Raw genomic sequence first — 144,179 nt, 5'->3', positions numbered from 1 at the left:
CTCTCTCTTTCCCAAAATAAACATTTTAAAAAGTCATTAAGAATTTTAAAGAATTTAAGGAATTAAAATCCAACCAATAGAGACATCAACATAAAGCAGCTGGTATTACTGCTGTCTGTCTATAGCTCTTTTGTACAAAGGTCTCAGTGATGAGTCTTCTACTGGAGTGCTATGAAATGAAAACAAATCTTTTTTTCTTTTTAAAAAAATGTTTATTTATTCATTTTGAGAGAGAAAGAGAGAGCCCAAGCGAGCTGGGGAGGGCCAGAGGGGGAGAATCTTTATTTCTGCTCAGATCATGATCCCAGAGTCCTGGGATCCAGTCCCAAGTAGAGCTCCACGTGGAGTGTGGAGCTTGCTTGGGATTCTCTCTGTCTGTCTCTCTCTCTCAAATAATAATAATCATAAAGTAGAAAAAAATTTTACTTGCTCATATTTCAATATTTCTAAAAATCACTACTTTCTAGATTCTTTGCCAAGGAAATGCAATCAGCAAATACTTCTTGGGAAGATAGCTTTAGTTCTTATCTTATGTGAATTATGTCTAATGATACACACACATGTACATATAAAATACAATTAAAATACTTCTTAAAAATGTAAAAAAAATTGTTACCTTCAATAAGCTATAGTGGGAGAAATAATCTCATAAACACTTAATGAGAATACAGTGTAAGAACTGCTAATAGAGCTGTGAACAAGAGAGCCTGGGTCTGAATAGGGAAATCAGGGCAAGCTTCTCAGAAGAGGTGACAGTTTGATTGACCTTTGGAGGAGTTTCTAGCAAGTTTCTAGAAGTAAGAGTTAATAGGGATAACAAAGAGAGGCAGAAGGAAGGCATTCTACATATGTTCAATGGTAGGTTGTAGTTACATAAAGCTTCCAAATAAATGACTCCAAACTGAGTGGCTTAATCATTGCTGGTGGACATGCAAAATGGCCCAGCCACTTTGGAAGACAGTTTGGTGGTTTCTTACAAAATTAAATATACTTTACCATACAATGCAGCAATCATGCTTCTTGATATTTAACCAAAGGAACTGAAAGCTTATGTCCACACAAAACCCTGAACATGGATGCTTATAGCAGCTTTATTCATAGCTGTCAAAACTTGGAAACAACTGAGATATCCTTCAGTAGGTGAATGGATAAATAAACTGTGGTACACCCAGACAATGGAATATTATTCAGTGCTAAAAAGAAATGAACTATCAAATCATGAAAACACATGAAGTTTTCTTAAACATTTGTTATTAAGTGAAAGAAGCCAGTCTGAAAAGGTTACATACTGTATAATCCCAGCTCTATGACATTTTGGAAAGTACAAATCTATGGAGGCATCAAATATATCACTTTGGTGGAAGATGCTGATAATGGAGGAGGCTATACTCATGTACAGATAGGAGATGTATGGGAAATCTTTCTATCTTCCTATCAATTTTGCTGTCAACTTAAAACCGCTCTAAAAAATAAAAGCTTTTTAAATCCCCCCCCCCAAAATAATGATTTATTCCATGATTTATGTGGGTCAGGAAATTGGGGATTGTGTGACTGAGCAGTTCTTAGTGTCTCTCATGACGTTGTGGTCAGATGTTAGCCAGGGCTGCAGATATCTGAAAGCTTGACTGGTGTTGAAGGATCTATTTCCAAAGTAGCTCACTCACATAGAAGGTGAGTTGGTATTGGCTATTGATGGGAGACCTCAGTTCTTCCCCATCAGGGCCTCTTTACAGGGTAGCTTAAATGTCTTCACAGCATGGTGGGTGGCTTCCTCCAGAGTCCAGAGCTAGCAATCCAAGGGACTAAGGCAGAAGCTTAAATGCCTTGGAAGCCACACACCTTCACTTCTTTTGCATTTTATTAGTTACCCAGGCCAGCCATAATTCAATATGGACGGGGTGTGAATATTAAGAGAGGAAAATCATTAGGAGACATCTCGAATGCTGGCTACCACATACGGCATGCTAAATGTAACTGATGCAGTGAGCTTGGGTTATGTAAATGGTTAGGAATGAGGCTGAAAGTTACCTATGTACTAAATTATCAGGGGCTAAGGAGTTGGCTTTTAACAGTTGGTGGTAGGAAATATTGAAAGATTTTAAAGAAGGCACCTCTAGAGGGTTGAACTGTCTCTTCTTATCTAAATTTGTCAGCAAGGTATCCAACACATTTAAATAAGCTCCAAACGTTCTCTGCTTTTTCTTTGGCCTATTTGAAAATTCACATAGATTTACATACATCCCATTGTTTAACTTGTGTTAGGCTGACATTTGGAAACCGTTAGTTTGTATCATATGCCAGCTTGGATATTCTTCCACTATGTAAAACTTAATATCTCTGTATTAGTTGGGATACTTACAGTTGCAAATAAAAAATTCTACTCACAATGACTTAAGCAATAAAAATAATTTACTGGCTCATGCAACTGGATAGTTCAGAGACAGAGAGAATTTCAGATGTGGTTTGATCCAGAGTTTCACATTTTCAGGAGGCATCTGGCTCTGTTTCTATGCTGTGTTGCTTTATCCACAAGTGGAATTTCTTAATGGTACCAAAATGTCTGCAGTGGTTCCAAGTTTTATATTACACTGGAAAGAGAAAAAACTCTTTGTCCTCAGATCCACTTTGATGAGTCTGGCTTAGGTCACATGCTCACACTTAAACCATTTGCTGAAGTGAGGGGTATGGAATATAAAGATTGGCTTAGTTTAGTTCATATGCTCCACCCTTGGAGCTGGAGAGAACCTTACATCACATAGTTCTCTAAATGGATATTAAGAGTTGCTGGGAAGAGGAAATTGGATGCTGGGAAGGTTACACGGATGACGGGGATTAAGGAGTGCACTTGTGATGAGCACTGGGTGATGTTGGAATTGTTTGATCACTATATTGTACACCAGAAACTAATATTACACAGTATGTTAATTAACTGAAATCTAAATAAAAACTAAGAAAAAAAGAGTTGCTGGGAAGACGGAAATTGGATGCTGGGGAGGCAACCACAAGTGTCCAATACAAAATTAAACTGTGATGTGGTTCATCTAAACAACATTTCCTGAGACCCAGCAAAATATAGTGTTGGGTCCTGGGATAGAGCCATATTGTACACATACAATATATGTGTATATATTCACTACACCATATAAGGTATATTTCTAGCTCAAGGACTACAGTGACAGGGGTGTGATCTACTCTTTCATTCTTCTTTCTTCTCTTTCCTCTTCTTAAATTTTTTTAAATTAATTTATTTTTTAGACAGAGAGAGGGCATATTTGCAGATGACATAATAGTCTATGTGGAAAACCCAAAAGACTCCACCAAAAAAACTGCTAGAACTGATACAAAAATTCAGCGAAATTGCAGGATATAAAATGAATGTACAGAAATCAGTTGCATTTCTATATATCAATAATGAAGCAGCAGAAAGAGAAATCAAGGAATTGATACTATTTACAATTGCACCAAAAAACATAAGATAAAAGATCTGTACGCTGAAAACTACAGAAAGCTTATAAAAGAAATTGAAGACACAAAGAAATGGAAAAATATCCCATGCTCATGGATTGGAAGAACACATGTTGTTAAAATGCTGATACTACCTGAAACAGTCTATACATTCAATGCAATCCCTATCAAAATAACACCAGCATTCTTCACAGAGCTAGAACAAACAATCCTACAATTTGTATGGAACCAGAAGGACCCTGAATAGACAAAGCAATCCTGAGCAACAAAACCAAAGCTGGAGACATCACAATTCCAGACTTCAAGCTGTATTCCAAAGCTGTAATCATTAAGACAGTATAAGACTGCTAGAAAGGCAGCACATAGATCAATGCAACAGAATATAGAACCCAGAAATGGACCCGCAAATGTATGGCCAGCTAGAAAGATTATCCAATGGAAAAAAGATAGTCTTTTCAGCAAATGGTGTTGGGAAAACTGGACAGCGACATACAGAAGAATGAACCTGGACCACTTTCTTACACCATACACAAAAATTAAAAATGGATGAGAGACCTACATGTGACAAAGGAAACCATCAAAATCCTACAGGAGAAAACAGGCAACAACCTCTTCGAACTTTAAGAGTCTCTTATGGTTTGCCTCCCTCTCTGTGCCCCTTTGGATCAGCATTTTTGTATCCTTTGGATAAATATGTAGTAGTGCAATTGCTGGGTTGTGGGATAGTTCTACTTTTAATTTTTTGAGGAACCTCCATACTGTTTTCCAGAGTGGCTTCACCAGTTGGCAGCAACTTCTTACTAGACATGTCTCTGGAGGCAAGAGAAATAAAAAAAAAAAAAATGAACTATTGGGACCTCATCAAGATAAAAAGCTTCTGCACAGCAAAGGAAACAATCAACAAAACTAAAAAGCAACTGATGAAATGGGAGAAGATATTTGTAAATGACATATCCGATAAAGGGTTAGTATCCAAAATCTATAAAGAACTTATCAGACTCAACACCCAAAAACCAAATAATACAGTGAAGAAATGGGCAAAAGACATGAACAGACACTTTGCCAAAGAAGATACCCAGATGGCTAGCAGACACATGAAAAGATGCTCAACATCACTCATCACTCATCATCAGGGAAACACAAATCAAAACCACAGGGTTACCATCTTGTCATAATGGTTAAAGTCAACAACTCAGGAAACAACAGATGTTGGTGACTATGTGGGGAAAGGATGCACTGTTGGTGAGAATGCAAACTGGTGCAGCCACTCTGGAAAACAGTATGGATGTTCCTCAAAAAATTAAAAGTAGAACTATCCCATGACCCAGCAATTGCACTACTAGGTATTTAACCAAAGGATACAAAAATGCTGATCCAAAGGGGCACATGCAACCCAATGTTTATAGAAGTGCTATCAACAATAACCAAATTATGCAAAGAGCCCAAATGTCCACCAACTGCTGAAGGGATAAAGAAGTAGTATATGTACACAATGGAATATTACTTGGTGATCAAAAAGAATGAAATCTTGCCATTTGCAGCAATGTGGATGAAACTAGAGTGTATTATGCTAAATGAAATAAGTCAGAGAAAGACAAATACCATATGATTTCACCCATATATGGAATTTAAGAAACACAGCAGGTGAACATAGGGGAAGGGAAGGAAAAATAAGATAAAAACAGAGAGGGAGGCAAGCCATGAGAGGCTCTTAAATACAGAGAACAAACTGAAGGTGGCTGGAGGGGAGGTGGGGGGGGGTGGGCTAAATGGGTAATGGGCATTAAGGAGGGCATTTGTTGGGATGAGCACGGGGTATTATATGTAAGTGATGAATCACTAAATTCTACTCCTGAAACCAATATTACATATATATTAACTAACTTGAATTTAAATAAAAAAAGCAGAGAGAGAGAGAGAGAGAGAGAGAGCAAAGAGGGGCAGAGGGAGAGGGAGAGAGAGAGAATCTTAGGCTCCACGCCCAGTACAGAGCCTGATGCAGGACTTGATCTCATGACTGTAAGATCTGATCTGAGCCAAAATTGAGTCAGCTGCTTAACCAACTGAACCAATCAGGCTCCCCACCTCTTTCCTCTTCTAATTGTAGCTCCAAGGTGAGACACTGGGAGAAAAAAATTGGAGAGATGACAGAGGGTTCCTTACATGCCTGGCTGGCTATTGTAGTCACCTCCTAATCACTCTGGTGCAGGCTGCCCCTAGTCTTCTCCCTTGCTCATGGTTTTCGTGATCTGAGGTTTAAGGTGTTCTTTGGTGTGATATTTAGCTTTACTATGGGTCCTTCCCTGCTGAGGAGTCCCTTGGAGGGGGAAATGCACAACTCATTTTGCCTCTCTAGGATTAGCCTATTCCCTAATACGTGTTTATTTGGAACCATGAAGTCTCCATCTTCCTGTTTCTTGGTCTTATTTAAGCTGCACGTAACTTTTCTGGAGGAAGAATCTTATACATACAGACTTTCCCCAAATCTCAATGTCTGTAAAGCCCTGAATATGGAGACCCTGAAGCTGAATGTGACAGTAATGATACAAGATCAAGTTATTTGTCAAACTGTACAAGATGTTCTAACCAGAGGATGTCCAGTGTAATGGTAATGATAATATGGCAGAGAGAGCTGGTTGTCTCCTGGTATCTATTTTGTTCTTCTTCTTTAAAAATTCAACTCCAAATTTTATTTTATTTTTTTCTGATCAGTAAGCGATAGTGATTTTTATTTTTATTTATTTTTATTTTTTTATTAATCTTTATTTTTTTATTTTTTATTATATGAAATTTATTGTCAAAATAGTTTCCATACAACACCCAGTGCTCATCCCAAAAGATGCCCTCTTCAATGCCCATCACCTCCCCTCCCCTCCCTCCCACCCCCCATCAACCCTCAGTTTGTTCTCAGTTTTTAAGAGTCTCTTATGCTTTGGCTCTCTCTCCCACTCTAACCTCTTTTTTTTCTTTTTTTTCCTTCCCCTCCCCCATGGTCTTCTGTTAAGTTTCTCAGGATCCACATAAGAGTGAAAACATATGGTATCTGTCTTTCTCTGTATGGCTTATTTCACTTAGCAAAACACTCTCCAGTTCCATCCATGTTGCTACAAAGGGCCATATTTCATTCTTTCTCATTGCCACATAGTACTCCATCGTGTATATAAACCACAATTTCTTTATCCATTCGTCCGTTGATGGACATTTAGGCACTTTCCACAATTTGGCTATTGTTGAGAGTGCTGCTATAAACATTGGGGTACAAGTGCCCCTATCAAATTTTAGCTAGGCATATGATTACTTGGAGTAAAGACTACATTCCCAACCTCCTTTGCAGCTATGTGTAACCATGTGGTTAAGCTCTGGCCAGTGAGATGGAAGGGGAAATGATATGTGCAGCTCTTAGGTCATACCCTTAAAGGAAAGAGGCACACTCACCATATCCTCTATTTTTCCTGCCAGTGGGAAGGTGGACATGGTGGTAGGCCATCTTTGATGAGGTGGATGAGGACATACCTTGGGATAACAGAACAAACTGCTAGAAAGAGCCTGGCTCTCCAATACTGTGGATACTCTCTAACTTCCCTGGACTGTCAATAAGGCAGTCTGGCTTAAAGCTTTGTGATTTTTGGGGTCTTTGTTATAGCAGTGGAACCTCAACCTCAACCAATACAAATTACCATTGGTTGGGTACATCCTACATGCCAGGCACTGTGCTAAGCTTATCACATACATTATTTAATCCTTACAACTTTGTTGTTGTTGTTAAGTAGTGCATCACTTAGGGACTATTGGGAAAACAGACTCTGGCTAACAGGTAAAAAATGGAATTTACTGGTGGCTCATAGGATGGAAGGAAAGCAGACTCAGAGAGGACAAGAACCATTGCGTTGGCAGTCCTGACAGGAGAGGAAGAAACCAAATATTAATTTTATGACTTTGCATCACTGTGCTCAAAATTCATATTAAAAGTAGAGAGTCCAGGGTGCCTGTGTGGCTCAGTTGGTTAGGTGTCCACCTCTTGATTTCAGCTCAAGTCATGATCTCATGGTTCAAGCTCCGAGTTGGAGAGCCTGCTTGGGCTTCCCTCTCTCCTTCTCTCTCTATTCCTACCCTGCTTATGCATGCTCTCACTCACTCTCTGTTTCAAAATAAAAAAATAGGGGCACCCGAGTGGCTCAGTTGTTAAGCATCTGATTTCAGCTCAGGTTATGATCTCACAGTTCATGATTCGAATTCCACATCCAGTAAGCTCAAGCCCTGCTTCACGTGAGCTCGAGTCCCACTTCAAGTGAACACAAGCCCTGGATGAGCCCCACTTCTCTCTCTCTCTGCTCCTTGCTCACTTGCACACTCTTTCTCTCTCAGAAAAAAACCTTCAAAATAAACGTTAAAAAAAAATAGAGAGTCCATTTGATCTTACTCTGGTTAAGAGGCTACTCATTTAGTTAAGGGAGGGTGTCACCTTAACATACATGGACTTACTGTATCACCAAGAAATTTATACAATGGTGGAGAGTTAACTGGTCAAAAGGAAACTGGCTATTAGCAAAAGGAGGGAAGAATGGTACTTAGGTACTGAATGGACTAAAACAACAAATATCCACTATGAGTAAGTAATATGATTTCCAATTATGTGAAAATTAATAAAAGTAAATCTCACTAAAGCAGAGAGAAGAAGGAGCTGTACCATTCAACATCAAGGAAGAATTGTTAATTATAGATCCCAACAGAAGACTCTTCAACAGGAAAGAATGATAAATTATAGGCCCCAACAGAGAAAGATGTGTACTGCATCACCTACAAGAAATTGATCACCCCTGCAATTCAGCCAATGAGAAATGGTCATCATCCTGAACTCTTGCTTCTCTCCAGTGGACTTTCGTTCAAAATAACCCCTCCCAGCTTCTTCTTTCTTTTCTATAAAATAAAATTCCTCTCCTTTGTTGGACTTGCCTGTGGTTTTGCCATAGCTTCTATATACCAAACTGCAATTCTCTGCTATTGTTGAATAAACTTATTTTTGCTAATAAAATAATTGACTGTTTTATGTTTTATGTTTTAATAATTATTAGGAAAATGAGTAGTTATAGAGGTAAGTTAACTTGCTCAAAGTCACACAGCTAGTAGAAAGCAGAGCTGGTGGCTAAACCCAAGTCAACGGCTGTGCTGGGTTTAGTACCAGCATGATGCTGGGTGGCTTCCAGAGGCTAACTCAGACCAAGTATATTTATGTTTGAATCTCCACAGAGCAGTTCTGTGCTCAGTTGGCTTTCTATTGAATGATGATGCTTCAAATAGGGTATAAAAATGGATCTGATGCTAGCCCTTTTCTCTATTGATCCTTGAATTTATTTAGCCAGAAACTGGGGTCGTACTTTGACAACAGAACAAAAAAATTGAAGTCGTCTCTACAGTCTGTTTTATCCTGCAGTGTTTTGCAGGATACAAGTGGTTCAGACAGCAATCAATGGGCTTCTCATGTATGAACACCTTCCTCTCCTCTTGTGGCACAGGAAGAACAAAACCCTAATTGCCTCAATCCTTTGAGTCCACCAATGTGGAATATAAATTACAAGAACACCTGTAGTATCTGTGGGCTTGACTGTCTATAAGGAATAGACACCTGCCTGAATTTCTACAAGAAAATAAGGGCTTGGTATGAAGATATGTAGGGATCAGGTATGAGGATATGTGGGGGCTGAACTAAAACTGGAAAGCACCCACAGAACCCAGGCTGCTCCAGAACTCACTCTGCATCTGTCTGTCTCAGGGGCTGTATGGCTCCCTCATGGTATCTCCCTCCTCTCTGTGAATAGACTTCATTTCTTTCCTGTCACCTCTCTATTTCCTCACAGCTTAGTTCTCTCAAATCATCACTTCCACATTCTAGGCAGGGGGTTCAGGGAGGGGAAATATCAGCCCCTTTGTCCATCAAGGTTTCCCTTACATCTCATTGGTCGGAATGGGATCGTATGGCCACTCCTGGCTATAAGGCAAGCTGTAGGCAGCTTTTCCAGTCTCTTGGAGGCACAGGAGAGGGAGCTGGAGTTAACCTACTAAAGTATCTGCCCCAGGAGGTGGAATTTAGGTTAGTCTGCCAGGGTGGTTGAAATAAAATTTATCAAATGGCTTGAAACTATAAAGCACTGTAAAATGTTGGCTTCAAAATGGAATGCCCATTTGGAGAGTCATTTGGCAGTGAGTACAAAGGGCCCCAAAATGTGCATCTAATTTGCCCCAGTCATTTCATCTTAAAAATTATATCTGGAAAAAAATTCCAAAGAAGCAAAAAGTTGTGTGTAAAAAATTATTTAATGAGCATTACCTAAAACAAAACCACTAAAATGTCTCAATTGAGTGGAATACTTTATACCCATTAAAATGAGAATTCTGTAAAGCTGCATGAAATATTTGTGCTAAAATGTTATATGACAAAACCATGATACAGAATTAAGCCTACCCTATCATGACAAATTTGTAAATCATATCTGCTGGGAGTGAGTGCAGAAAAGCTGATGTATGAAATACTGTTCGAGTGTTAAAACGATCAGGAGAAAAAAAATACAATCACTGTGGTTTCGTAGGCTTGGCCTAACCTCTCAGTGATTGAATAGAGTCATGTATCTTAGGACATATCTGACCTACTCCCCAGAAATGATCTGTCCTGTGGAGTTGGGGAGAAATTGTTGCCCTTTGACATTTGTTTACCCTTCTCCTCTAGAAGCAAAAATATCAGATAAAAGAGTTTGCAGTTCTTCTCCTTCTGTTCTTTTCATGTGAAGGAAGTGTGGTTCTTTTGTCCTATTCCAGGATTTAGTAATTTTCTCCTCTGTCCTGCTCAGGTCAGGCTCTGAGCCACTTCTTCTTTCAAGGATGGAAAACAGGAAGAAGTATTTTAGGGGTGGTGGCAGTGCATAGTTGACTCTGCCCTGAAAGTGACCCCTGGCCAACCATACCCTTAGGGTGATCTTGGGAGGAATACCCCCAAACTCCCACAAAGCCTATGATATGACTATTTATCTGACCTGCCTGAAGCTTGACTTACTGCTTGGCAACTGAGGGAGGATGTGGAACAGTCTAGAATGCTTCTGAGTAAGTAGCAGGCAACTTTGAGGCCAATACCCCCTTTATGTATCATTGGGATTGTGCTAGCCATATCATTGGTTAACTCAATAATATAATTATAATATAATTATAGCTAATGTTGATTGAATATTCACTACATGCACTGTGACATGTATTATCTCATTTAATCATAACAACAACTCCAAGAAGTTAAGTACTATTATTACCATCATTTTCTAGATGAGGACAAGGAGGTCAAGAAATAACTTGCTTAATTAAGGTCAAAAAGTCACTTATTGAGATATGATTTTTAACCCCCTTAGTCTGGCCTCAGACCCCAAAGGCTTAATAAGATTGTTAAGAATGGCATTCAAGTGGATCTTTTGTCAGCAGTAAGTGTAATGGAAACAATATTTTGTTATATGTATTTTTCCAGAACCTTCTCAGAAAGTAGATCCTGTGTGTCTAGTTCCTTTAAATGTGGTGAGTCAAGCAAATTGAAGAGGTTTGGACAGAGGTAACTTGTCTGGGTAGGTGGCAGAAAGAGATTTGGAGAGATGGGTCTGGGAGATTATATTGGAAGAGAGGAGCCATGATCCTAGGTGCCATGTGGGGCATGGGAGATTAAGGAGACCCTGCTACCTTCATTCTCTTTGAAAGCAAAGCCAAAATACTAGGGAGAAGAAACATGGTAAAGAGGATTTATGAAGTTGAATATAGAGACTTGAGTATGAGCCTTGAAGATCTCTGGGGGAAGAATAGTCCAGTTAAAGGGAGCAGCCAATGTGATGGCCTTAAGATGGAAGTGTGCCTGGTATGTCTGAGGAACAGCAAGGAGGCCAGCATGGCTAGAGTGGAAGGAATGAGGAGTCAAAGAGGAGGTGAGCTGAGAGAAGTAAAGGTAGGAGAATGGGACAATATGTGCACAGTCACACAGGGCACTGTTGCCATTGAGTGAATGTGGGAGAACATCTCCACAATGGTGCCTTGGCCATCTGGCACAGCCACATAGGCCACACAGGCAAAGGCTTGAACCACAGCTTGTCTGATTTTTGGTAGAACGTCTGTGATCTTCCCAGAAGAGAGAATATGGGAGGGGTTTGAGGAGCTGCTCTGGGGCCATCTCCTGCTTGCCTCTCTCCTTCCCTTAGGAGGCCATGATGAGACAGTTTCTGTGGTCTCCCGGGTTCTGATGAAGTATAAAACTTTCTTGCCTCCCCACCCATAAGAGCTACAGACTAGAACTGCTTTGTCTATAAGTCTAGAATATAGACTTCCATTTTTTGGCTTATCCTTTTTGATCCTCACGACAAGAACCATGAGAAAATTTAGTTTTGCCATCTGCGTAAGTAATAATCTGTCTAAACTTAAAAGTGGCTCATTGTATCTTTACTAAGCCTATCTGTCCTGCCTCGGTTTGGCCTAGCCTTGTCTGCTTACTTGAGGCTGAGATGCAGCAAGGTGTAGGGAGCAAGATTGGGAGCCATCGGGCATTCCATTTTAGACATACTTGATTTGAAGTACTTGTTAGACATTGAACAGGCAGTTGGATATCTGAATCTGGACCTAAAGAGAGGGGTCTGGGATGGAGACATAAACTTTGGCAACATCAGCATATAGACGATATTTATAGCCTTGGGGCCACCTAAGAACAGAGTGTAGATAAAAAAGAGGCTCAGGGGTACTTGGGTGGTAACAGTGGGTTAAGATTCTAACTCTTGATTTTGGTTCAGGTCATGAGATTGAGCCCCGTGTCATGGTTGGGCCCTGCACTGGGCGTACAGCCTGCTTGAGATTCTGTCTAGCCTTCCCCCTGTGCCCTTCTCCTGTGCTCGCTCTCTCTCTCTCTCTCTCTCTCTCTCTCTCTCTCTCTCAAATAAAAACAAAAAACAGAAAACAAAGAGGCCCAAAGACTGAGCTCTGGGATCCTCCTTAAGAGGGTAGAGAGAAAGGAAAGGATTGACAAAAGAAACCAGAAAGAGGAACTGGAATGAAGGAGAACAAGGGGAGTGGAGAGACCCCAAGGCAAATGTACAAATGAGTTCCAAGAAGGAGTAGTCAAATGTCAAAAGCTGCTGCTGAATCACTTGAAGGTGAAGATAGAGACTATTGGAGTTAACCATGTATCCTTGGTGACCTTGATGAAAACAGTTTTAGTGGAGTGGGAGCTGAGGTGAGGCAAATGCTTTATTGGAATGGGTTTAAACGAGAGTGGGAGGAACAGAACTGAATGCAGTAAATAGACAACTGTTTTAGAAACTGTTTTGCAAAAAGGAAGCAAAAAAATGGAGTAGTGATTGGTGGGCGAAGTGGGATCAAAGAAAGTTTACTTGCTTTTTCATTAAGAGAAACAAACTATTTCTGATAAGAACACTGGACTTGTGTGTATACATTCAATATTCATTCCATTGGCCTTATGCATTTATTCCAGAGCCAATTATTTATTCCAGAACCATACTTTAGCTTACTATGGTTTTGGGGTTTTGCTTTCATATGGTACCTCTGGCTGTGGAATGGGATGATGCAATAATGTATGTTTCATGGGTTTTTAAGCTGTTTCTGTGTGTTTTCTCTTCCAGGTGAATTTTAGAATCAGCTTTCAAATTCTATAATAATTCTGTTGGGTGAGACTACACTGAATTACTGAGTAATCTGATGGAGAACTCACATATTTATAATGTTCAGCCTTGTCATCCATGAACATGACATGTCTCTCTATTTTTTTTAATGTTTATTTTTTGAGAAAGAGAGAGAGAGAGAGAGAGAGAGAGAGAGAGAGAATGAGTGGGGTAGGGGCAGAGAGAGAGGGAGACACAGAATCTGAAGCAGGCTCCAAGGCTCTGAGCTGTCAGTACAGAGCCCGACATGGGACTCGAACTCAGGAATTCTGAGATCATGAGCTAAGCTGAGGTTGGAGGCCCAACTGACTGAGCCACCCGGGTGCCCCATGTCTCTCTATTTTTTTATGTCCTGGATGAAAGCCTAACAGTTAAAAAAATTTACATATTTCATATTAGATTTATGCTTAAGGGTTTTATAGTTTTTGATGTTATAAATGATGTTTTATTTTATTTTCTGATTATAAAATTAGTCGTAGCAGAATAAGAAATAGATTAGATTTTTATATGTTGATCTTGCTGAATAAGATTAGTTCTAGCAAGTTATCAGTTAATGGTCTTGGATTTTCATACTTTCTGCAAATGCTGACTTTTTTTGCCCATTGAACATGCGTTGGGCAGGAAAGAGATTTATGATTGGATGTTACTGCTGCCCATCATTTTTGCTCTTGGGGAGGCAACAGAATGAACAGAATAATTCGTCCTTTTGAAGTGGTTTCCTAGCTGTGCCAGATTTACTCAGACTCAAAGAGAAAATAATTGTACCAATGGTGATAAGTAATACTGGAATATTGCTTTATATTGACTTGGGTAGAGAATGGAAAAGCGATAAAAAGAAAAAAAGGAAAGAAAGAAAATAAAAGAAAAAGATAAAGAAAAAAAAAACCCCCAGACAAATAAAGAGAAGTAAAATTTCCTTCTAAAAGCTTATATTTTTTTAAAGTTTATTTATTTTGAGAGAGAGAGGGAGAGTGTGTTTGCATGTGCAAGAGCACTAGCAGGGGAAGGGCAGAGAGAGAGGAAGAGAGAGAGAATCCTAAGCAGGCTGTATGGAGCCTGGCAAAGCTTGAACCCACAAACACTGAGATCATGACCTGAGCTGAAACCAAGAGTTGGACACTTAACTGACTGAGTCATCCAGGAGCCCCTGAAAGCTTATTTTATTTTACTAAAAAAATTTTTTTTGCCACTTTTATATTTATTTATTTATTTATTTATTTATTTATTTATTTATATGAAATTTATTGTCAAATTGGTTTCCATACACCACCCAGTGCTCATCCCAACAGGTGCCCTCCTCAATGCTCATCACCCACTTTACCCTCCCTCCCACCCCCCATCAACCCTCAGTTTGTTCTCAGTTTTTAAGAGTCTCTTATGGTTTGGCTCCCTCCCTCTCTAACTTTTTTTTCCTTCCCCTCCCTCATGGTCTTCTGTTAAGTTTTTCAGAATCCACATAAAAGTGAAAACATATGGTATCTGTCTTTCTCTGTAGGACTTATTTCACTTAGCATAACACTCTCCAGTTCCATCCACGTTGCTACAAAAGGCCATATTTCATTCTTTCTCATTGCCACGTAGTATTCCATTGTGTATATAAACCACAATTTATTTATCCATTCATTGGTTGATGGACATTTAGGCTCTTTCCATAATTTGGTTATTGTTGAGAGTGCTGCTATAAACATTGGGGTATAAGTGCCCCTATGCATCAGTACTCCTGTATCCCTTGGGTAAATTCCTAGCAGTGCTATTGCTGGGTCATAGGGTAGGTCTATTTTTAATTTTTTGAGGAACCTCCACACTGTTTTCCAGAGTGGCTGCACCAGTTTGCATTCCCACCAACAGTGCAAGAGGGTTCCTGTTTCTCCACATCCTCTCCAGCATCTATAGTCTCCTGATTTGTTCATTTTAGCCACTCTGACTGGCGTGAGGTGATTTCTCAGTGTTGTTTTGATTTGTATTTCCCTGATGAGGAGTGACGTTGAGCAGCTTTTCATGTGCGTGTTGGCCATCTGGATGTCTTCTTTATTTTATTTTATTTTTTTTTAATATACGAAATTTATTGTCAAATTGGTTTCCATTAGCAGCACTCTCAACAATAGCCAAATTATGGAAAGAGCCTAAATGTCCATCAACTGATGAATGGATGCCTTCTTTAGAGAAGTGTCTATTCATGTTTTCTGCCCATTTCTTCACTGGATTATTTGTTTTTCAGGTGTGGAGTTTGGTGAGTTGTTTATAGATTTTGGATACTAGCCCTTTGTCCGATATGTCATTTGCAAATATCTTTTCCCATTCTGTCAGTTGCCTTTTAGTTTTGTTGATTGTTTCCTTTGCAGTGCAGAAGCTTTTTATCTTCATGAGGTTCCAATAGTTCATTTTTGCTTTTAATTCCCTTGCCTTTGGAGATGTGTCAAGTAAGAGATTGCTCCGGCTGAGGTCAGAGAGGTTTTTTTCCTGCTTTCTCCTCTAGGGTTTTGATGGTTTCTTGTCTCACATTCAGGTCCTTTATCCATTTTGAGTTTATTTTTGTGAATGGTGTAAGAAAGTGGTCTAGTTTCATGCTTCTGCAGGTTGCTGTCCAGTTCTCCCAGCACCATTTGTTAAAGAGACTTTTTTTCTATTGGATATTCTTTCCTGCTTTGTCAAAGATTAGTTGGCCATACAATTGTGGGTCCAATTCTGGAGTCTCTATTCTATTCCATTGGTCTATGCGTCTGTTTTTGTGCCAATACCATGCTGTCTTGATGATTACAGCTTTGTAGTAGAGGCTAAGTCTGGGATTGTGATGTCTCCCGCTTTGGTCTTCTTCTTCAATATTTGGCGATTTTGATTGGGATTGCATTGAATGTGTAGACAGCTTTGGGTATTATTGAAATCTTAACAATATTTATCCTTCCAATCCATGAGCACGGAATGTTTTTCCATTTCTTTGTGTCTTCTTCAATTTCCTTCATAAGCTTTCTATAGTTTTCAGCATACAGATCTTTTACATCTTTGGCTAGGTTTATTCCTTAGGTATTTTATGATTCTTGTGCAATTGTGAATGGGATAAGATTCTTTATTTGTCTTTCTGTTGCTTCATTATTATTGTATAAGAATGCAACTGATTTCTGTACATTGATTTATATCCTGCGACTTTGCTGAATTCATGTATCAGTTCTGGTAGACTTTTGGTGGAGTCTATCAGGTTTTCTATGCATAATATCATGTCATCTGCAAAAAGTGATAGCTTGACTTCATCTTTGCCAATTTTGATGTCTTTGATTTCCTTTTTTGTCTGATTGCTGATGCTAGAACTTCAAACACTATTGTTAAACAACAGCGGTGAGAGTGGATATCCCTGTCATGTTCCTGATCTCAGGGGGAAAGCTCCTTTTTTCCCCATTGAGGATGATATTAGCTGTGGGCTTTTCATAAATGGTTTTATGATGTTTAAGTATATTCCTTGTATCCTGACTTTCTCGAGGGTTTTTATTAAGAAAGAATGCTGAATTTTGTCAAATGCTTTTTCCGCATTGATTGACAGGACCATATCGTTCTTATCTTTTCTTTCATTAATGTGATGTATCACATTGATTGATTTGCGAATGTTGAACCAACCGTGCAGCCCAGGAATGAATCCCACTTGATCATTGTGAATGATCTTTTTATATGCTGTTGAATTCAATTTGCTAGTATCTTCTTGGGGATTTTTGCATCCATATTCATCAGGGATATTGGCCTGTAGTTCTCTCTTTTTGCTGGATCTCTGTCTGGATGGCAATCAAAGTAATGCTGGCTTCATAGAATAAACCTGGAAGTTTTCCTTCCCTTTCTATTTTTTGGAACAGCTTGAGAAGGATAGGTATTATCTCTGCTTTAAATGTGCGGTAGAATTCCCCAGGGAAGCCATCTGGTCCTGGACTCTTATTTGTTGGGAGATTTTTGATAACTGGTTCAATTTCTTCACTGGTTATGGGTCTGTTCAAGTTTTCTATTTCTTCCTGTTTGAGTTTTAGAAGTGTGTGGGTGCTTAGGAATTTGTCCATTTTTTCCAGGTCCAGTTTGTTGGCATATAATTTTTCATAGTATTTTCTGATAATTGCTTGTATTTCTGAGGGATTGGTTGTAATAATTCCATTTTCATTTGTGATTTTATATATTTGGGTCATCTCCCTTTTCTTTTTGAGAATCCTGGCTAGAGGTTTATCAATTTTTTCAAAAAACCAACTCTTGGTTTCATGGATCTGCTCTACAGTTTTTTTTTTTTTTTGATTCTGTATTGTTTATTTCTGCTCTGATCTTTATTATTTCTCTTCTTCTGCTGAGTTTGGGGTGTCTTTGCTGTTCTGCTTCTTGTTTCTTTAGGTGTGCTGTTAGATTTTGTATTTTGGATTTTTCTTGTTTCTGGAGATAGGCCTGGATTGCAATATATTTTCCTCTCAGGACTGCCTTCACTGCATCCCAAAACGTTTGGATTGTTGTGTTTCCGTTTTCATTTGTTTCCCTATATTTTTAAATTTCTTCTTTAATTGCCTGGTTGACCCATTCATTCTTTAGTAGGGTGTTCTTTAACCTCCATGTTTTTGGAAGTTTTCCAGACTTTTTCCTGTGGTTGATTTCAAGTTTCATAGCATTGTGGTCTGAAAGTGTGCATGGTATGATCTCAATTCTTTTATACTTATGAAGGGCTGTTTTATGACCCAGTATGTGATCTCTCTTGGAGAATGTTCCATGTGCACTCGAGAAGAAAGTATATTGTGTTGCCTTGGGATGCAGAGTACTAAATATATCTGTCAAGTCCATCTGATCCAATGTATCATTCAGGGCCCTTGTTTCCTTATTGATCCTGTGTCTAGATGATCTATCCATTGTTGTAAGTGGAATATTAAAGTCCTATGCAATTACCACATTCTTTTTTTATATATATATGAAATTTATTGTCAAATTTGTTTCCTACCACATTCTTATCAATAAGGTTGCTCATGTTTGTGATTAATTGTTTTATATAGTGGGGGCTCCCATATTCTGTGCATAGACATTTATAGTTGTTAGGTCTTCCTGCTGGATAGACCCTGTAATTATTATATAATGCCGTTCTTCATCTCTTGTTACAGCCTTTAATTTAAAGTCTAATTTGTCTGATGTAAGTATGGCTACTCCAGCTTTCTTTTGACTTCCAGTAGCATGATAGATAGTTCTCCATCCCTTCACTTTCAATCTGAAGATGTCCCCAGGTCTAAAATGAGTCTCTTGTAGACAGCAAATAGATGGGTCTTGTTTTGTTTTTTTTTTTTAAATCCATTATGATATCCTATGTCTTTTGGTTGGAGCATTTAGTCTATTTACATTCAGTGTCATTATTGAAAGATATGGGTTTAGAGTCATTGTGATGTCTGTAAGTTTCATGCTTGTAGTGATGTCTATGGTCCTTTGTGGTCTTTGGAACATTTCACTCACAGAATCCCCATTAGGATCTCCTGTAGGACTGGTTTAGTGGTGATGAATTCCTTCAGTTTTTGTTTGTTTGGGAAGACCTTTATCTCTCCTTCTATTCTGAATGAGAGACTTGCTGGATAAAGGATTCTCGGCTGCATATTTTTTCTGTTCATCACATTGAAGATTTCCTGCATTCCTTTCTGGCCTGCCAAGTTTCAGCAGATAGGTCTGCTACTATTCTTATGTGTCTACCTTTGTAAGTTAGAGACTATTTAGCCCTAGCTGCTTTCAGAATTTTCTCTTTATCCTTGTATTTTGTCAGTTTCACCATGATACGTCATGCAGAAGATCGATTTAAGTTACGTCTGAAGGGAGTTCTCTGTGCCTCTTGGATTTCAATGCCTTTTTCCTACCCCAGATCAGGGAAGTTCTCAGCTATTATTTGTTCAAGTACACCTTCAGCCCTTTTCTCTCTCTCTCTCCTTCTTCTGGAATTCCTTCTGGAATATCCATGGATATTGTTCTGTTTGATTGCATCACGTAGTTCTCTATTTCTTCCCTCATACTCCTGGATTTTTTAATCTCTCTTTTTCTCAGCTTCCTCTTTTTCCATAATTTTATCTTCTAATTCACCTATTCTCTCCTCTGCCTCTTCAATCCAAGCTGTGGTCACCTCCATTTTTTTTTTAATTTTTTTTAACGTTTATTTATTTTTCAGACAGAGAGAGACACAGCATGAACGGGGGAGGGGCAGAGAGAGAGGGAAACACAGAATCGGAAGCAGACTCCAGGCTCTGAGCCATCAACCCAGAGCCCGATGCGGGGCTCGAACCCGCGGACCACGAGATCGTGACCTGAGCCGAAGTCGGACGCTTAACCGACTGAGCCACCCAGGCGCCCCAGTGGTCACCTCCATTTTATTTTGCACCTGATTTATAGCATTTTTTAGCTCCTCATGACTATTTCTTAGTCCCTTGATCTCTGTAGCAATAGATTCTCTGCTGTCCTCTATGCTTTTTTCAAGCCCAGAGATTAGTTTTATGACTATATTCTAAATTCTTGTTCTGTTATATTGCTTAAATCGTTTTTGATTAATTCATTAGCTGTCACTACTTCCTGGAGTTTCTTTTGAGGAGAGTTCTTCCATTTCATCATTTTGGGTAGTGCCTGTGGTGGCTCCAAACTGCAGGGCACTTCCCCTGTGCTGTCTGGAGTAACTTGTGTTGGTGGGCAGGGATGCAGACCCAATGTCTGTCCCTAGCCCACCACTGGGGCCACAGTCAGACTGGTGTGTACCTTATCTTCCCCTCTCCCAGGGGCAGGACTCACTGTGGAGTGGTGTGGCCCCTGTCTGGGCTACTTGCACACTGCCAGGCTTGTGGCGTTGCTTCGATGGGATCTGGCCAAGGGCATATTAGCCTGGGTGGATCCGCTAGGTGCACAGGGTCAGAGAGGCAGGCTTAGCTCACTTTACTATCGGTGGTCCCCTGAGGGAGGGGCCCTGCAGCACCAGGAGGGAGACAGGCCCGTGGGAGGGATGGATCCACAGAAGCACAGTGTTGCGCATTTGTGTGGTGCAAGCAAGTTCAGTGATGGGAACTGGTTCTCTTTGGAATTTCGGCTGGAGAATGGGAGAGGGAAATGGCGCTGGCTAGTGCCTTTGTTCCCCCACCAAGCTAAGCTCTGTCTTCACGGGCTCAACAATAGCAGAGCTGTTGACTTTTAACATTCCAGATGTTAGGTCCCACTGCCTGTCAGAACTCACGGAGTCCAGTTCCTCCACTTTTGCAAGCCAGACTTCTGGGGCTCTGCCTTGTTGGGCAGGCTGCCCCTCCACCTCCCTGGCTCCATCCTGCCAGTCCGTGTAGCACGCACCACCTCTCTGCCCTTCCTACCCTCTTCTGTGGGCCTCTTGTCTACGCTTGGCTCCTGAGAGTCCTTTCTGCTAGTCTTCTGGTGGTTTTCTGGGTTATTTAGGCAGATGTGGGTGGAATCTAAGTGATCAGCAGGATGAGGTGAGCCCAGCGTCCTATGCCACCATCTTCTTGTTTCTCCCAGTTAAAAAAATTTTTTAATGTTCATTTATTTTTGAGTGAGAGACAGAGTGTGAGTGGGGGAGGGGCAGAGAGAGAGGGAGACCCAGAATCTGAAGCAGGCTCCAGGCTCTGAGCTGTCAGTACAGAGCCCCCCCCAGGGCTTGAACCCACAAACTGAGAGATCATGACCTGAGCCAAAGTCAGACACTTAACCGACTGAGCCACCTAGTCATCCCTTTAGTTCCTTAAAAAAAATTATTTATTTTGAGAGAGAAGGAAAGAGAGTGAGAGTGCACGCATGTGTGTGTGACTGTGAGCCAGGGAGGGGCAGAGAGAGATACTGTGAATCCCGAGCAGACTCTGTGCTATCAGCACAGAATCCAATGTAGGGCTAGAACCTATGAACCATGAGATCATGACCTAAGCCAAAATCAGTACTCATACACTTAACTGATTGAACCACCCAGGCGCCCCTGAATTTCTGATTCCTTAAATTGTAAAGTTAGGATATTGATTTGAGGTCTTCCTTTTATTTTAATGTGTTTATAGCTATAAATTTTCCCTTAACACTGCTTTCATGTCGTCCCATTTTAAGTTTTGATATGTCATGTTTTTGCTTCATTCATCTCTAAGTATTTTAAAATTTCCCTTGTAATTTCTTCTTTGACCCATTGGTTGTTTAAGAGTGTATTGCTTAATTTTTACAAATTTGTGAATTTCCCAGTTTTCCTTCTATTGTTGATCCTAATTTGCTCCCATTATGGTTGGAAAAGATACTTTGTGTAATATCTATCTTTTAAAATGTATTGAGAGTGGGGTTCCTGGCTGGCTCAGTCAGTATAGCACACATCTTGGGGTAGTGAGTTCAAGCCCCATGTTAGGTGTAGAGCTTTCTTAAAGAAATCTGTTGGGACTTAAGGGGCACCTGGGTGGCTCAGTCAGTTGAGTGTCCAACTCTGGATTTTGGCTCAGGTCATGATCATGGTTCCTGGATTAAGCCCCGTGTTGGGCTCTGGGTTGGCAGTGCAGAGCCTGCTTGGGATTCTCTCTCTCCCTCTCTCTCTCCCTCTCCCCTGCTCTCTTTCTTTCTCTCAAAAATAAATAAACATTAAAAAAATAAAGTGAGTCTTTTATAGAAAGCACACAGCATATAGTTGGATCCTGTTTTTCAAATCCATTCTATAATCCTTGTCTTTTGTAAAGAGGTTAATCCATTTACATATGAAGTAATTACTGATAAAGAGGGACTTACTTCTGTCATGTTGCTGTTTATTTTCTTTATGTTTATGACTTTTATATCCTTCATTTTATGCATTACATTTTTTGGGTTTAGTTGATTTTTTTTTTTTTTTTGCAGTGAAACATTTAAATTCCATTCTCATTTCCATTTTTGTATATTGTATACATGGGGTTTGGTTACCATGGGGATTACATTCAACATCATAGTTATAACATTTTAATTTTAATTAAAAAATTTTTAATGTTTATTTATTTTTGAGACAGACAGAGACAGAATGCAAGTGGGTTAGGGGCAGAGAGAGAGGGAGACACAGAATCCGAAGCAGGCTCCAGGCTCTGGACTATCAGCACAGAACCCAATGCGGGACTTGAACTGTGAGATCATGACCTGAGCCGAAGTCGGATGCTCAACTGACTGAGCCACCCAGACACCCCTAATTTGAATTTATACTAGCTTCACTTCAGTAACATACTAAACTCTGCTTTTATATAGCTCCATTCCCATGGAATTTGGCTTACTTGTTTATTTATTTATTTAGAGAAAGAAAGAGTAGGGGAAGGGCAGAGGGGGGGAGAGAGAGAGAGAGAGAGAGAAAGAAAGAAAGAAAGAAAGAAAGAAAGAAAGAAAGAAAATGTTAAGCAGGCTCAATGCCGAGTGTGGAGCCTGATGGTAGGGCTCTATCTCATGATCATGAGATTATGACCTGAGCTGAAATCAAGAGTCAGATGTTTAACTGACTAAGCCACCCAGACGCCCTCCACCCTCCATTTTGCTTATTTATGTCACAAAATTGCATCTTTATACACTGCATGACCAAAAAATAGACTAATACGTGTTTTTAACTATGCATTAGTTTCTTAAATTATGTAGAAAATAAAATGTGGCCTACAAACCAAAGGTAGTAATACTAGCCTTTAGATTAGTAGTTTACAAAGTGCATCAATTTCTTAAATTGTGTAGAAAACCAAAAAAGGAGTTACACACCATTGTTACAATAACACTAGTGTTTACTACTGCATGTATTTACCTTTAACTGAGATTTTCATTTCTTCATATGACTTCAAGTTGTTGAGTAGTGTATTTTCACTTCTTTTTTTTAAGTTTATTTATTCATTTTGAGAGAGAGAGAGAGAGAGCAGGGGAGGGGCAGAGAGAGAGAGGGAGAGAGAGAGCAGGGGAGGGGCAGAGAGAGAGAGAGGGAGAGAGAACCCCAAGCAGGCCCCCTGCACTTATCATGGAGCCTGATATGGGGTTTGACCCCACAAACCATGAGATCATGACCTGAGCTAAAACCAAGAGTCGGACCAAGAGCCCAGGTGCCCCTAGTGTCCTTTCATTTTAAACTGCAGGACTCCCTTTAGCATTTCTTTCAGGGTAGATCTAGTGGTAATGAGCTCCTTCAGCTTTTGTTTACCTGGGAATGTCTTGATTTCTCCTTCACTTTTTTTTAATGTTTCTTTATTTGTTTTGAGAGAGTGTGTGTGTGAGCAGGGGAGGGACAGAGAAAGAAGGTGAGACAGAATCCCAAGCAGGCTCCATGCTGTCAAAAAAGAGCTTGACACAGGGCTCAATCTCCCGACTGTGAGATCACCACCTGAACCAAAATCAAGAGCCAGATGCTCAACCAACTGAGCCACCCAGGCACCCCTCTCTTTGACTTTTGAAGGACAGTTTTGTGGGATATAAAATTCTTGGCTTACAATTTTTTTCTTACAGTACTTTGAAAATATCAGCCCAATGCCTTTTGGCCTCCAAATTTTTTGATGAGAAATCTGCTGAAATTTTATTTAATATCCCTTCTTTGTGATGATTCACTTCTCTTTTGCTGCTTTCAGACTCTCTTGTCTTTGGCTTTTGACAGTTTGATTATAATATGCCATGTATGAGTCTCCTTGAGTTCATCCTGCTTGGAATTTATTGAGCTTTTGTAATATATACATTCATGTCCTTCATAAAATTGGGAATTTTAGCCATTATTTCTTCAGAAAATCTCTCTGACCCCCTCTCTCATCTTCTGACACTTCCACAATGTGTATATTGGTCTGCTTAATGATGTTCCACAGGGGGCCATCTGGGTGGCTCCGTTGGTTAAGTGTCCAACTCTTGATTTTGACTCAGGTCATGATCTCATGGTTTGTGAGATTGAGCCCCAAGTTGGGCTTTCCAATGACAGCAATCAGTCTGCTCGGGATTTTCTCTCTCTTCTCTCTGCTCCTCTCCCGTTCTCTCTCTCTCAAAAATAAACATTAAAAAAAATCATGTTTCACAGATCCCGTACACTCTTTTAACTTTTCTTCAATTTTTTGTTGTTTCTCAGACTCAGTAACTACAGGTTATTGTCCTACCTTTAAGTTTGCTAATTCATTTTTCTGTCTGATCAAACCTGCTTTTATAACTTTCTAATGAATTTTACACTTCAATTAATGCACCTTTCAGCTCTAAAATTTCTTTTTGGCTTCCTTTTATTGATATTTCCATTTTGTTTATATATGTATAATATAATATACATATGTATTATATAATATAATATACATATATATAACATACATATATATTATATATGTATATATATATGTATATATATATATATATACATATATAATATATATGTAATTTCTTTACTTTCTCTATGTTTTCCTTTAGTTATTTGAGCAATTTTAAGCAGTTGTTTTATTTACTCTTTATTTATTTAAATCTAAGTTAGTTAACGAACACTGCAGTATTGGTTTCAGGAGTAGAATTTAGTGAATTATCATTTACATATAACACCCAGTGCTCATCCCAACAAGTGCCCTCCTTAAGGCCCATCACCCATTTAGCCCTTCCCCCCACCCAACGTCCCTCCAGCAACTCTTGTTTTTTTTTTTTTTTCTGTATTTTAGAATCTCTTATGGCTTGCCTCCCTCTCTGTTTTTATCTTATTTTTCCTTCCTTTCCCCTATGTTTATCTGTTGTGTTTCTTAAATTCCATATATGAGTGAAATAATATGATATTTGTCTTTCTCTGACTGACTTATTTCACTTAACGTAATACATTCTAGTTCTATCCATGTTGTTCCAAATAGCAAGATTTCATTCTTTTTGATCACTGAGTAATATTCTATTGTATAAATAAATAAATAAGTAAATAGTTATATTTATTTATTTTTGAGAGAGAGAGAGAGAGAGAGAGAATGAGTGTGAGTGAGCAAGGGGTGGAGAGAGAGAGAGGGAAAGAGAGAGAGAGAGAACCCCATGAGGGGCAGAGAGAGAGAGAGGGAGAGAGAGAGGGAAAGAGAGAGAATCCCAAAGTGGGACTCAAGCTCACCTGATAAGGAGCTCAAACTCATGAACTGTGAGACCATGACCTGAGCTGAAGTTGGATGGTTAACTGATTGAGCCACCCAGGCACCCCTATATATCACATCTTCTTTATCCATTCATTTTTCGATGGACATTTGGGCTCTTACCATAATTTGGCTATTGTTGATAGTGCTGCTATAAACACTGGGGTACATGTGCCCCTTTGAATCAGCATTTTTGTATCCTTTGGATAAATACCTAGTAGTGCAATTGCTGGGTTGTAGGGTAGCTCAATTTTTGATTTTTTGAGCAAACTCCATACTGTTTTCCAGAGTGGCTGCACCAGTTTGCATTCCCACCAACAGTGCAAAAGAGTTGCCCTTTTTCCACATCCTTGCCAACATAGGTCATTGTCCTAGTTGTTAATTTTAACCATTCTGACAGGTGTGAGGTGGTATCTTACCGTGGTTTTGATTTGCATTTCCCTGATGATGAGTGATGTTGAGCATCTTTTCATGTGTCTGTTAGCCATCTGGATGTGTTCTTTGGAAAAATGTCTGTTCATATCTTTTGCCCATTTCTTCACTGGATTACTTGTTTTTTGGGTGTTGAGTCTGATAAGTTCTTTATAGATTTTGGATACTAACCCTTTATCTGATATGTCATTTGCAAATATCTTCTTCCATTCTGAAAGTTGCCTTATAGTTTTGTTGATTATTTCCTTCTCTGTGCAGAAACTTTTTTTATTTTAAAGTTTATTTTTGAGGGAGAGAGTGCAAGTGGGGGAGGGCAGAGAGAGAGAGAGAGGGACAGAGGATATGAAGCAGGCTCTGTGCTGAAAATAGAGAGCTCGGTGCAGGATGTGAACCTATGAACCGTGAGATCATGACCTGAGCTCAAGTCAGACACTTAACTGACTGAGCCATCCAGGTGCCCCTAGATGCCTTTTATCTTGATGAGGTCCCAATAGTTTGTTTTTGCTTTTATTTCCCTTGCCACCAGAGACATGTCTAGTAAGAAGTTGCTGCTGCTGAAATCAAAGATGTTGCCTGTTTTCTCCTGTAGGATTTTGATGGCTTCCTGTGTCACATATAGGTCTTTCATCCATTTTGAATTTATTTCTGTAGATGGTGTAAGAAAGTGGTCCAGGTTCATTCTTCTGCATGTCACTGTCCAATTTTCCCAACATCATTTGCTGAAGAGACTATCTTTTTTCCATTGGATAATCTTTCTAGCTGGCCATACATTTGTGGGTCCATTTCTGGGTTCTGTATTCTGTTGCATTGATTTATGTGTCTGTCTTTGTAGCAGTCCCATACTGTCTTAATGATTACAGCTTTGGAATACAGCTTGAAGTCTGGAATTGTGATGTCTCCAGCTTTGGTTTTCTTTTTCAGGATTGCTTTGTCTATTCAGGGTCTTTTCTGGTTCCATACAAATTGTAGGATTGTTTGTTCTAGCTCTGTGAAGAATGCTGGTATTATTTTGATAGGGATTGCATTGAATGTGTAGATTGCTTTGGGCAGTGTTGACATTTTAACAATATTTGTTCTTCTGATCAATGAACGTGGATTTTTTTTCCCATTTCTTTGTGTCTTATTCAATTTCTTTTATAAGCTTTCTATAGTTTTCGGCATGCAGATCTTTTACTTCTTTGGTTAGGTTTATCCCTAGGTACTTATGGTTGATTTCTGGTGCAATTGTAAATAGGATTGATTCCTTGATTTCTCTTTTTGCTGCTTCATTATTGGTGTATAGCAATGCAACTGATTTCTGTACATGGATTTTTATATCCTGTGACTTGGCTGAATTCATGTGGCAGTTCTAGAAGTTTTGTGTTGGAGTTTTTCGGGTTTTCCACAGAGTATCATGTCATCTACGAAGAGTGAAAGTTTGACTTCTTACTTGCTGATTTGTATGCCTTTTATTTCTTTTTGTTGTCTGATTGCTGAGGCTAGGACTTCCAACACTATGTTGAACAACAGTGGTGAGAGTGGACATCCCTGCTGTATTTCTGACCTTAGATGGAAAGCTCTCAATTTTTCCCCATTGAGGCTGATATTAGCTGTGGGTCTTTCATATATGGCCTTTACAATTTGAGGTATATTCCTTCTATCCCTACCCTCTTGCGAGTTGTTATCAAGAAAGGATGCTGTATTTTGTCAAATGCTTTTTCTACATCTATTGAGAGGATCATGTGGTTCTATCCTTTCTTTTATTAATGTGATACATCATTTATGGATATTGAACCACCCCTACAGTCCAGGAATAAATCCCACTTGATCATGGTGAATAATTCTTTAATGTATTATTGGATTTGGTTTGCTGTTATCTTTTGAGAATTTTTGCATCCACGTTTATCAGGGAGATTGGTCTGTAATTCTTCTTTTTAGTGGGATCTTTGCCTGGTTTTGGAATGAAAGTAATGCTGGCCTCATGAATGAGTTTGGAAATTTTCCTTTTATTTCTACTTGTTTTGGAACATCTTCAAAAGAATAGGTGTTAACTGTTATTCAAATGTTTTTATTAGAATTCCTCTGGGAAGCCATCCAACCCTGGACTCTTGTTTGTTGGGAGATTTTTGATTACTGATTCAATTTACTTACTGGTAATGGGACTGTTCAAATTTTCTACTTCCTCCTGTTTCAGTTTTGTTGGTTTATATTTCTAGGAACTTGTGCATTTCTTCCAGATTGCCCTATTTGTTGGCATATACTTACTCATAATATTCTTTTATCATTGTTTGTATTTCTGTGGTGTTGTGATCTCTCCACTTTCATTTATGGTTTTATTTATTTGGGTCCTTTCCTTTTTCTTTTTGATAAATCTGACTAGGGGTTTACCAATTTTGTTAATTCTTTCAAAGAACCAGCTTCTGGTTTCATTGATTCGTTCTACTGACTTTTTTTTTTTCTTCAATATTATTGATTTCTGCTCTAATCTTTATTAGTTTCCTTCTTCAGCTGGTTTTGGGCTTTATTTGATGTTCTTTTCCCAGCTCCTTTAGGTGTAAGGTTAGGTTGTGTATTTGAGACATTTTTTTCCCTTCTTTAAGAAGGCTTGGATTGCTGTATACTTCCCTCTTATGATTGCCTTTGCTGCATCCCACAGATTTTGGACTATCATGTTTTCATTTTCACTGGCTTCCATGTACTTTTTAGTTTCCTCTTTTATTTCTTGGTTAACCCATTAGTTCTTTGGCAAGATTTCTTCAATCTCCAATTATTCATGATCTTTAAAAAATTTTTCTTGTGGTTGATTTCAAGTGTCATAGTGTCATGGTCTGAAAATGTGCACGGTATGATCTCAATCTTTTTGCATTTTTTGAGGGCTGATTTGTGACCCATGTCCCATGTGCACTCAAGAAGAATGTGTATTCTGCTGCTTTAGGGTGAAATGTTCTTAATATATCTGTTAGGTCCATCTGGTCCAGTGTATGGTTTAGAGTCATTGTTTCCTTGTTAATTTTTTGCTTAGATGATCTATTCATTTCTGTAATTGGGGTGTTGAAATCCCCTACTATTGTGGTATTATTATTTTTTTAAATCTTTATTTATCTTTGAGAGAGAGAGAGAGAGACAGACAGACAGAGCATGAGCAGGGGAGGGGCAGAAAGAGAGGGAGACACAGAATCTGAAGCAGGTTCCAGGCTCTGAGCTGTCAGCACAGAGCCCAACATAGGGCTTGAACTCACAGAGCACAAGACTGTGACCTTAGCTGAAGTCGGACACTTAACCAACTGAGCCACCCGGGCGCCCCTATTATTATGGTATTATTATCAATGAGTTTCTTTATGTTTGTAATTGACTTATATACTTGGGTTCTTGCAAGTTGGGGGTATAAATATTTGCAATTGTTATAAATCTTGGTGGATAGACCTTAATTATGATATAAAGGCAATTGTTTTAAAGTGTCTAGGTCTACCATCTGGTCTTCCTCTGGAATAGTTTCCATTTTTTTCCCCTTTGAATTGGGCCATACTTTCTAACAATATAGTAGCTCTGGAAATCAGATTCTTTCCCTTCCCCAGGGTTTGTGTTCTCTCTGTCTCTCTCATTCTCTCATTGTTGTAGGCTATCTCTGTGTCAGGGATCAGCTTGAGGTATTAATGTCCTCTTTGGGCATTTATGGTGACTTTCCAGACTCTTCCATGTAGCAGTTTCTCTTTTTTTAAATATGAAATTTATTGTCAAATTGGTTTCTATACAACACCCAGTGCTCATCCCAAAAGGTGCCCTCCTCAATACCCATCACCCACCCTCCCCACCCTCCCACCCCCCATCAACCCTTAGTTTGTTCTCAGTTTTTAATAGCAGTTTCTTTTGAATGTCCTAGTTCTTAAATGGCTGGCTCCCCCCAAAAAAAGAAAAGGAGAAAAAATGGAGAAGAAAATGTCAGGAGCCCTTTAAATCCCCTGGATTTTTGCTTCAGTCAGAGATGGAGGGGCTTCCATATCTGGGGAGGATGGAAATCCAACATGGCTGCCTGCCTGTGTCTGAAACTCTGAGATCAGAAGCTGCAATCAATAATCAGAACACTCCTGCAAGCTGCATGCAAGCTGCTCCTGGAACATAAACACAGCTTCCTGCTGCCAGACTGTAGGAGATGGGAGATCCATAGCTGCTGCAATAATAAGAAATGAAATAGACTGAAATTAGCCACAAGTGTATACATAGACTCCAGAGTTCCTATACAGTCCCACCAGACAGATTATGCCATTACAATTGCTGTCTAGGTAGGGAGAAGAATTCCTTGTTCTCCCTACTTTGCTATCTTTTGGAATCATCATTCTGTTTCAATTAATTTTGAGGGGATCTTTATTAGAACCAGCCACTGTTCTGTGCACTGGAAATAGAGTGATGAGCAAGACACACAAGAGTCTCTGCTCTTAGAGAAGTTATATATTATAGTTGGGAGTCAAACAATAGAAAAACTAAATAAATACATAATTTCATGTCATGATAAGTGCTATGAAAAAATACTTGAGTATCTGTAGCAGACATCGTAGTTTCTCCACTCACATCCCAATCAGTGTTTAACATTCTTATGTAATCTAGTCAGATTTCTAGCTATCATTGCCTGCAAGTGCTTGCCTGACTGTTCTTTCTGTTTCTTGGAGTCTCTTCTATGTGGGTGTAGGTCAGGCAGGTTGGGAGTACCAGAGAATTAGGCTACCACAGAGAACACCCCTCAACCAATAGCTGATGTGAATTGTGGATAAGAATTTAGACCCTTTGCCCTTCAGGTGGATAACTTTGAGGCATGTTCATTTATGTATGTATGTATGTATGTATGTATGTATGTATGTATGTGTGTGTGAAAAGAAACTTATTTACATAATATTATTGAATACAAAAGAAAACATACAACTTGGCTGTGAAGACCAAACACACATGACATAACTAACAACAAACAATATGGTGGAAATTTGTAAACAAGAGTTAAATAATTAAGAATAGTAATCTTGACTATCAGGATGTTTTAGACAATTATCAGCTAGTTGAATTTTCCAGATAACTGAATTGTATTCCTTTCAGAATCCAAAAGAATTTTATTTTACTCATTATCCTTTCCAAATATTTATGCAATCCCTTGACTTTTTAAATAGAGTCAGCTAACATGATGCAATCTAAAATTCACGTTATCTACCCTCTCCCATCCAAGTACTAACCAGGCCCGACCCTGCTTAGCTTCCGAGATCAGACGAGATCGGGCGCATTCAGGGTGGTATGGCCGTAGACTACCCTCTCAAAATAATACCAGCATTCTTCACAGAGCTAGAACAAACAATCCTAAAATTTGTATGGAACCAGAGAAGACCCTGAATAGTCAAAGCAATCCTGAAAAAGAAAACCAAAGCTGGAGGTATCACAGTTCCGGACTTCAAGATGTACTACAAAGCTGTAATCATCAAGACAGTATGGTAGTGGCACAAAAACAGACACATAGATCAATGGAGCAGAATAGAGAATCCCCAAATGGACCCACAAATGTATGGCCAACTAATCTTTGACAAAGCCTGAAAGAATATCCAATGGAATAAAGACAGTATCTTCAGCAAATGGTGTAGGGAAAACTAAACAGTGACATGTGGAAGAATGAACCTGGATCACTTTCTTACACCATACACACAAAAAAACTCAAAATGGATAAAAGACATAAATGTAAGACAGCCATCAAAATCCTAGAGGTTCTCCTCTAGGTACCACCTAGCAGGTAAAAACTTCTCTGACCTCAGCTGCAGCAACTTCTTTCTCAACATGTCTCCAAAGGCAAGGGAAACAAAAGCAAAAATGAACTATTGGGACCTCAAAATAAGAAGCTGCTGCACAGCGAAGGAAATAGCAAAACTAAAAGGCAACCGACAGAATGGGAGAAGATATTTGCAAATGACATATTAGATAAGGGGTTAGTATCCAAAATCTATAAAGAACTTATCAAATGCAACACCCAAAAAAGCAAATAGTCCAGTGAAGAAATGGGAATAAGACATGAATAGACACTTTTCCAAAAAACATATCCAGATGGCTAACAGGCACATGAAAAAATGCTCAACATCACTCATCATCAGGGAAGTACAAATCAAAACCACAATGGGATACCACCTAGCACCTGTCAGAATGGCTAAAATTAACAACTCAGGAAATGACAGATGTTGGCTAGGATGCAAAGAAAGAGGAATCCTTTTGCACTGTTGGTGGGAATGTAAACTGGTGCAGCCACTCTGGAAGACAGTATGGAGTTTCCGCAAAAAATAAAAAATTTAGCTACCTTATGACCCAGCAATTGCACTCTTAGGTATTTATCCAAAGAATACAAAAATGCTGATTCGAAGGGGCACATGCACCCCAATGTTTACAGCAGCACTATTAACAATAGCCAAAGTATGGAAAGAATCCAAATGTCCCAAATGTCATCTACAGATGAATGGATAAAGAAGAGGTGGTATATATACACAATGGAATATTACTTGGCAATCAGAAAGAATGAAATCTTGCCATCTGCAACAACGTGGATGGAACTAGAGTTCACTATGCTAAGCAAAATTAGTCAAAGACAAATATCATATGATTTCATTCATATGTGGAATTTAAGATATAAAACAGATGAACATAGGGAAGGGAAGCAAAAATAATATAAAAACAGGGAGGGGGACAAAACATAATAGACTCTTAAATACAGCAAACAAACTAAGGGTTGCTGGAGGGGTTTTGGGTGAGGGCATGGCCTAAATGGACAAGTGGCATGGAGGAGGGCACTTGTTGGGATGAGCCCTGGGTGTAATATATATAGGTGATGAATCACTAGATTCTACTCCTGAAATCATTATTACACTATATGCTAACTAACTTGGATGTAAATTAAAAAAAAAATAAAAAGAGATAATAATAAAATTCACTTTACCTAGAAAAAACACAAAATCCTTCTTTAATCTCACTAATTATAATATGGGTATTTCTTTTTTAAATTTATCAGTACATGTAGTAATCCTAAGCAGCAGGCACTGTTCTTAGTATTTAACATATCTGCTAAATCAGTTTCTTATTCTTTTTTTAAAATATAATTTATTCTCAAGTTAGCTAACATACAGCGTATACAGTGTGCTCTTAGCTTCAGGAGTAGATTCCCACGGTTCTTCACTTTTCTCTTTCTCAATTTTTGAGAGAGAGAGAGAGAAAGAGACAGGATGTGAGCAGGGGAAGGGCAGAGAAAGAGGGAGATATAGAATCTGAAGCAGGCTCCAGGCTCTGAGTTCTGAGCTCTCATCCCAGAGCCTGATGTGGGGCTCAAACAAATGAACTGTGAAATCATGACCTGAGCTGAGGTCAGATGCTTAACCCACTGAACCACCCAGGCATCCCTCATCACACAATTTTATGGTATTCTTCCTATTCCCACTTCCCCACCAGTGTTTCTTGCATCACCTCCCAAATAAATTACTTGCACTTGGATCCTTGTCTCAGGGTTCATTTTTAGGGGAACCCAAGCTAAGATTTTATCAAGAGGGGGTCTGGGGATGGATGGGAAGGAATGACAGGGACCCTATAAATAGGTGCCCACCTGTGGTCACTTGGTCAGGTGCACACCCATTGGCGAGTCATTGAGAAAGTCTCCGTGGTTTGGATAGCTATTCTGAAATTTTATCTATGCCTTTATATATAGTGGACCGTTGGCCCTGCCCAGGGCAAAAAAGGGCCCTCATGTCTGAGCTATAGCAACTTCCTGTGGTGGTCAGAGTGTGAAAGCTTTTTTTTTTTTTTTTAAAGCTTATTTATTTTTGAGAGAGAGAGAGAGAGAGAGCTAGAGCACATATGAGCAGGGGAGGGGCAGAGAGAGAGGAAGAGAGAGATTCCTAAGCAGGCTCCAGCTCAGTGCAGAGACTGATGTGGGGCTCGCATTCATAAACTGTGAGATCGTGACCTGAGCTGGAACAGAGCGTGAAAGCTTTTACCAAAACAAACCAAGCATATTCATGAAACTACTCCTCCACACCCTGATATTCTCTCATCCAGAGCTTATGGTCTTCCTCTTTCTTCAGCTCCTTTTCCTGTTAATAGGTATAGGCACTTTGTTGTTTTAAATTATTTACTGGTGTTTTTATTTTCTTTCTGATCATAAAAGTCATTTTTTTTGGTATAAAAAATTTAAATACAAAAGAAATACAGAAGAAAATTCATAGACCACAATTCTTTGACACAACTCACATTGAGAAGTGGGATCTATGTCCCCTCTCCTTGAATGTGGATGAGCTCTGTGACTGCTTGACCAATAGAATATGGTGGAAGTGACTCTGTGACAGTTTCCAAGTCAAAACCTTATGAGGCTTGACACTTTCAATTATTGTTTTTTGGAATACTTATTCTTGAATTCTAATCACTGTGCTGTGAAAAGCCCAAGGAATATAGAGAGGCCACATGAAGGTACTTCAGTTTACAGCCCCAACTGAGCTCCCTGCCTGCACCACTGCCAGTTATGTGAGTGACCAATTTTGAAAGTCCAGCCCAACTGAGCCTTGGATGATTCCAGCCTTAGTCATGATCTGACTGAAACCATGTTAGGTTTAATGAGAACAGCTGAAGCTAGACAACCCACAGGACAATGAGACAATGAGTTACTGTTTTAAGTCACAAAGATTTGTAGTGGTTTGCTATGCAGCAATAAATGATTGGAACAAACTCGTAATCCACTGTCTAGAGATAACCATTATTAACATTTTGCTTTTCTTAACCACACACATTTTTATCTTTTTTAAAAGTTAGTTGTTAGTTAGTTAATTTAAAACATTTATTTATCTATTTTGGGAGAGAGAGAAGGAGGGGCAGAGAGAGGGAGAAAGAGAGAATCCCAAGCAGGCTCTGCATTGACAGCACAGGGCCTGATGTGGGGCTCTAACTTATGAATGATGAGATCATGACCTGAGCTGAAACTAAGAGTTGGATGATTAACTGGACAATTAATCAACTGAGCCACCCAGCAGCCTCCATACATATATGTTAAAAGAAGTTAATTAATTAATTAATTAATTAGTTTTGAAAAAGAGTGAGAGAGAGCAGGAGAAAGGCAGAGGGAGATAGAGAGAGAATCTTAAGCAGGCTCCATGCTTAGTGGGCCCAATCCCATGACCCTGGGATCATGACCTGAGCCAAAATCAAGAGTTGGATGCTCAACCAAGCCATCCAGGCACCCCTAAATAAATAATTTTAGAAAAAAATGAACAGAGGAGTGGCTGAGTGGCTTAGTCAGTTAAACGTCAGACTCTTGATATCTGCTTAGGTAATGATCTCACGGTTTGTGAGATGGAGCCCCGAGTTGGTCTCTGTGCTGACAGCATGGAGCCTGCTTAGGATTCTCCCTCTCCTGTTTCTCTGCCCCTCCCTGACTCATGTACAAGTGCATATTCTCTCTCTGAAAATAAATAAATAAATAAATAAATAAATAAATAAATAAATAAAATATTTAAAATATTTAAAAAATGTACAGATTTTTAATGGATTTTTTAAATTTATTTTTATTTTATTTTTTCAATATATGAAATTTATTGTCAAACTGGTTTCCATACAACACCCAGTGCTCATCCCAAAAGATGCCCTCCTCTATACTCATCACCCACCCTCCCCTCCCCCCCTCCTCCATCAACCCTCAGTTGGTTCTCAGTTTTTAAGAGTCTCTTATGCTTTTGCTCTCTCCCACTCTAACCTCTTTTTTTTCCCTTCCCCTCCCCCATGGGTTTCTGTTAAGTTTCTCAGAATCCACATAAGAGTGAAAACATATGGTATCTGTCTGTCTCTGTATGGCTTATTTCACTTAGCATAACACTCTCCAGTTCCATCCACATTGCTACAAAGCACCATATTTCATTCTTTCTCATTGCCAAGTAGTATTCCATTGTGTATATAAACCACAATTTCTTTATCCATTCATCAGTTGATGGACATTTAGGCTCTTTCCATAATTTGGTTATTGTTGAGAGTGTTGCTATAAACATTGGGGTACAAGTGCCCCTATGCATCAGTATTCCTGTATTCCTTGGGTAAATTCCTAGCAGTGCTATTGCTAGGTCATAGGGTAGTTCTATTTTTAATTTTTTGAGGAACCTCCACACTGTTTTCCAGAGTGGCTGCACCAGTTTGCATTCCCACCAACAGTGCAAGAGGGTTCCCGTTTCTCCACATCCTCTCCAGCATCTATAGTCTCCTGATTTGTTCATTTTAGCCACTCTGACTGGCATGAGGTGACATCTGAGTGTGGTATTGATTTGTATTTTCCTGATGAGGAGTGATGTTGAGCATCTTTTCATATGCCTGTTGGCCATCCGGATGTCTTCTTTAGAGAAGTGTCTATTCATGTTTTCTGCCCATTTCTTCACTGGGTTATTTGTTTTTCGGGTGTGGAGTTTGGTGAGCTCTTTATAGATTTTGGATACTAGCCCTTTGTCCGATATGTCATTTGCAAATATCTTTTCCCATTCCGTTGGTTGCCTTTTAGTTTTTTTGGTTGTTTCCTTTGCTGTGCAGAAGCTTTTTATCTTCATAAGGTCCCAATAGTTCATTTTTGCTTTTAATTCCCTTGCCTTTGGGGATGTGTCAAGTAAGAGATTGCTACGGCTGAGGTCAGAGAGGTCTTTTCCTGCTTTCTCCTCTAGGGTTTTGATGGTTTCCTGTCTCACATTCAGGTCCTTTATCCATTTTGAGTTTATTTTTGTGAATGGTGTGAGAAAGTGGTCTAGTTTCTATCTTCTGCATTTTGCTGTCCAGTTCTCCCAGCACCATTTGTTAAAGAGACTTTTTTCCATTGGATGTTCTTTCCTGCTTTGCTAAAGATTAGTTGGCCATACGTTTGTGGGTCTAGTTCTGGGGTTTCTGTTCTATTCCATTGGTCTATGTGTCTGTTTTTGTGCCAATACCATGCTGTCTTGATGATTACAGCTTTGTAGTAGAGGTTAAAATCTGGGATTATGATGCCTCCTGCTTTGGTCTTCTTCTTCAAAATTACTTTGGCTATTCGGGGCCTTTTGTACATGTGCATATTCTCTCTCTGAAAATAAATAAATAAATAAATAAATAAATAAATAATAAATAAATAAATAAAATATTTAAAATATTTTAAAAATGTACAGATTTTTAATGGAATTTTTTTTAAGAGGACAAATATTTATTTGCTCTGGTTATTAAGCAGGTGGCACTAGGGGCAAGAGAAAATGTGTTAGAGATAGAGTGAAAAAATCATTGGCTTGGGGAATCACATTAGTAGTCATATACAAGGTGCAGTTTGGTGTTCTATATATTTCATGTGTGACTGAATAAAGGAAACCTCATTTATTTATGTATTTATTTTTAATATTTTTATTATTTATCTTGAGAGAGAGAAAGCATGAGTGGGGGAGGGGCATAGAGAGAGAGAGAGGGAGAGAGAGAATCCCAAGCAGGGTCTGCACAATCAGCACAGAGCCTGACACGGGGCTTGAACCCACGAATAATAAGATCATGATCTGAGCCGAAGTTGGATGGTAAGCCGACTGAGCCACCCAGGTGCCCCAATGCTGCATTTAAAATGGAGTCAGGAGGGGGTGCTCAGTTGGTTAATCTTCCAACTCTCAATTTGGGCTCAGGTCATGGTCTCACAATTGGTGGTGAGATAGTGAGATCGAGCCCCTGAAAATGATCCCTGCATAGGGCCCTGTGCTGGGCATGGAACTTGCGTTAAGATTCTCTCTCTCCCTCTGCCTCTCTCGTACTCACTCATTTTCTCTCTCTGTCTCTCTCAAAAAAACAAAATGGAGTCAGGAAAACAGTAAGGGAAGCTCTCATACTCACTGCTCCTGGTCATTTGCAGGCTCCAACAGAAAGGGACTGCATTACACAACAGGAAGACACTTATACTTTATATTTTCTTTCCTTTTTTAAATTTAAATTCAAGTTAGTTAAAATACAGTGTAGTTAGTCTTGGCTTCAGGAGTAGAACCCAGTGATTCATCTCTTATATATGACACCCAGTGCTCATCCTGAAAAGTGCCCTCCTTAATGCCCATCACCCATGTAACCCATCCCCACCCACCCAGCTCCAGCAACGCTCAATTTGTTCTCTGTATTTAAAAGTCTCTTTTGACTTCCTTCCCTCTCTGTTTTTATCTTATTTTTCCTTCCCTTCCCTATGTTCATCTGTTGAGTCTCTCAAATTCCACATAGGAGTCAAATCATATATTTGTCTTTCTCTGAATGACTTATTTCGCTTAGCAAAATACCCTCTAGTTCCATCCATGTTGTTGCAAATGGCAAAATTTCATTCTTTTTGATTATCAAGTAGTATTCCATTGCATATATATACTACATCTTCTTTATTCATCAGTCAGTGGACATTTGGGCTCTTTCCATAATTTGGCTATTGTTGATTGCATTGCTATATACATTGGGATGCATCAGCCCCTTCGAATCAGCCCTTTTGTATCCTTTGGATAAATTACTAGTTATACTTTATATTTTCTTCCTCCTAAAAGATTTTTTCCTTGCTGACCAACAGCCCAGTCAGTGAGAGAAAATGTCCCAACTCAGGAATGAAAAGCCACTATACTTTGAACTCCCAGTTTACTCCAATGGAGTTTTTGTTTATAACTGCCTTTCCCAACTCATTTCTTTCCTCTATAAAAGAGCTTTCCTGTCCTTTGTTTTTGGGACTTGGTTTTGCCATAGCTTGTAAGTCCCAAATCGCAATTTCTATTATTCCTGAATAAACCCAGTTTTGCTGGTAAAGTAACTGACAGTTTTGTTTTGAAGGTTAACACATGAAATTATGCCTTTGAAAACAGATTTGGAAGTGAGTAGTCATGATGGAATGTAAGGATGTATCACAGAGTGAGACACCATTCAACCATCCCTCTGTTGTTGGCTATTGAAGCGATTCTAGTTTTTTGTTATTAAAAACAATGCCACAGTGAACAAGCTTGTAAATACATCTTTGACTGTACTTCTCAACTATTTTTTAGGATAAATTTCTGGAAGTGAAAACTCCTAGACAAAGTGTTTGAGGCTTTTTTTTTTAAGCAAAATAATATTCAAAAAGCACTGGGTTTCTCTGTACCTGACTTGTCCTTTCTGATGGCTATAAAAGGAGGACAGCTGTGGCTGAAGGGTACTCCTATTTCCTTGGGCAGGAGGGAAGGACATTTTGCAAAGTGTACTTTCAGAGAGACACAGTGTGACTGTCCACATATGCTTGGTCTGTATTAATATTAGTTTAGACACATGTTCCAGGAGGCAGACCCTAAGTTTCTTCAGCTTGCTTTTCTTTTTTAAATATATATATATATAATATTTATTTATTTATTTATTTGAGACAGAGAGAGGATAAGCAAGGGCAGGGGAGAGGGGTAGAGGGAGAGAATCTTAAGCAGGCTCCAAGTAAGCAGGCTCCACACTCAGTGCGAGCCTGTCACAGGACTTGATCCCAGGACCCTGGGATCATGACCTGAGCCAAAATCAAGAGTCAGATGGTCAACCAGCTGAGCCACCCAGGCACCCCTCAGGTTGCTTTTCATAATGCTTGGCCAACCCTAGAAGCGGGTGGGCAAAGAATACCTTTGGGACAGGGATCTTGTTGGTTTGGGCCAGGAATATGGTTAGGCAGGGAGCACAGGCTCTTTGTAGTCTAAGGGAAGAGGTTGAGCAGGACTGTGCTCACTAAGCCCCCGCCCTCTTCCTTTGAATCTCTAATAGACTTCTGCCTCCTACTTCTCCTTTTCTGTCCTTCCTGTCTTTGGTGGCTTTCTTGAACTGGCTCAGTGGTGCATCCAGCTCCACAGTTTCTGCTCCCTCCAGCTATGACTCACAGAATTCTTCTGTTAACAGGTACCCTAGGGACTTGGTGGTGGTGGGGTGATCAGAGTGAGGAGACAGGGACATTTTGAGTCTCTGAGTGGAGAGAGAGGGCACAGAATATCTAGGAGTTAGATGGGGGGAATTTGGGGAAGGACAAGGGATTTAAGAAGCAGAGAGAACTAGACCAAGATGGGATGACCAGAGAAGCTTGGATGAATATTTAAATTTACAGACAATGCAATGGGGTTTGGCTGTCCCCTTCACTTTACAGATGAGGAAACTGAGGTCCCAGACAGGTGGAATGATATGCCCAAAAGTCAACATATATTGGGTTCTCAGAGTGTTTCTTGGATTCCATTTTACCATGTCCACTTTGTCTACAGTTCTATTTTCCAAGGAACCAGGTGTAAATGTTTGTTGAATGACCAAAATGATTCAAATCTGCTTCCTTTCATGCCTGTGCTTTGTGGAGAATGAGCCAAAGAAAGGAAAAAAAAATGCTTGAGAGTTGCATACAAAGGAAATTGCCTAGTAGAGAGTCTTTAGGAACTTGTTAGGCAAATCAGCAGAGTAGGAGCATAGGGTGGAGCTCAGAGAGGGACTGATTGTACCCCATATTAGTGGTCTTTGGGCCAAGAGTCAGCAAACTAACTTATGCCTGTGGCCATAAGGCATGGATTCCCCTACCTGTTTTTGTACTGTGAGCCATAGGTCTCAGGTGAACATTTGCAATTGATTCATGATAAGGAAAGCTAACTCTGAATCCCGGTGAAGTGACACGTTATTTTCCCAAAAGAATTCCATTTGTCTCATTAGTAAATTTATATTACAAAAAAGCTGTACTCAATTATTATATTTTGAATTTCCCTAGTGAAAAATTTGTGGAAATACATTTTCTCTCTTGTTGTGTAAGTACTTACCTAATGTACTCTACTTGCTTTTTGGCCCACAAAACCTAAAATATTTACTATCTGGCCCTTTATAGAAAAAGTGTGCCAATCTCTGCTTCAGACAGTTGGACAGTAAGACAGTTGGACCTGGGAGGCAGATATCTCCATGCTGGGTTAGGGTGAATTCCAGCAGGTAGATGCACAGAGCAGGAGGGCAAGTTGCTTTTTTAAAAAATTTATTTATTTTTATTATTATTAGTGTTATTTTTATTTTTATAAAGAAAGGCAGACTGCCACGTGCAGCGCCTCATTTGGATGTGTCTGGAGTCTTGGAAGCTTGACTATCCTACGTTCTCCTACAAATGGACCTTGAGAGCTTGTTTGGAGGTTCTAGCAGGGGAGCGCAGCTACTCATACACTTGTGACCGAAGAACGGTCCTCCTCTGTCAGGGAAGGTCGTCCTATTCGACCGAGCGCGCAACTTTGGGAGGGAAGCACATGGAGCGGTGAGGGAGGAAGGAGACACCCGCCTAGCCAGTCAAATCAGCCGAATCAACCCTGGCGATCAATGGGGTGACAGATGTCGCAGCCAGATCACCCTCACATCCAAGTTGCTTTCTTATCTCCTTATGTCCTCCTGACCCTCAGGCTTTCTCCTCCTTCCAGCCTTGGCCTTATTATGTCATGGGTTCAACCTGGACACTAAGCATGCAACGCTATTCCAAGAGAATGCAGCGGGCTTCGGGCAAAGTGTGGTCCAGCTTGAGGGATCCCGGTAAGGACCACATGTGGAGGTCTCTGTATTACACTTCTCTTTAACACTTATATACTTGAAAAAAAATCACAATTTTGTGGATTTTTTTCTTGATTTACTTTTTGTATAGGTAATACAGATAGAGAGTTCTAAATTCAAAAGATCCTAAAGAGTGCAATAGTAAAAAGTCTCCTCAGCACATACTCCCTTCCCCCATTCTTTACCCAGGAGGTTCCCTGTCAAATGGTTTCTTGTGGGTCCTTGCAGAGTCTATGTTGTGTGTACCTCCACATTTCCTTAACTCCCATTCCCCACACAATTTGTAGCACACATTGTATTCAAACTACTGCTGCCTATTTTTGTAAATAAATTTTATTGATCCCATCCTCATCCCAACTTGCTATTCGTTGTTTATGGACACTTTGGAGCTACAATGGGAGAATCAACAGGCTTCAACAGGGAGTATATGGCCTGCAAAGCCTAAAATATTTGCCTATATAAAAAGAATTATGGAAATAGTATTACCTTTCCACAAAAAGTTTGCCAGCCTCTGCTCTATACTGAGCTTCGCATTTTTTTTTCTTAATAGAGCTTGGTAATTTTCCCAGATACATGCATAAAAACTTTACCCATTCTTAAAAAAATTTTCTTAAATGTTTATTTATTTTTGAGAGAGAGAGAGAGCACAAGAAGGGGAGGGGCAGAGAGAGAGAGAGAGAGAGAGAGAGAGAGAGAGAAGGAGACACAAATCTGAAGCAGGCTTCAGGCTCTGGTGAGCACAGAGCCTGATGTGGGACTAGAACCACAAACCATGAGATCATGACCTGAGCTGAAGTTGGACACTTAACCAACTGAGCCACCCAGGTGGCTAACTCATTCTTTTAAATTCTTGCATCATATTCTATTATTTTGAGGTACTATAGTTTACATTGATATTACATTTAAATCTCTTCTTAATAGACATTAGATTGTTTCCAAATTTTTGTGATGTGAAAAATGCTGTCCTTTTGTACATGTGTGAGTATATTTGGAAGTAAATTCCTAGAACTAGGATTCCTGGATCAAAGGAATGCATATGTGATGTTAATAGATGTTTCCAGATTACCCTTGGTGGAGGTGGAAACAGTTTGCACTTACACCAGAAATTTATGGAAACACTTACTTCCCCACCCACCTGCCAACCCAATGTATAATCAAACTTCTTGATCTTTGCAAATTGAATAGGTTAGATATGGTATCTCAATTTAGTTTTAAATTGCATTTATTTATTTATTTATTTATTTATTTATTTATATTTATTTTTGAGAGAGAGAATGTGCAGGTGCTCATGTGTGTGAGTTGGGAAGGGGCAGAGAGAGAGGGAGACAGAGGATCTGAAATAGGCTTCTCACTGTCAACACAGAGCCCTGTGTGATGCTCTAACTCACAAACTTTGAGATCATGACTGAACAGAAGTCAGACTCTTAGCCACCCAGGTGCCCCTTATTTTTATTTTTTATTTTTATTTTTTAAAGCGTTTATTTATTTTGAGAGACAGAGCGAGAGAGCAGGGGAGGGTCAGGCAGAGAGGGAGACAGAATCCCAAGCAGGGTCTGCTATGTCAGGGGCTCAAACTCATGAACTGTGAGATCATGACCTGAGCTGAAACCAAGAGCTGGATGCTCAACTGACTGAGTTACCCAGGAGTCATGCAGGTGCCCCTTAAATTGCACTTGTTTTTAAATGAGAAATGTATTTCCTTTTCTGTGAACCTTTTTCTTATTTGTTGCCCATTTTTCTATTGTTTTATTTCTTTTTTCTTTATTGATTTGTAGGAGCTCTGACTATATTGAGGAAAGTAGTCTGTGGCATGAGTTGCTAATTTCCCTCTCACCAGTTTATTGTTTGTCCTTTAACTTTGTATATGGTAGTTTTTCACATACGGAAATTTAGAAAAAAGTTTTTGTTCTCTATAGTTAAGAATCTGTTTCTTGGTTTGCCTTTCTCTTTTTTTGTCCCTTCGCTTATTTCTTAGTTTCTTAAATTCCACATACTAGTGAAATCATACAGTATTTGTCTTTCTCTGACTGACTTATTTCACCTAGCATAATAGTCTTTATTTTTTAATTTTTTTAATTTTTAACGTTTATTTATTTTTGAGACAGAGAGAGACAGAGCATGAATGGGGGAGGGGCAGAGAAAGAGAGAGAGAGAGACAGAATCGGAATCAGGCTCCAGGCTCTGAGCAAGCATAATAGTCTTTAATTCCACCCATGTCGTTGCAAACAGCAAGATTTCATTCTTTTTTACGGCTATTAATATTCCATCGTGTATGTGTGTGTATATACATATATATGTGTATATATATATATTATCATCATCATCTTTTTTTTTAAGATTTTATTTTTAAGTAGTCTCTACACCCAGTGTGGGGTTTGAACTCACAACCCAAGATCAAGAGTCGCACACTCCACTGACTGAGCCAGCCAGGCTCAGAATACACCATATCTTCTTTATCCATTCATCAGTTGATGAACAATTGGATTTCTTCTATAATTTGGCTGTTGTAGATAATGCTGCTGTAAACATTGGGATGCATGTATCCCTTTGAATTATTGGTTTTGCATTCTTTGGGTAAATATCCAGTAGTGCAATTGCTGTATCATAGCATAGCTTTATTTTTAACTTTTTGGGGAAACTCAATACTGTTTTCCAGAGTGGCTGCACTAGTTTGCGTCCTACCAACAGTGCGTGAGGGTTCCCCTTTCTCCATATCCTCACCAATACCTGTTGTTTCTTGTGTTTTTTGATTTTAGCCATTTCGATAGGTATAAGGTGATATCTCATTATTTTTTTAATGTTTATTTATTTATTTATTTTTTTTATTTTTTTTTCAACGTTTTTTATTTATTTTTGGGACAGAGAGAGACAGAGCATGAACGGGGGAGGGTCAGAGAGAGGGAGACACAGAATCGGAAACAGGCTCCAGGCTCCGAGCCATCAGCCCAGAGCCTGACGCGGGGCTCGAACTCACGGACCGCGAGATCGTGACCTGGCTGAAGTCGGACGCTTAACCGACTGCGCCACCCAGGCGCCCCTATGTTTATTTATTTTTGAGAGAGAGAGAGAGCATGTGCACAAGCAGGGGAGGGACAGAGAGAGAGGGAGGGAGACAGAGGATTGGAAGCATGCTGACAACAGAGAGAACTCACGAACCACAAGATCCTGACCTAAGCCAAAGTCAGATGCTTAACCAACTGAGCCACCCAGTTGCCCCCAAGGTGATATCTCATTGTAGTTTTGATTTGCATTTCCCTGATATCACATACAGAAATTTATTTAAAATGACTGAATTTAAAATGGTTGAATTTATTCATCAAAAATTTTTCTTTAAATTCCAGTATAGTTAACATACAGTGTTATATTAATTTCAGGTGTACAATATAGGATGCAACAAATTTTTTTTTAAATTTTTTTTAATGTTTATTTATTCTTGAGACAGAGAGAGACAGAGCATGAATGGGAGAGGGGCAGAGAGAGAGGGAGACACAGAATCAGAAGCAGGCTCCAGGCTCTGAGCCATCAGCCCAGAGCCTGATGCGGGGCTCGAACTCACAAACCGTGAGATTGTGACCTGAGCTGAAGTCGGATGCTCAACCGACTGAGCCACCCAGGCGCCCCAGGATGCAACAACTTTTTAATGACTTCTTGGTTTTGTGTCATTCTTAAAGAGGCCCTTCCCCTTCCAATATTTAAACTTTTCCCATTTTTTTCTTTGCTGAATCTTCCTCCTATTTCAGGGAATTGGGAAATACTGAGGGTTGTCTCTTCTCACTTTCCTTTGAGTGGCAGAACTTTCATGGTCTCCTTCTTTCCCACATGCCATGGTTTTCTCTTGTCCCTGTAGTGATCTTTTCCTAACTCTCCCCCCAGGTTGGTGGTTGGAGCCCCCCAGGAGATAAAGGCTGCCAACAAAACAGGTGGCCTCTACCAGTGTGACTACAGCACGGGCAAGTGTGAGCCTATCTCCCTGGAGGGTGAGTCACTGCCCCTCCCTGGGATCCAGGGCTAGGCTTCCACCTGTGTGTACACCTGAACTTGCCAGGCATTCCTTTTGTTCTGAGTGTCTGTAGTTGGGGGCTCAGGCATCCAGTTCATCAGTCTCTGTGCTGTATGCAGACTCTACCTCAGATACTTTCAGGCACCCCCTTCATGTTCCTTTCCTGTGACTTAGGTTCACCTTGATCTGTTTAGTCTGCATGTCTCCCAGGTTAAAGTGACCTCTGTTGACCTTCACATAGCCCATTTTATGCCCCTGAAGGTGACCATGTATATATATATGTCTCCTCAGTCCCCCTGGAGGCTGTGAACATGTCTCTGGGCCTGTCTCTGGCATTTGCCACCAACCCTTTTCGACTGCTGGTGAGTTGTCCTGGGTCATGGGATTGTTCTGAAAGAAGGAGTTAGGGGCTTATGGCTGCTGGGGCTGGGGTCGTGGAGGGTGGTGATGCTGAGGTAAAAGGACAGGAAGCAGGAACAGCCCCTCCCACATGCAACCTTCCCCCAGGCCTGTGGTCCCACTGTGCACCAAACTTGTAAGGAGAACACCTATGTGAATGGCTTATGCTTCCTGTTTGGATCCAACCTACGGCAGCAGCCCCAGAGTTTCCCAGAGAGCCTCAGAGGTAGGTGGACTTTGGCAAAGAATACAGATGGGCAGTGTGAGCATAAGGGCAGGACTGGGATGGGGACTATTCACAGCCTGAGGGGTGACTTAGGGATCTAGGTGCAGAAGTGGGAGGCAACTAGGTTCCAACAGAGATGGTAGGAGTTGATGCTAGGATTTTGCACTTTAAGAAAAGTCCTGATACATAAATATAAATATAAATAATATAAATATAAATAATATAAATATAAATATAAATATAAATGTAAATATAAATAAGGAAAGTCCTGATATGCCCACTCATCTTTGTGAGATGATGTCCCAACCATTGTCCTTAGAATAAGTGCCTAAGTCTCCTAATCATAGCCTTTGAAGCTCCGAATGGTATGGCTTCTTCAACTTTTCTCCCATCCATTCTACCTCAGCCACTGTGCTCCAGCCACTCTGGCTGTCTTTCTTCAAGAACAACACCAAGTTGTTCATGTCTGTACATGCACTCACTATTGCACTCACTATTCCTTCAGCCTGGAATGCTCTTCCCTCACATCTTACCTGGCAACCCATTATTGTCAACTCAGCTCAAATGTCACTTCTTCAAAGAGGCCTTTTCTGAGTGGATCTTCTAATCTTTTCCATCATCACTCCCTACCACATTGTCCTACTTTACCATTTTCATACTTGTATGTACATATTTTACTTGTTTATTTTATGTCCTTTCTTCTGGAATGCAGGCTTCATGATAGCAAGGATACTACTGTCCAGCTTGTTCATTGTTCTATACTCTCATATCTATTGCTGCTTAACAAATTGCCCCTGAACTTAGTAGCTAAAAACAATAAATGTTAATTATATTACAGTTTCTATGGATCAGGAATCTGGGTATGACTTAGCTGGGTAGCTCTGCCTTAGGGTTTTTTTTTTTTTTTTTTTTTTTTGTGAGATTGAAGCTAACTTGTTAAACTGGAGCTGTGGTCTCATCTGAATGCTTGACTGAGAAAAGATCCACTTCCAAGCTCATTTACAAGATTGTTGAACTGAAGGCCTCTGTTTTCACTGGCTGTTGCTGGAGGCTTCTCTCAGTTGTTTGTCACATGGGCTTCCCTATAAATAATCTCATAACTGCTCCCCACAGAGCAGCTGGCTTCCTCCAGAATGAGTAAACAAGGGATTAGGAGAGCAAGAGGGAGAGAAAACACCCAGGGAAGAAAACACAGTAGTTTCATAATCTAATCTCAGAAGTAAAAACACATTACTTCTGTAATTTTATATTTCTTTGAAGTGAGTCAAAAAGTCTAGCTCACACTCAAGAGAAGGGACTATGAAAGGGTGTTATTTCCATGAGGTGAGAATCTTGGGGACCACCTTAGTGGCTACCTACCACATTCTTGTTCCCCAAGCATTTGTTGACTGAAAGAGTGAGTGACTGACTGAATCTTTTTTTTCTAAACTACTTTTTGCCACTTATTTCTTCAGCTGCTTGGCCTTCTTTTTCTTGTCTTCAAGTTGGTTCTGGAAACAAGGGCAGATATGTCTTCCTTTTGTAAGTTTTTTTTTCTCTCTCAAGCTCTGCTCCTTTGTACTTTACTCTCAAAAGATAACCTTCCTTCTTCACAAAGAAAATCAAAGTTGCCAGGGATGAACTCCCTCCACTTACCCCTTCTCCTTGTTCAAATTTTGCAATGGTATCACCCTTGGTTTTAGAGAAAGACCTGTCTCTCCACCTTTCCATGAATCACTCTTTTCTCTGGGCTTTTGAGGCTCTCTCACCTCACCAACTTGAAATCCACATCCTAAATCTTTCATTCTCTCTAGGAGCTTAAATTTCTACCCCTCTTTTGAATGTAAACATGCTCATGCTTATCCATATCTTAAAATCAATCAACCACCAAAATTAATAGCACTAAAAATACCCTTCCCTCTCCTTGATCTCCTCTATATCTTCTGCCATTTCTCCTTACCTTCACCACCACACTTCTTGAAAGGGCTCTCTCTCCTTGTTTCCATTTCCCCCATATCACCATTCTTCACCCTCTGACATCTGGCTTCTGCTCAACCATCATATAAATCTTCCTCTTGCAAATGGCACTTATGACTCCCTAAATGCCAAATCTCTTTTCTGCCCTCATATTTACTGACTTTTCTGATGTGACTTATAGATCATCTCTTCTTTCCCAAAACAACTTGGCTCTAGATTTCTCCCTTCTCCTCCCTTCCCCTCCTCCTCTCCTCTCCCTTCCCCTCCCTCCACCTCCCCTCCTTCCTCTCCTCTCCCTTCCTCTGCCCTCCCTCCTCTTCCCCTCCCCTCCCCCTCCCCTTCCCTTCCTTCTCCTCCCGTCTCCTGCCTTCTCCTCCCCTCCCCTTCTCTCTTCTGTCTTTGCTTCTCCCCCTGCCAAGGGCTTCTGTTAAGCTTCAGCTCCAGGCAGTCTTCCTCTGCCTTCTTTGCATGCATAGGGGGTACCAGGTTATAGCTTCTATTCTTGTCCATTTGTTCTTCCTGCCCAATCACATCCAGTTCTGTGGCTTCAGCTCTCACCCTCACATTTCTCTCTTCTGTTTTCACTCTCAGGATTCAATACTTTTCTTTTCTTTTTTATTTTTTTATTTTTTTTTCAATATATGAAATTTATTGTCAAATTGGTTTCCATACAACACCCAGTGCTCATCCCAAAAGGTGCCCTCCTCTATACCCATCACCCACCCTCCCCTCCCTCCCCCATCAACCCTCAGTTGGTTCTCAGTTTTTAAGAGTCTCTTATGCTTTGGCTCTCTCCCACTCTAACCTCTTTTTTTTTTTCCTTCCCCTCCCCCATGGGTTTCTGTTAAGTTTCTCAGAATCCACATAAGAGTGAAAACATATGGTATCTGTCTATCTCTGTATGGCTTATTTCACTTAGCATAACACTCTCCAGTTCCATCCACGTTGCTACAAAGGGCCATATTTCATTCTTTCTCATTGTCACATAGTATTCCATTGTGTATATAAACCACAATTTCTTTATCTATTCATTGGTTGATGGACATTTAGGCTCTTTTCATAATTTAGCTATTGTTGAAAGTGCTGCTATAAACATTGGGGTACATGTGCCCCTATGCATCAGCACTCCTGTATCCCTTGGGTAAATTCCTAGCAGTGCTATTGCTGGGTCATAGGGTAGTTCTATTTTTAATTTTTTGAAGAACCTCCACACTGTTTTCCAGAGTGGCTGCACCAGTTTGCATTCCCACCAACAGTGCAAGCATCTTCTAAATTTTGTTGTTTCTTTTTCACTTGTATTTCTTCCTTCATCTCTGTGATTCTACTTGCATTCCTTGAAAAATTGTTTATTTTTTGTTGTTATTCAAAAGTAACATTGACATATTCTACAGATGCCTTCCTCATGGTGACTGCCATCTTGAGACTGTGTCCATGTTTTTATTAAGCTTGGAGCATGGGTTGCATATTGTTTACTTTTTTTTTTCACTGCTTAGTAGAGGGTTGACATGGAAAAGAATTAATCCCAGTCTCTAATACTTAATCAGTTCATGCTTTTTCTCCTGTTTCCCAAGAGTGCCCTCGGCAAGACAGTGATATTGCCTTCTTGATTGATGGTTCTGGTAGCATCGTTCAGAGTGACTTTCAGAAGATGAAGGATTTTGTCTCAACTGTGATGGGTCAATTCAAGAAATCCAAAACCTTGGTGAGGGCAAATGGGTTGGTTAGGAAATAGTTCATATAAAGCTGGAAAATCCATGGCAACCAGTCTGCCACTTTTCTCTTTTACTTCTATTGCAAAATTGCCAGTTGATCATGTTTTCTTTCATGATCCTCTTTCCTGCTCTTTCTGGATGCAGCCTCAGCATTCTTCCAGCCCTCTGTAAAGCAGGCAGCTCTGACTAATTGATAAGGGTTGGCATGGGAGATGAAACCTACCTGTCATCTCTGGCTGAGTTCTAGTATTTAGAGGTGGGAGCTGGTGGCGGATCTCTGTCCTGGTGTGACAGAAGAATTGGGGGCAGTGTAGAATTTGGAGGGATTTGGAGACTTGAGTGTTTCAAGATTTATGTAACATTTCCTAGGAGGTGGGTAAGTGTGAGGAGGGACACTTTCTCCAGGGTAATACCAGATGCCTGTTCCCAGTTTTCTTTAATGCAGTACTCTGAAGAATTCCAGACTCATTTCACCTTTAATCAATTCAAGAAAAACCCTAACCCATCATTGCTGGTGAGGCCAATAAACCAGTTGCGTGGGCGGACACACACTGCCACAGGAATCCGCAAAGTAGTGTAAGTTCTTTGCTTAGGATGGAAGGAGGAAGTGATATTTTTTAGTTGGGATTTGAAGAATGAAGGCAGTTGTTCAGACAGGGATGGGGTAAAGGGTATTTATGGTGGAGGGAACAGCATGAGTAAAGGTGTGGAGGAGGGACTCTGCATTGTATGTTCATGAAATACAAGTTGTGAGTAAAGGTAGGAGTGAAGGGGAGACGTGAGGGTAAAGCTAGAGGGTGGCCACAGAGATTAGTTGAGGTCAGGTCCCTTAAGGCAACTGAAAAGCCAGTGGGGATCCACTGAAGGTTTTAAGCAGTGGGGAGATGTCACCACATCTTGTTTTGGAAAGTTCACTCTGGTGTGTGTGTGTGTGTGTGTGTGTGTGTACGTGTATAGAGGTGAGGGTGGGGAATGGGACAAAAGTATAGGAAGGTGAGCTAGAGACCCGTTGCATCAAACCAGGAAAAGTTTGTGAGGGCCCAATTAAGCTTAAAAATTTTGTTTTAATTTAAAATAGTTAAAAAAAATCAATATATGCAAAAGTATATAAATGCAGTGAAGATTTCTTTTCCTTCCACTCTTCTACCTTCTCCTGTTGCCTTTCCAGGTCATGGGGCAGCCACATCTCAGTGTTCATTCCAAGGGAGCCCAAACCCCTCCTAGCTACATCGGAACCAGTGACTGCTGATGCTTCCTCCTTAGCATTAAGAGTATCTCTATTCACATTTGACTTTTCTTTCCTCTTCCCTGGACAGAAGAGAATTGTTTCAGAGCAGTAGTGGAGCCCGGGAGAAAGCCTTTAAGATCCTAGTAGTCATCACGGATGGAGAAAAGTTTGGCGATCCCTTGGAGTACAAGGATGTCATTCCTGAAGCAGACAAAGAGGGGATCATTCGCTATGTCATTGGGGTAGGAAATGTGGCTCTCTGGCCTCAGCTTCTGTGGCCTGATGCTTCTACTTGGATACACCCTCCCTTCAATTTGTAAATATCAGTTAAACCAAGGTGGGGCAAGGTCACTGCTAGCCCACATGAGCCTGTATCAGTTAATTATTGTTACAATGATGCAGTACAACAAATTATCTCAGATTTCAGTCCTTTAATTTTTTTAACAATTTATTTTTATTTTTGAGAGGGAGAGAGAAAGAGAGAGAGAGGGAGACATAGAATCTAAAGCAGGCTTTAGGCTCTGAGCTGTCAGCACAGAGCCTGATGCAGGGCTCAAACTCATGGGCTGTGAGATCATGACTTGAGCCAAAGTCGGATGCTCAACTGACTGAGCCACCCATGCGCACCAGAATTCAGTCCTTTATTTAAAAAAAAACTTTTTTTAGGGCGCCTGGGTGGATCAGTCGGTTAAGCGTCCGACTTCGGCTCAGGTCATGATCTCGCGGTCCGTGAGTTCGAGCCCCATGTCAGGCTCTGTGCTGACAGCTCAGAGACTGGAGCCTGCTTCAGATTCTGTGTCTCCCTCTCTCTCTCCACCCCTCCCCTGCTCATGCTCTGTCTCTCTCTGTCTCTCAAAAATAAATAAACATTAAAAAAAATAAAAAAAGAGCAAGTGTAAATGTTTCAAGCACTTTTTTTTTAAAGCATCTGTCTGAATCATGTATGATAATATCCATTGGGTGAAGCGAGACACATAGCCGGACCCAGAGACAACAAGCAGGGCAGATTGCTCTGCTGTAAATAGGAGGATACAGCAAAGTTTTGGGGGAAAGGGCTTGGATATAGGAAGAGGTATAGAGTTGGGGATCATCAGTGTAATCAAACTACCACAGTACCTTGTATGACATAGAAAAAGGTATCATCATGGGTACATGGGTTGGCAAGTAGGAAACTCCTTCATATAGAGAAAAAGACTCCCTTTACTCTGGGGAGAGGTCAGCTCCATACCAGGAGGCATAGCACAACAAAGGGACCAAAAGCTAATTTCTCCCTTGACAGAATGTTCTGTGCAGTGCATAAACTGCCCTACTATACTTGGTAGCCCTGTCCCTATTCTGGTGCATTTCTTCATCTGACAGATATTGTTTCAGATTCTTTTCCCACAGAATTTTCTTTGCTGGATGAGACTGATACCCCCAGATTATGTCTTATTTGGCCTCTATTCCTTGATAACAGGTGGGAGCTGCTTTCAACAGTCCAAAAACTCGTGAAGAGCTTAATACCATTGCATCAAAGCCTTCTCGTGATCATGTGTTCCGGGTGAATAACTTTGAAGCTCTGAAGACCATTCAAAACCAGCTTCAGGAAAAGATCTTTGCAATTGAGGGTAAGCTAAGGTTCTATATTCCTGTAGCAGCTCCAGAGGCAGCTCCTTATCTCCAAACATACATTTCCTCTTTAGTAGCTAGAACCTCTTAACCTTTGATATCCTCTCAGCATTAACTCTTTCTCCATTTCCTCTAGTTCCCAGCAACTCTGGCCTCACTTGGTCATTTCCTTTGAAATCAAAGAATCTAGACTTTATCTTTACTTTGTAAGCCTTGGCTATAGGCTGAAAAATTGGAGGATAGGGGAGCCAAATCTCAGATAGTATTTTTCAAAAAATTTAGATATGCTAACCAACATTTGTCTGTTTGATTCACTGCTGTATTTCCAGTGTCTAGAATAGTGCCTGGTACATAGAGAGTTCTCAATAAATGTTTATTGAATAAATTAATTCAAAAATTAGGGAAAGGTTCATACACAATCTGGATTTATGGTTTTTCTTGAAAAGTTGGAAGGTTAGACTGCATTCCTACTTGGCAAAAAGAAGGTGGGGCCAAATTGCCACCTTCTCTTTAAAAGGAGTACATGCTTTTTAGTGCAACATAGCTCCCATATGACTCTCTTTTTGTTTGGTCAACATAACATTTGAGTTCTCAGCTCTTCTGCTTTCTTTAATGTAGAAAGTGCTCCTCCTCACAGGTACTCAGACAGGAAGTACCAGCTCCTTTGAACATGAGATGTCTCAGGAAGGCTTCAGTGCTGCCATCACCTCTGTAAGTGGTCCTTTATTAAATTGTGATGGGGCAAGAAGAAGGGGGAGAAGAGGTGAAAGGGTTTGGGTGCTTTTATCTGCAATGGGTACTTGTTGGGAGGCATGTCTTTGATGGGGAGCAGTGGTCCCTTTTCTTTTCCTTATCAGACTTTTTTTTTTTTAAATGAGATATAGTGGACATATGGTATTATCTTTAGATATACAACATAACGATTTGATGTATGCATGTATTGTGAAATGATCAACACAATAAGTCTGATTAATATCCATCACACATTTAGGTAAAAAATTTATTTTTCTTGTAATGAAAACTTTAAGATTTATATTCTTAGCAACTTTCAAATATCAATACAGTGTTATTAACTATACTTACCAGGGTGTACATTATACCCCAGACTTATTTATTTTATAACTGGAAATTTGTACCTTTTGACCACCATCACCCATTTTGCCTACCTTCCCAACAAATTGCCTTTGGCTACCACCAATCTGTTCTCTGCATCTATGAGTTCAGTTTTTGTTTTGTTTTAGATTCCATATATAAGTGAGATCATACCATATTTGTCTTTCTCTGACTTGTTTTGCTTAGCATAATGCCCTCAAGGCCCATACATGTTACAAATGGCAGTATTTCCTTTTTTTTTATGGCTGGTTAATATTCCATAGTATTATATATAACATTTTCTTTATCTGTGCTTCAGTGGACACTTAGATTATTTCCATGTCTTGGTTATTGTAAATAATGCTTCAGTGAACATGGGGTGCAGATATCTTTTTGAGTTAGTGTTTTCATTTCCTTCATTTCTTTCTTTTCTTTTTCATGACAGTCATTCTAACAGGTGTGAGGTGACATCTCATTGTGGTTTTGATTTGCATTTCCCTGATGATGTTGAGCACTGTTTCATGTACTTCTTGGCCATCTGTATATCTTCTTTGGAAAAATGTCTATTCAGATCCTCTGCCCATTTTTAATTAGAAATTTTTTGCTATTGAGTTGTAGGAGTTCTTTATATATTTTGTGTATATCAACCCCTTACCAGAGATATGATGCACAAATATTTTCTCCAATTCTGTAGGTTACCTTTTCACTTTGTTGATGGTTTCTTTTGTTGTGCAGAAGCTTTTTAGCTTGATGTAGTCTTATTTGTTTATTTTTGTTTTTGTTTCCTTTGCTTTTGGTGTCAAACCCCAAAAAATCCTTGCCATGATCAATGTAAAGTTGCTTACCACCAGTTTTATTCTTGGAGTGTTATGGTTTACGGTCTTATGGTCCATTTTGAATTGATTTTTGTAAGTGATGTGAGATAGTGGTTCAGTTTCATTCTTTTGCATGAGACTTTTCACTTTTCCCAATCCCATTTATTGAGAGACTGTCTTTTCCCCATTGCATATTCCTGAATCTTTTGTTGTAAATTAATTGACCGTATATGTATGGGTTTATTTCTGGGCTGTCTATGTATTCTGCTGTATTTATCTATATGTTTGTATTTATGCCAATACGATACTGTTTTGATTACTATAATTTTGCAATATAGTTTGAAATCAGAAAACATGATGCCTCCAGCTTTGTTCTTCTTTCTCAGAATTGCTTTGGCTATTTGGGTTCTTTTTGGTTCCATACAAATTTAGGATTTTTGTTCTATTTCCATGAAAAATGCCATTGAAATTTTGATAGAGATTGCACTGAAGCTGTATGTTGCTCAATCTTGTTCTACCTTCTTTCCCAGAATGATCTCTTGCTAGGTGCTGTGGGAAGCTTTGACTGGGCTGGTGGAGCTTTTCTGTATGGGTCAAAGGACAAATTCACCTTCATCAACACAACCAGGGTAGATTCAGACATGAATGATGCTTACTTGGGTAAGTGGAGATGGCAGGGTAACTCTAAGAAGGGGTCTTGATAGGGCATACCTCAACTAGCATAGACATCACTGGATCTTTCAAAGGCCCTTGGAATAAATTTAAAGACAGAAATTTCAAAATTTCATTTTAGTTATGTTAAAAAAGGGGGATATAGTGCAGGGTCCAGTTATCCCAACCTACTAAGCATGGGGCTACTGCAGTGCCCCTACTCTAAGGATAGGTCTCCTAGAGGGGGGCTGAGTCTGTGAAGGAAAGCACTTATCCTCTCAGATCACCATCTTCAGGTTATGCTGCCGAAGTCATATGGAGGAGCAGGGTGCAAAATCTGGTTCTTGGGGCACCTCGATATCAGCACACTGGCCTGGTGGTGATGTTTAGAGAGAATGCTGGTACCTGGGAGGCCAACACTGTTATCAAGGGTAGCCAGGTAAGTGCAGAGTATGTGGAGCATAAATGTGCAAACAGAGGCATCCTGGGGGCTTGACATTCCAGTATGGGCATCACCAGGTGCCATGTGTATCAGAGTTTTGCAAAGGAGCTTTCAGAGGGCTTTGAGCTGGACAGTCACAAGAATAAGCTTTGTATTTGAGAATGTTGTGTTTTCACTTTTCTAACTACAATAAATAATGACACTTGACTTGTGCAAAGCTTTCTGTGAGTCTCCCTGTGCAAAGAGCTGGTATTTAACCAGTACACAACCAGTATAGCCATATTAGTTATTAGTACATGGAAATAATTCCATATCTGTCAATCAATAGACGCTTTCCTTAGATTAATGCTTTCTTCCCCCTCCCTTGCACTCTGGTCTCTTCCTCATTATTCTTTGAACTTCCCCATGATTCAACAACTATGAGGTCAGACAGGGCATCTCAGGGGAGCTTTTGGACCTACTTCATCTAAGCCCATAGTCAGAGCCTGAGCAATCCTAGCAGTTCAGTATTTTGATTTTTTAAAATGTTTATTTATTTTTGAAAAGGAGAGAGAGACAGAGTGTGAGCAGGGGAGGGGCAGAGAGAGAGAGGGAGACATAGAATCTGAAGCAGGCTCCAGGATCTGCACTGTCAGCACAGAGCCTGATGTGGGGCTTAAACTCATGAACCATGAGATCGTGACCTGAGCCGAAGTAGGACCCTTAACCCACTGAGTCACTCTGGTGCCCCTAGCAGTTCAATATTTTGAATATCACCCTGAAAAAGCAGTGTGATTGCGTCTTATGTGTGGCATCATATGTGGTGTGAGACACAAAAGTTTCTAGTTCAAATTATCCTTGAAAATTCCTGAAATAGGGTTGCACTCGTGTGTCTGTAGTTCTGTGTGTATTCCTTTCATTTTTATCACTGGCTTACTTTGGTCTGCAATTAATGCATCATATGTGGATACCTGATTGCTCTGATACCTGAACAGCTTGTCATAATTCTTTGCCATAGTCAAATTCTTCATATGGTCTTTTCATAGTTTTTATTAACACATAAAACATAGGTATCAGTGCCTGACACATATAAGGGGTAGGGTGGGGGAGAATACATAGGGGAATTCTAGGAAGTCAAGTGTGAATGTGATGCTACTTCTCTGTTTTAAGTGTGTGTGGTCCAGAATTACATGGAGAAGGCTGGATGGTCAACTCTTTTATCATACACAGGTATTACACATGCAAATTAGAATCAAGGATGATGAATACTAAACTGGGACAGTCTGAGTGTTATGAGAGTAAATGGGAGGGATATCCACACAAGAATGTTAAGGAAAGTTTCCTAGAGAAAGTGACAATTGATGTGGAAGAACTAGAGAAATGAAGAATGTGGAAAGAAGAGGGCCAAAGGAAGGAGAGAGCACGAGACACAGTTCAGAGTGTGTGTATTGGGGTTTGGGGAGTGTGGGTGAAAACACTGGGAAGAACTAGATTAATGTCAAATCTATCACTCCCTCCATTTCTAATGAAATCAGCCTGGTCCATGCCATCATTTCCGTGGACCTAGCTTTAGGTTCCTGTGGGTCTCCCAAAGTCTTATGTTTCCTCTCTTTAATCCATAGAGGGAGGGTGAACTTTCTAAATGAGAAACTGTTGATATCAATCTTCAGTTTAAAACACTTTGTTGACTGCAGACCAATATTTAATAAAAATTTAAATCTATAAAAATGATAATGCATCACAATCAAGTGTAGTTAATCCCATGAATGCAGGGCTTGTTCAATAATGTTCCAGAAATGGACAAGCTGATTATAAAGTTCACATGGAAATGCTAGGGACCCAGAATAGTCAAAATATTTGAAAAAGAAGAATTTCCAATGTCAAAACCTGCTACCAATCTACAATAATCAAGACAGTGTGGTACCAGTGTAAAGATAGACCTACAGGTCAATGGAATAGGACGAGGGGCCCAGAAATAAACCTATACATCTATAATCAATTGATTTTTGACAAAGGTACCAAGTTCATTCAATAGGGAACAATAATCTTTTCAACAAATGGTGTTGGGATAACTGGATATCACCTACCTCAAAATATACAAAAATTAATTCAAAATAGATCAAAGAGCTAAATGTAAGAACTAAAGCTATAAACTTCTTAGAAGGACTCATAGGTAAATTTTTGTAATTTTAGATTTGGCAGTGGTTTCTTAGATATAACACCACAAGAACAATAAACCAAAGAAAAAATAGATAAATTTGGCTTCATCAGATTGAAAACTTTTGAGCATCAAAGGACACTATCAAGAAAATGAAAAGGATGGAAGAAACTATTTATAAACCATATATCTGATAAAGATCTGGTATTTAGAATATATAAAGAACTCTTACAGCTCAACAATAAAGAGACAAAACATGTAATTTAAAAATGGGTATAAGATTTGAACAAACATTTCTCTAAAGAGGATATATACAAATGGCCAATAGGCACATGAAAAGATGTTCAACATTATTAGTTTTTAGTGAAAGACAAATCAAAACCACAATAGAGATATCACTAGAATGACTATTTAAAAAAATAAAAAATAACAAATATTGGTGCGGATGTGGGGAAATGGGAGCCCTCATGTACTGCTGGTGGGAATGTAAAATAATAGAATCTTTTTGGAATACAGTTTGGCAGTTCCCCAAAAAGTTAAATATAGGTTTACTACGTGACCCAGAAATTCCCCTCCTAGATTAGATATATACCTTCCCCCCAAACAAAAATAAATGTTCAAATAAAAACACGAGTGTTCATAGCAACATTATTCATAATAGTCAAAAGGTGAAAAAAATCTAAATGTTCATCAACTTTTGAAGAGGTAAACAAAACGTGGTACATCTATACAATGAAATACTATTTAGTTATAACAAGAATGAAGTGTTGACACATGCTACATGGGTAAACCTTGAAAATTTTATGGTAAGTGAAAATAACCTGTCACAAAAGGCTACATATTGTATGATTTCATTCATCTGAAGTGTCTGACTTAGACAAATTCATAGAGCTAGAAAGTAGATTAATCGTTGCCAGGGAAAAGAGGAAAGAGGGAATTGGAGTTGATGCTAACAGAAAGGGTTTCTTTCTGGAGTGATGGAAATGTTCTGGAATTAGTGCTGATGGTTACACAACATAGTTTATGAACTAAAAACAACTAAATTTTAAATGGTGAATTTTATGTTATGTAAATTTTATCTCAATTAAAAAAAGCTATTCTGAGAAAAAGAGCAATCAATGAAATTTACCATAACAGCAGACTAAAGAAGAAAAAAAAAATCTTAATAGATACAGAAAAAGAATTTGACAAAATACAACATTCACTCATGATGTTTAGTTCTCAGCAAACTAAGAACTAACACTTTTTGAGTTTTGTAAAAAAAAGTACAGCGAGCATCACACTAAAAAATAAAAGAGAACTTTTCCCCCCTAAAATTGGAAATAAGAATATTCACCTTCATAAGTAAGTAAATGAATAAAGAAAGAAAAGAAAAGAAAAGAAAAGAAAAGAAAAGAATATTCACTTTTACCACTCCTATTCAGCCTTGTACTGACAGATGTAACCAGTGCAACAAGACAAGAAAAAGGGGGAAAAAAAGCATACAGAGTGGAAAGGAAAAAAATAAAACTGTCTTATTTGCGGATTACATGTTGCATGGAAAATCCTAAAGAATCTACAAAAAAAGCTCCTATAATTAATAAGATATTTCATTAAGTCATACAGAGAAAGACAAATACCATATGTTTTCATTCTTACGTGGATCCTGAGAATCTTACCAGAAGTCCATGGGGGAAGGGAAGAAAAAAAAAAAAGAGGTTAGGGAGAGAGCCAAAACATAAGAGACTCTTAAAAACTGAGAACTGAGGGTTGATGGAGGGTGGGAGGGAGGGGAGGGTGGGTGATGGGTAGTGAGGAGGGCACTTTTTGGGATGAGCACTGGGTGTTGTATGGAAACCAATTTGACAATAAATTTCATATTAAAAAATAAGCTATTTCAGTAAGTTCTTAGGTTACAAGATGAATATATAAAAATCACTTGCATTTCTATACTACCAATGAACATTTGGAAATTTATTTTTTATTTTTATTAACTTGTTATATTTTTTATTTTTTAAAATTTACATCCAAATTAGTTTGCATATAGTGCAACAATGATTTCAGGAGTAGATTCATTAGTGCCTCTTACCCATTTAGCCCATTCCCCCTCCCACAACCCCTCCAGCAACCCTCAGTTTGTTCTCCATATTTATGAGTCTTTTCTGTTTTGTCTCCCTCCCTGTTTTTATATTATTTTTGTTTCCCTTCTCTTATGTTCATCTGTTTTGTCTCTTAAAGTCCTCATATGAATGAAGTCATATGATTTTTGTCTTTCTCTGACTAATTTCACTTAGCGTAATACCCTCCAGTTCCATCCACGTAGTTGCAAATGGCAAGATTTCATTCTTTTTGATTGCTCCATTGTACATATATACTCCATTGTACATATATACCACATCTTCTTTATCCATTTATCCATCGATGGACATTGGGCTCTTTCCATACTTTGGCTATTGTTGATAGTACTGCTATAAACATGGGGATTCATGTGTCCCTTCGAAACAGCACACCTGTATCCCTTGGATAAATGCCTAGTAGTGAAATTGCTGGGTCATAGGGTAGTTCTATTTTTAGCTTTTTGAGGAACTTCCATACTGATTTTTAGAGTGGCTGCACCAGCTTGCATTCCCACCAACAATGCAAAAGAGATCCTTTTTCTCCGCATCCTCGCCAACATCTGTTGTTGCCTGAGTTGTTAATGTTAGCCATTCTGACAGGTGTAAGGTGGTATCTCATTGTGGTTTTGATTTCTATTTCCCTGATGATGAGTGATGTTGAGCATTTTTTCATGTGTCGGTTGGCCATCTGGATGTCTTCTTTGGAGAAGTGTCTATTCATGTCTTTTGCCCATTTCTTCACTGGATATTTGTTTTTTGGGTGTTGAGTTTGATAAGTTCTTTGTAGATTTTGGATACTAACCCTTTATCTGATATGTCGTTTGCAAATATCTTCTCCCATTCTGTCAGTTGCCTTTTAGTTTTTCTGATTGTTTCCTTCGCTGTGCAGAAGATTTTGATTTTGATAAGGTCCCAGTAGTTCATTTTTGCTTTTGTTTCCCTTGCCTCCAGAGACGTGTTGAGTAAGAAGTTGCTGCAGCCAAGATCAAAGAGGTTTTTGCCTGATTTATCCTCGAGGATTTTGATGGCTTCCTATCTTACATTGAGGTCTTTCATCCATTTTGAGTTTATTTTTGTGTATGGTGTAAGAAAGTGGTCCAGGTTTATTTTTCTGCATGTCACTGTCCAGTTTTCCCAGCCCCACTTGTTGAAGAGACTGTCTTTATTCCCTTGGATATTCTTTCCCGCTTTGTCAGAGATTAGTTGGCCATACGTTTGTGGGTCAATTTGTGGGTTCTCTATTCTGTTCCATTGATCTGAGTGTCCGTTCTTGTGCCAGTACCATACTGTCTTGATGATTACAGCTTTGTAGTATAGCTTGAAGTCTGGGATTGTGATGCCTCCTGCTTTGTATGTCTTTTTCAAGATTGCTTTGACTATTTGGGGTCTTTTCTGGTTCCATACAAATTTTAGGATTATTTGTTCTAGCTCTGTGAAGAATGCTGGTATTATTTTGATAGGGATTGCCTTGAATATGTAGATTGCTTTGGGTAGTATCGACATTTTAACAATATTTGTTCTTCGTATGCAGGAGCATGGAATCCTTTTCCATTTCTTTGTGTCTTCTTCAATTTCTTTCATAAGCTTTCTTTCAGTGTATAGATTTTTCACCTCTTTGGTTAGATTTATTCCTAGGTATTTTATGGTTTTTTGTGCAACTGTAAATGGGATCGATTCCTTGATTTCTCTTTCTGTTGCTTCATTGTTGGTGTATAGGAATGCAACCAATTTCTGTGCATTGATTTTATATCCTGCAACTTTGATGAATTCATGAATCAGTTCTAGCAGTTTTTTGGTGGAATCTTTTGGGTTTTCCATATAGAGTATCATGTCATCTGCAAAGAGTGGATGTTTGACCTCCTCCTGGCTGATTTGGATGAATTTTATTTCTTTGTGTTTTCTGATTGCAGAGGCTGAGACTTCCAATACTATGTTGAATAACAGTGGTGAGAGTGGACATCCCTGTCTTGTTCCTGACCTTAAGGGGAAAGTTCTCAGTTTTTCCCCATTGAGGATGATATTAGCGTTGGGTTGTTCATATATGGCTTTTATGATCTTGAGGTATGCTCCTTCTATCCCTGCTTTCTTGAGGGGTTTTATCAAGAAAGGATGCTGTATTTTGTTAAAAGCTTTCTCTTCATCTATTCAGAGTATCATATGGTTTTTGTCCTTTCTTTTATTGATGTGATGAATCACATTAATTGTTTTGTGGATATCGAACCAGCCCTGCATCCCAGGTATAAATCCCACTTGGTCGTGGTGAACATATTTTTTAAATGTATTGTTGTATCTGGGTGGTGAATACCTTGTTGAGGATTTTTGCATCCATGTTCATCAGGGAAATTGGTCTATAGTTCTTTGTAGTGGGGTGTCTGTCTGGTTTTGGAATCAAAGTAATTCTGACTTCATAGAAAGAGTTTGGAAGTTTTCCTTCTGTTTCTATTTTTTGGAAGAGCTTCAAGAGAATAGGTGTTAATTCTTTCTTAAATGTTTGGTAGAATTCCCCTGGAAATCCATCTGGCCCTGGACTCTTGTTTTTTGGCAAATTTTTGATTACTAATTCGATTTCCTTACTGGTTATGGGTCTGTTCAAATTTTCTATTTCTTACTGTTTCAGTTTCGGTAGTGTATATGTTTCTAGGAATTTGTCCATTTCTTCCAGATTGCCCATTTTATTGGCATATAATTGCTCATAATATTCTCTTATTATTGTTTTTATTTCTGCTGTGTTGGTTGTGATCTCTCCTCTTTCATTCTTGATTTTATTTATTTGGGTCCTTTCCTTTTTCTTTTTGATCAAACTGGTTAGTGGCTTATCAATTTTGTTAATTCTTTCAAAGAACCAGCTTCTGGTTTCACTGATCTGTTCTACTGTTTTTTTTTGGTTTTGGTAGCATTAATTTCTGCTCTAATCTTTATTATTGCCTGTCTTCTGCTGTTTTGGGGTTTTATTTGCTGTTCATTTTCCAGCTCCTTAAGGCGTAAGGTTAGGTTGTGTATCTGAGATCTTTCTTCCTTCTTTAGGAAGGCCTGGATTGCTATATACTTTCCTCATATGACCACCTTGCTGCGTCCCAGATATTTTGGGTGGTGGTGTCATCATTTTCATTGACTTCCATATACTGTTTAATTTCCTCTTTAACTTCTTGGTTAGCCCATTCATTCTTTAGTAGGATGTTCTTCAGTCTCCAAGTATTTGTTACCTTTCCAAATTTTTTCTTGTGGTTGATTTCAAGTTTCATAGCATTGTGGTCTGAAAATATGCACGGTATGATCTCAATCTTTTTGTAGTTACTTAGGGCTGATTTGTGTCCCAGTATATGGTCTATTCTGGAGAAAGTTCCAAGTGCACTGGAGCAGAATGTATATTCTACTGCTTTGGGAAGAAATGTTCTGAATATATCTGTTAAGTCCGTCTGGTCCAGTGTGTCATTCAAAGCCATTGTTTCCTTGTTGATTTTTTGATTACATGATCTGTCCATTGCTATGAGTGGGGTGTTGAAGTCTCCTACTATTATGGTATTACTATTGATGAGTTTCTTTATGTTTGTGATTCATTGATTTATATATTTGGGTGCCTCCACATTTGGCACATAAATGTTTACAATTGTTAAGTGTTCTTGGTGGATAGACCGCTTGATTATGATATAATATCCTTCTGCATCTCTAGATGCAGATTCTAGATTGTCTGATATAAGTATGGCTACTCTGGCTTTTTTTGTTGACCATTAGCATGATAGCTGGTTCTCCATCCCCTTATTTTCAATCTGAAGGTGTCTTTAGGTCTAAAGTGGGTCTCTTGGAAACAGCATATAGATGGATCTTGTTTTATTATCCATTCTGTTACCCTATGTTGTTTGATTGGAGCATTGAGTCCATTGACGTTTAGAATGAGTACTGAAATATATGAATTTATTGCCATTATGATGCTTGTAGAGTTGGAGTTTCTGGTGATGTTTTCTGGTCCTTTCTAAACTTTGTTGCTTTTGGTATTTATTTATTTATTTATTTATTTATTTCTCTATCTATCTATCTATCTATCATCATCTATCTATGTTTTTTTTTTTTTCCAGCTTTTCTCCCCTCAGAGAGTCCCCCTTAAAATTTCTTGCAGGGCTGGTTTAGTGGTTACAATCCCCTTTAATTTTTGTTTGTCTGGGGAACTTTTTATCTCTCCTTCTATTTTGAATGACAGCCTTGCTGGATAAAGAATTCTTGGCTGCATGGTTTTCTGATTCAACACATTGAATATATCCTGCCACTCCTTTCTGGCCTGCCAAGTTTCTGTGGATAGGTCTGCTGCAAACCTGATCTGTTTCCCTTGTAGGTTAGGGACTTTTTTTTCCCTTGATGCTTTCATGATTCTCTCCTTGCCTGAGTATTTTGTGAATTTGACTATGATATGCTTTTTGATGGTTGGTTTTTGTTGAATCTAATGAGGGTCCTCTGTGCTTCCTGGATTTTGATGTCTGTGTCTTTCCCCAGGTTAGGAAAGTTTTCTGCTATTATTTGCTCACATAACCCTTCTACCGCTTTTCTTTCTCTTCCTCTTCTAGGACCCCTATGATTCTGATGTTGTTACTTTTTAATGAGTCACTGATTTCTCTAATTCTTAAATCATACTCTTCTGCCTTAATCTCCTTCTTTTTTTCTACTTCATTATTCTCTGTAAGTTTGTCTTCTGTATCGCTTGTTCTCTGTTCTGCCTCATCCATCCTTGGCGTCACTGCATCCATCCATGATTGCAGCTCAGTTATAGCATTTTTAATTTCATTCTATTTTTTTTTACTCATTTTATCTCCACAGAAAGGGATTCTAATCTATTTTTGACTCCATCTAGTATTCTTATTATCGTGATTGTAAATTCTAGTTCAGACTCCATCTAGTATTCTTATTATCGTGATTGTAAATTCTAGTTCAGACATTTTGCTTGTATCTGTGTTGGTTAAATCCCTGGCTGTTGTTTCTTCATGCTCTTTCTTTTGGGGTGAAATCCTTCATTTTGTCATTTTGAACGGAGAAAATGAATTAATGAGGTAGAAAAATTAAAATAAAAAAATTAAAGTTAAAAATATTAAAATTAAAAAATTAAAACACACACACACACAAATCTAATAAATGATGCTAGATCCTAGGTGTGTTTTGGTCTGGGTGTTGACAGTGGTTTGACAGATTAGAGAAAAAAAGCGAGGGGGAAGGAAATCGTTTGAGAATTTGAAAAAATGAATACAGTGAAGTATGCTAAAATGAGATGATGGGAGTAAAATGGAATTTGAAAAAATTTACACAAAAGTAAAGAATATAGTAGGAAAAAATTAAACAAAAACATTTTTAATAAGAAGTAAAAATGAAAATGAAATTTTCTCTTTATGTATTCAAGAAAAAGAAAAGAAACAAAAAAGAAAAAAGAGAAAAAAAATCATTTGAAAATTTGAAAAAGTGAGTACACTATAGTAGACTAAAATAAAATGATGGAAGTAAAATAGAATTTGAGAAAACTTACATAAAAACAAAAATATAGTAAAAAATTAAAGAAAAATATTTTTAATAGAAATTGAAAATAAAAATGAATTTTTTTCTCTTTATTCAAGAAAAAGAATAGTGTAAAAGAGAAAAAACAAAGAAAAAGAAAGAAAATTGAACAGATGGACCTACTAACAGATTGAAATAGGACTGATATTACTTTGTTTTCCCCTATAAATTAGACCATGTAGCGCTTTATAGTCCATAAACTAAGCAGGCGGTGAGACTTGTGTTCTTGAAGAGTGAGGTTGGCCCAGTTGGGCGGGACTCAGTGTAACATCTCCATTCTCCATTAGATGGCGCTGCTAGCCTACTGGGGTGGATTGTTGCAGCATTGGTAGGTGTGTATGCTCATGCGTGGGAGCAGTGAAAATGGCATAACCCAGCTACCCAGTCTCTAGTATGGGAACTCTGTTCTCTCTGATCAGCAATCGCACACCATCCTCTGTCTTCAGCTTTCATCCACTCCCCGCTTCTTCACTGCCTGTGACCAAGCCCCAGGCAGTACCTCTTTCCCGAGTTTTGTCTCAGATGCAGCTGTTTTCCCCGGCCCCTTACTTCTGAAGGGCTGAGGCTTTGACCTGCTCTGCCCCTCTGTGGGAGGGTCTCACTGAGCAATGGTCAAATGCTGGCTGCACCTAGGAACGCCTAGCACCTAGGACCTGCTACTGATGGTGTCCCAAGACTGCAGCCAGGTACCAGCCTGCCCAAGAAAAAGTTCACGAGATAGTGTAGCAGAAACTTTTCAGGGATTATGGAAAATTACAACACACATCTGGCAGCAGGCTTCACTCTTAACGACCTTGTTCCAGCACCAGCAAATGTAGCCATTTTCTGGGGTCTGCTGGGACCAGGTGGTTTCAACACTCTCCACCAAATGTCCTTCCAGCAGTGGAACCGCTTTTCCTATATGGCCCAAGAGCCTCCTGGATCCCACTCTGTTTCTGGTGATTCGCCCTTCCCACCAGAGCACCACCAGGTATTGAGCTGCAGAGTTTCAGAGTTTGTGCTCCTCTTGTTTACAGTCTTAATGGAATTTAAACCCTTTCCTTTCTCCTTTCTCCTTTCTCCCTTTTTAGTTTAGTCCCTGTGGCTGTTTCCAATTTTCCACTTTCTCTCCAGCTGCTTTTGGGGAGGGGTGCTTTTCCCATATTCTCCTCTGCCCCAGTCTCCATCCTCTCTCCACCCACAAAGGTGGCTCCCTGCCTGCTGCCGGCTTCTCTCTCCCTAAGTTCACCTCTCCACACGACATACCTGATGAATTCTGTGGTTCAGGTTGTGCAGATTATTGTGTTAATCCTCCAATCAGTTTTCTAGGCATGTAGGATGGTTTAGTGTTGGTCTGGCTGTACTTCACAGATGGGAGACACACAAAAAACTTCCATGCTCTTCCGCCATCTTGGCTGTAACCCAACATTTGGAAATTTAAATTAAAAAGTACCATTTACAATAGCACCAAAAGACCATGAAAGACTTAGATATAAATTTAACAAAATGTGTATGATTTCTGTATGCTAAAAGCTATGAAACACCAATGAGAGAAATCGAAGACCTAAATAAATTGAGAGATATGCTGTGTTCATGGACTGGAAGACTCAGTATTGTTAAGATGTCAGTTCTCCCCAAGCTGATCTATACATTCAACACAATGCCAATCAAAATTCTAGCCACTTATTTTGTAAAATTGACAAGCTGATTCTAAGATTTATATGGAAAATAAAAGAAAGTAAAATATCCATAACAGTTTTTTTTCCAGAACTGTTTTAAAAAGAAGTTAAATAAATAGCACTAGGTATTTAGTGGAGAATTCATACACTACCTGATTTTAAGACTTACTATAAAGTTACAGTAATCAGGATAGTGTGGCATTGGCAAAAGGATAGATATAAAGGTCAGTGGGAAGAATAGGTCTGGAATAGACTGATGCATATATAGTCAATGATTTTAAATAAAGGCACAAAGACATTTCAATGGAGACTTCAGTGGAACAGTCACACATCCACATCAAAAAACAAACCAAAATAAAATCTCACCCATATGTGATATCGTATTAAGCTTAATTCAAGGGGCACCTGGGTGGCTCAGTCACTTAAGTGTCTGACTTCGTCTCAGGTCATGACCTTGTGGTTTGTGGGTTCAAGCCCTGCATCAGGGTCTGTGATGACAGCTTAGAGCCTGGAGTTTGCTTTGGATTCTGTGTTTCCCTCTTTCTGCCCCTCCCCCACTCACACTCTGTCTCTCTCTCTCTATCAAAAATAAATAAACATTAAAAAATTTAAAATTAATTAAAAATAGACCATGGAGCAAAATATAAAGTCTAAAATACAATAGTTGTGGAAGAAAACATAAGAGAAAATCTTTGTGACCTGTGTTAGGTAAAGAGTTCTTAGCTACTAACACTAAAAGCATGATCCATAAAGGAAAAACTGATAAATAAGACTTCATAAAAATGAAAAGTTTTGCTCTGTGGACACTATTAAGAGAATGGACAGGTAAGCTATAGACTGGAAGAAAATATTTGCAAATTTTCCTTCTTTTTTATTTTTTAATACATATTTTTAAAGTTTATTTATTTATTTTGAGAGAGAGAGAGAGAGAGAGAGTGAGGGAGAGGCAGAGAGAGAGAGACAGAGAGGGAATTACAAGCAGGCTCCACATTGTCAGTGTAGAGCCCAATATGGGGCTTGATCTCATGAACATGAGATCATGACCTGAGCCCAAATCAAGAGTCAGATGCTTAACCAACTGAGCCATCCAGGCGCCTCTCCTTCTTTTTTAAATTATGTAGCTGACAAAGGACTTCTATTCAGAATATACAAAGGATTCTCAAAAACGAAACAATAAGAAGCCAAACAATCCAATTAAAAAGTAAGCTAAATATTTTAACAGACACTTCACCAAAGAAGATACATGGATGGCAAATAAGCACATGAAAACATCCTTCATGTCATTAATCATTATAGAAATGCAAATTAAAACCACAATGAGATACTACTGCATACCTATTAGAATGATTAACATAAGGAAATAAATTGGTAATATCAAGTACTGGCAAGGGTATGCAATAACTAAAACATTGCCATCTGAATGAAAAATGGCATGCCTACTTTGGAAACAGTTTGTCAATATCTTATAAAGTTCAATATGCAGTTACCATACTAGTAATCCCACTTTTAGGTATTTATGTAGGAGAAATAAAAAGAGATGTATACATGAAAAACTGTATGTGAATGTTTCTACTGGTGGTATTCATAATTGCCCAAAACTAGAAACAATCCAAGTGTCCCTCAACTGGAAAATGAATCAACAAACTGTGGTACATCCATACAATGGAATATCAGAAATACTGGAAATTTAAAGGAATGGACTACTGATAGACAGAACAACATGACTGCATCTTAAATGCTTTATTATACGTGAAAGGAGCCAGACGTGAAAGGTTACATACTATATAATGGCATGTATATAACATTCTGGAAAAGCCAAAACTATAGGGATAGAAAATCGAGCAATGGTTGCCAGGAGTTGGTGTTTGAAGGAAGAGGTTGATTACAGCAGGGTATGAGGGAATATTTTGGGAGTGGTGAAACTTTTATATTTTGATCATTGGTAGTGGTTACATGACTTTATGTGTTTTCAAAACTTATAAAACTATACTAAAAAGGCTGAAATAGGGGTGTCTGGGTAGCTCAGTTGGTTAAGTGTCAGAGTCTTGATTTCAGCTCAGGTCATGATCCCAGGGTTGTGGGGTCGAGCTTCATGTTGGGCTCCTCGCTGAGTGTGGAGCCTGGTTAAGATTCTCTCTGTCTCTCTTCCTCTGCCCTTCTCCCCTGCTTGTGTTCTCTCTCTCTTAAAAAAAAAAAAAGGCTTGAACTTTATTGTATGCCAGTTATACCCTAATCAACTTAACCTAAAGACAAAAAAATCCTATTGACTTTAGGTTAAAGCTTAAATGCCTTTATTGGGACATTAGTGAGGTCTCCTTCAATTGTGTGTGGGGCAGAAATTAGATTGCAGTGAGTCATGTGTGACATCCTCTGCACTTTTCCTTCCTAGAACTTGCCCCCGTTTGAAATTGCTAAATACTCCTCCCTGTTTATCTGTTACTATTTCCCTCTGCTCCACTCTGCTGTACTGAGAGCTCTGGAGGACACTGTTTTTCCACCACACAGACTTATGCTTAGCAAATAGCAAATACTTGCTGTTGAATGAATGAATGAATGAATGAATAAAAGGATGAATCTTGTTGATGAATTCTACATATTGACATTAAACATTTTTTTAGAACATACTTTAAAAATTATTTTAAAAGATAGACAGTACTTCTCAATATCATGCAAAAAAATCCTGTAGCAATAGTTATTTTTAATCTAAGCCAGTTGATTCCTTACTAGCAGGACAATCAACTTTGAATTTTTTATCCCCGTCCCCACCCACAGAGATTTACAATATATTGTAAAGATATCCTGTGTGCTCTTCCAGGCTTTTCTGTGTAGTTTCCAATCCAACTTCTTCTTTGCTATATTAATCATCTCCTTGGAACACCATTTGGGGTAAATCCTCAGCCAATGCCCATCAACTCTATATTTTTCTCTAGCTAGCAGTACACTCAAATGAGAATTTGAATCATATGGAAGATCACATCTGCTCCAAAGGGCTTTCCCTGGTTGAAATGATTTTTCTTCACAGGAAGAAAACACTCACACTTTGATTTTGGTGGCAAGAGATATATGTGTGATCCTGGACTCGTCTCTTACAGATTGGCTCCTACTTTGGGGCCTCCCTCTGCTCTGTGGACATGGACAGAGATGGCAGCTCTGACCTGATCCTTATTGGGGCCCCCCATTACTACGAGCCGACAAGGGGGGGCCAGGTGTCTGTGTGCCCCTTGCCTCGGGGAGTGAGTAGCTGATGGGGCCTGGGCTTGGGTGGGGCCTGGGCATGAGCTGGGAGTTGCCCAGGTTGGGACCTGACACTGTTTTTGTTCAGCAGAGGGCTAGATGGCAGTGTGAGACTGTTCTCCATGGGGTGCAGGGCCACCCCTGGGGCCGCTTTGGGGCAGCCCTGACAGCGCTGGGAGATGTGAATGGAGACAAGCTGACAGATGTGGCCATTGGGGCCCCAGGAGAGCAGGAGAACCGGGGTGCTGTTTACCTATTTCATGGAACCTCAAGACCGGGCATTAGCCCTTCCCACAGCCAGGTGAGGCCAGGTCACTGTCCCTGTCATGACAGTAGCCTCTTTGCTGATATGTACTTTTCTTTCTTCTTTCTTTCTTTCTTTCTTTCTTTCTTTCTTTCTTTCTCTCTCTTCCTTGGTGTCCTTCCTTTCTTTTTTAACGTTTATTTATTTTTGAGAGAGAGAGACAGTGAAAGTGGGGGGAGAGGCAGAAATAGAGGGGGACAGAAAATCCCAAGCAGGCTCTGCACTGTCAGCATAGAGCCCCATGCTGGGCTTGAACTCATGAACCATGAGATCGTGACCTGAGACGAAGTCTGGCGCTCAACCGACTGAGTCACCCAGGTGCCCCTCTGTCTCTTTCTTAAAAAATTTTTTAAATGTTTTATTTATTCTTGCGAGGGGGGAGGGGCATAGAGAGGGAGACACAGAATCCAAAGCAGGCTCTAGACTCTGAGCCGTCAGCACAGAGCCCAACACAGGGCTCAAACCCACAAACCGTGAGATAATGACCGGAGTCGGGCACTTAACTGGCTGAGTTACACAGGTGCCCCTTTCCCTTTCTAATTCAGCATCCTCAGAGCTGCCAGATCAATTCTCCCAGTACTGGATTTTTAGAATCTTCAAAAATAATAACACACTTCATAGAAATTCTTACCACAACTATAGGAGGTGCATGGGGGCACAATCACCTCCTCTTCACAGATGAGGAGATTAAGGCTTAGAGGTGGTAAGTGGTTGGCTGGGAGTGTTGGGATCCAGGCTTTCCTTTCTTCTGAATCTCAATCTTGGTAGAGTGACCAGTAGTCCTGGTTTGTTCAGATCTGTCCCAGTTTTAGTGCTCAAAGTCTTGAATCTCAGGAAACCCCTACAGCTGGTCACCCTACAGGACTACATCTTCATGGGTTTGTGACCTATACAGCCACACAGAAGGGCCCTGCACTTGGTTAATGCTCTGCATTTTGTTTGTTTTTTGTTTTTTGGTTTTTTTTTTGGTACTGGGTCCTGCAAATTATGTAGTCCATCTTGATGGTTGGTCACTGAAATCTTGGTCACCACAACTGGTTTCCTCTCTAAAATGGCTCCTTGCTTCTTGCTAGATGGAACCCACTGTTTGGAGGGATCCCAGAGTCTGGTTCTCTCCCACCACTGCCAGCTGAGGCCATCTGGTCTTCTACCCTTGGATCTCTGACTTTTTTCCAGCCTTACCTTTTTCTTATGTTCTTTTTCTCTCTGTCCCCCATCGGTTCTACCAAATCCCTCACACCAGAGTTTCAATCTTATGAACGCATTAAAATTACTTGAAGGCCTTGGGACACCTAGATGGCTCAGTTGGCTAAGTGTCCGACTTCAGTTCAGGTCATGATCTCACGGTTTGTGGGTTCAAGCCCTGCATTGGGCTGTGTGTTGACAGCTCAGAGCCTGGAGACTGCTTTGGATTATGTGTCTCCCTCTCTCTCTCTGCCCCTCCCTCATTCATACTCTGTCTCTGTCTCTCAAAAAAAAAATAAACAGTAAAAAAATAAAATTACTTTAAGGTCTTAAAAGGCACAGATGCCTGGGCTCTGCTAATAAGAGCTCCAGTTTAATTGGTCTGGGGAAGTGTGCCAGCTATCAGTAGAGTTTTCCAGCACTATTTAGAAAAATTTCAAATTCACAACAAAGTGAAGGAATTGTACAATGAACACCCATATATTTACAACCTAGAATCTACAATGAACATTTGACTAAATTTATGTTATCACAGATCAAACCTTTTATTCATCCTACTTCTATCCATCCATCAGTCCATCTTGTTGTTTTAAACTACTTTTTAAAAAAAGTTTATTTGTTTAGAGAGTGTGTTCGCATGAGCAGGAGAAGGGCAGAGAGAAAGAGAGAGAGAATCCCAAGCAGGTTCTGTGCTGTCAGCGTGGAGCCTGACATGGGGTTTGAACTCACAAATTATGAGATCATGACCTGAGCCAAAACCAAGAGTCATATGCTTAACTGACTAAGCCACCCAGTGCCATTGTCCATCTTATTTTTAATGAATTTTAAAATTCTAATTCAAAATAAGTTGCAATGCCCCTAAATAGTTCAGTATGTTTATCATTAACTAGAATTCAATATTTGCTTACTGTTGTTTTTAGGATAAAGTTTACAGACAGGAAATATGCAAATCCTTTGCCACTCAGTGATTTTGATAAATGCATACACATGTGTAACCCACACCCCTATCAAGATATAGAATATAATCACCACTCCAGAAAGTTCCCTCATGCCCCTTTCCAGTTAATTTCTGACCCCACTCCATTCCAGAGGAAAGCACTGTCCTGATTATTTTCCACCATAAATGAGTTTTGCCCATTCTAGAATTTCATATAAATGGAATAGAATGAGATGCAGGCCCCAGTATTTTTAAGACACTTGTTAGTTGATGCCAGGGATAAGAAGCACTGCCTTACCCACTTCTCTCTGCACCAGGGAGCCTTTTTCTACACACAATTGTATGAATATTGTAATTAGGCCTCTTTTCACTGACACCTGTTGCTTCCCTGTGTCAATGCAGTGTGAAGGCTCTGATTTTACTTTATTTTATTATAAAATCTTGACATGCTTGTATAAATTTATTAATCTAAAGTAAACGGTGAAAACCCTAGTTCCCTCTCCTTATCTGCATCATAACTCACTTTGCAAAGGAAAACAAAGGTAAGGGGAGGGTGCTTTATATGTACACACACACACACACACACACACACACACACACACACCACAGACCCAGGAATTAAAAACAAATGCCAAAAGGATTATCTTATCCTTTTCTACTGTTTACGATCTTATCCTTTTCTACTGTATGTATTTTTTTACTTGCTTTTTTCCTTATGATTGAGGATAAGGTTGGTCAGTGTTTGGATAAGTAAATATGCTGTGGATCTCCCAACTGTGTAATTTTACTTTATAGCTAATCACAAAACAAAACTTCCTCCAAACAGAATACAATAAATTTTTCTCAAAAAACGTTGAGGTATAATATACATACACTAAACACATAAATCTTAAGTGATGAATTTTCACATATCTGTGAACCCAAGTCAACACCATTTAGATTTAGATATAGCATATACCCAGCATCCCATGCTTCCTCATCCTTCCTTTCAGTTAACAAAATTTGTAAAAAATGTGGTAAAATATATATTACATAAAAGTTTTCATTTTAACCATTTTAAGTGTACAATTCAGTGGCATTAAGTACATGACAAGATCACTTTTAAATTTTCTTTTTATTTGGTTGTTCTTTCAGTGTTATTCTTGCACATAGATTAAAGAGTAAAAATTGTTCTTATATCTCATTATGAAAAATAACAATCACCACACTCACACTGCAACTTCCTCTTCATTTTCCCTTCTCTTGAGGAAACTTTATTTCAGATTTTTCAATTATTGTCTATACTCCCCAATAAGATGATTATCTTGCTGCTTCTTGACTTTTATTTTAGCATTGACTTCCCTCTATGAGAGGTGAGCTCTCTTTCAGAGGGCTTGCCCCCTCGGCCATTTCACCTCTTTGCCCCACTCCTTACATTTATATGAGAATTTTGGTAGATCGATATTCAGTGTTTGCATTATTTTGACATGTCAATGATATTAGGTGAGTCAAATAGCATGCTATGTCACTTCTTTCCTTTTTTTAAAAGTTTTTTAAATATGTTTCATCATTTTGAGAGAGAGAGAGAGAGAGAGAGAGAGAGAACATGAGCAGGGGAGGGGCAGAGGGAGAGGGAGAGAGAATGTCAAACAGGCTCCACATGGTCACCACAGAGCCTGGTGTGGGGTTCAGTCCCACGAACTGTGAGATCTTGACCTGAGCCAAAATCAAGTGTTGGACATTAAACCACCCAGGTGCCCCTGTCATTTCTTTCCTGTAAAACTTTGTCCTGGAAAACCTAGGTGATTGATGGAAACTTTGGATATCATCTCAAGGCTGTGGTCTAAAGCTGAATGGTTGCTCTAATTCCCTGAGAAATTATAAGAGATGAGACTTGAGTGGAACCCAGACAATCTGTCCTCTTGGGTCACTCTGGGTAACCGAGTTACACACTTCCCTATTCTTTCCCACTCCCTTTCTCTCCTCTTTTCTACCTTCAGCGGATTGAAGGCTCCCAGCTCTCCCCCACACTCCAATATTTTGGTCAGTCACTGAGTGGGGGCCAGGACCTCACAATGGATGGACTGGTGGACCTGGCTATAGGAGCCCAAGGCCATGTACTGCTGCTTAGGTAAGAAATTCTTTTATAGCACACCAAATATCTTCCCTTTCAGGAGTGGCTTTGCTGTCTGAAGGCCCCTGATGGTCCTCTGGTGTCCCTACAGATCCCAGCCTGTGCTGAGACTTGAGGTTACCATGGAGTTCACACCCAAAGAAGTGGCAAGGAATGTGTTTGAGTGCCGTGCAAAGGTGGTGAAAGGTCAGACTGCTGGGGAGGTTAGAGTTTGCCTTCATGTCCGCAAGAATACACGGGACAGGCTAAGAGAAGGTGAGGCTGGGTAGGTAAGTCTGAAAGAGTTAAATAACTGGAGATATTGATGGGTGGCCCAGTGCAGTCTTCCCAGCCTTCTGGCAGTCCAGAGCAAACTTCCACAGGCTTCTACAGCCTTTTCGAAGCTTGGCTGGAGTGAGAAGACAGTTCCCTGACTGGGTACAGAGGCCCAGAAAACATCACCAGAAGTGAGCATGTGGCACTCCTTTATTCTCTCAGTTCTCCAGAGAAACAATGGCCCCACATCTGTGAACTAACCAGGATTTTTTTTTAAGTCAAGAGATAACTCATTTAAAGGGCAGGTTGGGTTGATGAAGCTAAACACAAATTCAGAAAACATTTAGGCATGGCATTTTATCACAACTAACTTGACTTCTCCTTGTCTCTAATCTGAAAGAGTGGCATTGTGCTGGGTGTGGGGGAATTGTAATGATGGTACTAGAGAGAAATGAGGGAATAAAATTAGGTTTCTAACAGTAATCTTACTAGGCTGAGGAGACAGTAGTCAGTTTGGGGCAGCTTGCATGGCTAGACATTAATATAAAAGTGTTGGAGAGTAGAGAATCATGTAGAAGGTGCCCCGAAACCTACATATAAATTCCTCTCAAGTCATAGGCTGACTTCCTCAGCAATGTATGTCTAGATCAATACTCTAAGAAACTCAGTAGAAGACAGCAGCCAAAGAGTTGTATAGAAGTTCAGCTCCCTAGTGCTGGAGAAACAGAAATTTGAGAGGGGTATTGGTAAGCAACTTGGTCTTTCTATTGGAACAATGTCTATTCAGACCAGCAACTAAGAGAAACAATAGACAATAGAAATAGACCCACAGGTGATTCAGAAATTGGAGTTATTAGGAATCTAAAAAACAACTACAGTTAATATCTTCAAGAAAAAAAGAGAAAATGATGGAGAACTTCAGAAAAGACCTGGAATTCATAAAATAGAGTAAAATGGAAACTATAGAACTGAAAAATACCCTGACTTAAATTAAGAATTCAATAAATAGATTTGATAGTAGGTTCAAAGTGGAACAAAGAATTTGTGAACTGGAAGGTAAATCAATTGAGAGTATTTAGATTAACACACAGAGAAAAGAGGATGAAAAATACAGAAAAAAATGGTAAGACATATGGAGCATGGTGAAAAATTTAATAAACATGTAATTTGAAATTGAAAGAAGAGAGAATAAGAAAGAAGCAACAAAATAGAGGGAAAATCTTTTCTTTTTTTCTTTAAAATTATTTACTTATTTTGAGAGAGAGAGAGAGAGAGAGAGAGAGAGAGAGAACAAGCAGGGGGAGAGGCAGAGAGGAGAGAGAGAATCACAAGCAGACTCCAAGCTGTCAGTATAAGCCTGAAGTGGGGCTCATGTGAAATCATGACCTGAGTCAAAATCAAGAGTTATACTCTTTTTTTTTTTACAGTAAATTTTATTTTATTTTTTTTTAATATTTAATATTTATTTATTTATTTATTTATTTATTTATTTATTTATTTATTTTATTTTTTAATATATGAAATTTACTGTCAAATTGGTTTCCATACAACACCCAGTGCTCATCCCAAAAGGTGCCCTCCTCAATACCCATCACCCACCCTGCCCTCCCTCCCACCCTGCCCTCCCTCCCACCCCCCATCAACCCTCAGTTTGTTCTCAGTTTTTAACAGTCTCTTATGCTTTGGCTCTCTCCCACCCTAACCTCTTTTTTTTTTTTTTTTTCCTTCCCCTCCCCCATGGGTTTCTGTTATGTTTCTCAGGATCCACATAAGAGTGAAACCATATGGTATCTGTCTTTCTCTGTATGGCTTATTTCACTTAGCATCACACTCTCCAGTTCCATCCATGTTGCTACAAAAGGCCATATTTCATTTTTTCTCATTGCCACGTAGTATTCCATTGTGTATATAAACCACAATTTCTTTATCCATTCATCAGTTGATGGACATTTAGGCTCTCTTGACTGACTGAGCCACCCAGGTTTCCCAGTAACAATTTTTTTTTTAAACTAATGAAAGACATCAAGATTCTCTGCCAAAACAAAGCAAGATAAATATAAAGGAAACCATACCATAGTACATTATACCAATGTGTATGACATACATTGTACCATTCCAAGGCACAAGTTACTGAATGCCAATGACGAAGAGAAAGAAGTTAAAAGCGACCAGAAAAATATACTTAGTTTTCTAGTATGTAACAGAACAGCTACTATTTTTTGAGTACTTTCTGTGTGGCAGAACTGTGATAAATGCTTTATAGACACTATTTCATTTCATTTCATTTTCACCACTGAGAAGGTAAAATTATCTTCCTCAACTTGAAAATAAAGAATGGACAGGGTGCCTGGGTGGCTTAGTCGGTTAAGCATCCAACTCTTGACTTCGGCTCAGGTCATGATATCAAGGTTTGTGAGTTCGAACCAGCTGGCTCTGTGCTGACAGCATGGAACCTGCTTCGTATTCTCTCTCTCCCTCTCTCTGCCCCTCCCTTGTGTTCTCTCTCTCTCTTTCAAAATAAATATACAAATTTAAAAAAATTAAAAAAAAATAAGGAATGGAGACTCAAAGAGGTCAGGTAGCATGCCCAAAGTAGAGCTGGGCCTCAAACTCATGCTTGTCTGACTCCAAAGCTGGGATCCTCACTACCATGCTGCCCTGCCCCTTCAGGAGAGATTCAGAGCAACATCACATATGACTTGGCTCTGGACCCAACTCTCCCACATCCCCGAGTTGTCTTTGATGAGACAAAGAACAGCACACGCAGACAGACAAGAATCTTGAGGCTGAATCAAGAATGTGAGACCCTAAAGCTACTGTTACCGGTGAGCAAGGGTTGGCCACACTCCTGGGTCCTCCATGCATGGGGTGGGTTTGGGAATCTAAGGAGGGCAAACCCTCAAACCCCCTACTATCTCTCAGTATTGTGTAGAGGATTCAGTGAATCCCATCATCCTGCACTTCAACTTCTCTCTGGTGGGGAAACCCTTGTCCTTATTCGGGAACCTCCAGCCAGTGCTGGCTGTGGATGCTCAGAGACTCTTCACAGCTTTGGTGAGTTCTGGAGTTGGGGTCCTTCAGGGTCATGGAAGACACCAGAGGCCAAGATTGTTGAAGAACATTTTATTTCATTTCACATAATTTTATTTCAATATTTTATTTTATTTTGAATTAAATTTTAGTTAACATACAGTGCAATATTGGTTTCAGGAGTAGAATTGAGTGATTCATCACTTACATACAACATCCAGTGCTCATCACAACAAGTTCCCTCCTTAATACCCATGACCCTTCTAGTCCATCTCCCACTCACTTCCCTCCATCAACCCTCAGTTTATTCTCTGTCATTAAGATTCTCTTGTGATTTGTTTCTCTCTCTTCTCTCCCCATCCCCTTCCCATATGCTCATCTGTTTTTTTTAAGTTCCACATATAAGTGAAATCATATGGTATTTGTCTTTCTCTGATTGACCTATTTTACTTAGCATAATACACTCTAGCTCAATATTTTATTGTTTCATTTTATTCTTTCCTTTTCTTTCATCATACTTTATTTTTTTTTGTAGTTTCCTTTTGAGCAGAATTGTGGCAGTGACAACATTTGCCATGATGACCTCAGCATCACCTTCACTTTTATGGGGTGAGTTTCTTTTCCTCACTGCTACCTGAAAATCTGCACCACAACCTGGTGCTCTGTTCTGGCCTCTGAGGGAGCCTGGAACAGAGCAGCTGCTTTGGAGGTGTTTGTGTGGTTGCCCCATCCACTGTCTTCTCTCTCCAAGAGTCTGTGCCACCAGAGTAGACTTGCCACATGGAGGGCCTCAGCGTCTCACGGCCTGGCTTGTTCTTTCCACAGTCTGGATACCCTGGTGGTGGGTGGTCCCCGAGACCTGAATGTGACAGTGACTGTGAGAAACCAGGGCGAGGACTCCTACAGGACTCAAGTTACCTTCTTCTACCCACCTGGCCTGTCCTATAGGAGGAAGTCAGTGACCCAGGTAGTTAAATCCTTCTCAGGCTCTGACTTTGCTTTCCTTGTCCCCACAGGTTCTGGTTCACATCACCATCTTTGTCTCCCTTGCCTTCCAGAAGCAGCGCTCACAGCGACCATGGCGCCTGACTTGTGAGTCTGAAGACTCCACCAATGGGCCAGAGGCTTTGAAGAATAGCAGCTGCAACATAAGCCACCCCATCTTCCCAAACTACTCAGAGGTCGGGCTGCTGTCCCCCTCTCCCTTTCTCTTTTGCCTTTTTCTGAATGCTTTTCTTATTTTTTAAAAGTAGAGGCTCCTTTTTTGTTTTGAAAAATAGCTTTACTGAGATACAATTCATATACCATACAATTTACCTATTTCAAGCAGACAATTGGGTGGCTTTTTAGTATGTTCACAGAGTTACATATTCATCACCATGATCAATTTTAGAATATTTTATTACCTCGAGAAAAGACGCTGCTCTCCTCAGCCATCAACTCTAGTCCTCTCATTTCTCCAAGCTCTAGGCAACCACTAATGTATTTTCTGTCTCTAGGTTCACCTATTCTGGACACTTCATATAAATGGGATTATATTGTATGTAGTCATGTTTTCAAGGATCATGTATATTTGCAGCATCTATCAATATTTTATTTCTTTTTACTGTTGCATAGTATCCTGTTGTATGGAAGCACCACATTTTATTTATCCATTCTTTAGTTGATAGACATTTAAGTTGTTTCTTCTATTCTTTTCACTATCTCTCCTCTCTCTAACTCCAGATCACCTTTAATATCACATTTGGTGTGGAATCTGATGCTTTCTTTGGAAACAGACTACTACTCAAGGCCAATGTGACCAGGTGTGCTGTGCCTATCTTACCCCTTTGAGCCCCCAACCCCCTGCCCAGGATGGACCACTGCCCTCTCCCCACTGGTTCTCTCCTCAGCTTAGTCAGTTATTTATTCATTCATTCAATAAATACCAACTGAGCACTCACCATGTGCCAGGCATTGTGCCCAGTGCTGGTGAGACAGTGATGGACAAGACAGCTGTGGTTCCTGCCATTACAGAGATTATAATTTAGTGGAAATATACACAGGAAAGCTCTCTGTTTCCCTTTAGTGAGAACAACACAACTAAGACCAACAAAACCGAATTCCAGCTGGAGTTGCCTGTGAAATACACTGTCTTCGTGGTGGTCACCAGGTGCTGGCTTCTAGGGCTTTAGCTCTGCCTTTACCATTATGCTGGACATGACCCATTGTGTATTTGTGTGTGTGAGTCTATGCACATGAGTGCCTGTGTATATGTGTCTAGTTTATATGTGCCTGGGAGTGTATTTGTGCCTGTGTGCATATGTGTGTGTGTAACCCAAACTAGCACATCCTGTGTGTCTGACACACATCCCCCCCTGCTTACCACCCCACTGGCACCTTCTCAGGGCAGCATTACCCATGTACTTGTTCACTCCCTTACATACTTAGTCCAAGACTCCTTCTCAGGACACCTCTGATGTCCTGACACCTCCTGTACTTTCTTCTTTCTCCCATCAGCCATGAAGTCTCCACCAAATATCTCAACTTCATAGCCTCAGAGAAGACCAGCCACATTATAAAGCACCAGTATGAGGTGGGGAGCTGAGAAGGATGACAGGGAGGGAAATCAATGTGCTGGGAATGCAATAATGGGAAATAATGATGGGATACATGCCTCAGGTGCCTACTATGTTCTGGGCTCTGTTCCAAGTTTACTTTCACCCTATACACACAGAACCACACACACACACACACACACACACACACACACACACACCTCATTTTATCCTTACAATGAGTCTTTGAAGGAGGCACTATCATTATCTCCAGTTCACAGATGGAGAAACTGAGGCTCAGAGAAGTTAACAGAACATGGCCAAAGTGTCCCCACTAGTAAGTGGAAGAGACACCACTTATTACCAACCTATCTGGGTCTTGAATGTGTGTTTAAGTGCTACAATTTACTGCATCCCAGAAAGCATCAAGAGGCAGGCTGCTTGGGTCTGTGAGGCCTTATTTAAGTGTACTGGGGTGTCAGGAGTGGGAAGGCTGATTCTAGTTGCTGGTGTAAGTGGAAAGGCCAGAGCTCTGAAGTCCACTGCCTTCTTCCCACTGTGCAGGTCAACAACTTGGGACAGAGGAGCCTCCCCATCAGTGTGGTCTTCTGGGTGCCTATCAAGCTGAACCAGGTGGCTGTGTGGGACAACCTCCAGGTCACCCTTTCCCAGGTAAGCCTAGCTGGGCTTGAGAAGTGTCCTAACTCCTCCCTCCATAGCCCTGGTCTTTCCTAAAATCTCTGTTTTATTTTGGAGGCACTTTGACCTTTTCCTGGACTTAGGCCATTTCAGCCTCCTTAAGTCTGGATTCACAAGCCCTCATTTCTCTCTATTCTCATGGTGTCTCTTTTCCTCAGAACCTCTCCAGAACATGCAACACCACGGAGAAGTCTCCTCCTCTCTCTGACTTCATGGCAGAGCTTAAGAGGGCCCCAGTGGTGGTAAGAATAAGCCAGACCCAGCACTGTCCCCTTGTTGATGCTCAATATCATCTGTCAACTGAGTGGGCTGGGTGCATGAGCATTTTCCAGTTTCTTTAGTCACTTCTCCCCTTTCTTCCCTTCCCCAGAACTGCTCCATTGCTGTCTGCCAGAGAATCCAGTGTGACATCTCATCCTTCAGCATCCAGGAAAAAGTCAACATTACCCTCCAAGGCAAACTCTCATTTGACTGGTATATCAAGGTATGTGAGGGACAGGACTCAGCTGGGCATGGACACGATATTTCAGAGGGCCCATGGGTCCAGATTCAATCTACTCTCTCCTGTAGACTTCAGCAAACTACCTTCAGGTTGTGACCACGGCAGAGGTCTTGTATGATGATTCGAAGTTTGCCCTGCTTCCAGGACAAGAGACATTTCTGAGGGCCCAGGTATCTATCTTTGGCACAGAGGGACTATTGGAGGTAGGAATAGAGGCTGGGCTTGTGGAGATCTCTGGGTAAAGAGCTAGAAAGAGACAGAGGAGGAGGAGTGGGAGGAGGAGTGAGGGCAGAGGGAGGGGCCAGTCATTGGGTTAAGTGGGGGCAGAAGGTCTGACTGGGGAACCCCTAGAAATTTGGGGTTCCCCTGATGTACCCTCCCTCCCCCTGCTACAGATAGAAACCAAAGTGGAGCCAAATGAAGTGCACAACCCTGTACCACTTATAGTGGGCAGCTCAGTGGGGGGGCTTGTGCTTCTGGCCCTCATCACCGCTGGACTGTACAAGGTATCCCCTCTTCCTGTTTGCTCTCCTCTATCCTCACTGCTTCTTACTCAGCAGCTCATTATTGGGTTCAACTCACACCAAGTCACAGAGTCTCAGTTTCTTCAGCTATGAAATGAGAATATAAATACTACTTTGTGAAGGTAATTGGGTTAATATATATGTAGTGTACTTAGAATGGTCCCGGGTACAGAATGACCACTATGTAAGGATTAATCCTTCTCCTTGTATGTTTTATTTATTTTCACTTTCCTGACTCTAACATCAAAGCCATCTCTTTCTCTGCCCCACTTTCCCCAGGTCTCTTTATACTCTGTCACATTATTCCTTGTGCCTCCTGGCCCCTAGGTCTCCCCTCCTGTTCTGCATGGCCTTCACCACTTCCCTGACTTTGGTGGCCCTTACTCCTCTGTCTTTGCCTCCACAGCTTGGCTTCTTCAAACGGCAGTACAAGGACATGATGAGTGAAGCTGGTCCCAATGCCCAGCCCCAGTAACAGCTCCTTCCCCACTGAGTGGCCTTTCCTGCAGCAAGTAGGATTCTGGTTAGACCAGCATGCAGGTCCCCAGGCTGTTGGGCAGACTCCGCTATTAGGAGAGTGGGGTGGTAACATCTCAGTCGAAAAAGAACTGCTTGGGTTTCCATTCATGTGTGTGTGTGTTTGTGCAAGTGTGTGTGCAAGCATGTGCATGAGTTTTGCGTGTGACTCAGATGTCTTTTGCATGGGGATGAGTGCCGTCAGTTAAACCTCTCAGGCAGAAGAGAATTGCTTAGGCTTCTTTGTGTATGGGTGAAGGTGCCATTGGGCCTTCCTCTGGACAGAAGTGATGGCAGATTTTGTGGGTGAAGATAAAGGGAAATGTAACAGATCCTGTTCCTGCTGAAGGAAGCAAGACCTTCTTTCATGGGTGAGGACACATATCTGCAGGATGCTTTGCAGCTGGATCAAGACCACATGGAGGAGCTGTGATGGAGCCAGGATCTGATTAGCCACCAGGAGCCTGTCCACTCATTCCATTCCATACTAGAGCTACATAAGGTCCAATGAGCAATGGTGCACCTCCTTTTATGTATGCATTTACTTATTATTTTAATATTACTTTTATTTTTTGGAAGGGTAAACCCATCGACAGAACAAAAATCAAAAGTTGTCCAAGCATGAATGATGAAAATTTTCCCTTCCATCCTGGTCCCCCTAGCCATTCAAGTCCTTCCTAAGGGGTTATAAGGTTATGTGTTTTGGGGTCTTCTTCACAAAGATTTTAAGCATATGCAGACACACACACACAAGCTTTTTTACCCAAATGGTAATAGGTGTTATTTATACTGTTTTGCATCTTGCTTTATTCATCAATATGGCTTAGATGTTTTATATCAAGACATAAAGTATTTTTTTTCATTCTTTTATACAGCTGTGTAGTATCCCATTGTATGGAAAGATCATGATGTATTTAACCAGTTTCTTTTCGGTATATTATTTCCAACCTCTCGCAACTACAAACAATGATGAATTAATAAATTGAATATATGTAATTTTTGCATATGTGTAAAGATAATTTATAGGATATATTCTCAGAAGTTTGGGTTCTCCCAGAAACAAACTCAAGATAAGAATTTGAGTGAAAGAAGTTTATTTAACAGTGGCCCCAAGAAATAGGGGAGGGATGTGAGCTGGGAAGGAAAGTCATTCAGGAAAGTCATCCATTTTCAAGAGGGACCACTCTGAACCCTTGGAGCATAACCCTACTGGGATTTCTGGGAGACAGTGTAGAATGCACACCTCAACATTGTCCCACTTGAAGACAGAAAGAGATGAAATATGTATAGTTGACCTTTGAACAACGCAGAGGTTAGGGGCACTGACCCCTCACACAGTTGAAAATCCATGTATGACTTTTGACTCCCCAAAAACTTAATTACTAAGTCTTACTGACATAACATAAATAGCCAACACATAATTTACATATTGTATGTATTATATTGTATTATTTTATGTATTCTTATAATAAAATAAGCTAGAGAAAAGAAAATGTTATTAAGAAAATCACAAGGAAGGGGTGCCTGGCTGGCTCAATCGGTAGAGCATGATACTCCTGACCTTAGGGTCATGAGTCCAAGTTCCATGTTGGGCATGGAGCCTATTTAAAATGAAGATTAAAAAAAAATTTAAGAAAAAGAAAATCATAATGAAGAGAAAATACATTTACAGTACTATATGTATCTTCATTGGAAAAAATCCACATAAAAGTGGACCTGTGCAATTCAAACCTGTGTATTTCAAGAGAACTGTCCACCAATTCTGCAGTTATTGGCTGAAGTCTGCTCTTGGTGGGGAAAGGAGTCATTAATTCTCTGGCACTTCTGGCCTGTCCTGAATGAGGACAGAGTGGGCTCTGGTGGTCAGAGAAAGAGATAACAGGTGCTGCTAGTTGGAAGTCTGACTGATGAGGCTATGCTCCCCTGGCAAGGTCCACAGGGATCTGGGCAGGGCACCAACAGCACTTGCTACCAAGGGTGTGTGCAGGTAAAGTTTTGATAGCTGTTTCTAGGTAGCCTTCCCTCCTCCCAGTGCCCATCTCCCATACCTTTGTCAGTGCAGTAGCCACAACTCTGGCTTCAGCATGTATCCTAATTCTCACACTAGTCCTGCTAAGTAGCCACCACTTGCTAGTTAATAACATTGCTATTTAATATACCTGAATTTCACTTATGAGAAAACTGAGGCTTGGAGAGATCACACTAATGGCCTGAGGTCATTACAGATAGGACTAGAATGGATCTGGGATTCAAATCTGGTCTGTCTGGTTCCAAAGCTTTCCTCCTTTACTGTCCTGATGATTTTTGAGGAATGGGTGTGCAGCAGGGGCAGTCAGGAATGGGTATGCAGCAGGTACAAGTTAAGTGTCAGGAGAGTGACTTTTATTTAGCTGTTATAATAATATTAGGTGAGCCATATGAAAGTGCCAACATGTTGAGAAAAATGACAATTTCATGGGGCTCATCAAAATACAAGAAAATCATGGTTTAGATTAACAGAAATGCAAGAAAATCATTGCTCAGATGGAAGTCTGTTCCAGATGTGATAGGAAGAGGGAAGGGATCTTCCTGTTTGGGAAGGTTTGGGAAGAGACCCCAGGGTAGGCAACATCTGAATCAAGTAGGGGCAGAAGTGTTCCAGTCAGGGGACAGCATAGATGGGGCTGGAGAGTGGGCAAGAGCTTGGGCAGATGCACTTTGTAAGCCAGAGTGGAGGAGTTCTAATTTTATTCAAAGTGTAATATGATGTCATCAAAGAGTGACTAATGAGACAATGGCCCTTTGTATCCTGGGGGTGCCAGGATACATGTGTAAACATGTCAGATGATTCCACATACACATTTAGATGATTTATTTATTTTTTTTAATTTTTTTAACGTTTATTTATTTTTCAGACAGAGAGAGACACAGCATGAACGGGGGAGGGGCAGAGAGAGAGGGAAACACAGAATCTGAAGCAGGCTCCAGTCTCTGAGCCATCAGCCCAGAGCCCGAAGCGGGGCTCGAACCCGCGGACCGCGAGATCGTGACCTGAGCCGAAGTCGGACGCTCAACCGACTGAGCCACCCAGGCGCCCCGATTTAGATGATTTAGATACACATTTAGATGATTCCACACAATTTTCTCTCTGACTTTAAAATCCATTAAAAATGTTTTTTTCCTAAGTTAAAAGATAAATGACCTTAATATCTGCAGAAGTCCTTAACTGCCCCAGGAAAGAGGGCCTCTGTATCTGCAGGGACCTGCTCTTGGATGAGCAGCTAAGGTCTTGTGGGCTCAGAGTCCACATTGGCATCATTGAATCGGAAGCTTGTGTCGAATTCAGCCAGATAGGAGTTTTATGATGGGTTGGAAAAGAAATAATTTCCAGTGAAAAATTCTCTTAACATGACCATAATGTTATTAATAAACAGGGCCATAAATCTCTCATGATAAGCAGCCAAACCAGGAAAGTCTGCCTTTGATTTTACTTTTTGGGGTCCCTTGATTCAGAATAAATAAATCCCTTCAGTCTCTGCCCTCTTTTTCTTACTTAGTAATAGGGTTCTTATCTGGGCCACCATGGAATATTGTTAGAATTATAATCTCCAGTGAATTGTGCCTCTTTGTATCCCACTCCTTTGCACTGGGACATTGTGCTCTTCCCATCAAGTGGAGGGACAAATTCCCTGGAATTTGGGCTGGTCTTGTGGCTTACTTTGACTAATAGAATGTGGTGGCTTAAGGGATGTGTTGGAGTTCCAGAGCCTAGGCCATGAGAAGCACTACAGCTTCTGCTCCCACCCTCACACCACCATGCTGATACCCATCTAGCTCATTGGAGAATGAGCAGCCATATGGAAGAGATGACTAAGGCTCCCAGCTGATAGCTAGCACAACTGCATGCCCGAGGCCATTGTGACTCTTCCAGCCCAGTCCTGGAATCTGATGACTGCAGCCACTGGCAAGTCCAACAAAAGAACTGCCCAGAACTGAGGGAAATAATCCACTCTGCTTTGGAATGGTTTATTATGCCACAATGGATAACTAATATGGCCACCCAGTTAAAGAGCACGTTTCCCAGTTTCCTATACAGCTATCATGGCCATGTGGCTATTTTCTGGCTAATGGGACATGAGTAGGGTGAGTGAACAACTTTGGAGTCTGGTCTCCTGAGAGAAGTAGTGTACCTCTTTTCTCCTTACCATCTTTTTACCAACTGAAGTGTGAGTGTCATTCACCATTTTAGACTTTGCTGACAAGGGCAACACTTAAGAATGCCAAAGTGAGACAGAGTTTGGGTTCTAACTCTGTAGAACCACTATGTTATCCATGGACTCCATAATCTCATATTGTTATAAGAAAGAGAAATCTTCTTTAAGGCACTGGTATTTTGAGTCTTCGACACAGCAGTTGTCCCTGTATTGTAACTAATAACATTACCTTCTCAAGAGTTTTTACCTACTTGGTCAAAGAAACTAAACTTGTGGTAAATTCTGATAGAAACCCCAGTTTCTAGCATTTCAGTCCCCTCCTTCTTGTCAGGACTTATGATATGACTGGCACCTAAAATGGGGGGGAGGGCTGGAGAATGTTCCACTCTATCCATTCTCAGGCTGGTCACAGGCATCAGTAATACTTTCTTCATCTGTGGGACCTTCCTGATGAGCCCACTTGGGTTGGTCTCCAGGATTTATCCCCAACCTCTGAGATCACAAAGGTGGGGTCCTTCCTGCTGGCTAAATGACCTCATAGAGAAATTAATTATCCTGTTTCACCTGTAAATGCATGAGAAAGGTACTTGGAAGGTATTTCTTCCTTCTCTGTCTTGAGAGATTACCAGAGATGTGTGTCCTGATGGTGTGAATTTCCCCTCCCCAGGGAAAGTTCAGAGCCTTTAAAAAAATCTATTGCTTTACATGGATGGAACTGGAGAGTGTGATGCTAAGTGAAATAAGCCATACAGAGAAAGACAGATACCATATGGTTTCACTCTTATGTGGATCCTGAGAAACATAACAGAAACCCATGGGGGAGGGGAAGGAAAAAAAAAAAAAAAAAGAGGTTAGGGTGGGAGAGAGCCAAAGCATAAGAGACTGTTAAAAACTGAGAACAAACTGAGGGTTGATGGGGGGTGGGAGGGAGGGCAGGGTGGGAGGGAGGGCAGGGTGGGTGATGGGTATTGAGGAGGGCACCTTTTGGGATGAGCACTGGGTGTTGTATGGAAACCAATTTGACAGTAAATTTCATATATTAAAAAATAAAAAAAATAAAAAAAAATCTATTGCTTTTACTCACTTACAGCTTATTTATTCTTGTTTGTTTCAAATTTTTATTTAAATTCTAGTTATTTAACATATAGTAATATTGATTTCAGGAGTAGAATCTAGTGATTCATCACTTATATATAACACCTAGTGCTCATGCCAACAAGTGCCCTCCTTAATACTCATGACCCATCTAGCCCATTCCCTGCCCACCTTCCCTCCAGCAGCCCTCAGTTTGTTTTCTATAGTTAATAGTCTGGAATGGTTTCCATCTTTCTTTCTTTCTTTCTTTCTTTCTTTCTTTCTTTCTTTCTTTCTTTCTTTCATTTCCTTCCCCTATGTTTATCTGTTTTGTTGTTCAAATTCTACACATGGGTGTAATCATATGGTATTTGTCTTTCTCTGACTGACTTATTTTGCTTAGCAAAATACACTCTAGCTCCATTCATGTTATTGTAAATGGCAAGATTTCATTCTTTTTGGTGGCTGAGTAATAGTCCTCAGGTTTTAGTTAGCCTACATAGTTTTGTTTGTTTATTTGTTTTTGATTAGTTACTGACATTTTATTATTAAAATTTTTTAATGTTTATTATTTTTGAGAGAGAGACAGAGAGCAAGCTGGGGAGGGGCAGAGAGAGAGAGAGAGAGAGAGATACACAGAATTGGAAGCAGACTCCAGGCTCTCAGCTGTCAGCACAGAGCCCAACGCGGGGCTGGAACCCACAGACTGCAAGATCATGACCTGAACTGAAGTCAGCCGCTTAACCAACTGAGCCACTGAGTTGCCCTGAGTTGATGACATTTTAAAATTGGCAGATTTCTTAGAGAAACCCAAATTTATGGCTTTTATTGAAAAATGGGAGTGAGACAACATGAGGCTGCAGCTAGGTAGAGCCACCATAAACAGGCAGGACATGGCTTTCCAGTTCACTCCATATAGCGCTCCTGCTCTGAGGTTAGGGTCCATTGGATTAAAGGTGATCTTGAAGCCCTATGTGATCTGGTCACTGCCTACCTCTGTAGCTCACCTTCTGCTCCCTTCCCTCTCAACCTCATATTTCTCAAATGCACCATATCTAGCGTGACCAGTCAGGACCCTTTTGAAAGTGAAAGGAAGTGTGAATAATAATTGCATTGTGATGTCAAGCCTAAACATGACCTGTTGAGGACAGGTCAGGATGTATCTGTTCCCCCTTCGTTCTTTCTCACTTCCCAGTCTTTGTCCATGCTTTATTCTTTGCCCAGAACTCACTTCCTTTCCTCCTTCACTTGACTCTTGTCTCAGCTTGAATGTCACTTCCTCCAGATCCTCCTGAATGCCTAGCCAAGAGAAGCTTCACCTCTCATATGCTGTCAGTAACCTGTTTTTTTTATTCCTGGACACTGTACATTCCTGGAGTGCAGGAACCCCTATGACAATATCTGGAACACAGAGCAAACAATTGCTGAATATATGTGTTTGGTGAATAAATGAATGAATGAATGAATGATCTTGGTTTTCCTGGCTTCCTGTTCTTGTTCCCTCCACCAGAAGACAGAGCTCTCAAAAGTCTGTTTCTCTACAGCACAATGCATTTCTTCAGGACCATATAGTATCTGGCTATATGTAACTACTTCACATTTTCTAAATCTTGAGAGAATGAATGGATAATGGATAGACTATACATAGAAACAGAGCTCTGACCCATAATCTGTAGCAATCAGCCCAAGAAACCCATCCAGTAACTATAATAAACAGCCCAAGAAGCTGGTTTGCCACCTGTAAGTCAGACTTGTAGGAAGTCAGACCTTTAGCAACTGGTCCAGGAAGCCAAACAATAACCCCTGTAATAATTGGCTCAAAATGACCAGGGCTTGATTAATAACTGACAGCTTCCCTAATTTTTGTTGCTGTATCCAACTTAGGCCCAACCAGGAAAAGCCAAATATGCTCCCCTAACCAATCAAAAGATGTTCTGCTTCCAGTTAATCCACCTCCAGCTTCCCTGGGCCAACAGCCTCCAGTCAGGGCACACCTGAAAACTTCCTTTTTTATACCATAAAGCCTAGCCTCTCTTCCTCCCTTGCCTTTGGGTATTTGTCAAAATGCAAGTGATGGTGGCTGAATTTCTTGCTAGAGCAAGCTCTGAATAAATAGCCTTTGCCTATCAACAGACATTTTGTTGGTCTTCATTTATTTTCTCAATCCTCTGGTCCAGCTACTACAATTAAAAAACAAACAAACAAACAAACAAACAAATAAACCACAATGATCTCCTTTCCAGTTTCTCTGTGGGCATTACCATTTTGGCACAGACTTTGAACAACTGCTGAAATGGGTCTCCTTATCTGCCCCCATCTCTTGTTGCCCATTGAAGTTCCAAGGCCCCTCTGAGTAAACATGAATTGAATGCATTGATTGCCATGTTCTTCCATATATATATTTGCCTGTTGAGAATGATCTTGTTATTGGGTGTTGTATGGAAACCAATTTGACAATAAATTGTATTTAATATAAAAAAAAGAGAATAATCTTGCTACCAAGCCAAGAGTAAGATACAGAAGCTAAGCCTGATGACCCAGCCTTACCTCTGTTCTCTGGAATTCTCCCTCCCCTAATTCCCACAAGCATCTCCAGCCCAGCCCCTCCCATGTGCAGCACAGCTGCTGTGCTTGAGCCTCTATTAAAGTCAAGGCACCAAAAAAATGATGGAAAAAATTTTTTGAAAAGGATATAATATTTGTAATTGACAAATACAAAGAAACATCAAAATATTGGAAGGAAAACCAGAACTTTGAATACCTTTCTTGCACTTACTTTTTCATTTAGAATTTTTTTTGAGTCACAGAGTGGAGTAGGCAGAAAGCCACTGTGTTTTCTGATTTAAGAGCATCTTGATTTATGTGTTACAGTTCAGGTGTAATCAGCCCATTGTTCACGCTATTTTCCATCGTATTTTGAGGGGTGTGCTGACCAGACTCTAGCTCAGACAGGGCTGGAGAAGTCCTGCCCTGAAAGTCAATTCAGTTCTCATTACATTCTTCACACCTGCCCATTGAGGTGGATATTATTGTTCCTATTTTGCAGAAGAGGATACTGATGATTAGTGAGGTTATGTTAACTTGCCCAAGGTCAGTCAAGGCTTCCTATAGCTTGGACTCCAGCCCAGCTTTTCCTGCTCATCTTTGTGAGTTGAATCTAAGGCTGGGAATTGAGGCAGCATTATGGAGCCTTCAGATGGAAAGTATGAATGTTCCCTCCAAGGGAAACCCAGAAGAAGGTAGGTCAGTCATCAATATTCAGCCCCTATCCACCTTACTCTGATCACCTCATTTCTGCTCTCTTTCCTCTTCTCTGTCTTTCCTTTTCTCAATGAATTATCTTTGCTTCTCATTTTCTCTTCTATTTCACAGAACTTAAGTGCAAATTAAGTACTATGTTCCTCTAATTCCAGCTAAATCATTTGCCAGCAGTGGGAGTTAAAGGACAACCATTTGATTCTCCAAGGGGTTTTTGCCAATGTATGTACAGAAGCCAAGCCAGTGTTCCTTCCTTTTCCCTTCACTGTTGCCCCAGGCTTTTCCTCATCCACCAGACACACGTTTGCTGTGTTCCCTAACATTCTTCTACTTATTTCCTACAGCATTTACTCAACCTAAACAAATACCTGTTGTATCCAAAATTTGCCCCAATTCATTAGTTTGCCTCCTAGAAAGGCTGCTTTTGCCTTGTTCTGAGGCAGCCTTCGATTTATACAACAATTGGGGGGATCCCAGGTTATCTGGGCTGAACGCTTGGTCTATCACCTTCAAATATGTGCAGATTTCCTTTCCACATACCCATCCACCCCACTTATCCATTCATCCACTCATCCTCCCATCTACCCAGCCACCTGCTCATCTGTCCACACACAAACTCACCTACCCTCTTATCACCCAACTATCCACATACCCAACAGACATGTTTGACCCCTGGTTGTATCTACTCTAGGTCTAATGGCCATCCTTGGAGAAAGAAAGAGAAATGAGTGTCTGATCTCAATGAGCTGTCATTGAGAGGGTGTCACTTTTTATTCTTCACTAAGGAAAACTGTGAATTCTCACCCTTATCCTCAACTTATAACAGCTATAGCAACAAACAGAAGCAAGTGCTATTTCCCAGGCACATAATTGAGGTGCAACAGTGACTGAGACCAGAACTGTTGGATGTTCTGTACAAAAAGGCTTGTTCCCTTGACTGGGATTAGCTCTGCCCTTCTTTAACTTCATGCAGGCACCAAGTATTGATTGGGTGCTTCCTATGTGTCAGGTGTTGTGCTGAATGCAGGGGATAGAGGACCAGAAGGATACAGTCCTTATATTGAAGAAGTCTATAGTCTCTATACCAATCCCTGGTGTATAAAAGCACCACCCCCCAAGAATTTCCTTCTGAGATTCACCAAAGCAGAGCTAATCACTTCCTCCCTGAGCCACTCAAATTATTCTGCTATCTAGTAAAACTTGTGATTTGAATGTATCAGAATATTGTTTCCCTTGTAGGGTATGATCTCTTAGAAGGCCAGCACCCTTTCTTGCTTGTTTTGCTTCCCTAGCAGCCAACCCACAGCCTGGATCACACGAGAAGCTCCTGTGTGTGGGATGAATGGTTGAGTGAACAAATACTGCCCCGGCAGCAGGTGGGGTAGAAAGGAGGAAGTAAGATCATTAACAGTGTGGTCAAGACTCCAGTGCCTTGATATCTGTCTTTACCTTGTACTAGCTGGCAACTTGAGGCAAATAACTCAACTTCTCTGTGCCTTAGTTCTGCATCCATAAAATGAGGATAATAGCAGCTCCCCACCCCCATAGGGCTGTTGAGAAGATTCAGTGAGCTAACAGACATAAAGGGCACGTTACGTTAGTATTACTCAGTTCTTTTTTTCTGCCATAAAGATGTTATTACCCTATGCCTGCTTCTCACTTCCATGTCCCAAACTTCCCAACCACTGGCTAAAATCCTCTAGCGTTCTCAAATAATCGATCACAACAGAATTCCATGCCCACGGCTCCTGGAGTGTAGGGAGAACCAGTTGCTTTTGGAAAGCAGCCTCTTCCTGAGAACCTGAGTATACATGTGTGTATTTCTACACTATAGAGTTAAATAAATTGTTTTGGGGTGCCTGGGTGACTCAGTTGGTTAAGCGTCTGACTCTTGGTTTCAGCTCAGGTCATTATCTCACAGTTCTTGGGTTTGAGCCTTGGGTCAGGCTCCATGCTGACAGTGCAGAGCCTGATTGGGATTCTCTTTCTCCTTCCCCCTCCCCTTCTCTCTAAAAAAATTCTGTTTTGAGGGGCGCCTGGGTGGCGCAGTCGGTTAAGCGTCCGACTTCAGCCAGGTCACGATCTCGCGGTCCGTGAGTTCGAGCCCCGCGTCAGGCTCTGGGCTGATGGCTCGGAGCCTGGAGCCTGTTTCCGATTCTGTGTCTCCCTCTCTCTCTGCCCCTCCCCCGTTCATGCTCTGTCTCTCTCTGTCCCAAAAATAAATAAAAAACGTTGAAAAAAAAATTAAAAAAAAAAATTCTGTTTTGAGAAAATTTGGTGGTGAGGTGGCCAATTGTTCATCAAAGAAAGAGAAGTGAGACAGAGTGCATATGGTAAGAAGAAGGGCAGAAACTCTAGGGAAAATCCATTCAGGCCTCATGGGTAAGTGTGGGGGTGGAAACAGACTGAAAAATACCAAAGTTTCCACCCACCAGATTTCTGTTCCCTTTCCATGGAAAAGAAACAACCCAGGAAACAGACCCAAAATTATTCAGTTCCACTTAGTTCAGGTAAATCAGACCTGAATTAAATCAACATCTGTCCTGGTTTCTCCATTTCCCATCCTTGCTCCAGTATGTGACAGATCAGAAGCAGCACCTCCTGCCCCACCATCCTACCAGAATCTTCTTCAGTCAGTATATCTAGTCTCAGGGACAGAGCAGAAACTTATTGAGTGAGGAATTCCAGCAGTGAGAAAGGCTGGCTGCCTCCAAACTTCCCCAAACCCTCCCATTCTGCTCTTGACTTCTTCCACCGGCTCAGCCTTGGCTCTGAACAACCTACAGGTGTCAGATGGACAGAGTTGGATGTGACTGACTCATGGTCCTACTGGGCTGAGGAGATTAGGGAACTTGGGTATCCACCCTTTCCTTGCTTATATTATGCTCCTCAGCTGCCATCCTTTTTCTGGAAGTGTCACAACATGATTCACTGGAATGAAAAGGGGCTGTGAGTTTTAGAAACCCTAAGTTCCTATCTGGAGCCTCACTGCCTTCATGGATGGCTTGAATTAAGGACACATCCTGTTCTACACTTTTATGATACAAGTTATCTTTGTTAAAGGTGAGATGTCTTACCTTGCTTGGCTTTTCCTGAAGTATCATAGAAGTATGTTGGTCGGCTTGAAAGAAGAATTTAAGTCTTAGTTGTCCAATATTCTTGTTTTGTGTACCTCATCCATCAAGAGTGGAACCCAAGCCCTGGAAAGGCCAGGATTCAAGGCACCTTCAAAGGCTTGGTGGCTCTCTTGTACTTACCCTGTCTGTGAGTCCAGTCCTGAGTCTTCTAGACATCTCCTGGCTTGAGTTATTTCTGGCTTGCCTTTTATCTTGTCTGAAATCTGGGTCACTTCTTTCTTTTTATTGGGTTTCTGTGTCTCCATTTCCTTCTCTTTCAATTTTTTTTTCATCTCCAAGAATTCCAGGGATTTTCTCCAGTCATATTGTATCTGAGGTCCCTACAAGGCTGCTTATCTTCAGGTGGCATTAATGCCCACATTACTCACTCCCAGCTCCCCCCCCCCCACTAACCTGGCACTGCCACCTCTAGGGTCCTTGATAGCCTCTGTTGCCATATCTGGGGACTTCTTCATTTCTCACCTCACTTGACATCTGGCAGCTTGTGAAATTATTTACATTCCTCTCCAGGTAGCCCTTTCATGATACCCTTTTTTTCTCCTGGGCTCCTTTCTCCCTCTTTGAGAACTCCTTCCTTCTCAATATTTCTGGGCTTCTGCTCTGCTGCTAACACTGGTTTCCTTCCCCTCTTCCACCCATCTTTCTCTTCCCTCTTCACACTCCCACCAGGATCTCATTCAGCACTTCTGATGGATCCGAAACCCAGAATTGTCTCCTGAGCTCTAGCCCCATTCACTCAACTGCCTCTAGGACATCTTCTCTTGGAAGGCCTTCAGGCCCCTCTTACCTAACACAATAATCACCAGAGCATAGTACTCATAATAGCCAATGACAGAAGCTCATATACATTTTTATCAGCATTTCATACTAATTCAACTTTCCCAGAAACAAACAATAGGAAATGTGTACCTTTAAAGTTTTAAAAAATGTTTATTTATTTTTACAGAGAGAGAGAGAGAGAGAGAGAGAGAGAGAGAGAGATTGAGAACACGAGTGGGGAGGGTCAGAAAGGGAGAGAATCCCAAGCAGGCTCCATGCTGTCAGTGCAGAGCTTGATGCGGGGCTCAAACTCACAAACCATAAAATCATCTCCTGAACTGAAATTGAGAGTTGGATGCTTAACTGACTGAACCATCCAGGCACCCTAGGAGATATGTAGTTTTATTATCACCCTCATTTTGTGGAAGAGGAAATTGGAGCCTAGAGAGATTGAGAGCCCAAGCTCTTAAAGACTAAATTTTGGCTTTCTAAAAACCGTAACTATCCTAGTCCATTGTCCCTCCCTTCCTCCAAGTATGCTCAGGGACCATTACCACTGTCTTCCCCTTAGAGACCAGTCAGCCTCCAGCCCATCCCCATAGCCACTAGCTCACCCCACAGGGCCCCATTACCTCTCTCTTAGCTGGTCTGTCTTCAGCTAGTTCTCAATGAAACCATGCCCCATACTGCTCCTCTTTCTAGCTTTCTAAAATGTAAATTTGAAGATTTCAGTCTTCCCAATTTGATTCAATGCTTCCCTCTGCCCTCAGGATAAAATCAACATACCTTAAGGGGGCTTTCCAGACTTGGGGCCTGCTTCCCCTTCTCCCCTTCCTCCATGGCACTGACCTCATCTCTTGTCACTTCCCACCTCCCACTCTCTGGTTTACCATCACTGGTTTCCCAAGAGGTCCTCCAGTCTCATGCCTTGGTCACATTTGGCTACCCCTTCTGAAATATGCTCCCCTATAGTCAGTTGCCTTCAAAACTCAGCTCAAGTGCCAGGAAGCCTTTTCAGAAATAGACACCCTTCTAAGTGGGTAAGGTACTCTGTGGTCAATGGGCTTCTCATCTCATAGCAATACCTTGCTCTTTGCACATTTTCCTTCTCTACTGACCCCAGGGCTGGGCCTTCTGGTTTGTGTTTTATCTCTTTGCTAATAGAGAGTTGCGTAATTAGCCTCAAATGAGGCTTGTTGAGTAAATGACTAAATGCCCACTCCATTTTCCTCCTAAGGTCCAGATGCTTGCTTCTTAGCCCAGAGGTTTCCAGGCCTGAGAGTACCCACCAGAGTCTCCATTAGGGCCCTAAATTGACCCTGGCATCTGCCTGTTTTCCCTCCCCAGGCTAAATGAAGTTTCAAGGTCAAGAGGAAACTTCTGCCTGTACAACTAGAGAAGATAAAGAGGTGAGGCAGGGAGGGGATTTGCATTCACTTAAGTCTAGTTTGGTAAAGCAAAAGAAGCAAGCCATCTCTGGTTAGAAAGACTCTTGGACCCAGGATGTGTGGGCTACCTCAGCCCCTTTCTCTGTTTATTTTAGTCCTATTCTCCGCCCTCCACTTCTGAGTCATGCTGACAACTTCCCTCTCTGCTTCTATTCTCCTGACTACCTCTCTGCTCACTGGCCCCTCTGTACCTTTGTCCAGTTCCCTCAGTGGCTGAGGAACTCAGAAGCCCATATCTTACCTTCCAGTCATGACCATGATCAGGACCTTCCTCCTGTTGATGGGTAAGTGGCGGGCTCCAATGAAGAGACATGAGAGCATTGGGGTCCAGATAGGGAAAGAGCTGAGAATGTACATGTTTTGGACGCAGACATTAGGGGAGGGATCTGGAGTTACACAGGGCTTGGTATCTGGAGTTTTTGGAGGGAGAGGGAGGGGACAGTTGCCTGAACAATCTAGAGATTTCCCAAGTAGGTAGAACAAGTCAACCTTGTGCTCTGTTCACAATGTCACCTTGGCCCAAGTTTTCCTGGACTCTTTCTCCTAGAAGCCCCAGGGTGGCAAAGGAGTTAGAGTCTGGGAGAATTTCACATTTTCTCTGTGAAAATGGAGAATTGAAACATTCCAGCAGGCCAATGAGTGAAGAGCTGTCTCTGGACTTCCTGCAGGAGAGAAGCAGGACTGGGGGAAGCCTGAGCCTAAGAGTTCAGAAGTCCAGGAGACATTAGGGCATTGGACCTGGAGAGGAGAGCAGGTCTGGGGTCTGGGGAGATGGAATAGGAGGAAGACCCTTCTTCAGAGCTTCTCTTCTCACCTCCCTTTCCCAGGCTTGGCTTCTTCTCTCTGTTTCAACTTGGACACAGATCAGCCAACAACCTTCCTTATGGAGAGTGCTGGGTTTGGACACAGTGTGGTCCAGTATGCCAACTCCTGGTGAGGACTGGGTGGTGACTGGCTTTTGGTTCTCATCAACTCCTTTCCATGCACAAAGTCCTGTCCTTCCCCATGATTCTCTTCTCCAGTGCCCGGTGTAGAAATTCTCTTAGGGATATGAAGAGTTGGACTGAAAGCAGGTACTGTCTTGCCATCTTGATGATTACAACTAACATTTATTGAGCACTTTCTAAGTGCCCAGCACTGTGCCAAGCATGCTTTATGTGGTCACTGATTTATTTTATTTAAAAATTTTGAATTTAAATTCCAGTGTAGTTAACTTATAGTGCTATATTAGTTTCAGGTGTAAAATAGAGTGATTCAAAATTCCATACATCATCTGGTGCTCATCACAAAAAATGCATTCCTTTTAATTTATTTGTTGTTTAATTTATATCCAAGTTAGCATATGGTGCAATAATGATTTCAGGAGTAGATTCCTTAATGCCCCTTACCCATTTAGACCATCCGCCCCTCCCACAATGCCTCCAGTAACCCGCTGTTTGTTTTCTATATTTAAGAGTCTTTTATGTTTTGTCCCCCTCCCTGTTTTTATATTATTTTTGCTTCCTTTCACTTATGTTCATCTGTTTTGTATCTTAAATTCCTCATATGAGTGAAGTCATATGATATTAGTCTTTCTCTGACTAATTTCTCTTAGCATAATACCCTTCAGTTCCATCCACATAGTTGCAAATGGCAAGGTTTCATTCTTTTTGATTGCCCAGTAATACTCCATTGTATTTATATACTACATCTTCCTTTTTCTTTCAATGTATGAAGTTTATTGTCAAATTGGTTTCCATACAACACCCAAGGCTCATCCCAAAAGGTGCCCTCCTCAATACCCACCACCCACCCTCCCCTCCCTCCCACCTCCCATCAGCCCTCAGTTTGTTCTCAGTTTTTAAGAGTCTCTTATGCTTTGGCTATACCACATCTTCTTTATTCATTCATCTGTCAATGGACATTTGGGCTCTTTCCATACTTTGGCTATTGTTGATAGCGCTGCTATAAACATTGGGGTGTATGTGCCCCTAGAAATAGCACACCTGTATCCCTTGGATAAATACTTTGGATAAATAAGGTACTTAAATTTTTAATTTTTTGAGGAACCTCCATACTGTTTTCCAGAGTGACTGCACCAGTCTGCATTCCCACCAGCAGTGCAAAAGAGATCCTCTTCCTCTGCATCCTCGTCAACATCTGTTGTTGCCTGAGTTATTAATGTTAGCCATTCTCACAGGTGTGAGGTGGTATCTCATTGTGGTTTTGATTTGTATTTCCCTGATGATGAGTCATGTGGAGCATTTTTTCATGTGTAGGTTGGCCATCTGGATGTCTTCTTTGGAGAAGTGTCTATTCATGTCTTTTGCCCATTTCTTCCCAGATTATTTGTTTTTTGGGTGTTGAGTTTGATAAGTTCTTTGTAGATTTTGGATACTAAGCCTTTATTTGATATGTCATTTGCAAATATCTTCTCCCATTCCATTGGTTCCTTTTTAGTTTTGCTGATTGTTTCCTTCGCTGTGTGGAAGTTTTTTATTTTGATCAGGTCCCAATAGTTCATTTTTGCTTTTGTTTCCCTTGCTTCTGGAGACGTGTTGAGTGAGAAGTTGCTGCAGCCAAAGTCAAAGAGGCTATTGCCTGCTTTCTCTTTGAGAATTTTGATGGCTTCCTGTCTTACATTTATGTCTTTCATCCAGTTTGAATTTATTTTTTTTGTATGGTGTAAGAAAGTGAGCCAGGTTCATTTTTCTGCATGTCACTGTCCAGTTTTCCCAGCACCATTTGCTGAAGAGACTGTCTTTATTCCATCGGATATTCTTTCCTGCTTTGTCAAAAATTAGTTGGCCATACATTTCTGGGTCCATTTCTGGGTTCTCTATTCTGTTCCATTGATCTAAGTGTCTGTTTTTGTGCCAGTACCATACATAACAAATGCACTCCTTAATCGCTATCACCTATTTAACCCATAACCCTACCCTCCTTCTCTCTGGTAACCATCAGTTTATTCTCTGTAATTAAGAATCTGTTGCTTGGTTTCTCTCTCTCTCTTTTCTCCTTTGTTCATTTATTTTGTTTCTTAGATTCCACATGAATGAAATCATATTTCTGACTTATTTCACTGACTTATTTCACTTACCATTACACTCTCTAGCTCCATCTATTTCACTGCAAATGGCAAAATGTCATTCTTTTTTATGGCTGAATACATAAGATTCCTGTGACGACTAAATTAGTACTCACCTAGAAATGCAAATCAAAGCTACACTGAGATATCATCTCACACCTGTCAGAATGGCTAAAATCAACACAAGAAACAACAGGTGTTGGCAAGGATATGGAAAAAAAGGATCCCTCATGTACAGTTGGTGAGAATGCAAACTGGTGCAGATATATATATATATATATATATATATATTATATATATTATATATATATATAGTGTGTGTGTGTGTGTGTGTGTGTGTGTGTGTGTGTGTATCCCACATCTTCTTTATCCATTCACCAATTGACATTTGGGCTGCTTCCATATCTTGGCTATTGTAAATAATCCTGCTATAGACACAGGGGTGCATGTATCCTTTTGAGTTAGTATTTTTGTATTCTTTGGGTAAATACCCAAGAGTGTGATTGCAGGATCATACAGTAGTTCTATTTGTAGCCCTTTGAGGAAACCATACTGTTTTCCACAGTGACTGCACCAGTTTGCATTCTCACCAACTGTACATGAGGGATCCTTTTTCCATATCCTTGCCAACACCTTTTGTTTCTTGTGTTGATTTTAGCCATTCTGACAGGTGTGAGGTGATATCTCCATGTAGTTTTGATTTGCATTTCTAGGTGAGTACTAATTTCGTCATCATAATAATCTTATAAGATAGGTAAGAATCAACTTTTCAGGAAATATTTATTGAGCACTTACTACTAAAGGAGCCAGACATATACAGGAGAACAAAACAGACAAAAATCCCTCCCATGTGTAACTTAAATTGTTATTAATCTCCACTTTGCAGATAAGGACTCTGAGGCTTAGAGATGAAGCAAACTTGCCGAGTGGCAGTCTGGCTCCACTGTCCATATTCTTTAAAAAAAAATTTTTTTTAACGTTTATTTATTTTTGAGACAGAGAGAGACAGAGCATGAACAGGGGAGGGGCAGAGAGAGAGGGAGACACAGAATCTGAAACAGGCTCCAGGCTCTGAGCTGTCAGCACAGAGCCCGACGCGGGGCTCGAACTCACGGACCGCGAGATCGTGACCTGAGCCGAAGTCGGCCGCTTAACCGACTGAGCCACCCAGGCGCCCCATCCACTGTCCATATTCTTAACTTCAGTGTTCTTTGTCTTCCTCCCCCCAGGGTGGTGGTTGGAGCCCCCCAGGAGATAAAGGCTGCCAACCAAACAGGTAGCCTCTACCAGTGTGACTATAGAACGGGCAAGTGTGAGCCTATCCGCCTGAAGAGTGAGTCACTGCCTCTCCCTGGGACCCAGGTCCAAACTCCTATGCTCTGGGGACCTGGGGGGAGCACAGAAGATGCACTTCCCAGTTCCAGCTCTGTCTGCAGACCCTCACCCTCAGACAAGCTTCCTGATCCCTTCATAGCCTCTTTGTCCATCACACCCCTTACCCTCATGGCTTAAGACCTGAAAGCCTCCTTCACTTTCCAGACCTCCTTGTCTTGCAGGGTTGAGGTGACCCCTGCCCAGATCTTACACAGATCTGAGGGTGACCATGCACATATCTGTCCCCTCAGTCCCCCCAGAAGCAGTGAACATGTCCTTGGGCCTGTCCCTGGCAGCCTCAACCAACCCCTCTCAACTGCTGGTGAGTTACCTGGGTTGCAGAGCTGTCCTGAAGGGAAGAATGGGGACCTGGGGTTAGTGGGGCTGGGGACCTTGGGGAGTGTGAAAATACTGGGTTGGAAGGATGGAATGGAAGCAGGGACAGCCCCTCCCATCAGACACCTCTGTCCTTAGGCCTGTGGCCCCACAGTGCACCATACATGCAAGGAAAACATGTACTTGACTGGGTTCTGTTTCCTGCTGGTTTCCCCTTCCTGGCAGGCCCAGAGGCTCCCGGCTGCCCTGCAGGGTGAGTGTTGGGGACTACTGGTTTCTTTGAGGAGCCCACACACTTGTGATTGGGAGTGTAGTGGGCCAGAGACACTTTTGCCAGAGTGGATAAAAAAGACATCTGGAAAAAATATGTACTGGATAGTATAGCAGTTCCAGACATGAGTTGGGTAGTCACTGTATGCTTTCACATCTTGCCACATTACTGTTCCACTTTTCTATGACCTAACCCTTTTGGAGCTCCAGTTTCTTCATTTGTGAGATGGGGGTAATGACACCCAACCCTGAGAGTGACATAAGATGATCCATGGCCAAGGTTTAGCACATAGTGAGGGCTCAATTAATGTTAGCTGCTATTATTTTTAGGGAGAAGGGAATTTATTTTCAGTCAATACACCCTGGGGTATAACCAATTTGTGTAACAGAATGGGAAAGAATGATGAAGGCGCAGACAATCTGAGCAGTGTGTGTATGTGTGTGTGTGTCTATGTACATGGATATATATATGTGTGCATATATATGCACATGCATATGTGCCTGTATGTATATTTACATGAGTGTATATATATGAGTATGTGTGTATATGTGTGCATATGAGTATGCATGGGTTTATTTGTGTATGTATGTGTATGTGAATAGGTATGCATGAATGTATGTGTGCACACTAGGCCCCTCCCTGGTTTCACATTTCCACTCAAGCCCTTGGGGAAACTGACGTCTGGCCACTGAATGGAGTTCTCTTCTAGCACCTCCTAGACTTCGCCCATAGGAATCTGGGCTCCCATAAGAACACCCAGGACACCACTGTCTGGTGGGAACCTCTGGAATGAAAGAGGGAGGCTGGGAGGTCTCTTCTTGGAGAACTGGGAGAGCTTCCTCTTTTTGACCAATTTTGAATACACTCAGGAGGGGAATAGGGGCCCATATTTAAGCTGAGAACAGAACAGAGCCAGTGTGTGGTTATTTCCAGGGATGACATTAAAAATATTTAACAAAAGCACAGTTTGGCATTGACTAATGAGGACAGATTCTGGCCAGGGGCTGAAGCAGGCTCCTTTCATTGCTGGATCATGGGGATATGGGAGAGGGAGTGGGATAGGGTTTGGGAGAGGGGCACAGACAGCCAAGGTAGAAGGAGGGGCTCCCCGTTTCTTACCATCTGGATTGGAGGAACTTCACTTTTTTATCACCTAGGCTGACTACACAGGTGTGAGAAGCTGAATCACAGATATAGCCTCTTTAGGGACTTAAGGAGGCCAAAGGACCCTATTCTAGGCAGGGCTTAAGGAGGTCCCTGGGTTGGGGGGCAGTGAGTTCTTGTGGCCAGGATGCTGAGGTCCTGGGCTCTGGGAGTGTTCCTTGGAGAACTGGTGCCACTTCCTTTCTCAGAGTGTCCGAGGCAGGAGCAGGATATTGTGTTCCTGATCGATGGCTCAGGGAGCATCTCCTTCAGAGATTTTACCAAGATGTTGAATTTTGTGAAGGCTGTTATGAGCCAGTTCCAGAGACCTAGCACCCAGGTGTGTCCTTGGGGGAGGGAAGGCAAGTGTGCAGGGGCCCTGTGGGAGGTTTGTGGGTGGGGTGCCTGGGGTTTTGGTCAAGTGGCCTTGGCTCCCAGCCCCCTTCAATTCTCCCAGTTCTCTCTGATGCAGTTCTCCGACCATTCCCGGGTGCACTTCACTTTCAAAGACTTCATATACAGCTCAAACCCACTAGGCCTGTTGGATTCTGTATACCAGCTGCAAGGGTTCACTTACACAGCTACAGCCATCCAAATGGTTACGTGAGTCCTCCCTTCTCCCGGGTCCTTCCCCAAAACATCTGGGTCTTCCTTTAGGCCTCACCTATCTCCATGAGAGAGGGACAGGCTGGGACAGAAATTCAGCCTGTGGTCTCCTCACCAAGCTGGGGGCCTACAGGTGGGACTGGGACCTCCAAGAGAAAGGGTCAACAACTTGTTCTCAAAAGGCATAAGGGACCAGTAGCAGTTCTGTTCACAGGTCTCTGGATCTTCTTCTCTGACAGAAATCAACTGTTCAGTGCCTCAAGTGGGGCCCGAAAAGATGCCTCCAAGATCCTTATTGTCATCACTGATGGTCAGAAAAAAGGAGACCCCCTGGGTTATGAGGATGTTATCCCTAGGGCTGAAGCTGCGGGTATCATTCGCTATGCAGTTGGGGTAGGATGTGGAAATACCCTCCCACCGCTTCCTCCCTTCACTTCCTCTTAAAGCAACTTCCCTTTCTAGGACAAAAACCTCAGCTCTCTCAGCTTCTACTACCTTCAATATGAAAGCTGTGTTCCAGCCTGGGGACCCTGATCCTTTTCTTTAAATTCCCTGATGTTGTCTGAGCCTCATTTTTCTCATCTGTACACTGAGTGTAATAATATTGACCTTGTGGCGTTATTGGGGGATATGCACCCAGCATGTGGCAGGCATATTAAATTTATTATTATTTTCACTGAGTTGGTCTTTGTTGGGGACAGGTGGGATTGGCTTTTCAAAATCCACATTCCCGGAAAGAATTAAATGACATTGCATCAAAGCCCTCCCATGAGTACATTTTTCAAGTGGAGAATTTTGATGCTTTGAGAGACATTCAAAACCAACTGAAAGAGAAGATCTTTGCCATTGAGGGTAAGTCAGAGATGAAAGTACTCACTTTAGAAGCCATAACCCATAAATGCTTTCCCTTCTTGGACCTGGACCCACTTGTCATAGCCACCAATTCCTCCCTTTGGGTATTAATGTCCAACATTAGATCGTCTAAAGCTGAGATGTCCTTTTCAGACTTGGTAAAGCCTGTATTTCCCCCTGGAACCCAGGTGTCATGTCTTCTTCCAGGTACGCAGACCATAAGCAGTAGTTCCTTTGAATTGGAGATGTCCCAGGAGGGTTTCAGCGCTGTGTTCTCACCTGTGAGTGGGGCCATTTTCAGGCCATTGATGTAAGAGGTAGGGAGTGGTGGGAGGAGGGAAGGTAAGGATAGGTGTTAGATGAATGAGTGGAGAAAGAGAATTCCAAATAATAAGTGGAGTCAGGGGGCACCTGGGTGGCTCAGTCTGTTGTGTGTCCAGCTCTTGATTTTGGCTCAGGTCATAATTTAGCTGTTTGTGGGATTGAGCCCTGTATTGGGCTCTGTGCTATTGGCATGGAGCCTGCGTGGGATTCTCTTCCTCCCTCTCTTTCTGCCCACCTCCTTCTCGTTCTCTCTCTCTCTCTGTCTCAAAATCAGTAAACATGAAAAAAGAAAAGTGGAATCAGTGGTAGGCATTGTTTTAAATAGGCTGTCTGTTTTTGACTCAAACCTGCTTAGCCCTGGAATCCTTTCCTCCCAGGATGGGCCAGTTCTGGGGGCTGTGGGGAGCTTCAGCTGGTCTGGAGGAGCCTTCCTATACCCCAAAAATATGAACCCCACTTTCATCAACATGTCTCAAGAGAATGTGGACATGAGGGACTCTTATCTAGGTGAGAAAAGGCTGTGATTGGGGGCACAGGAGGGAGATGAACTGCCTGGGAAGGGCAGGAGCTTGGGGAGTAGGGAGGAAGCTTTTATGCTGAGGTCTGCCCCCCTCAGGTTACTCCACTGAGCTGGCATTTTGGAAGGGGGTGAAGATCCTGATCCTGGGGGCCCCCCGCCATCAGCATACTGGGAAGGTTGTTATCTTCACTCAGGCATTCGGGCAATGGAGGCCGAAGGCTGAAGTTGCAGGGACCCAGGTTGGATGTAGAGGAAGCCAGAGTGAAACACGAGGGTGGCAGGGTCTCCAGGGGCAGAGAGGGAGGAGAAGGGGTTTTGGGATCCATGGGGGAAGTCCCTGGTGACTGGGGAGAGGAGGGACCTATCCCAGAAGGGGATGCCTCTGACAGAGGCAGGCAGGATGACTTCACACTCTATCCTCCAGATTGGTTCCTACTTTGGGGCCTCCCTCTGCTCTGTCGATGTGAACAGAGATGGCAACTCTGACCTCGTCCTCATTGGGGCTCCACATTACTACAAGCCAACTCGGGGGGGGCAGGTGTCCATGTGCCACTTGCCCCTGGGGGTAAGTGTCTGATGAGACCTGGGCTGGGTGGGACCTGGGTGTGGGGTGGAGGGGTTGCCTGGTTGGGTCCTGACACTTGTTTTGTTCTGCAGAGGGCTAGATGGCAGTGTGAGGTCATTCTCTGTGGGGAGCAGGGCCACCCCTGGGGCCGCTTTGGGGCAGCCTTGACAGTGCTGGGGGATGTGAATGGGGACAAGCTGACAGATGTGGCCATTGGGGCCCCAGGAGAGCAGGAGAACCGGGGTGCTGTCTACCTATTTCATGGAACCTCAGAACTGGGCATCAGCCCCTCCTACAGCCAGGTAAGGACTGGTCGCAAATTCTGTTGTTACAACCACCTCCTCCTTGCTTCTCCCTGTCTTCTGCACTGCCACCAAGAAAATTCTCCTTTCCCTTAACTTGCTTCCTTTGCCTAGCCCTGGGCACCTTGTAGGCAGCAAGGAAAATCTGGAACTTTAGATAAGGACACATTGGTATGTTCCCTGTTTCTATGAGGACTTGATTCTTTTTTTTTTAATATGAAATTTATTGTCAAATTGGTTTCCATACAACACCCAGTGCTCAACCCAACAGGTGCCCTCCTCAGTACCCATCACCCACCCTCCCCTCCCTCCCACCCCCCATCAACCCTCAGTCTGTTCTCAGTTTTTAAGAGTCTCTTATGTTTTGGCTCCCTCCCTCTCTAACTTCTTTTTTTTTCTTCCCCTCCACCATGGTCTTCTGTCAAGTTTCTCAGGATCCACATAAGAGTGAAAACATATGGTATCTGTCTTTCTCTGTATGGCTTATTTCACTTAGCATAACACTCTCCGGTTCCATCCACATTGCTACAAAAGGCCATATTTCATTCTTTCTCATTGCCACGTAGTATTCCATTGTGTATATAAAATTTCTTTGATCCATTCTTTATCCATTTTCTTTATCCATTCATCAGTTGATGGACATTTATGTTCTTTCCATAATTTAGCTATTGTTGAGAGTGCTGCTATAAACATTGGCGTACAAGTGCCCCTATGCATCAGTACTCCTGTATCCCTTGGGTAAATTCCTAGCAGTGCTATTGCTGGGTCATAGGGTAGATCTATGTTTAATTTTTTGAGGAACCTCCACACTGTTTTCCAGAGCGGCTGCACCAGTTTGCATTCCCACCAACAGTGCAAGAGGGTTCCCGTTTCTCCACATCCTCTCCAGCATCTATAGTCTCCTGATTTGTTCATTTTGGCCACTCTGACTGGCGTGAGGTGATATCTGAGTGTGGTTTTGATTTGTATTTCCCTGATGAGGAGCGACGTTGAGCATCTTTTCATGTGCCTGTTGGCCATCTGGATGTCTTCTTAGAGAAGTGTCTTCTGCCCATTGCTTCACTGGGTTATTTGTTTTTCGGGTGTGGAGTTTGGTGAGCTCTTTACAGATTTCGATACTAACCCTTTGTCCGATATGTCATTTGCAAATATCTTTTCCCATTCCGTTGGTTGCCTTTTAGATTTGTTGATTGTTTCCATTGCAGTGCAGAAGCTTTTTATCTTCATGAAGTCCCAATAGTTCATTTTTGCTTTTAATTCCCTTGACTTTGGAGATGTTTCAAGTAAGAAATTGCTGCAGCTGAGGCCAGAGAGGTTTTTTTCCTGCTTTCTCCTCTAGGGTTTTGATGGTTTCCTGTCTCACATTCAGGTCCTTTGTCCATTTTGAGTTTATTTTTGTGAATGGTGTAAGAAAGTGGTCTAGTTTCATCCTTCTGTATGTTGCTGTCCAGTTCTCCCAGTACCATTTGTTAAAGAGACTGTCTTTTTTCCATTGGATATTCTTTCCTGCTTTGTCAAAGATTAGTTGGCCATACGTTTGTGGGTCTAATTCTGGGGTTTCTATTGGATTCCATTGGTCTATGTGTCTGTTTTTGAGCCAATACCATGCTGTCTTGATGATTACAGATTTGTAGTAGAGGCTGAATTCTGGGATTGTGATGCCTGCCGCTTTGGTCTTCTTCAAAATTACTTTGGCTACTCGGGGCCTTTTGTAGTTCCATACAAATTTTAGGATTGCTTGTTCTAGCTTCGAGAAGAGTGCTGGTGCAATTTTGATTGGGATTGCATTGAATGTGTAGATAGCTTTGGGTAGTATTGACATTTTAACAATATTTATTCTTGCAATCCGTGAGCACGGAATCTTTTTCCAATCCTTTATATCTTCTTCAATTTCCTTCATAAGCTTTCTAAAGTTTTCAGCATACAGATCTTTTACATCTTTGGCTAAGTTTATTCCTAGGTATTTTATGGTTCTTGGTGCAGTTGTGAATGGGATCAGTTTCTTTATTTGTCTTTCTGTTGCTTCATTATTAGTGTATAAGGATGCAACTGATTTCTGTACATTGATTTTGTATCCTGCGACTTTGCTGAATTCATGTATCAGTTCTAGCAGACTTTTGGTTGCATCTATCAGGTTTTCCATGCATACTATCATGTCATCTGCAAAAAGTGAAAGCTTGACTTCATCATTGCCAATTTTGATGCCTTTGATTTCCTTTTGTTGTCTGATTGCTGATGCTAGCACTCCCAACACTATATTAAACAACAGCGGTGAGAGTGGACATCCCTGTCATGTTCCTGATCTCAGGGGGAAAGCTCTCAGTTTTTCCCCATTGAGGATGATATTAGCTGTGGGCTTTTCATAAATGGTTTTATGATGTTTAAGTATATTCCTTGTATCCTGACTTTCTAGAGGGTTTTTATTAAGAAAGGATGCTGAATTTTGTCAAATGCTTTGTCTGCATTGATTGACAGGATAATATGGTTCTTACCTTTCTTTTATTAATGTGATGTATCACATTGATTGATTCGGGAATGTTGAACCAGCCCTGCATCCCAGGAATGAATCCCACTTGATCATGGTGAATAATTGTTTTTATATGCTGTTGAATTCGATTTGCTAGTATCTTGATGAGAATTTTTGCATCCATATTCATCAGGGATATTGGCCTGTAGTTCTCTTTTTTTGCTGAGTCTCTGTCTGGTTTGGGAATCAAAGTAATGCTGGCTTCATAGAATGAGTCTGGAAGTTTTTCTTCTGTTTCTATTTTGGAAAAGCTTGAGAAGGATAGGTATTATCTCTGCTTTAAATGTGTGGTAGAACTCCCCAGGGAAGCCATCTGGTCCTGGACTCTTATTTGTTGGGAGATTTTTGATAACCGATTCAATGTCTTCGCTGGTTATGGGTCTGTTCAAGTTTTCTATTTCTTCCTGTTTGAGTTTTGGAAGTGTGTGGGTGCTTAGGAATTTGTCCATTTCTTCCAGGTTGTCCAGTTTGTTGGCATATAATTTTTCATAGTATTCCCTGATAATTGCTTGTATTTCTGAGGGATTGGTTGTAATAATTCCATTTTCATTCATGATTTTATCTATTTGGGTCATCTCCCTTTTCTTTTTGAGAAGCCTGGCTAGAGGTTTGTCAATTTTGTTTATTTTTTCAAAAAACCAACTCTTGGTTTCATTGATCTGCTCTACAGTTTTTTTAAGATTCTATATTGTTTATTTCTGCTCTGATCTTTATTATTTCTCTTCTTCTGCTGGGTTTGGGGTGTCTTTGCTGTTCTGCTTCTATTTCTTTTAGGTGTGCTGTTAGATTTTGTATTTGGGATTTTTCTTGTTTCTTGAGATAGGCCTGGATTGCAATGCATTTTCCTCTCAGGACTGCCTTCGCTGCATCCCAAAGCATTAGTATCGTTGTATTTTCATTTTCATTTGTTTCCATATATTTTTTAATTTCTTCTCTAATTGCCTGGTTGACCCATTCCTTCTTTAGTAGGGTGTTCTTTAACCTCCATGCTTTTGGAGGTTTTCCAGACTTTTTCCTGTGGTTGATTTCAAGCTTCATAGCATTGTGGTCTGAAAGTATGCATGGTATGCTTTCAATTCTTGTATACTTATGAAGGGCTCTTTTGTGACCCAGTATGTGATCTCTCTTGGAGAATGTTCCATGTGCACTTGAAAAGAAAGTATATTGTGTTGCTTTGGGATGCAGAGTTCTAAATATATCTGTCAAGTCCATCTGATCCAATGTATCACTCAGGGTCCTTGTTTCTTTATTGACCGTGTGTCTAGATGATCTATCCTTTTCTGTAAGTGGGGTGTTAAAGTCCCCTGCAATTACCACATTATTATCAATAAGGTTGCTTATGTTTGTGATTAATTGTTTTATATATTTGGGGGTTCCCGTATTTGGTGCATAGACATTTATAATTGTTAGCTCTTCCTGATGGATAGACCCTGTAGTTATTGTATAATGCCCTTCTTCATCTCTTGTTACAGCCTTTAATTTAATTCTAGTTTGTCTGATATAAGTATGGCTACTCCAGCTTTCTTTTGACTTCCAGTAGCATGAATGGACCTGACCTCCTCAGGTCTAAAATGAGTCTCTTGTAGACAGCAAATAGATGGGTCTTGTTTTTTTATCCATTCTGATACCCTATGTCTTTTGGTTGGAGCATTTAGTCCATTTACATTCAGTGTTATTATTGAAACATATAGGTTCAGAGTCATTGTGATGTTTGTAGGTTTTATGCTTGTAGTAATTTTTCTGGTCTTTTGTGGTTCTTGCATCATTTCACTCACAGAATCCCCCTTAGGATCTCTTGTAAGGATGGTTTAGTGGTGATGAATTCCTTCAGTTTTTGTTTCTTTGGGAAAACCTTTATCTCTCCTTTTGTTCTGAATGACAGACTTGCTGGATAAAGGATTCTCAGCTGCATATTTTTTTCTGTTCATCACATTGAAGATTTCCTGCCATTCTTTTCTGGCCTGCCAAATTTCAGTAGATAGGTCTGCTACTATTCTCTGCTACTGTCTACCTTTGTAAGTTAGAGCCTATTTAGCATTAGCTGCTTTCAGAATTTTCTCTTTATCCTTGTATTTTGCCAGTTTCACCATGATATGTCATGCAGAAGATCGATTTAAGTTATGTCTGAAGGGAGTTCTCTGTGCCTCTTAGATTTCAATGCCTTTTTCCTTCCCCAGATCAGGGAAGTTCCCAGCTATGATTTGTTCAAGTACACCTTCAGCCCCTTTCTCTCTCTCTTCTGGAATTCCTATTATAAGGGTATTGTTCCGTTTCATTGCATTTTCACCTCATAGTCGTGGATTTTTTAATTTCCCTTTTTCTCAGCTTCTTCTTTTCCCATAATTTTATCTTCTAATTCACCTATTCTCTCCTCTGCCTCTTCAATCCGAGCTGTGGTCGCCTCCATTTTATTTTGCACCTCATTTATAGCATTTTTTTTTTTTTAGCTCTCATGACTGTTTCTTAGTCCCTTGATCTCTGTAGCAATAGATTCTCTGTTGTCCTTTATACTTTTTTTCAAACCCAGCGATTAATTTTATGATGATTATTCTAAATTCTTGTTCTGTTATATTGCTTAAATCATTTTTGGTCAATTCATTAGATGTTGCTATTTCCTGGAGTTTCTTTTGAGGAGAATTCTTCCATTTCATCATTTTGGATAGTCCCTGGAGTGGCGCAGAACTGCAGGGCACTTCCCCTGTGCTGTCTGGAGTAACTTGAGTTGGTGGGTGGGGCCACAGTCAGACCTCATGTCTGTCCCCAGCCCACCGCTGGGGCCACAGTCAGACTGGTGTGTACTTTATGTCCTGCTCTCCCAGGGGCAGGACTCACTGTGGAGTGGTGTGGCCCCTGTCTGGGTTACTTGCACACTGCCAGGCTTGTGGTGCTGCTTTGATGGGATCTGGCATATTAGCTGGGGTGGATCCCCTAGGTGTACAGGGGTGGGAGGGGCAGGCTTAGCTCACTTTGCTATCAGTGTTCCCCTGCACAAGGGGCCCTGCAGCACTGGGAGGGAGGCAGGCAGACCCGTCGAAGGGATGGATCCACAGAGGCACAGCATTGGGTGTTTGCGTGGTGCAAGCAATTTCAGTGACAGGAAATGGTTCCCTTTGGAATTTCGGCTGGGGGATGGGAGGGAGAGATGGCGCTGGCCAGTGCCTTTGTTCCCTGCTGAGCTGAGCTCTGTCTTCCAGGGCTCAACACCTCTCCCTCCTGGTGTCCTCTCGCCCTCCTGCTCTCTGAGCCGAGCTGGTGACTTATAACATTCCAGATGTTAAGTCCCACTGGCTGTCAGAACTCACGCAGTCTGGCCCCTCCACTTTTTCAAGCCAGACTAGGGGATTCCACCTTGCCAGGCAGGCTGCCCCTCCACCGCCCTGGCTTCCTCCCACCAGTCCGTGTAGCACACACCGCCTCTCTACCCTTCCTACCCTCTTCCGTGGACCTCTTGTCTATGCTTGGCTCTGGGGAGTCCGTTCTGCTAGTCTTCTGGCGGTTTTCTGGGTTATTTAGGCAGATGTGGGTGGAATTTAAGTGACCAGCAGGTGCAGTGAGCCCAGCGTCCTCCTATGCCACCATCTTCTCCTCTGTAAATCTAGGACTTGATTCTTGAGTGAGCTCTCTATCCAGACCTGTTAATCCCCCAGCAGCTTTACAAGGTACATAAGCCAGGCATTAGCAAACCTATGTTAGAGATGAAATCTGGGGCATGGAGAAAATCAGTGATTTGTCCAAGGTTTATTGTGGATTAGGAATGGTGATGAGGGAGGCTTCAATTTCCTGACTTCTAACCCAGTGCTGGCTCTCTTGGTGGCTCCCTGTTGCCAGTTTAGGTTGGGCTGCCTCTGTGTGCCTGTCTATTCACCCCTTCTCCTTTGATGCTTTATGACTATGTCCTAATGTCATTAGTAATCCTGCCAAATATCTGTCTAGGCAGGAGTACTTCATCCATGGGGCAGGTTCTCCTGAAAAGGGAGGGTTTCTTCTCATGGCAAAAGTTAAAGAAAGCCTCAATTAAAAAATAGGCAAAGGATTTGAATAGACATGTCTCCAAAGATGATATACAAAGGACCAATATGCACATGAAAAGATGTCAAACATCATTAGTCATCAGTCATCAGCAAATCAAAACCACTGTGAGATACCATTTCACAGCCACTGGCATGGCTAGAATAAAAAGATAGATCATAAGTAGTGTTGGTGAGAATGTTGAATGTTTGGTATCCGTAAACACTGCTGGTGTGAATGTAAAATGCTGCAGCTACTTTGGAACACATCTGGCAGTTCCTCAAAAGGTTGTACGTAGAGTTACTGTATGACTCAGCAATTCCACCCAAGAGAATTGAAACCTTATGTCCACACAAAAAGTTATACATCAATGTTCATAGGGGCATTATTCATAATATCCAAAATATGGAAATAATCCAAATATCCATTAACTGATGAGCAGATAAATTCTGTTGTAAATAAATACCTATATGATGGAATATTACTTGGCCATGAAAGGAATGAAATACTAGTATTTGCTACAACATGGATGAAGCTTGAAAACATAATGCTAAGTAAAAAGAAGCCAGAAACAAAAGGGCACATATTGTATGATTCCATTTATATGAAATGTCCAGAATAGGTAAATCCACAGAGATAGAAAGTAGATTGGGGGTTGTCAGGGACTGGCAATGGAGGAAAATGAGGAACATGGGTGTGGGTGATAAGGGGTATGGGTTTTCTTGGGGGGTGATCAAAATGTTCTAACATTGATTTGGTGATGGTAGCATAACTCTGAGAACATCCTAAAACCACTGACTTGTATGCTTTAAAAGAGTAAATTGTATGGTGTGTGAACTATATCTCAAAAAGTTGTTACAACAAAAATGTCAAAGAAGGTCTCTACAGTTCTGTTACTTCCCAGCTACATGGTCTTAGTCATTACAATCTCTCTGTGTTCAGTTTCCTCATCTGTAAAATGGTGATAATAAGAGAACCAACCTCACTTGGCTGCTTCTGTGAGGATTAAATGAGTTAGTACATATAGAGTACATACATAGTATAAATATACACATGTGCCTGGCATATAATTGGTGTTACAGTATTATAATCAACTATTGTTAATACAGTTTAACAATGGGAGGGGTTCTAAATAACTTGGAATTTTTTTTTAAGTTTACTTATTCATTTTGAGAGAGAGCAAGAGTGAGGGTGTGCTAGTAGTAGAGGGGCAGACAGAGAGAGGTAGAGAGATAATCCCAAGCAGGTTCTGCATTGCTACAAGCTAGCAGATCATGACCTGAGCTGAAATCAGGAGTCAGACGCTTAATCTACTGACCCACCCAGGCGCCACTAAAGAACTTGGAAGTTTAAGAAGAGGGTGAAAGGCTTTGTTGACAATAACACCAGATGTCAAGAAACTGCATTCATTCCACACCACCTGTTTAACTTCACGTTGCTACAGCTGCTTAGAAGCATATCTATGAAAAATCTCAATTGCAAATATCACTTGAGTTATACCCAAGAGGGTATAAGGACTCTAAGAGGAGACCTTTCCAGATTTGCTGGCCCACCATGATTTCCCTCCTTCCCACCATGATGTATCCCACAACATACTTGACTGGGAAGGACTTACCCTGTTCCCACTGGGCCCCACACAAACCTGAGGATATGGTGGTAAGATCAGTTTTCTTGAGCATGAAGCCATTTGACTGGGTTTGTATATCACTTCCTGCCTCTTCCTTTCTAGACACCCTTAGTAATTGGTAAATTACTCTTTATTTAATATGACTATGCTTAATGTCTTCCAGTCCCAGCAGTGTCCAGAGATTTTAAAGGACACATTCTTCAAGGGATTTGTCATTACAGGGGCAATGGAAATAAAAGAGAAGGAATGCACAGGGGAGGCAAGTTTCCAGAGCATTTTATTATGGGTACAGCCATTTCCCATCCCTTGTCCTCTGAAGAGATATGGTCGCCCTTGGGAGCAAAAAGGGGCCTTGGGCATGGTGTCAGAGGATCTGATTTCAGATATGGAGCTGATCTCTTAAAGGTCATGTGGCCTTGGCACTGTCTGAAAAGTAGGAGGTGGGGTCAGATGAACTCTGAGGTCCCATTTAGCCCTAATACTCATCATAATCAGTAACTGACTAGTGACTTTTCCAGGTGCTGTTCAAAGAACTATATGCATTAATTCATTTACTACTCACAGCTAAACTCTGAGGTATTATTATCCCCATATGAAGCATGAGGAAACTGAGGCACAGTAAGATCAGATCCTGGCCCAAGGCCTCATGCTCATGAGTGGAGGCTCCATAATTGAACCTGAGACTAAGTAAATTAATGAATGAATGAGACCCAGGTCGCCAGGCCAGCCTTTCAATCACCATGTCTTCACTTATGTCTTAGGGATCTTTCCTTTTCTTTAGTCATCATTGCCCCACCCCACCTCCTCTTTTTAAGCACTTCTGGTGACATCTTTTCACTACTCACCTCTTCTTTCTGTCTCCCACATTCATACCTTCCTGTTCCTCTTGTTGCTAATTTCCAACTCGTTTCCCTCACCCTCAACTTGACTTGCCGTTCCCTTTCTCGCCAGCGGATCTCAGGCTCCCAGCTCTCCCCCAGCCTCCAGTATTTTGGGCAGTCACTGAGTGGGGGTCAGGACCTTACCCTGGATGGACTGGTGGACCTGGCTGTGGGGGCCCAGGGGCAGGTGGTGTTGCTAAGGTGAGAAAGCCTTTCTCAGACACTTCCAGATGGTATCCTAAGTCCACGTAGGACTCCAGCCTCCCAATCCCCATCCCACGTTGTCTTCCTGGGATCAAGGGCCTGCCATCAGCTCAGTTTTCCACTCATAGGACCAGACCTGTGCTCAGGGTGTGGATGAATATCCAATTCACATCTGCAGAGATTGCCAGGTCTGTGTTTGAATGTCGGGAAGAGACAGCCTCTGTCAAGGCACTGGGTGATGCCAACGTCTGCCTTCGTATTTATGAAAGTCCCAAGAATCGGCTGGGTGAGTCCTCTCCTCTTTGACCCAAGATACCCTGACACTTGGAATCCCTCAGCTCAGGACTCCTGTCTCCTACCTTGAACCTTGTCCACCTGAGGCATTTCTGGCTCTCTCATCTCTCCTTATCCCCTCCTTTCCCCTGCAGGTGACCTCCAAAGCTCTGTTACCTTTGACCTGACCCTCGACCCTGGCCGCCAGAATCCCCGTGCCATCTTTGAGGAGACAAAAGCCCGGAATCTGACTCATATCCGAGTCCTTGGGCTGAGACAGTACTGTGAGACCGTGAGGTTGCTCCTCCTGGTAAGGGGACTTTGAAGTCCTGGGGATGGCAGAGATTCTGAGGCTGGCAGTGGGCTGGGCAGGGAAAGAACAGAGTGTGTTCTGATTCTCACTGTGGTTCAGCCCCAGCACAGCACCTGGCATACAGGAGGTGCATAACATTGTTAGCTGAATGAGTGAGTGAGCAAACGAATAAATGGATGGGTCACCTGTAATTGCTAAGGCTACATAGCTGGATTTTAGGATAGAACCACTGGTTTAGAGAGCTATGGGTTGATGTACTGGGATTCTTTTAGGAACTGCTTCTCTGAGACAGGCCTTGTCTGAGGCACTGGGGACACAGCATGATCATGGGAAACTCTAGGGGAAGGCCAAAAGCAATCAAGTTCCTAGATAATAGATGTCAGATAGTGATGAATGCTATGAAGAAAGATAAAGTCGGGGCACCTGGGTGGCTCAGTCGGTTGAGCATCTGACTTCAGCTCAGGTCATGATCTTGTGGTTCATAAGTTCGAGCCCTGTGTCAGGCTCTGTGCTGACAGCTCAGGGCCTAGAGCCTGCTTTGGATGCTGTGTCTCCCTCTCTCTGCCCCTCTCCCACTTGCTCTCTCTCTCTCTCTCTTTCAAAAAAAAAAAAAGAGAATAAACATTTAAAAATTAAAAAAAAAGGATAAAGTCAGGGAGGAGAGCAGAGAAGGTATTGGGGAGACCTCTTGAGCAGGTAGAGTTTGGGAAGATCCTGAATAGAATGAATGAGCTGTGTAGGAGGCTGGGGGTAAGGAATTCAAGGCAGAAAATAGGCAAAGCAGAGGTTCTGCATGGTGGAATTATAGTCATTGCACACAAATTTTACATTTTACAGATGAGGGAACAGGACACAGCTAGTGACTGTGAGGATGCATTCCTTAGCCACTGCTGTTTTCAATGTCCATTCTCTAGGCCTGTGTGGAGGACTCAGTGACCCCCATCACCTTGCGTCTCAACTTCTCTCTGGTGGGCAAACCTATCCCTTCCTTTGGAAACCTCCAGCCTGTCTTGGCTGTGGATGCTCAGCGATACTTCGTGGCCTCTGTGAGTCCTGGTACTGGAATCTTCCAGAAAGGAGTGGAGGGTGTGGACTCCAGAACTTGGGGAAAACCTCATTTGCCTTCCCTTTCAGCTTCCCTTTGAGAAGAATTGTGGAACTGACCATGTCTGTCAGGATGACCTTGGCATCTCCTTTGACTTCTCAGGGTGAGCTACCACTCCTTAGACCTGCCCTGGTTCCCCAACCCCTCTTCTTGAACCTGGAGCTCCTGCTCTGGCTCTCCCTAACATTTCTACCCTGTGCTCAGAAACAGACAACCTGTACCCCATTTCTTCCCTACTTCCTCACTCTGTGTTTTATCCCCAGACCATTTCTAGCCCCAGTCCCAGAATTATCTCCTGCCCTCTACCCCAACAACTAGCTTGAAGACTCTGGTGGTGGGGAGTACCCTGGAGCTGAATATGAAAGTGACAGTGTGGAATGATGGTGAAGACTCCTATGGAACCACAATCACCTTCTTCTACCCTCCAGGGCTGTCTTATCGTCGTGTGGCAGGGAGCCAGGTATCTGGGGAAGAAAGCAGCTGATGGCTGGGGGTCAGCAGAGACTCCTGTGCTTGGTTTAGAGCTCAGGCAGGTGCCACCATTGCTTAGCAGCCTCTTGTAAGCCAAGAGGACTGGGGTGATCATAGTTGGATGAATATGGTTATATTGCTGGAGCTTGCCTTGGCTCATGCTGTGTTCAACTCTGGGTATTGTATTTTAGAGATACTATCAGAAATTAATTCCCACAAGGCTGCAAATGTGGAGAGAAAGGGGACCCTGCCTTAAATTTCTTTGTTTTCCACACCATATAAGTATTCCTCTTTAAATAAAACATCTTGGCCCTCAAATAGTTTAAAACACTGTTCTGTAGAAGAAAGAGTTGAATTTATTGGTTTCTATAGATCAGGGCTTTGGATACTTTGGTAATCAAACCTCAGTCTGTATGCCTAGTGCACAGCAAAGCCAGTCACTGAGACATTGAATACGCAGCATGGGAAGGGTTTATTCGAGAGGCAGCCCAACCAGGAGATGGGAAATCCAGCCTCAAATCCACCTTCTCTAAGGGGGAGAGTCAGAGATTTTTAAGGCAACAAACAAAAAAAGAGTCTGGCTATAGGGGAGAGGAGCTACATGACTTCAAAATCAGATAAAGGAAATTAATAAGTAGGGGAAGGTTGAAGTCATTTTGTCATCTGTGCCTGCGAGAAGCTTCTACATATGTTTTCATGCAATCCACAACCAGAGATTGGTGTCCATAATATGATCTGAGAGTAGGGTTTTAGGCCCTTCTATGTCAAAAGTTCATACATTGGACATATGTGCATTCTCAGAGACAGTCAGTGGTCATGACTGGTTCTGGTCAGTTTCTTTTTCTTTTTAAACCTTTTATTTATTAATTAAAAAAATTTAAATGTTTATTTATTTATTTTTATTATTTATTTTTTATTAAATATAATTTATTGTCAAATTGGTTTCCATACAACACCCAGTGCTCATCCCAACAGGTGCCCTCCTTAATGCCCATCACCCACTTTCCCCTCTCCCCCAACCCCCATCAACCCTCAGTTTGTTCTCAGTATTTAAGAGGCTCTTATGGTTTGCCTCCCTCCCTCTCTGTAACTTTTTTCCCCCTTCCCCTCCCCCATGGCCTTCTGTTAAGTTTCTCAGGATCCACATACGAGTGAAAACATATGGTATCTGTCTTTCTCTGACTGACTTATTTCACTTAGCATAATACCCTTCAGTTCCATCCACGTTGCTGCAAATGGCCAGATTTCATTCTTTTTCAATGCCAAGCAGCATTCCATTGTACATATAAACCACATCTTCTTTATCCATCCGTCACTTGATGGGCATTTAGGATCTTTCCATAATTTGGCTATTGTTTCCATAATTTGGCTATATAGCACCCATAAGAGCTGCTATACGGGTACATGTGCCCCTATGCATCAGCGCTCCTGTTTCCTTTGGATAAATTCCTAGTAGTTCTGTTCCTGGGTTGTAGGGCAGTTCTATTTTTAATTTTTTGAGGAACCTCCACACTGGTTTCCAGAGTGGCTGCACCAGTTTGCATTCCCACCAACAGTACAAGAGGGTTCCCGTTTCTCCACATCCTCGCCAGCATCTGTTGTTTCCTGAGTTGTTAATTTTAGCCACTCTGACCAGTGTGAGGTGGTATCTCAGTGTGGTTTTGATTTGTATTTCCCTGATGATGAGTGTGTTGAGCATCTTTTCATGTGTCTTTTTGCCATCTGGATGTCTTCTATGGAAAAGTCTCTATTCATGTCTTCTGCCCATTTCTTGATTGGATTATTTATTTTTTGGGTGTTGAATTTGGTAAGTTCTTTACAGATTTTGGATGCTAAGTCCTTATCTGGTATGTCATTTGCAAATATCTTTTCCCATTCTGTCAGTTGCCTTTTAGTTTGGTTGATTGTTTCCTTTGCAGTGCAGAGCTATTTATCTTGATGAGGTCCCAATACTTCACTTTTGCTTTTAATTCTCTTGCCTTTGGAGATGTGTCAAGCAAGAAATTACTGCGGCTGAGGTCAAAGAGGTTGTTGCCTGTTTTCTCCTCTAGAGTTTTGATAGTTTCCTGTCTCACATTTAGGTCTTTCATTCATTTTGAGTTTATTTTTGTGTATGGTGTAAGAAAGTGGTCCAGTTTCATTCTTCTGCATGTTGCTTGCTGTCCAGTTCTTCCAGCACCATTTGTTAAAGATACTATCTTTTTTCCATTGGATACTCTTTCCTGCTTTGTCAAAAATTAGTTGGCCATACATTTATGGGTCCAATTCTGGGGTCTCTATTTATTCCATTGGTCTATGTGTCTGTTTTTTGTGCCAGTACCATACTGTCTTGATGATTACAGCTTTGTAGTAGAGCCTAAGTCTGGGATTGTGATGCCCCCCGCTTTGGTTTTCTTTTTCAACATTACTTTGGCTATTTAGGGTCTTTTCTGATTCCATACAAATTTTGGGATTGTTTGTTCTAGCTTTGAGAAGAATGCTGGTGCAATTTTGATTGGGACTGCAGTGAATGTGTAGATAGCTTTGGTTGTATTGACAGTTTAACAATATTTATTCTTCCAATCCATGAGCACGGAATGTTTTTCCATTTCTTTGTGTCTTCTTCAATTTCCTTCATAAGTTTTCTATAGTTTTCAGCATACAGATCTTTTACATCTTTGGTTAGGTTTATTCCTAGGTATTTTATGGTTCTTGGTGCAATTGTAAGTGGGATCGAAGTCTTGATTTCTCTTTCTGTTGCTTCATTATTGGTGTATAGAAATGCAACAGACTTCTGTACATTGATTTTGTACCCTGTGACTTTGCTGAATTAATGTATCAGTTCTAGCAGCTTTTTGGTGGAGTCTTTCCGGTTTTCCATGTGGAATATCAAGTCATCTGCGAAAAGTGAAAGCTCAACTTCTTTGCCAATTTTGATGCTTTCTATTTCATTTTGTCATCTGATAGGTGATGCTAGGACTTCCAACACTATGTTAAACAACAGTGGTGAGAGTAGACATCCTTGTCCTGTTCCTGATCTCAGGGGGAAAGGTCTCAGTTTTTCCCCATTGAGGATGATATTAGCTGTGGGCTTTTCATATATGGCTTTTATGATGTTCCGGTATGTTCTTTCTATCCCGACTTTCTTGAGAGTTTTTTTATTAAGAAAGGATGCTGTAATTTGTCAAATGCTTTTTCTGCATCTGTTGACAGGATCATATGGTTCTTAGCCTTTCTTTAATTAATGTGATGTATCACATTGATTGCTTTGCAAATATTGAACCAGCCCTGCATCCCAGGAATGAATCCCACTTGATCATGGTGAATAATTGTTTTTATATGCTGTTGAATTCGATTTGCTAGTATCTTGTTGAGAATTTTTGCATCCATATTCATCAGGGATATTGGCCTGTAGTTCTCCTTTTTTGTGGGGTCTCTGGTTTGGGAATCAGTGCAATGCTGGCTTCATGGAATGAGTCCAGAACTTTTCCTTCCATTTCTATTTTTGGAACAGCTTGAGAAGGATAGGTATTAAGTCTGATTTAAATGTCTGGTAGAATTCCACTGGGAAGCCATCTGGCCCAGGACTCTTGTTTGTTGGGGCATTTTTGATAACTGATTCAATTTCTTCACTAGTTATCAATCTGTTCAAATTTTCTGTTTCTTCCCGTTTGAGTTTTGGTAGTGTGTGGGTGTATAGGAATTTGTCCATTTCTTCCAGGTTGTCCAGTTTATTGGCATATAATTTTTCATAGTATTCTCTGATAACTACTTGTATTTCTGAGGGATTGGTTGTGATAAATCCATTTTCATTCGTGATTTTATCTATTTGGGTCCTCTCTCTTTTCTTTTTAAGAAGTCTGGCTAGGGGTTTATCAATTTTACTTATTTTTTCAAAAAATCAGCTCTTAGTTTCATTGATCTGTTCTACTGGTTTTGTTTTTTTTTTAATTCTATATTGTTTATTTCTGCTCTGATCTTTATTATTTCTCTTTTTCTCCTGGCCTTGGGGTTTCTTTGTTGTTCTGCTTCTAGTTCCTTTAAGTTTGCTGTTAGATTTTGTATTTGGGATTTTTCTTGTTTTTTGAGATAGGCCTGGATTGCAATGTGTTTTCCCCTTAAGACAACCTTTACTGCATCCCAAATGGTTTTGACTGTCGTGTTTTCATTTTCATTTGTTTCCATAAATTTTTAAATTTCTTCTTTAATTGCCTGGTTGACCCATTCATTCTTTAGTAGGATGTTCTTTAACCTCCACGCATTTGGAGGTTTTCCAAACTTTTTCCTGTGGTTGATTTCAAGTTTCATGGCATTGTGATCTGAAAATGTTCATGGTATGATCTAAATTCTTTTATATTTATTGATGGATGTTTTGTGACCCAGTATATGATCTATCTTGGAGAACATTCCATGTGCACTCGAGAAGAATGTGTATTCTGCTGCTTTTGGATGAAAAGTTCTGAAAATATCTGTCAAGTCCATCTGGTCCAGTATATCATTCAGGGCCATTGTTTCTTCATTGATCTTCTGCCTATATGATCTGTCCATTGTTGTAAGTGGAATATTAAAGTCACCTGCAATTACCATATTCTTATAACAAGATTGCTTATGTTTGTGATTGTTTTATATATTTGGGAGCTCTCAAATTGGGCGCATAAACATTTATAATTGTTAGCTCTTCTTGATGGATAGACCCTGTAATTATGACATAATGCCCTTCTTCATTTCTTGTTACAGCCTTTAGTTTAAAATCTAGTTTGTCTGATACAAGTATGGCTACTCCAGTTTTCTTTTGACTTACAGTAGCATGATAGATGGTTCTCCATCCCCTCACTTTCAATCTGAAGGTGTCCTCAGGTCTAAAGGTAGACAGAAAATTGATGGGTCTTTTTTTTTTTAATCCATTCTGATACCCTGTGTCTTTTGATTGGAGCATTTAGTCCATTTACATTCAGTGTTATTATTGAAAGATGTGGATTTAATGTTAATTTGTTATCTGTAGGTTTCATCTTTTTGATGATGTCTCTGGTCCTTTGTAGTCTTTGCAACATTCCTCACAGAGTCCCCTTTAAGATCTCTTGCTTTTAGAATTCTCTCTTTATCTTTTCATTTTGACAGTTTCACTATGATATGTTATGCAGAAGATCGATTCCTGTTGCATCTGAAGGGAGCTTTCTGTGCCTCCTGGATTTCAATGTTTGTTTCTTTCCCCAGATTGGGGAAGTTCTCAGCTATGATTTGTTCAAATTGCTCCTATCTCTCTCCCTTCTTATCCTGAAACTCCTATGATATGGATATTATTCCATTTCATTGAATCACTTAGTTCTCTAATTCTCCCCTTATGGTCGAGAATTTTTTTTTATCTCTCTTTTTCTCAGCTTCATCTTTTTCCATAATTGTATCCTCTATTTCACCTAATCTCCCCTCTGCCTCTTCAGTGTTCAGTGTCAGCACCTTTAGTTTATTTTGCACCTCATTTACAGCATTTTTAAATTCATCATGACTATTTTTTAGTTCCTTGATCTCTGCAGCAATAGATTCTCTGCTGTCTTCTATGTTTTTTTTTTCAAGCCCAGTGATTAATCTTATGACTATTATTCTAAATTCTTGTTCAGTTATATTGTTTATATCTGTTGTGATCAATTCTTTAGCTGTCATTTCTTCCTGGAATTTATTTTGAGGAGAATCCTTCTGTTTCATCATTTTGGCTAGTTTTCTGTCCCTTCTGTGTTTTAGAAACTTTTGTGTCCTGCACCTGCGAGCACTACTATACACTGTCCAGGACCTGGACCTTCAGGAGGTGTTTTTTGGAGTGTGTTATGTACTCTCTGTTGTTGTGACTCTAGCTTCTTTATTTCCCTCCTCGTAGTGATGTTTTGGACTCTGTACCAGGTGTGCTTTGATTTGTTCATTAAAGTAACCCTGGAAAAAAAATTTTTAAAAAAGGGGGTGGTGGGAGTGGTGGAACAGGCCTTATCCCATACAAAGAGAAAAATGACCGTGGAAGGGAAAAAGAAAAGAAAAGAAAATTGACCAGGCAGAGAACTATATGGCTTAATTCAGAGAGAGAGTGAGAGAGAGAGAGAGAAAGAGAGAGGGGAAAATAAAGAGGGAGATATAGAACAGGTATAAAGAAAATAGATTAAATATGTCTGCTTAAACAAACCAACAACCTGAATACCCAGACTAGGGAAGGGAAGAAATAAGGAGAAAAGGAAGAAAAAATATATAAACTAAGAATTGTCCAAGAATTAAATTTGGAAAGGCAAAACCTCTGGGTGCCTTGGAACCGGTGGCAGCGCTCATCTGGAAGAGGGGGTGCCTGGTTGGTCAATGTCAATCTCTGGTAGATATGTAGTTATCTGGTGTTGAAGGGTATGGTTTGGTGTAGGTGAGTCCCGCCTCCACTGTGGGCCTGCTGTCCCTTCTCTGAAGCCCCACCTTGTTGGTGATGGGGAGAAAAATGGTGACACCCCAGTCTCTCCTCCCCAGACCAGGTGTTCCAAACCACTCTGCTCAGGTAGTCCTCGCAGCACTGTGTGGGCATAAGCAGGCCTATTTTTTTTCTTTGCTCCACTGACTCGACTCCTATGCCTCCCTAGTGCTCAGCTGGGATTCAAACCCTGATGTCTTAAAGGGTCCCACTCTGTGCACCTCAGTTCCGGGAGAAGTGCCGCTCCACCCCACCGATAAATGGTTTCTGGCTGGTGGGCACAGGCAGGGTGCTTTTTCCTTTGAATGGCTGTATACATTCTTCCCACAGCACATGAGGGAGGGGATTGTTTTCTCCCACTGTGGACTGTGTCGCTGAACTAGTTACTGAGCCCTGGGTGGGCTCCCCTCCTTTCCAGGTGCGAGAACAGGGCAGCTGACTCCAGTCCAGAGAAAGCCTCGAAGTTAGAAATTGGATATTTCTTTTTTTTTTTTTTTTTGATCTCAGGTCTGTGGTTTCTCTCTTGTCCAAATATAGTCTTACACTTCCACAGCCTCTCTTTCTCTCCCCTTTGTCTCTCCACAGAAGGGGATCCCTCCCCTTCATGCCTATGCCACCCATTTTATCTCTCCCAGTTCACAATCATACACCTATGGCCCACCAGTTTGTCCTTGTGGGCCCCTGGAGATGTCTCTGTCACTCTGTGGCCCGGACTCTTGGAATTCAAAGTCCTTTGGCCTCAACACTGCTGTGTTTGAGGGACTAGGAAGCTTTGGGTCCCCCTACCTCTCTGCCATGTGTATTCCCTGGTTCTGGTCAGTTTCTTAGTGAAGGCTTGAGTCTCTGCAGGACAACTAAATCAACCTTCTGTTATCATGGCATCAGGCAAGACTGTTATCTACAGAGACATGGTGGCAGGCTGCATTCTGAGAACAAGCAGATTTGGGTAAAAAGTTGCAGTTGCACTTATTAGTCCTGTTAACTCTTTGGTTACTGGTTTCCATGCCCACTGTCTTTTGATTATTCCTCATTCTTGAGGGAACTGGGATGATGACTACTCTAGCTACTTCCTGCTGAAATAGTGTGTAGATCAGGGTTAGAGGAATGGAAACTTTTCGCACTTATTTGGAAATATCCTTTGTTCCATGTTGTAAGCTAACATTTTGCATTACCAAAATTTTTGTACTTTGGTTAATAATTTTTGTACATTTTATACCACATTTTATGATTAAGTAGCAAAGGAGAAGTAGGAATATGAATAATCCTAGGGAAATTGATCTAATTTCTTGGAGGATCCAAGAAAATAACCTGGAAAACGAGTCCAAATCTGAGTCTGGGACATTAGGGGAGACTTGTTGTAACCAAGTAGCTTGTTGTCTTATTTTGTAAATACAAGCTTCAATTTCTGAGGAAGTGCTAATATATATGCTGCATGATGAATTAGCTTTTACACAAACACCTCCTTGCTCTGCTAAAATATAATCTAAATTATGTTATATAAAACTATTATATATTATATTATATAAAATTATATATTTTACAAATTATATTAATATTAAATTATATTATATAAAACTATTCCTGCCCAAGGCCTTTTGTTGGGCCGCTATGGCTTGGGAAGTTTTATTTTATTTAATAATTCCTAAAGTTACTGAAGAATTTCTTATCATATGTTCATGTGATGTCATTTCAACACCTTGGCAATAATGGTCTCCCAAACATGTACCAAATTCCATCTTCCTGACTTCTGGGAAAATAATCAGAATATTTTGTGATTTCTCTCTTTAACCTGTAGAACAGTTGAGAGGACTTGTCAAACGGCTGCTTTTATTAGAATTATATATGAAAAAAGGGGTGACCAAATGTCCTAGGAGACAAGTACCTCCCATGTGCTAGCCACATAAACATTCATATTGCCAAGGGAAGTGTTGATATCCACAAACAAAAATGTAACCTGGGGTTCACATAGCACTTCTCTTAGTTTATTGGGGTCAATACTTTCATTTTGCAGAATCATTGTATTATTTGAAACCAAGAACAAGTATAGTTAAGTTTGGTGTAATTGGTAAGAGAGTAACACAGAAGGGTGTGGGGGTCCTATGTTGTCAAGTTCTTTTAGTTTTCAGTATTGTACAGAGAGGAGCAGGACAAGATGAGTAACTTTTTTTTTTTCAATTTTTAAAAGTTTATTTGTTTTTGTTTTAAGTACACATTTTATTTTATTATTGTTTTTTAAATATAATTTATCATCAAATTGGCTAACATACAGTGTGTACAGTGTGCTCTTGGTTTTGGGGGTAAATTCCAGTGGTTCCTCATTTACACACAACACTCAGTGCTCAAGATGAGTAACTTTTAAAACAGCATGTTTCTCAAAAATCTCTAAAAGGTGATGAAAGGAAAAAGGGTCAATTAATTTAACAAGAGGTGAAATTATTAACTGTTATGATTATATTGTAAACAAAAGGAGAAATACAAGCTTCTGGGGTGTATTCCAATCATTGAATGTGAGAGGCCCATATTTTGGGATAGTTGGGAGAAAAATAAAGGATAAGGAAAATGAGGGAGGCCAAGTTGATTAACCTGACTCTAAGCTAATGGAGTGCATTGATTTAGATGTATTGAAAAATTAGGGATCAGAGAAAAGTTGGTTACAGGCATTACTATTGGGTCATTGTGGTTGTACACTGAGTGTGGTTTAGGGTGACATATCCAATAGGTATATGACATTTGAGAAATCCTAATCATGGAGTTATCTTTCCAAACTCGAGAGATTGTAATAGGAAATTACTTAGGAAATGTAAATAGGAAATATAAATAGGAAATGTAACAGGAAAATGCAAATAGAAAATGGAATAACATTCATAGTGTATAAACTATTAATAGGTCATTTGTTACTTATCTATTGGTTTCTTTAGACCAGTTCTCCCAAGTAGCAGTTTCAGGTCCATCTCAGGCTTTCTGGTCCAAGCAGAGTTTTTCCCTATGTTCTTGTTGATAGGACATAGGGAACCAATGGATTCTTGTGGAACCAGCTTGAGTGTGGTAAATCTATGGCTTAATTCCCTTCAGTTTCACTGAAGAATGGTGGTCAACAGCACCTCATAAGGTCCTGTCAACTGAGGTTGGAGTTGATCCTCCAGGTGCTTCTTATTCAAGGTGTTTAATAACACCAAGTCTCCAAGATTCAAGCGGTGTAAGAATACATCTGTGAAATGCATCAACCTGATAGAAGCAAATGTATGTATAGCACTTAGAATATTTCCCAAAGAATCAATGTACCCGATAGTATCCAAATCCCTAACACGAGCCCCACCTGGAACTCCTAAGTCATGAAAAGAATACAGAAAGTGTCTTTCATAAAACATTTCATAGGGGATTAAACCAAGCCTACTTCTAGAAGCCACTCTTACTGAAGCAGGGCAACTGACAAGACCTTTTTTCCCAGTTAAGTTGGTTTCTTGGCAGATTTTTACCAAAGTTTTTTAAGCATATGGTTCATTTTTTTTCCTGTTTTCCCAGAATATTGGTGTCTCTAGGAAGTATGTAGTCTCCATCAAGTGCCCAAGGCGTTAGATACTGCTTGTGTGACCTTAGCCACAAATGCTGCTTCATTGTCTCTCTGAATTGTTAGTGGCAATCCAAACCTAGGATTGGTTTTAAAGTGTTTTGAAAACTTCTGAAAACTTCTCTGAATGGCATGAAAAAAACTCAACCCAACTTGTAGAGGTGTCTGTAAATTCTAGCAAATATTGAAAGTTACCTGTTGTTTTCGGCATCATGGTAAAATCTTCCTACCAATTTTCTCCAGGTTTGGTGTCTCTAAGTTCTATATCTTTTAGGACTGGTGGGGGTTCGGTCCTAGGATTTTTTTTTTAGCACAAATGTCACATTTTTCAACTATTTTTGAACAGTTTTCTAAATATTGGGATCCATAATATATGATTGGATCCATTAAAGAGCAGCATTATGTCCATAACAGGTGCTTTGTGAATATCACTAATTATCTCTTCCATAAGATGTTCTAGGTTAAGGTTTATTCCTTATTTATTATATTTCCAGCCAGTTTCAATGCCAGAAATATGTCCAAATATCCATTTCTTAGCTCTTCTTAGGTCTTCAGAGGAAGGTTAGAGTTGGTATTTAGTTAAGTCTATGTCTGGTACTAAAGCTGTTATAGAGGGTTTTTGAAGTCTTTGTATGATCATGCCTGATTGTTACCTTTGGCAAGAAAACAGTCCAATTTCTGGTGTCCTCAGCAGGGGACAATAGCTACCTCCTTGAGTTCCAAAACAGCTTCTAGTACTTGTAAAGTCTCTTTGTCATGTTCAATTTCCCTATTTCCTGAATTTAACAAACCTCTTTCCTTCAAAATGGCTCTGCATGTGCATGGACTGGTAAAAAGGTGTATTTAGAATAAGTAAAAATAGTCACTGTCTTGTCATACCTAAATGGAGGGCTCTTATGAGAGCTATGGCTTCAGCTTTCTGAGTGGAGGTACCTGGTGAGAGAGCTTCTACTGATGGGTCATCACTGCATATCCAGCTCTTTATTGTCCGTGATCCATGATATACTGCTCCAGTCCACAAACATCTCAAAGTCTGGATTTTCCAGTGTCAGATCCATAAAATCAGGATGGCTGGAATAAACTTGTTAATTATCTGTATACAGTCATGTATGTGTCCCTCAGTGTTGTTGGAGAGCAATGTGGCTGGGTTCAAGGTGGAGACCGCTTTCTAAGTAACATTGGGGTTGTACAATAGGACAACCTGATATTTGCCTAATCTTCTAGAGGTGAGCCAGTAGCCACCCTTTTGTTCCAGTAGGAAGAGTACGTAAATGTGGAGTATGCAGTGTGGTAGGATACCCCAAAGCAAATTTTTCTACTTGTAATAGATTACAAGTGGCTGTTATTGCTCTCACACACATTGGCCATCCCTTGGTTGTTAGATCTAATTATTTAGAAAAAATAGCGACAGATCTTTTTATGTTGCCCAAATTCTGAGTTAGCACTCCCAAGACTGATCCCCTGACTCTCATGGACAGACAAATCAAAAGGCTTCCTGATATATGGAAGGCTCAAAGCAGGAGCTGTGAGTAGCTTTTCTTTAACAACTTGGAATGCCTAATGACATTCTCCAGTCCAATCAAGAAGTTCATTATTTCTTCCTTTAAGAATTTCATAGAGAGGTTTAGTGATGAATCTTAAGGACTGAGAAAAAACTAAGGGTAGATGGCGGTGGGAGAAAGGGGAAAGTGGGTGATGGGCATGGAGGGGAGCACTTGTTGGGATGAGCACTGGGTGTTGTGTGGAAACCAATTTGACAATAAATTATATTTTAAAAAATCAGGAATCCAAATGTGGAAAAATCCAGTGATGCCTAGGAATCCATGCAACTGTCTTTTGGTAATGAGCACTGTGACCCTTTGCTAATGCTTCCCTTCGGTCTGGAGCAGATTCCTTTGTCCCTTTGACAGTTTGATATTTAACACATGTTTGAGAGATTTGGGACTTTTTCTTTGAGGCTTTATAGACTTGCTAATTCAGGAAGTTTAGGGTCAAAATCATATTTTGGTCTGAGGTTTCTCTAGTCTTGCTTGCAACCAAAATATCAACTACATATTGAAGGAAGGTTCCCCCTTATAATTGGAGGTCCCTTAAGTCTGTGGCTAAGACTTTCCTCAAAATGCAGAGAGAGTTCTTAAAACCTTAGGGAAGGACCATCCAGCAATATTGCTGCTTATTCTTAGTCTCAGGTTCTTTCCAAATGCAAACAGTTTTTGGGAGTCTGAACTGAGAGGGATGTAAGAGAATGCATCTTTTAAATCTAGAAAAGTAAACCATTGAAAGTCTCCGGCAAGGTTGTTAAGAGAGTATATGAATTAGTTACCACCAGGTGGATATCTTCTACAGTTTGGTTAATGGCTCTTAAATTTGTACAGGCAAAATAGGTGTATTGTAGGGGTGCCTGGGTGGCTCAGTTGGTTGAGCATCCAACTCTTGATTTCATCTAAGGTCATGATCTTATGATCGTGGGATAGAGCCCTGTGTTGAGCTCTGCACTGAGTGTGGAGCCTGCTTGGGATTTTCTCTCTTCCTCTCTCTATGCCACTCCTCCACACTCACATGTGCTTGCATGCTCTCTCTCTCTCAAAATGAATAAATAAACAGAAAAAAATAGGTGCATTGTATGTGGACTGGCAACAGTGGAGAAGGCCAAATTCTAAGAAGGCAGAGAGGACAGGCTGAATTCCCCCTTTTAGTTTGTTTCTTTAATGGGTACTATCTGAAGTTTGGAATTCCCATCACAAAACTTAATATGTACAAGTGTCCCTGCTTTTGCTTGTCCTGGCTTCCTATCCATCCAAACATCTGATCTTACTTTTCAGATGACTTCTTCAGGCAGCTCTAATAGAACTTCTCTACCTTGATGAAGCTTGTTCTGGTGGTACCTTTATATCTATGGATCCAATAGCAAAATTAACTTTAGCATTCAGTTTAGTTAATAGATCAAAGCCCAGTAAAGGGATGGGACATTCGGGCATATTCAGAAATCTGCGTTTAAGGTGAATTTGTCCCATTTGGCAGTTTAGTGGTTGTGGGAAGGTTTTAGTCAATACTTCTCCCAAAACTCTTGGTACAGCTATAGCAGAGAGAACCCAGAGTACTGAATATGTGGCCCTCACATCAGTAAAAATTCCATGAGTCTATTTCCCATTGCCATTGTTATTTGGGGTTCCTTGTGGTATATGATGATAGGCTTTACAAGATTTAAAGGAACCCCTGATCCCCTTCATTCTTAGTCACTATCAGCCAGTTAAGGTATCTGGTGGGCATTTTGGGACTCTGTCCCCTTAAGAGAACTCATGAGCCTAGGGCATTCTCTTTTCCAATGGCCCTCTTCTTTACAATAGGCATATTGACAAGACCCAAATTGGGGCACCTGAATTTCTTATCTGTTGTCGATCTCACCCTCTAGGGGTCCCTGGCCTGGTCTTGGATTTCCTTGAGTTAAGGCCGAAGTTAACAAGGCAACATGCTGTTTCATTTTCTGGTGCTCTTTTATTTCTTGTGCTTGGTCTCTGTTGATACTGTTAAAAACTTCAAAGACAGTTTCAAACAATTGTGAAGGGCATTACCAATGCAGCTTTTGGAGTTTTTTTTTTTTTGAATTTCCAGATACGTTTTGTTTGATAAACATCATATTGATCATCTTAAAAATTTCTGGTGTCTCAGGATCAATATCAGTTTATTTCTGATGTGTCTCAAAAATTCTTTCAGGAAATTCTGAAGGGTTCTCATTCAGTTTTAACTTCTTGACTCTTATTTACACTCCTTTGCTTAGGGACTCCTTTTCTTAATCCAGCTAAAATGCAATCCTGATAGTGTTCAAGCTAACTGCAGTCTCCAACGTTGACACTCCAGTTGGGATCCACAGCAGCAATGGCCATCATGGAATCAGCTCTTAAGGGGTTACTGGGGTTTCAGCATGTAGCTGATTAGCTTCTTCTCTAGCCTTTTCCTGGCCACATGCAGCATTCCTTAGAAGTGAGGAAAGTATTTAACAGATTTTGTACCTCTACCTAAGTGGGTTGTGAGTGGCAAAAATAGATGAAAACAAATTTTCCATCCTCTTGGGGTCATCTCTATAAGTAAGCATATTGTTTTTTCAATTAAACAAATCTGAGGTAGAGAATGGAGAGTGGACCCAAATCATTCTTCCAGCGTCTGAACATCCAATTGGGACCTGTGTTAGCAGATATTGCCATCCTCAGGAATCAGTGATTCCCTGGATGAATTAAACACCCTGCTGCATATGAGAAGGGGAAATCTTTCCAAACTCTGCCCCCCCCCCCCCCGAAGGTAAGGGGACCTGGTTCAGGGTCCCTTTGGTGCTCAAGTTGTTGGAATGGAGCTGCTGTGGAGGGGCAGCTGCTCTGGCACCCCCTTTGGGGGTTTAATTCAATAATCAGTAAATTATCCTCTTTTCTCCAGTTGGATTCAGGCAACACAGATTTTTTAGTGTCACTATGCTGTTGAAGTAAAATTTTACATCTTTTCTGAGCCAGCTTATTCTGATACAAAATCATAAAAGACTGAACAGAAGGTATTTCATCCCATTTACCTTCCCTTTTACAAATATCTAACTGTAAAATGGTATTATAATTTATGAATCCATTAATTAATGGCCATTTTTCTCCAGAATGTAACATATCTTGGCCAAGCAGTTTGCAAAAAAAGATAATTTTTTCATAGTTTCATAACTAAACACTGCCCAATTTTGGAGAGTATAGCCCAAAGGGCTACATGCAGAAATCAAATAGTCATTTCTCATTTTCTAATTAGAACATGGCTGGTATTATGCAAAGATGCCAAAAGCTGCAGCAACAAACATACCAGATGAAGCTCAGAGAGTACTACTGTGAGCATTTAGTTCCTCACTAAAAGTTGGGGCTTCACCTACTGAACCAAATGGCTTCCTAGTCTCTAGTTCCTCTCTGAAAGTTGGGTCTTCACTGACTGAACCAAAAAGTTTTCTAGTCAACCTTTTCTTTTTATGTTTATTTTATTTTTTTCTTCCAAGATTTTATTTAAATTCAAGTTACTTAATATAGAGCATATAGCGTAATATTGGTTTCAAGAGTAGAATTTAGTGATTCATCACTTACATATAGCACCCTGTGCTCATTCCAACAAGTGCCCTCCTTAATGCCCATTACCCATTTATCCCATCCCCCCCCCATCTACTTCCCCTCCAGCAACCCTCAGTTTGTTCTCTATTACTTAAGAGTCTCTTATGGTTTGCCTCCCCCTCTGTCTTTATCTTATTTTATTTTTCCTTCCCTTCCCTTCCCCTGTGTTCATCTGTTTTGTTCCTTAAGTACCACATATGAGTTAAATCATATGGTATTGTCTTTCTCTGACTGACTTATTTCACTTAGCACCCTAGGAAACTTTTCTTAGTTAAGCAAGAAAAGGAGGCTAAGAGAACCAAACCAAATGCCCCTACCTATTTTGAGGCAACTGAATGAGAATAAGAAATAAGCTCACATGCTATCATACCAAAATACTCTTGAAAAGATGTCTGTCCAAACCAAAAGATGTTTCCTTGCCACAGAGTTAAATTAAACATAGAAAGTCAGTGGTGCCAAGTTGGGGTGGTGCCCCTGGGATGGTCTCTAGAACAAAAGAGCCTAGGACACTCCTTGGACTTATCACCAACCTCCTGTTACTTTTACTGGCTGGAGAGTAGACAAATCATAGGCAGAGTTCCTGGCTGGTTTGCCAAATTTGTAACCAAATCCAAGTCCATACCCTCAATGTGCAGTAAAGCCAATCACTGAGACATTGCATAAGGAAAGGGAGAGTCAGGGATATTTAAAGGCAAATAAAACAAGGTCTGGTTATAGGGGAGAAGAGTGATATGACTTTAGAATCAGATAAAGGAAGTTAATAAGTAGGGGAGGATTGCGGTCATTTTGTTATCTGCACCGTGAGAAGCTTTTGCATAAGCTGTCATGCGTGTTACGTATTACCAGAAGATGGTTTTCTTAGCATGATTCAAGAGTGGAGTTTTAGGCCCTTCTATGCCAAAAGTTCACCCCTTGTGCATTTGTGCATGGTCAAAGAGGCAGTCAGTGGTCCTGATCAGTTCTGGCCAGTTTCTTGATGAGGCCTGAGTCTCTGCAAAACACCTAAATCAAGTGTTTTGTTATCATGGTTTTAGGCAAGACTGTTTCTACAGAAACGTGGTGGTAGGCCACATTCTGAGAACAAGCAAATTTGGGTAAAAAGTTGTAGTTGCACATATTAGTCTTGTTAACCATTTGGTTACTGATTTCACTTTTTCTATGAAGGACTAGATGATAAATATTTCAGCTTTGTGGGTCACACAGTGTCTGTCACATCTATTCACCTCTGCTGTTGTAGAATGAAAGTAGCCATTGACAATGAAAGTATGTATATGAATGAGCATAGCTGTTTTCCAATAAAAAATTATTTATAAAAATTGATGGTGAGCTGTCATTTGGCAATCTCTGTTCTAGAAGATAGAACTAGGACAACAGGGAGTCAAAGAGAAACAGGTTGTTTAATGAAAATTTTATTATGAAATGTTAAACATTTACAAAAATAAATTATCCTCCCCAATAAATTGTGGGGAGGTTCAACAAACCTCCCCACAATTTATCATCCAAATTCAACAATTATTAACATTTGACCACATTTATTTCATCTGGGTTTTTTCCCTTTGCTGATGTATTTTAAAACAAGTCCCAGACAACATGTCATTGCATTCCTCCCACACATCTTACATGACCCCAATCTCATGATCACATCCAACAAAATGAATGATTCCTTTGTATTTAGACCATAGTCTAATTTCCTTAATTGTCTCAAAAATATCTTTTTTACAGCTGGTTTATTTGAACAAACATCTAAACTAGGTCTATACTTTCCATTTGGTTGGTTGGTCTCCGATGTCTCTCTTAGGCTAGTGATATTCCCAATGGGAGCATATTTTGATTTATGTATGAAGGAATGCACTAGGAATGGCAAATTCTGGCTGTGTGAGGGTTGAGCACCCTATCATTGAATGTACTACTAGATGTGTCAACCAAATGCAATATGTGAACCTTCGTTGGATATTGATTTTAAAAATAGCTGTAAAAAATAAATAAAAATGAGCTGCAAAATAACATTATTGGAGAAAATGTGGAGACTGAACATGACCTGGATATTAGCTAGTATTAAGGAGTTATTTTATTGAGTGTGATTTCTTAAGTCTTGTGGTTATGTTAAAAAATACCCTTATCTGTTAGTGGCATACACTGAAGTGTTTCTGGATACAATGGTGTGATATCCAGAATGTGCTTTAAATTATTCAGAAAAAATTGTCAAGCAGCTGAATAAAACAAGAGTAGAAATTTAAATTGAGTGATGGAAACAAAGAGGGTTGACTTATCTAGTCTGTCTTTCTACTTTTGAGTATGTTTGAAAATTTCCATAATAAAAAGCTCTTTTAAAAGAACAAAAAATAAAGAGGGTAAACTCTAATAAATCTGGCATTTCTACATTAGGAAGAAATTTGACCAGACAGTGTCTGAAGATATTTTAAAAAACATAACGTTAAGATACATACCAGGAAACTCACTACTTCATGGAGTCTCTTTAGAATATTAAACAATGCTCACCTGCCTTTTCTTTACTTGCCCTTGCCTAGAACCAGCTGCAGGCACACTCCCCAAGCCTGACCTGTGATGGCACCCCAGCCCAGGGCCAGAGTACTCAGAGCACCCGTTGCAGCATCAACCACCTCATCTTCCGTGAGGGTGCTAAGGTCAGCCTTGCTTCTGCCCACCCACTGCTTACCTGCCCCTACCCTGTCTCATTTCTTGGTGACTCCCTCATTCTTGCCTCTTCCTCAGATGACCTTCATGGTCACCTTTGACGTCTCCCCCAAGGCCATACTGGGTGATAGGTTGCTTCTGACAGCTAATGTGAGCAGGTGAGCTGGGCCAGGCCGGGGGCAGTGCCTCCTTGCCCCTAGCCTCCTCCTCTGGGGTCCTTGCCAATTAGGCTCCTCCTCTTTCTCCAGTGAAAATACTACTCCCAGGACCAGCAAGACCACCTTTCAGATGGAGCTCATGGTGAAGTATGCCATCTACACTGTGATCAGCAGGTACCATACCACCAGCTCAAAAGCGTTCTTCTCTATCACTCTGATGGGGCTAGGAAAGGATTTTATCCCCTGCAGCATTTCAACATCTGGAACATTCAGGTTTTATCACCACCTTTTCAATTGGTAGATGATACTGCTAGCACTTACTAATTAAATATCGAGTGTTTATTGCGGGATAGCTATGATAATAATAATTGTAATATTATTATTGTTATACATTTAATAGAGGTTACAGTTCTCAGAAGGCTTTTTTAGAAACACCAAGATTTTCCTGGGTTTCCTGAGAAATATGAGACATTTCCATGTCTCAAGATTCCTACAGCTTTATTTGGAAGTGAGGTTACTCTGATCCAAGACAGAATCTCATCAAGGACCTCTCCATGGTTCTGTACTCTGAGGCTGAGTTTCCAAGAGCAGCTAGAGCCTTCTGTCAGGGGAGGCCTCTGCTAAATGTGAGAGTCCATGGCATTGGGATTAGCCAGCAGTGGTTCTCAAAGGAGTCATTGACATTTGGGTGAGACAATTCTTCATTGAAAGGAACAGATTTACACCTGCAGGGCGTTAGACCTGCTACTCCTCCTCTTCCCAGTCCCTTTTGGGAGGTATAGAGACAAATGACCTGCTTGCTGTAGAGGTCAAATTTCAGGGAGAAGTTAGATAAAAGAAAAAGAGCTTAAAATGCTGCTCCAGGAAGGGTAATAGATGAGGTGTTTAAAACTCAGGAGTCAAGTCATGTGTTGGAGCAGACACCTTCTTTCAGTAAATAGCTTCCTAGCATTTCCTGTGTTCTAAGCACAGTGCTCTGGCTGCTTTCCATAAATTCATTTGAAATTCAACAAAAATTTATTGAGTCTGTATTGTATAATCAAAACTAGACACAATCTCCTGCCCTTGTGGGATGTATACATCCATGATATGCAACAAGTCTGTGTGGCTTAGCCTGGGTACCTTTCCCTGTGCTAGTTCTGCCCTTGTGCCTCATTGGACACCCTCCTCCTGCCCAGTGTCACATTCTAATTCACATCTCCACATTGGGAGGTCTCAGCAGCCCAGCCAGGTGCATGCTCTGAGCTTGTTTGCTGGAGTGTGTACTGGAAACCCATGGGCAGGGCATATCTAGGCATATTTGGCCCTACAGTTCAGCTGTACTCAGCTGATTTGACTCTGTGGGTGGGAGCATTCAGAGAGGCCCACAGGATGAGGCTGGGGCATTTTGGGGAAGCTCCTCACAGAGGAGGGATGAGAGTTTAGAGTGGAAGTGGTCTAGAATTAGGACTGTGTGGGCAAAGGACAGGTACCCAAGAAGTGGAGCAAGAAGGGCCAGAGGTGAGCCCACCCACCTGTGTGAGGAGCCAGGCTGGCCACTGGGTCTCCACACATGGGCTTGGGTAGGGCTCAGGAGGAATTGTTACGCTGAGATCCAGTAAAGAGTACTGTTAGGCCTTCCCTCGCCTCTAAGTCCCAGGACCAAGAAAAGCCAAGGAAACAGGAGAGGAAGGAAGGTCTGTGGGAGGCCAGACAGTGGTAGTGTCCAGTAAACATTTACCAATAGTATAAGTCCAAGTCTCCCCAAAACTTTGCTGGGTCTCACATGCATATCCTGTATCCTCTGTGCCCATGAAGGCCTGAAAGGAAAACAGAGACACAAAGAGGGATGGTTTGGCCCCTGCTCTCTAGTGAGTCAATGGCATAGCTCTGGGTCCCTTTCACGGTGCTCTCTGCCAGCCTCCTTGGCAGTTTACTCCATTGACAGCTTCTGCAAGAAGCTTGCACCCAGCTTGAAGCCCAGCCCTGCTCCCTAAATCCTCCCATTACCTCAGATCAGTCACAGAATTCATTGAAGGCCACCCCAAGGCCCCACTGGCTACCTATCCTGTCATGATGCTAACTTGAGCCTCTTTAGGAGTCCCTCAAGGAACTTCAAATCCATCTGTGCCTCTTTTCTCCCCAGCCATGAACAGTCCACCAAGTACCTCAACTTCTCAGCCTTGGACTGGGAGGAAAGCAGCCAGGCTCAGCATAGATACCAGGCAAGTGATACTGACTCAAGAGCATGGGCTGTGGCAGGGGGCTAGCAGCCAGCAACTAGGGAGGGATATGGCATTTGGCATGGTCTTTGCTCTCACTGCCCTCTGTGCAGGTGAACAATCTGGGACAGAGGGACCTGCCTGTCAGCATCAACTTCTCTGTGCCTGTGGAGCTGAATGGGGTGCCTGTGTGGACAGAGTTAGAGGTTTTCCACCCCCAGGTACTCAAGGACTGTGTACAGCTCCCCAGCTAATGCCCTTTACTTGGATCTCTCTGTCCCTCATGAATTCCTGATGCCCAACCCCCTTAGATGCTTGTTCTCTGTGTTTTTTCCTAGAACCCCTCCATTCAGTGTTCTTCAGAGAGAATGGTGCCCATAGAGTCTGACTTCCTGACCCACATTCAGAAGAATCCCGTGCTGGTAAAAGGAGGGCTCTGGGCCATTTCCACTTCAAACCACACACCAGAAGAGTTTAATTCAAGAACCTGTATTACATTCAGATGGCTGTCTGCTGAACAGCCCTCTTGAATTCAATTGTGACTGCTCCTCTCACATCAATCAGTTTTATGCTGTCATCTGCCTTCAAAACCACCTTTCTCTGGCCTAATGCTACTTCTCTGTCCCTAGAACTGCTCAATTGCTGACTGCCTGAGGTTCCACTGTGACCTGCCTTCCTTTGGCGTCCAGGAGGAACTTGACTTCATCCTAAAGGGCAACCTCAGCTTTGGCTGGGTCAGCCAGGTGTGTAGGCCCAACAGCAGAGTCCACCCACCCCCCGCCGCCCCACCACAAGATTCAGGTGCCACCAGATGATGTCTGTGTCCATCCTCCAGCCAGGACATTTCTTGAACTCTGTGCCTTTCCCAGTGCTAGTTCCTCATCTGTGCCCCCTCTGTTTTGTAGACATTGCAGAAGAAGGTATTGATTGTGAGTGTGGCTGAAATCATGTTCAACACATCTGTGTATGCCCAGCTTCCAGGACAGGAGGCATTCTTGAGAGCTCAGGTAGTGACTGTGTGGTAGGCAGTGGCCAGGCTGGTAAGAGGGCTCCTAATGCAAAATCTGTGGTGCTGTGAGGCTCACAAGCCTGGAGGGAGGAAGGATGAAGGTCCCTCAGCAGGAGAGGTGTCCCCAAGCCTATGAATTTTTCTCTTTGTCACCCCTTGGAGTAAAGGAAGGAGGGGAGAGAGTTAAAGGTTGGGGAACCTGGGAAGAGTCTGGGACAGCAAGAGTTCTGATACTTTCTGATGAGGTCACCTCCACTCCAGATGGAGATGGTACTGGAGAAGTATGAGGTCTACAACCCTGTCCCCATTATTGTGGGCAGCTCTTTGGGAGGACTGCTGCTGCTGGCTCTCATCACAGTCATTCTGTATAAGGTGAGTATTTTCATCCTGCTCTTGACACTACCAGGTTTTTTTTTTTATTTTAACATTTTTATTTATTTTTGAGAGACAGAGACAGGGGAGGGGCAGAGAGAGAGGGAGACACAGAATCTGAAGTAGGCTCCAGGCTCTGAGCTGTTAGTACAGAGCCCTGCGCGGGCTATAACCCATGAACTGTGGGATCATGACTTAAGCCGAAGTCAGACGCTTAACTGACTGAGCCATCAGTTTTTGATCCCATTCTTTCTGCAGTGTAGGGAAGAACTCACCTTGGATATAGATACACATTCTTGCTAATGCACTGCATATGAGAGATCCCCTCCCACATATGACATCACCAGTCCCCAACACTCCCTCATGCCTTCCTGTCTGATTCTCAGGCCTCCTTATGTGTTTTTCTTCCAAATTTTTATTTAAATTCAGGTTAGTTGATGTATGGTGTAGTATCGGTTTCAGGAGTAGAATTTAGTAATTCACCACTTTCACATAATACCCAGCGCTCATCATAATTCCTCCCCTTAATGCCCATCACCATTTATCCCACCTCCCACTCACCTACCCTTCAACAACACTCAGTTTGTTCTCTATTGTTGAGTCTCTTATAGTTTTCTTCCCTCTCCTTTTTTTCCTTTCTCGTATGTTTATCTGTTTTGTTTCCTAAATCCACATATGAGTGAAATCATATGATATTTGTCTTTCTCTGACTGACTTATTTCTCTTAGATTAATATACTCTAGCTCCATCTTGTCATTGCAAATGGCAAGATTTCATTTCTTTTGATATCTACAATCTTCTTTATCCATTCATCAGCCTATGGACAGTTGGGCTCTTTCCATAGTTGACTATTAGTGATAATGCTGCTGTAAACATTGGGGTGCATGTATCCCTTTGTTTTTTGTCTTTTTGTTTTTTCTTTCAATTTTAATTTTTTAAAGTTTTTTATTTATTTTGAGAGAGAGAGAGAGAGAGAGAGAGCAGAAAGTGGCAGAGAGAGAGAGAGAGAGAAGGAAAGACAGACTCCCAAGCAGGCTCCACGCTGTCATCATGGAGCCCGATGTGGGGCTCAAATTCATGAACCGTGAGATCATGACCTGAGCCGAAGTCAAGAGTCAGATGCTTCACTGACTGAGCCACCCAGGCGCCCCTTGAATCTGTATTTTGTATCCTTGAGTACCTAGTAGCACAATTGCTGGATTAGAGGGTAGTTGTGTTTTTTTTTTTTAAATTTTGGGTAACCTCCATACTGTTTTCCAGAGTGGCTGAACCAGTTTGCACTCCCACCAACAGTTTAGGATGGCTTCCCTTTCTCTGCATTGTTGCTAACATCTGTTGTTTCTTGTGTTGTTAATTTTAGTCAGACTGCCTTTAATTGCTCTCCTTGTCTTTTCCACTCTCCTCTTTATCACTACATGTTTCTCTTCACAGCAAATTATAAAATAAAGCACAGCACTGGATTGGGTGCTGACACTGCCACTGATTCTTTCTGTGACTGTAGGCAGTGACTGGTCCATGCTGGGTCTTGACTTCTCATTCTGAAGGTGATTTCATCCAACTCACAGAATTTTGGTAAAGGCTAAATGACACAGTGTGTCTAATGTTTCTAGTGTAGTGCTGGAACATAGTAGGGGCTCCAGCAATGGTGATCCCTCTCCCTCCTCAATCATCTCTTTTCCTCTCTTCCACTGGATTTCCTAATTCTCTTTTCCTTCCTCTCCACAGGTTGGCTTCTTCAAACGTCAGTATAAGGAAATGATGGAGGAAGCAAATGGACAGACTATCCCAGAAAATGGGACACCAGACCCTCAAGCTTCCCAATAAGAAATTACCTCCTATTCTCCCTTGAACCTGTTCTCTTCTGAGAGGTTTCCTGGCCCTCTTACTCTCAGCTAAGTTAGGCCAGCAGGGAGAGAAATGCTCCATGTGAGGGAGGCCAGCTTTCTCCCTTTGGGAGGATGCATTGTGTTCACTGAAAGTTCTTGCCAGGGAAGGGTTATTTGTTTTGTCAAGTCTGCAACTGGAAACCCCAGAACAGGATTTTCACCATGCCCTTGATTTTTACCTAGAAGTACATGAACAATAGCCTCAGGCTCCAGTCTCTCTTCACTAGCTACCAATGATCTTTCTAAAATACAATACTAAACAAGCCACAATCCTCATCTATCTTTGGTGGCTCCCTATTAACATAGGATAACTCCTGAACTCTCCAACTTGAAGTTAGGAATCCAGTTGAATTTCCAGAAGGTGGGCTTTGATGTACACACCATGAGTTGCTTTGTGCCTTCCTATCATCCTCATTCCTAGTAAATACTGTCAAAGCAGCTTTTTGTCTCAGAAATTTCAGCCCGCATTTTGAAACTGAATTGGGAATAAAATGTCTACACATTGAAATTTGTAAACATGGCTTCCAGCCTTTGTCAGCATTGCTGGCTTGGAAGGAGAAGTAGAACCCCAGCAGGGGTATTGCCCCAATGTCACTCTGGCTCAACTAGCTCCAGCATCTCTCAAGAGATCAAGATGCCCAGGATACTTCCATTTTTTTGAGGTTCCAAATATAGCGAATGAAGAAACGCTAAAGCATTATTCTAAAAATTGTGTATTTTAAAGTTTGCATTAACAATTTAACACATTGCACAAAAACAATGCATGCACCTTCATTGGAAAATATGTCAAAGGTATAAAATTAAGGCCTTTTAGGGATGTGAGTCATGTATAGTGGTCAGTCCATGGTGTCCCCTAACCATGGTGGACACCTGCCAGCCCTGAAGCCTGAGGCCAGGACAAGTAAGTTAAATAGAGTGAGGATTATTAATGTTCTTGTGTTGGATAACCTGACTTCTTCATCTACTCACTCGATTCTCAAAGCTGTCACTGATGGGAGGCTGATGGGGCTGTGACAGGGGCATGAAGAAGGGGCTTACCTGGAAAGGTCATTAGAGTGGATCAACACACAGGTGTTTCTTACAAATCCTAGGATGTAGTGAAGGGGACATTGTTTGCATATGGTAAGTGATTGGAGAGCACTTTGAAGTCTTATATCAGAGACCTGCTGCCCCAAATAAGGCCATTCTTACTATTATGCCACCAATCTTAGCATAAAGCACAAAGTGGTGCATGGCACTGAGCTGGGGGTCAACACATAGCAGGCCATTCCTTGCCTGGAGAGATCCCACTGCTGCTGCCACCCCTTAGGTGTTTGGGCCATGTGTATGGTTGCATTAGAAACACAGAAGGGTGAAGCAGTTGATGAGTGATTTAGGAGAAGCTGGAAAATAACCCTTCATAGAAATCCTTTCCATGAATAGACTTTCATGGAAATCCTGCCATATACTTAAGTAATTATGTTTCTAAAGGTGTTCCTAGACTCTAAGGACTGCAGCAATCTCTTGTCTAAAATGAAGGCAACAGGGGCGCCGGGGTCGCTCAGTCAGTTGAGCTTCCGACTTCAGCTCAGGTCACGGTCTCACAGTTCGTGAGTTCGAGCCCTGTGTCGGGCTCTGTGCTAACAAACAGCTCAGAGCCTGGAGGCTGCTTAGGATTCTGTGTGTGTGTGTGTGTGTCTCTCTCTCCCCCTCCCCTGCTCATGCTCTGCCTCTCTCTGTCTCTCAAAAATAAATAAATGTTTAAAAAATTTAAAAAAATAAAATGAAGGCAACAGGTGTTATTTTCACATATTTTCTGTGCATATTATTGCTTACATTAATTTTATTAACATTTTTCAGGGTTGCCATTGTGTTGTGTTATATCCCCAAATCATAAAAATGGATCAATGGCTTAAAAATTTTTCTTTGAAGCATAAAAGTTGAGGTTCCAAAAAAAAAAGTAAATTGCTTCAACTTAGAATAATATCATCAAAATCAATGAGGTTCCAGTGCACATTTAGTATCGGGATGTGTAAATGGTGGGATGAGTGGTTCTGAGCAAAATTTAAATATACCTAGAATATATTATACCATTGAAACTGTATTTTATTGGCTCACATATCTTTTTTCTCCTAGGGTGTTGTCCATTATGAAACTTTGTTAGATGGCTTGAAGCTATCAAAGCTTTTGTGTCATTTTCACACATGACATAATGACCTCACAGACAAGGCAACAGAGACTTCTTAGAATGATTGCAACATATTGCTTTCCCATCCCAAAGCAATAATTTTATCATTAAATACAGAGAAGACAGCAAAACTACAGTGGCATAAATCAAAGTTGCTCTTACAGCAAAAGTATGTACAAGTCACATAATTTCAAAGAAGCTTATAAAAGCAGCAATAAAGTTAATGTTTATGCTGGAAGGTTGCTCTTGGCTATAAGTAACAGGGGACAATCCAAAGTCTTCCCACATGAAGTTCAGATATAGTCATTGGTTAATTCAGTTCCTCGATAATGACATTAAGATGCAGCCATCTTGTGATGCTTTTGTCTTAGACCATGCCCCTCATTGTTGCAAGATGACTGCCATTGTTCCAGGCATTTTGTCCTTGGATAATAGCACCTAAAAGCAAGAGGAGCGGTTTGTTGGAGGAGGTCATCGAGAGGACATGACCATTGGTTGGCTCTGGGTATATAGAGGCTTCTCACTCCCTGCCCTGTCCTTGGAATGTATACTCTGCCTACCATTTCCAAAGTGGGAACCATTTTGAAAGACACAGCCCTGAGAGAACAATGCATTATTGAGTCTATCTGGATGGTACATGTACCTGAACCTAGTTAAAGCCTCTATATAAACTTAAGATTCTAGTGGGCCAGTGTAAAGATCTACTTTTCTTGAAGCTGCCCAAGTCAGGCCTCTTACTTCCCTCACTTATTAACCCTGCTAAAGCCTGCCTCTTTCTGTCTGCTTTCCATATGGGGGCTGGTTTCAAATTTCATTCTGGGAATACCTGAGGTTGCAAACCAACAACTTGCTAGCCAGCCAAGAGACTGAAAGATGGGTCTTGGGAGTTGTTCGTGACCTTTTTGTGGGGAGGGATGAGACATAGATCAGAGGCTTGTGGACCAGTGCATGAGTACAAGGATGTTCCCTAAATGGTGACTGGTCTGATACTTTTGTTTGAGGAACCGTGCAGAGTGCAGTGCAGCAGAGAAGAGAAATGCACAGCTGTGTAGTTGGCTGGCTTCTACTGTGGGCTGGCCATTAGTACCCAACTAGAGGCTGAAACTTGTGTTATAAAGTTGGAAGAAGAGCTGAGGTTAGAGAAAGATGGGCAGGTTTCCACTACTCTGCTGGCTTTGAGGGCTGGAAGACAGGATGCAAGAGCAGGATAATTAGTTGGAGATCCTAGCATTCTTCTTTACAAACTAGGAGATGACAAGCTGCAATGGAGTAAGGTCCAAGTGCTTATGACAAAGCCTGATTGGGACACAAAGAGGTGGAATACCTGGGAAAGTGAGGAAAATGAGGAGGACGATTTTATGGTGATTAGCAGTGAAATGAATGAAACACCTGGTGCTGTTTGATCCTTAATACACAGGAAAGCAAAAGCAGAGCAACAGCAATCCCAGGCAGTGGGGCAGCCCACAGTTCAGGA

General features: G+C 41.0%; 2 protein-coding genes and 1 non-coding gene across 12 annotated transcripts; 2 read left to right on the top strand and 1 right to left on the bottom strand.

The window, feature by feature from the left end:
* The first annotated feature begins 39,365 nt into the window (after nucleotides 1–39,365).
* LOC109259037 (integrin alpha-M) lies at nucleotides 39,366–83,509 on the top strand. 10 transcript variants are annotated; one of them, XM_053894557.1, is made up of 31 exons: nucleotides 39,430–39,472; nucleotides 40,981–41,107; nucleotides 44,999–45,102; nucleotides 45,417–45,487; nucleotides 45,633–45,750; nucleotides 49,278–49,408; nucleotides 49,849–49,994; nucleotides 50,735–50,888; nucleotides 52,103–52,253; nucleotides 52,892–52,965; nucleotides 54,692–54,821; nucleotides 55,109–55,251; nucleotides 69,770–69,910; nucleotides 70,000–70,212; nucleotides 74,317–74,447; nucleotides 74,542–74,705; nucleotides 77,376–77,530; nucleotides 77,628–77,759; nucleotides 78,271–78,344; nucleotides 78,561–78,702; nucleotides 78,794–78,916; nucleotides 79,461–79,540; nucleotides 79,804–79,887; nucleotides 80,235–80,310; nucleotides 80,837–80,944; nucleotides 81,130–81,213; nucleotides 81,342–81,455; nucleotides 81,542–81,643; nucleotides 81,869–81,979; nucleotides 82,404–82,509; nucleotides 82,863–83,509. In XM_053894557.1, the coding sequence occupies exons 1-30, from the start codon at nucleotides 39,445–39,447 to the stop codon at nucleotides 82,470–82,472; spliced, it is 3,480 nt and encodes a 1,159-aa protein (XP_053750532.1). In that variant the 5' UTR covers nucleotides 39,430–39,444; the 3' UTR covers nucleotides 82,473–82,509; nucleotides 82,863–83,509. The 10 variants fall into 10 exon arrangements, with proteins under 10 accessions (XP_019291900.2, XP_019291899.2, XP_053750533.1 ...); XM_053894553.1 differs by having other exon boundaries at nucleotides 82,799–83,509; XM_053894555.1 differs by having other exon boundaries at nucleotides 82,404–82,520.
* Nucleotides 83,510–85,500: 1,991 nt separating this feature from the next.
* On the bottom strand, nucleotides 85,501–85,585 carry TRNAR-UCG (transfer RNA arginine (anticodon UCG)). Its single transcript has one exon. It is a non-coding gene; the product is annotated as a tRNA-Arg (tRNA).
* Nucleotides 85,586–96,462: 10,877 nt separating this feature from the next.
* LOC109259047 (integrin alpha-X-like) lies at nucleotides 96,463–141,054 on the top strand. Its single transcript, XM_053894551.1, has 30 exons — nucleotides 96,463–96,666; nucleotides 97,210–97,315; nucleotides 100,679–100,782; nucleotides 101,075–101,145; nucleotides 101,298–101,412; nucleotides 102,783–102,913; nucleotides 103,031–103,176; nucleotides 103,419–103,572; nucleotides 103,881–104,031; nucleotides 104,239–104,312; nucleotides 104,733–104,862; nucleotides 104,972–105,114; nucleotides 105,300–105,440; nucleotides 105,533–105,742; nucleotides 114,856–114,986; nucleotides 115,118–115,275; nucleotides 115,418–115,572; nucleotides 116,490–116,621; nucleotides 116,710–116,783; nucleotides 116,999–117,140; nucleotides 134,786–134,902; nucleotides 134,991–135,070; nucleotides 135,161–135,244; nucleotides 137,196–137,274; nucleotides 137,385–137,492; nucleotides 137,610–137,693; nucleotides 137,901–138,014; nucleotides 138,177–138,278; nucleotides 138,542–138,652; nucleotides 140,378–141,054. Exons 1-30 carry the CDS (start codon nucleotides 96,633–96,635, stop codon nucleotides 140,474–140,476), a joined length of 3,480 nt encoding a protein of 1,159 aa, XP_053750526.1. The 5' UTR covers nucleotides 96,463–96,632; the 3' UTR covers nucleotides 140,477–141,054.
* The last annotated feature ends 3,125 nt before the right edge of the window (nucleotides 141,055–144,179 follow it).

This window comes from Panthera pardus, unplaced genomic scaffold (genome assembly GCF_024362965.1).
Source record: "Panthera pardus isolate Hobbes unplaced genomic scaffold, ASM2436296v1 HiC_scaffold_5, whole genome shotgun sequence".
In the NCBI taxonomy this organism is placed as follows: Eukaryota; Metazoa; Chordata; class Mammalia; order Carnivora; family Felidae; genus Panthera; species Panthera pardus.
This window is presented reverse-complemented; position numbering and strand designations above follow the sequence as displayed.

Coding starts and splice junctions, on each gene's coding strand:
- LOC109259037 (XM_053894552.1), top strand. CDS start 39,445: ATGACTCACAGAATTCTTCTGTTAACAG. Junction 70,213..74,316: donor TTAGCCCTTCCCACAGCCAG/GTGAGGCCAGGT, acceptor TTCTACCTTCAG/CGGATTGAAGGCTCCCAGCT. Junction 79,541..79,803: donor CTCAAGGCCAATGTGACCAG/GTGTGCTGTGCC, acceptor GTTTCCCTTTAG/TGAGAACAACACAACTAAGA.
- LOC109259047 (XM_053894551.1), top strand. CDS start 96,633: ATGACCATGATCAGGACCTTCCTCCTGTTGATGG. Junction 101,413..102,782: donor GCTCCCGGCTGCCCTGCAGG/GTGAGTGTTGGG, acceptor TTCCTTTCTCAG/AGTGTCCGAGGCAGGAGCAG. Junction 134,903..134,990: donor TCTTCCGTGAGGGTGCTAAG/GTCAGCCTTGCT, acceptor CCTCTTCCTCAG/ATGACCTTCATGGTCACCTT.